Source organism: Camellia sinensis, chromosome 3, assembly GCF_055761805.1.
Source record: "Camellia sinensis isolate YWXY chromosome 3, ASM5576180v1, whole genome shotgun sequence".
NCBI classification, from domain to species: Eukaryota; Viridiplantae; Streptophyta; class Magnoliopsida; order Ericales; family Theaceae; genus Camellia; species Camellia sinensis.
In genome coordinates, this window is record NC_138963.1 from 113780620 (window position 1) to 113924798 (window position 144179).

The 144179-nt window shown below is 40.1% G+C and overlaps 2 protein-coding genes and 1 long non-coding RNA gene across 3 annotated transcripts; all 3 read right to left on the bottom strand.

Annotated features, from left to right (window-relative positions):
• Positions 1-18710: 18710 nt before the first annotated feature.
• Positions 18711-22805, bottom strand: LOC145822734 (uncharacterized). The gene is made up of 2 exons (XR_014364422.1): positions 22682-22805; positions 18711-19020 (listed from the first exon to the last, which is right to left on the bottom strand). It is a non-coding gene; the product is annotated as an uncharacterized LOC145822734 (long non-coding RNA).
• Positions 22806-25345: 2540 nt separating this feature from the next.
• On the bottom strand, positions 25346-71038 carry LOC114296091 (ADP-ribosylation factor 1). Its single transcript, XM_028240386.2, has 9 exons — positions 70781-71038; positions 70512-70680; positions 70377-70415; positions 65281-65343; positions 58636-58654; positions 27630-27741; positions 27046-27093; positions 25791-25921; positions 25346-25571 (listed from the first exon to the last, which is right to left on the bottom strand). The coding sequence occupies exons 2-9, from the start codon at positions 70612-70614 to the stop codon at positions 25538-25540; spliced, it is 549 nt and encodes a 182-aa protein (XP_028096187.2). The 5' UTR covers positions 70615-70680; positions 70781-71038; the 3' UTR covers positions 25346-25537.
• A 26153-nt stretch (positions 71039-97191) lies between these two features.
• Positions 97192-108745, bottom strand: LOC114296087 (uncharacterized protein At4g14100). The gene is made up of 2 exons (XM_028240383.2): positions 108091-108745; positions 97192-97550 (listed from the first exon to the last, which is right to left on the bottom strand). The coding sequence occupies exons 1-2, from the start codon at positions 108572-108574 to the stop codon at positions 97369-97371; spliced, it is 666 nt and encodes a 221-aa protein (XP_028096184.2). The 5' UTR covers positions 108575-108745; the 3' UTR covers positions 97192-97368.
• Positions 108746-144179: the final 35434 nt, after the last annotated feature.

Genomic DNA, 144179 nt, shown 5'->3' on the forward strand with positions numbered 1-144179 from the left:
ACCAATTCGAGCTCTCCGAAAGGGGGCGCGAAAAAGTCGAGCTACAGAAATCCATATTTTATTGAATAAATAAATGATTACATTGAGGGGCCTAGTTGGTTACATTCTCAATTTCGTAAATCTAAGGAATGGAAAAGGTTACGAGGTCATGGAACTTTGTCTAGCAAAACTCAATGAATAAATGTTCTGTCTCTAACCTTTTCTCTATCATATCTAATTCGGGCCTCTCTAGTTGGTGCGCCCTTATTTGGTAAAAAAGCTGTTAGGCTTTCATTTCAAATTTTGTTTGCTTCAGTGCCTTTTCCACTTCATCTATCCCATCCATTCCATCCATATCAGCATCCCCTTCATATATTGAATCATGGTTCTTGAAGTCTTCATATTCTTCAAAAAGATTCTCTGCTTCGTATTGGGTTAGAATACAAGTGGTAGAGATCTCTTCCAACAATTCACTGGTGGCCAAGGCATTTTTATGCCAGTTGAGAAGGAGAGGGAATTGGTCCAGGGAGGTATAGAGTTCTATCTGGGCCACTGAATTAAGGGTATGGCTTTGAGAGACTATATCACAAGTCCATAGAAGGTTCTTGTGAGGGGTGTCATCTCGAAGCACTTCGAAGGATATGTAGGAAAAGGTAGCAAGCGAAGTTTGGGCTTTGAACTACTAGTAGGCAGTGGGAAGAACTGGGGCTTAATAGGGGGCGAAAAGCCAGTCCTCGAAAAAAGTGAGCTTCAATTCCTCAATCCAGTTAGGATTTTGAGGAATGGGAGGTGCAGTTGGGTGCACTCCAAAGGTAGGAGGAAACTAGGGCTCATTCACACACTCTAGCCAGTCAGAAGAGCAAATTTTTGCCTTCTTGGCCAAGTGTGAAGGACTCAGCCCTAGAGCTTCGATTCGGTGGGAAGTCTTCCGCACTATTTTGGTTGGTAAGGTAAAGGTGTACCATGCCAAAAGTAAATTGTCTTCGAGGCAACGAATGCAGTCAAATGGTACATAGAGGTATACCACTGAGCTGTGAGAAGAATGAAGAACCAAAATAGGGTCATTGAATTCAACAAATCTATGGTGAATTCGCTCCCTTGTCTGAGGTTGAGTTGGTTTTGGCCAGGCATTACAACTAGTAGTTTTGGTAGAAGATGAGGCAGCCTCATCCCAAGCAGAGACCTTTGGGGCAGATGAAGAGCCTTCAAAGTCCATATGAAAAAAATTTTGTTCTAAAGATGTATATTCTGCAAAAGCCTCCGTAACTTGTATAAATTGAGGATATAGTGATTCTGGTTTAAGACCCGACTCATTTGACATTTTGGATTCAAGTTTCTTGGTTTTGTATTATTGTTCTTGTCTTATTCCTCTTTTCCCTCCTTGAGTTTGGCTATCGGGATGTGTTGGTTGTGTTTGGAACAGGTTAGTGCATCATTTTTTAAAAACCTTGTTGCTCAGAATTTTACTCTTATGCTCGAGTGTCACTTCTTGCGCTCGAGCGGTCTTTGTGAACTCTCAGTACTTTTGTAGGCCTAAAAAACTACTGGGAGAGTGTATTCCACGCTCGAGCGGTGTTTCCTACACTCGAGTGGTTATGCGCTCGAGTGGCCATTCTTGCCTTTGAGCGATGGTCTTCTGTTTGTAAAACTACTGGGAGTGTGTATTCTATGCTCAAACGTCACTTCTTGCGCTTAAGCTGTGAAACTTATTGAGTCTGGGTGCTCGAGCATCACTTCTTGTGCTCGAACGAACGCAAGTATATCAGTTTGTAAAAATCACTTTTTCATCTCTTTTTCTCTCTAAACATTTCAAAACCCTAAATCTAGAGCTCCTCTCTCTAGAACTTACTCTCTCTTTATAAATACACCAAGATCTATCCATTTCTCCACCCTATTCCCTTTGTTAAAAAGGAAGAGCACACCTAGAACTTTGTTCTCATCCGAATAGAGTTGAATTTCGGCTTACTTGAGGTTTCTTCACTCTTTCCTTGGTCTTCTAGCTTCGAGGTAGGGATTTTTTACAATCTTTTATAATTTTCAACTTAGCTATTTGTTTTTCATAAACAATCTTGTGATTTTGGAGGATTTTAAACAAACCTAGGGTTTTGGTTTAAAATCAAAAGAGGGGTTTTTCAAATGGATGTATGGAAAATGGTTGTGGGAGTGGAAATGAGGTTGAGTTGTGATAAAATTTTTGATTTTGATACTTGAATTGGATTTTGGAAGAATAAGGGGTTTTGCCCTAAATGTTTCAAATAATTTATTTGTATAAATAAACGGAATTAAAGTTGGAAATGTCAAATTGGATGGATATTGATATAGATGGTGGAGTTGGATATGTATTATCATTCACCTTGAAATTTGTAAAGTTTATCTGTATTGGAGATTTTATATCTGTGTAGGAATATTTATTTTGGGCTATCGGTGGAGAATAGTTATGATTGTTGTGAAAATTGCATGAGAATTAGGTGAATTGAAACTAATTTCTCATCCATGTGCATTGAACATTGTTGCTCATCTAATACATTACATATGTATGTGAAGTTGAGAAAAAGAGGTAAATGTTGGAAAGAGGTGTGTATCACCAAATTAAGTTGGCCTGTGTGTCAAGGGTGAAAATCATGAAAAACACACGTATACATGGGTGTCGATTCCCGCAGACGAAATATCCGTAAAATGGAAATAGTTGTACTTGTATAGACTACGTTTACAAGGATAACGTTTGACGGTTTCTCGTGGACAAAATATCCGTGAAAGGTTGTACTGGTTTGAGATTTTCCCCATTTGTTTTCTATTCTAAAGAACATGACTTTGAGAATTGTGATATAGACTGAGCATGGCATTGTTTTTAAAAAGATAATGTAAAATGTTTTGATATGGGCATTGCATGTGCATAAAACCTTGTATCTTCGTTAAGATTCATATATTGTGTTGGATTATTTCTACTAGGTTTTGGCTCACTTTATATGGAAAAATCATTTTCAGGTGTTGGTGAGATGCCTCCGCCAAGGCAGTAGCTTAGGAGGATTGGAGCAAAGGCTTCATTTTGTTTACTTGTTAATATTTTGTACAAGCCTAGGGCTTTATATGTATCAGATTTAAATCCACTTTGATGTAACCAAGTATAGTCTTGGAAAGTTGTAAGCCTTTAGGGCATATAATTATCTGTTTAGCTTTCGTTTCTTTCTAAATCTTGTAATATATGTTGTAGATTCAGGATGTACAGTTTATGAATGTATATCACATGTATCACCTTTTGTATATCAAACTCTAATTAATGAAAGCATATATTTTCCCGTATGTTGCTATTTATTGGTTATTATGAGATGGGTAGGTTGTATTTATTTCGGGGTGTTACAGAGCACAATAAGTATGGCTAATAAATGCATGAGAACTCTTTCGAGATCGGCCATCATTGTCCAAAACCTCTTCATATGCTTGATTAATGAAGGAAAAGGTTTGATTGGCCATCAAGGATGTATCAAGTCTCTTCGTTTGCATAGATAGTGGAAGTAAGGTTCAAGCACAAGGGGAAGTTCAGAGTTTTAAACATCGCTTGAAGACAGTTATACTTCCAAAACAATTAATTACCATGCACGTCCTAGAACACGGGCAGTAGTGCATCGATCCACCAATATTACCAAGTATTAGTTATATTAGTGCGGGGGGTAATGTTGGCCATATATTTTGTATCAACCAATCACAGCATGACACGTGGTCCATCAAGGGTAACTTTAAAAATTAGTAAAGGTCTCCAGTCATCAGAGGACACGTGACAAAATTACATCAATAGTAATGGATCTGCGAAGTACTGGAACAATCGAAAAGGGCAAGATGACATAGCTAAATGGTTCTTGAAGATTTAAATTCAAATTCAAGAGGTAAGCCCAACTACAAGAAATGGTTTAGTGGAGATGAAATGTTTGAAACCATGTCCCGTGATCACGAAGGTTGCTGCGACGGTTATCATTCACTTTGACAATTATCAACCACTTCGATGGTTACTACCAAGGCCAATAAATAGAAGAGGAAAGCTATTAGTGGAGGGGACCAGAACCAGGTCCAGAAACCTATTTATTTTACTTTATTTTTCCAATTCTTTGTTTTCCAATTTTTTACTTTCCCACACTGCAATATTAGTTTCTTAGGAGTAGCTCTAAGTTAGTTTGTTCATTGTTGTAATCCCTTTAGAGGCTATGGAAGTGTGAAGGTACTATTGTAAACATTTGCTTACTTAATGAAATTTAAATTCTAACATTGTTCTCTTCCTCCTTCTTTTACTTTTTGATTAATTCTTCTGAATTTTCTCCTAATACAAGCCACTAGTAAAAGCCATCTTCATTGACGCTAAAAGAACTTCGAAACAATTGTCTGATTAATTGGTTGGCATTTACTATTTTTGTAAGAACTTATTGATCCTTCTTGATACGCTCTAATTACATTTTTAATTTTCGAAAGCCAAAAAGGCAACAGGTGTCCACCTAATTTTGTGGGCGTAAATAATGGAGCCTTCTTAAATTTTAATGATGTGCGATGCAATTACTTTTTCCAACCTAAAAACAAAACCTAAAATAAAAGCAAAAGGAGAGGAAAAAAAAATTCAAATCCTTTAAGCCAATTGGGTGGTTCGTTTTCCCCTTTTTTCAATCTAGACCAGTTTTCAGCAGGACCAGGCCCAACAAATTTATAGCAATAAAGAAGAGGATAAAATACACTAACGATACTTAGAGTACAGATTTTTTTTTTTTTTTTTTGGGTTCATTTTGATCCTTTAAATTTTTATTTTTAAAATAAAATTAATTTTTTTTAAAAATAAAATCAAAATTAATTTTTTTTTTAATTTTTATTAAAATTTTTTAAATTAATTATTTTTTTAATTTTTAAATTTTTTTTAAAATAAATTTTTTAAAAATTTTTATTATAAAATTAATTTTTTTATTATAAAAATTAAAATTTAAATCAAATAAGTATAATTTCAAACCGTACATTTAAATCATTAACAAAATAAAAATAAAATTCGCAAATATTTCCTAAAGGATGTGTTTTGAGTCCATCTAGTCTTCAAATTCAACTCTTTTCTTTTTTTTAATTTCCGTCCCCAAACACTAATGAAAATGACAAATAATATCTTAATGTTGTATGGATAAAATTGACAAAATTAAATTTTTTGAGAGGCAAAATGAGATGAAATGTATATTTTAAAAACCAAATAAAGGACCATGGTGCCAACCTTTACTAGAGTATTATTTAGGGCACTTAGGCTAGAGAACAATTTCTGAAACTTGTGGATCAGTAGATCCAAGTTTAAATCTTTTGGGGCCAAAAAATAATATTATTTATTTTGAAAGACACTTATCTGTTCAAAATTTACCTATTTGTCTCTCTGTTCAAATGTTAACTATCTATTAAAAATGTTACCTTTCTGTACACATGTCAGTTATCTATTCACTTATATATTCAACATCACATATTTATTCACCTCACTGCCACTAGTCGCTGCCGCCAGCCACCGCCAACGACTTTCTAACCAATTTTTCAATGATTTTTCTAGCACCGGCGATTTTTCAACTCGTGCTCTTATTACTAAAAAAAATTAAATCTTGAACAAAATAACATATGAACTAGTCAACGATTAATCCAATTATCTAAACTTAGAAAATCTTTTTAAATATTTAATAATAATAAAAAAGAAGAATAAAGAATGAAAGTGAAAAAAAAGGAAGGGCATTACCTCAGGCAGTAGAAATGCTATTAGAAACTATGGCCAACGCCAAAAGCATCATGTTCATTTTAGTCTCTTAAATTTTAATTTTGTCATTTTAGTCCTCAAAATTATTCGTGATTTGCAATGTGTGAATATGTGAGAGAGAGACAAAAGGTGCAACACCTTTAGCATGTTTATCGGAAGAGAAGTCCTGATTGCTTTTAACGGACTCGAACAAGATGAACACCCTTCTTCACAATGGACCAATGGCACGAAACTGCTCTTCAGAACACCACCACACCAACCCATTCTCTCTCTCTCTCCTTCTCTCTCTCTAAAATTATGAGAGTGTTTAAGTGCTGCTGAAGAAATGGAAGAAATATATTTTTCTGTGGTAGAGTTTTTGGGCATCAAGAAGAGGTCTTTTATAAAGGACTAGTGGGTGTGTCTGATGGGTGTACATCTTTAGGAATGGCAACGGGGCGGGGCAGGGTCGGGGATTACACTCCCCGTCCCCGATCCCCAATTGTGAAAATCTCCCCGGCCTCGATCTCCGATGTGAAACCTATCACCCTCCCCATCCCCTAACGGGGATCGACCGTGAAATTTCGCCGGCACAAATCTGTTTTGTTCAACGACACCATCAACAACAACATCAACACCATACATGTATACACACAAACAGATCCGTTCAAAAAAACCTAGCTATTAAAATTCACTAAGCGTATTTCCCCTATCTACTGAAATTCGCCAAGCCTATTTTTTCTATCTATTGAAATTCACCAAGTCTATTTTTCCTTTTCTTAGCTCCTTGTTGTGTTGTCACCGAAACTGCCACATACGGCGATTGTACCACTGTTAGAAGAAAAAGAGATGGTGGATATAGAAGTAGAAAGACTCAGACTCCTCCTAGTGTCAAGAACAAAGATTGGTTAATTGCTCGCACAACTGATATCTTTCTTCCACTTTGCTTCCAAAGTATTGAAACCTGTAATTTCCAACAAACCCTTATCCAACAAATTAAATTGCATTCCTATCATCTAAACTTAGGAACACCCAAGAAAATGAAGATTTGAAGGGTACAAAAGGGGTAAAAATGGATTTGGATGTTTCAGATTTGAAGGGTTAGGAGTTGTTTAATAGGTTTTGAAAGATTTAAGCTTCAAACAACTTCAAGGCCATGAATCTAAGAAGTGAACCATTTATCCAAAAAGCTTACTTTGTCTTTTTTACAACCTTTTTTCCTTCTTTTGAGGTACATATCACCATATGATGAGCTTCACGCCCTTTAATTTTCTTCTTCTCTCTCTCTCTCTCTCTCTCTCTCTCCCCTAAATATATGTTAGTCTCTTTTTCTCTCTAGACTTGCTAGTTCTGTCTTTCTTTCTCGGCTACGAGTGAGGATATAGCTCCGGCAAAGAGGTAAGAAAAGGAATGGCAGTCAGAGTTCGAATCGTTCTTGAAGAAGTAGTTAGAAACAAGAGTTATCAAACTAAGGCTCGTACCTTAGACTACTAGTGAAAAGATTTTTCATAGAACTACGATGAGGTAGCATGATCGTAGGGCGGAGAGGAGTTGATGAAGCTCTGGGCAATAATCCTTTGTTTTCAGCCATTGATCTTAATGACTTGTAGAGAGAGAGAGATGGAGGGGTGAGAAAGGACAAAAATGAAGAAGAAAAAGATGAGAGAGATAGTGGATCTGAAGAATACATGGTAAGCAAAAGAAAGATGGGAGAGAGAGAGAGAGAAATGGGTTTGATTATGTTAACTTGAACAGATAGACACGAGTGGATCCAAACAAATACAAAAGGCTTGTGGACAGTAACTCCCCAATTTCTATAAATCTAATTGACATTGATTAAATCCATTTTCATCCCTTCATTAGAAAATCCTTCAATTTACAAATGCAAAAGCCAACATAATACTCAACACTCAATAAGTCTTATCAAAATCAAAATAGACTTCAATTTTCTATTCATTTCATTGTTTCAAAATATGAGAGTTTCAAGTGATTCACATGCATTGATACATTCACAACATTCTTAGCCTAAATCTATAGCATGTGAAGAAACTATTACAACAATATGAATAACAAGTAAAATGCCCTATAGGCTTGTTGTAGACATCCCCGAACGTCCCGAGAGGAAATTCCCCCCGTTTTGTTCATTGGGCTCACTAGAGTTCAGGACCCAATGTCACAGTCCTGTATCTAATCTCGCAGAGTGCAATGCAAGACCGATGAAATCATCAAAGAGTCCAAATCCGGCAAATCGTTTTTGAAAATAGATTTTTTGAAAGAAGTGCCAAACATGGACTGCTTTGCCAGATACAGAGTCGCCACCTAAATATTTTATTTTGGGAATTGTAGGAAACCCTGACTCGTTGCCTAAGGCCACGTGTCCGTTATCACCAAAGTTGCCTCGACTCAAGAACTTGGGTACGATTCGGATAGGTCACTTCGTGAGCACCCCCGCTCGCCCGATCAAAGATCGGCCTCTACTAACCATGATATCGAGTTTTGAAAACACTATGCGTTCTTATTCCGATTATTAGCCTAGATTTACTATATGGTACGCACAACATACAAATATAGACCGGATCGCCTGAATTGGAACAACACATCTCATGTTTGTTTTGAAAATGGTTTGCTACTCGTAAGTAGGCTTAAAATACAGATTTTGCCACCCTCAGGTGGGCTTAGAAAACATGATTTTGCCACTATCTAGTGGGCTTAAAACTCACATTTTAATGAATTATTCCAATTCAAATAACCCAACCTTCACCCACAGGCATTCAGGCAGTTATATCACATAAGCACATAGCCTCATGGTAAGCATGCAATCATGGCAGTCACTCACACACATGCAAGGATGCTAAAGCATAAAACTTACCGAGTACTCGAAGCCAAAACAGAAGCTATGTTAGAAATCCATGCATGATCCTAACTATACAGAAATGCCTAATGCAACACATGCAAAATGCAACTACGATAGGCTCGGCTATTCTAAAGATGGCATATGAAATGCTACAACTAACAAGTATTCAATTTGGAATTGAAATACAAATGCAGTTAGTATGATGCGCCGAGCCCAGTGCGTGCAAGACAGATGAATGAATGCAAACATGCTATCATACTGTATGCTAATTGAAACATGCCCTAATCTAACCATCATAAGCAGGTAAATAAAAGGGAGAAAGACGTGGGGTTGGAAGACATACATCACACACACGCACACTTATTACAATTATGCCCTCGCTCGGAGGGTCCGAATAAATAATACAATCCGAAATGAATAACGAATTACAGCTAATTATTACACATCCACTAACTAATTAACAAATTAGCTAAGTAAGCTATAAATTGGCATGCAAATGGACTGCCCCGGCTCCGTTTTGGATGACAATGAATGCATGCATGTTCGATGCATTTTGTCGGTAAATTCCATCACGATGCCTTGTCCCGCCATTGTTTGCAGCTGATTTCAGAAACTTACACAAAGCTCCAGGAGACTGAAACTCCACCTGGGGAAGGCTGCCGACCAGCTCTTGGCTTGGGAAACACCTGCCGACCACCCCTCATGGTGAAAACCAAAAAAGGTGGTCGGCCTACCAGAAAACCTGGTCGGCCGACCACTTTCTGCCCCTGGACTCTGGTTTTTCTGCAACAAAGGCAAGAAAGAGAGAAAGCAATGTATTTTCAACATATGTGTGCGCAACCACTCCTCCCCGTCCTTGCACAAGCTCTAGAGAGTGTGGTCCTCGGTTCTCGAGCCACCAATCACGCATCTCAATGCATGATGGCTGAGAGACCGAATTGCACGTTTTAATATGACATGAATGCAGGTATGAACATACGAAGCCAACAATTCTATCATAGACAATCAAGAACGTCAGGGACCGGGAATCAAGGCACGTTTCGTCACTTGGGGTACGAAACGCCCCTCGCTTCCCGTGCTTGGACTAAACCTTATTCCAAGCACCATGCAAATGGAATGGCATGCACAATGTGACTAACATGCAACCTAGCATACGCAATGCTCTGTACTAAAATGGCATACACAATGTGCGTGATGTAACATGGCATACACAATGCTTCAAGATGCAACCTAGCATACGCAATGCTATGGATTGAAATGGTATACACAATGCACGATGGACTTACACCAATATGAATGGACCTCAGCCACACTCACATCAGTGGCCATGTGATGGAAATGAGAGAATCGAAATGCATGCACACATGTACGAATTTCAAGGACCGAACCTAAGGCATAAAATACCACTCTACCAAAGCATGGCAGGGGATGAAAGATGGCATACAAACATGTAATTCCCAACACTGAAACATGATGCTAAATGGTCCCGAAACATGGAAATATGGCACCCGATGCATGAAATAAGCCCCGAAACTCAAAGCTAGGCACATGTGTTGAATTGTAACTATGCAAAGCAAACATTATTTGGCCATGAAGTACAAAGACAAAGCCAAGGAAGTCCCAAAACATGCACATTTCTAGTTTAAAGCATGGCGAAGAAGTGCTAACATGATGGACTAAAATAGCATGCAAATTTGGCTAGCAAGCATGGTTTACATGGCATGTATATGAAGCGTATGAGAACTCATCAAACCAGCCAAAAACAGTGAATAAAATATGCCAAAATATGCCCAAATAATCACTGAAATGCAGCCAATGCATGCAAAAATAAGGGTCTTCTTTGGAGGGCCTTGCAAGGGGTTGTTAAGCACATACAAGATAGACACTTAGCATGGAAAAACCAACTCTGGAAATCAAATATGACAGCCCTAAAACTCACCAAATTGGCTCTGAAATGGGTCTAGGAAACATGCAAAGAAAGGCTCCTTTGAAAGGCCTTGGATGGGATTGCTCTACACATGCATTGTAGATATAAAATATGGCCAAAAGGGCCTTGGATAGTGCCAAGGTAGACCTTAGAACTCACAGAATGAGGCCTGAAACAAGACTTCAATGCATGCAAAATAGGGTCCCTTTGGAAGGCCCAAAAGACTACCAAACAAGACAAGGAGAGAGGGGGTCACCCCCCTCTAATTTTGGCCCTCAAAAATACATTTAAGCCACTGAAAATCCACTGGATTTCAGTGGCTAAGAGGCCAAACCATGGCCAATGCAAGTGCTCTAATGCATAGCCTTAATCATGAAGAGATGAAGCATGCATAGGGGGAAGATGACCCCAAATAGAAATGGGACCTTAACCAAACTTGAAGAGGATGTCAAAACAAGACTTTTTCCAGTTTATAGTAAATCTCGAAAATGCTCACAAGTAAGGCTAAAATAGGTTGCAAAAATAGCCCTAAAAGAGAGATTGAACAAACAAGGAAGTAAATGACTTCAAACGGTAAAGTGCCCTTAAACAAAGTTGAAGACGGGCTCAAAATAAGTCACTTTACAGTTTATAGTAAATCTCGAAAGTGCTCACAAGTAGGACTAAGATATGATGCAAAATAGGCCTACAAAGAGGGGTAAAGCATGCAAGGGTGTAGGGGGCCTCAAAAAGAAAAGTGTCCTTATACAATCTTCAAGAGGAGCTCAAAATATGACACTTTTCAATTTATGACAAAGTCCAAAAATGCTTGCAAATAAGGCCAATCAATGGAGCAAAACAATGACCAAAAGAGGGAACTAGTGTCTTACCCTTAAAGCTCAAGAAGACAGCAGCAAAAGGGGTCCAAATTCTGAGCTAAAACCAGATTTTGGAGATCAAAATGATCCTCAAAGAACCTCAGCCCAATGGTAGTTGAGTTTGATCAAGGGTGCCTAGGCAAAGGAGAGGTATATCTCTTGCTATGCACACAAAGGCAAGAGAAGAAGAGAGAGACAGAGATTTGGCTTTGGAATTTCTAGAGAGAGAGGGATTTTTTTTAGAGTGAGAAGCTCCCAAAGCTTGCTTAGCCAAGATCCCCTTGAAAATGAGAGATATAACTCATATATGGCAAAAAGGAGAGTTGGCTCGAAAATATCTCATTTAAGGACTGCTGGAGGTTGTGGAAGACAGCTGGAGGGAAAATATCTATCAATTCTAAGCTTTCTGGGCATAAGTGGACGGCCGGCCACTTTTTATGGTTGGCCAGCCACCTTTCTTGGTCGGCCGACCACTTTTTCAGGAAAGGGTGGTCGGCCAGCCACCTTTTCGGGTCGGCCAGCTAGTTTAGGAAAATTCTGCTTTCCAAGTCCAACTTCAAATGGCCATAACTCCTTCATTTAAACCCCTTTTCAGGTCATTCTTTGTCTAAATTGAAGCCCCGGAAGTTATCTTTCCAATGGCACCAGCCTTGCATTAAAATTCCTTCTGTGAAAAAAGTTATGCCTGTTTTAGTGAAGCCGCGCAGATTCGGTCTAACCGGATTCATGCCGAACTTCTCCCAAACTAGTTTTCTTCTCTCATTTCCTCTTTTCTTCAACTCCAAACCCCTAAACAAGGTGTTTTGAAAGATTTTTCAAAGATTTCATCTCTCATTCATTCATTTCTACTTTGTCCTTGCTCGGTTTACCGAAAAGCGCAACATTTGACAAAATGCGAGCCTCGGAACATCGTAGGAACTTTGTTTCAAAAAATATTTTGAAAGAGAGGGTTTTAAGGTCTAAAAATCATCCAAAATAGCTTTGGTCCAAAATGGGGTGTAAGGTTGGAATTTGTCTCTCTCTCCTCTTGCCGAAGAAATTAAACCTTTGCCCTGCACACCTTTCTCCACCATGTAAACCATCAGTCGCGTCCAAGTCTTAAGGGCGGTCAAAAATGGGGTGTCTACACTTATATATTCCAAGGCTGAAAATGTTGTTACAAAACGTGGTTTTCAACCCAATACAATTTAGTTCAAAAGCTTTAAAAAAAAAAAAAAAAAAAAAAAAAAAAAAAAAAAAGAAGACAAAACATAGAGCCTTCTTGCTCAAAAACATCGATGTTTTCAACGAGGCGGAGGCATCTTATTGGCACCTCAAAATGATTTCCACTAAAAGATGAGCGCAATTGCCTAGTAAAGATATCATTACAAAAGTATGTGAGATTAGTATGTATATGATAATGAATACAAGTGAAGTCATTTCATGTCAAAATGTTTTCATTTCTCATGAATGCGACAATGCAAACTTTCCAAACTAAATCATGTTCCATTCACTTCACAACCAATCATTAAATTATAAATAACACCCTAAAAACCCCTAGGCAATGTGACTGCAAGTAGTCTATTCAGAACTACCAAAAATTCACATTTACTAACTATTAACCAAAAGAGCAATTGGACACCTGATTCCACACAGGTTTTTGGACTTTCACTGAGGACCTCTAGCCAACTTAATCAATATATAAACATTTTCTACACATCCCAGATTTGACCAAGTTACTTACTTTTATAATTCAACAAGTGTCCAAAAATAATATTCAACGATGCCAATAACTAATATCCAAAGTTTCAATGAAAACATGAGTATGATAGTGCAATGCATGCAATCCATCACTGATTACCAAAATAGTTATCTTTATCAAAGGTATTCCATAAATGGCAATATGAGAGCATAGCTAACTTAACATTTCAACATTTTCAAATTTTCCAAAACATTTTCAATATCTTAATAATCCCCAATAATTGCAAAATTTTCAACGACATTGGATATTTCAAAGAATTCACAATTTTCGATTCAATTCTTCATTTGCGTACATAAATTTTCAATATATAATAAAACTCCCAATTCTTTCACTCTAGGGTTTGAGAAAATTAGGGCTTTCTCATGTTTAATGCCAAACTTTGAAATCAAAACATCATTGGTCAATTACATATATAAATTTCAAGGTTTAAAACCAGGAGACAAAATCCTAGTTTTCATACCATATATTTATCTCAAAACCCCTATAACTCCAAAAATCTATTTTTACAAAATAGCACATAGACATGATAAAACAAATATACTAGAGTAAGAAAACCCCTACCTCAAGTTTAAGAGAGAAAGGGAAAAGCCCCAAAAGTTGGCTGTGACGAAAAGACGATCCACTCAGATCAGAAAGTAGCTCTCAACGCTGTAGACACCCCATTTTTGACGGCCCTTCCGACTTGGACGTCATCGCTTGCACACCCAATGATGAGTCTATATGCTTGTCAAGTGCTCGAAGTCCTCAGCCAGATGCCACAGCTTTGAGTTCTTCAACCTTTTACACATATGTTTTCTTATTTTTTGATCAAACCCAGAGATCTTCAAGCTTACAACCTCTGGTGGCCTTCCAGTCACTTCTAGAGGTTGTCGGCCACCAATGTCTTTGGCAGATATTTTGTGACAATTGTGCCAGCTGTTTGCACATATGCTTGCATCTGCTTCCACGTGTATAGTTGGATGTTTATGAGGGAAATTCATGTTTTCTATATATATAGGATCTCTCCTCTTGTTTTCAAGGTTAAAAAATTTTGGAGCAAAATTTTTCCTCAATATGTCTCTCTTGTAAATTTCTACACCTTTGCCTATACACTCTTCATCTTTGCCTATACATTCTTAACCAAACCTCTCCATATTTGAGCTGAGATATCTTTGAGCCTTGTTTGAGCTCTTGAGGGTGTGTTTGCTTTGTTTTGTTTCCTAGAATTGTTTTTCCTCTTCAAAAGGTATAAGGCTTTGCCTCTTTACTTGTTTGATCACTCTTTTTCTTGTTATTTGCCAACTGTTTTGGGCTATAAAAATTCTGTATTTTTGGGCTGAAGTTTGGGTTTTAAGGCCAATAAAGGTTGAGGGGTCATTCACCATTCTTTGCACCTTGTCTTCAAGGCCTTTACCCCTATGTTTCCCACCTTTACACTATCTTTTTTTTGAGATTTTAAATACTGATTTTCAGAGCCATTTCAGTAGCTAAGATCGTGGTTTGAAGTCCAAAATTAGAGGAGTTAGCCTCCCCTCTTTGTGTTTTGCTTACTAGTCTAGCATGCTCCATATTTTAGCATATTAATCTAGGCATTTTTTTCTTAATTCCAGCATGCTTTAGGACTTATTTAGTACTGTTTTAGGACTATTTTTAGCTGCTTATTACATTTGAGCTTTGTTTTGCATGCTTATAGTGTAATTGTCCTCATGAGTTTGGTGTTTTAAGCATTAAACACCATCTTATTTGAGTTAATTGCATTTGTTTATGGCTTTCCATACTTGTGATCACTCTTAATCATCTCTGCAACCTCCTCCCTTTCTTGGCTTTTGTTTTGTTTTGAAAGTGGTTTCAAACTACTTGTTTGTTTAAGCATGATATTAAGGTATTATGCTTAATGGTTTAATCCCTTTTAGGGGTTCATTACCAACGGTATGATACCTCTTTCATGCCTAAAACAACTCTTGGTTTGAACCCTCTTTCCATTAAAGGACTTAAATGCACCCTTTGACTCGATTGACTAAAGAACGGTTGGTAAACTAAAATAGAGTAACAAAATTGAGGCTAAAAAAGGGTGCAAGATAATAACTTGTTTGGGTTCAATCGGATGTTAATTGAACCCTTGAGTCTTAAGTCGCTTCATACTCATTAATGATGAAAACAGTTCAAGATTCATTGTTAACTACTTCCCTTGATCTTTCATGATAGAGAGGTGGTTTTGAGAGTCTTATTTTGTTGCATTTATTAAACTTGCACACTTTGGTTGATAGGCCATCATGCAATGACATTGCATCCATCGATGGTTTGTGAACCAAGTCTTACTACTCCTTTGAGCTGTTCATGATAAGGAGGGGTAAATTGTGCAAACAAACCCTTGAGAATACACTATCTCTACTCTATTTGCTCTCTGTTGCAATAAAAAAATTCAGTCAGCAGTGGTCGGCAAGCCACTATTGGTGGCCGACAAGCCATCTTCAGTGGACGGCAAGCCCTCTACCGGCCACCAGTGCAAAATTCAGCAGTGTACTTCCCCAGCAGAACAGAGTTGGTCTGGAGTTGGAAATCAATGCAAGTGTTCTACTATGCAATAGAGGCACTCAGCAGCAGAAACAGTGATTTTTTTGGTGGAAACCGCATTCATGCATGAGTCCTCCATCGATCCTCGAGATCCGTGTTGTAATAATATTAGTGTTGTGCTTAAAATAGTGGCTTTGTAACTAATTAGTTAGAATAGCTAATTTGTCTCGTGTTGTAATTATTTTAATTAGTTAGAATAGTTAATTAGTTTGGTTTGTAATAATTAGTTAAGTAGTTTAGTTATTTATTCATTTTTTTTTTGTAATAGTTAATTAATCAGCTTAGCTTTAATCAGTTAGCTAGTTAGTTCATTCGGACTCTCCTTCGTGAGAGTGCAATATTGTAATAGTGTGTATGTCTTCCAACCCCACGTCTTTCTTTCTTTTATTTACTAGCTTACGATGGTTAGTTTAGGGACATCATGTTTTGTTTAGCATTCTCCATGTTTGCATCCACTTGTATTGCATGCACCGAGGCTCGGTTCATCATTCTAACTTGCATTGTTAGTTTAAATATTATTTGAATACGTGCTTAGACCACATGCTATCAAATTGATTCACATGATATGTTAAGTAACCGAGCCTATTTAAATTCCATATCGCATGTGTTGCATTAGTCATATCGCATAGTTAGGAATCATGCATTTTTCTAACTAGTTTCTCTTTTGGCTTGGTGTACTACATAAGCCTTTACTCGCTTTAACATATCGCATGTGTGTGATTGTTAACCATGTTTATCATGTTTTCCATGAGACTAAGTGCTATAATTGCTTGAATGGCTGTGGATGAAGGCTAATTGCTTGAATTGGAATAATTTGAGTAATGTTTATATGGTATCACTTTTTCAAGTGGTACATATTCGAAACAATTTTGCAAACAAACATGAATGACGTGTTCTAATTCTTGCAACTTAGTCTATACTTGTATGTGTGCGCATCACATAGTAATGCTAGCCTAATAAACCGGAACAAGAGCATATAATATAAATAAGATTCATATCATGATTATAGAGGCCGATCTTTAATCGAGTGAGCGGGGGTGCTCAATTCATGACCTTCCCATCCTCTCGTACCTAAGTTCCTGAGTCAAGACAATCTTGGTGATGACGGACACGTAGCCTTTGGTACAAGTCATAGGTTTTCTAAATTTTCTAAAAATATTTAGGTGGCGACTCTAAAATCTAGCAAAGCAGTCCATTTTTAACAATTTGATTCAAAATCGATTTTTCAAAAGATTTGCCGGATTTGGACTATTTGGTATTTATCTATTTCACATTAAATTTGTGGGATCAGATTCAGAACCGCAGTAGTCCGATACGATAGGGCTATTCATCTTCAGAAAGAGGGGACGAAAAGTTGAGCTACAAACGCGCTCTACAATCTAACTCAAAGGACCAAAGAAAGGAGATGACTCGAGATGGTGTGAATTGAGAGATTTGTGAAGTTTTGTAAAGGTTTTAGAGAGAGAGAGAGAAGTGTGTGTGTGTGTGTGTGTGTGTGTGAGTGAAAAAGTAGGGAGAGAGAGAGAGAGAGAGAGAGAGAGAGAGTTCTATTTATAGTGCAAGGGAAAAAAATGATTTTGGGCCCACAAATTTGACCCCCAAAAAAAAAAGTGATTTTTTACGCTCATAAATTGAACAGACCACTCAAGTAAACAAACTTGTGCTCGAGCAGTGCATGAAATTCAAAAGGACCGCTTGAGCAAACAGTTCTACGCTTGAGCGAAGGATGAAGGTTATCAGCATCTCAAGTCTCAAAATTCAAAAAAATGGAGGGGCCAAAAGGCAGCTTGAGCGCTAAAACTTGTGCTCGAGTGAACTATGTAAATCAGCCCTGGTGCTAAATTTTCAAACATAACTCTCTTGTCCGAACTCCTTTTTGGGCAATCAAGAATCTAAAATGAAGCCCCAACAACAAGCCATCCAATGATTCTATTCTTACACCAAAACTTCAAGATTGTGGAAAGAGAAAGAGTCAAAAGAATAAAGATTCAACAAGAAACGAACATCCAAATCAAAGCTTGGATCAAATCTTACTCATCAATACGATGATATACCAACCAAAAGGTTTCAATAACAAAGATAATGAAATTAAACACATCCCCAAAGACTTATAGGGAAAAGGTGTTACATGGATTGTCCTTATGGACCCAAACAAAAGGAGCATGGATCTATAGCCTTAAAAGTCTTTAAAAAGGACCTATGGCCTAAGCACCCTTTTTAAAATCCAACATTATGAGTTCAAACCTCACACACTTCATTATATATTTTTTTTTGTTTTAAATAATTATTATAGAGATATTTTGAGAAAACTCAAAATATAAAACACATTTGTGTCAACACCATGAGAAACCTTCACATATATAATAGTATAGAAGATAGATAGAAGAGTATAGGTAGAAGGTGTGTTAATAATAACTAATAAGTTTCTTGCGAGTCCCTATTTAAAAGGACTTTCTTTAAGAAAAAGGTAAATTATATTATTAGTCTCTATAGTTTAATTCTTGTAATATTTTGATCCCTGTAATTTTAATTGATTCAAATTTGACTTTAAATTTCATACTCTGTCTCAAATTGGTTCAATTGATTTCATTTGTTAGCATTTTTTTTTATAACAAATGCGCACACGAACGGTTTGTGTTAGATTTTTAGAGACAAAATTATAAATTTGATCAATTCAGTGACTTAATTTTAAGCAACTCATTGATCATATTGAGTCAAAATAGTTAAATGATTATATCAATTAAACCAAATTGACGCAAAATTTAATATTAAGGATCACAATCGAGCTAATTGAAAATGTAAAAATCAAAATGATATAAGTAACAAAATATAAGAATTAATGGCATAATTTGCCCTTCTATAAATGACGCTAGTGTATATGTATATATATATATGGAGAATTTGGTCAAAACCCGCTCACAACAAAATTTCCATGCGTTAAGGACATGTAACGCCCCCAAAATATTAACAATTTATAAACCCGAATTAACTCATCGTGTGATCTGATTCTCATTAACTATATCTTTTACATGTAAACAAGATATATGTATCTAAAATTCCCATCATCGATATAATTATCGAATCTCCTCATTTGTATTCATGATATAACCAAGAGATTTACAAAATGTCCCACATGCAATTATGCATTCAATAATTCCTAGAACATGAATCTATAGCATGTGGTGTACAAAATCAAACACAAAAATGCTGCCCCATGGGTTACAAGTTCCAAGGCTTATACCCGGTTACACATAATGGTTCTCATGACCTATATATATATAGCCCTTGGCTTGACGAAATAAACAAAACAAAAAAAAAGAGCCTTGTGCTCCAAAATGATCCTTCCTCGCCTTCACTTTTGCGAAATTACAATATCTTTACCTGAAATTGATTTTCCACTAAAGGATGAGCATATAGCCCAATAAAGATAACTTAACAAAGTGCATACAGTTTAATAGTCCCATACGGTAGATGCAAATGTTATGCCATGCCAAAAGGCCTCAAATGGTATCATCCCAATACTCATCTGATAACTATTGTTGTAGCCAAACTAGATCAATGGAAAGTCTCTCCTAAGTCCCCTTGAAATCTAGGACATAAGCCTTAAGCATGCCCTCCAAAATCTGTATATTGTGCTCAAATTGCCCGTCGGTCTGAGGGTGATAAACAGTACTAAGAGTCAACCTAGTCCTCAATGCCTCTTGAAGGCTCTGCCACAATCGAGTGTAAAACGTGGATCTCTATCTGAAGCAATGGTCATTGGGACCTCGTGAAGTCGAACTATGTCTCTAATGTACAGCTCTGCCAAATAATTAACTGAGTCGCCCGTGTGCATAGGAGTAAAGTGCGCAAATTTAGTCAACCTATCAACCATTACCCAAACGGCGCCATTACCCCGTTGTGTTCTCAAAAGTCCAACCACAAAATCCATGGTAATATGCTCCCATTTCCACTCACCTATAGGTAAGGGTTGTAACAAACCCGCTAGCCTTTTGTGCTCGGCCTTCACTTCTTGACGAGTAAGGCACCTCGAAATAAATAAAACTATAGCTCACTTCATACCCCTCCATCAAAACTGACGGCCAAGATCATGATACATCTTCGTGCCTCCCAGATATACAGCAAGGCATGAGTAGTGACACTCCCAGAGTACTTCCTCTCCACAAGACTCTGGCACAAACAGGTGGTCTAAGTACCTCACATTCAAATCCGAGTGAGTACTCAAACCCTTCTCTTCCTTTCCACTAAAGATTCTCTCACGAATTATCTACACTTCCCGATCATCTTGCTGTGCCACTAAGACTTTGCTAATCAAGGTGGGTCATGTAATCATGGTGACTCACTAAAATGCAATATCACCTAACATTATCCATTCCCAAATGGCCACATTTTCAAGGCGTTGGCCACAACATTGGCTTTCCCTGGATGGTAGTGCAACTCGAAGTCATTATCCTCCATAAACTCCATCCACCTCCATTGGAGTAAATTTAAATCTTTTTGAAAAAATAATTATTTCAAACTCTTGTGGTCGGAGAAGACTTCAAAATTCTTACCATACAAGAAATGCCTCCAAATTTTCAAGGCAAACATCACCACTGCTAGTTCTAAGTCATGGCTAAGGTAGTTTTTCTCCTGAGTTTTGAGTTGTCGTAAACCATAATCCACAACATTTCCTTGTTGCATCAACACACAACCAAGCCCGTCTCGAGATGCATCATAATACATGGTATAGCCCAAACCCATTTCTAGAATTACCAAAACTGGTGTAGTAGTCAATCTAGTCTTAAGCTCTTGGAAAGACTTCTCACAAGTCTCGTTCCACTCATATTTAATAGGGCAAATTACACTAATAGTCCCTATATTTTACCTCCTGTGTTACTTTGGTCTCTGTATTTTCAATTTGCTCGATTTTAACCTTTCATTTTTAATTTCGTTTCATTTTAGTCCAATTGTTAACACCGGTTAAAATTATTGACGGAAAACAAACACATGAGCTGCACATGACCCTTTTTCAAGGGCAATATGGACATTTCACTACCCTTTCATTGTTTCACCATCCTCTTCCTCTTGGACTCTCTGCAACACAATCATCTACCACCGTTGTTTTCCTCCACCACCAAAATCATCCATAGCCAATCCCAATATCAACACCATCTGCCTCCACCACACCAAACCCAATACCATCTGCCACCCAGACTACCAAACTTACCACCCTGTCTTTTGCACATACCCGCCATATCCATCACCTCCATCCAACCTCCTTCATCTACCCTTATCATCCCACCATCACCAAACAAAAAATTATACAAAAATTATACAATAACTAAATTATACAATAAATAATACAAAAATTTCCCAAGAACTAAACAAAGAAATGAAAAAAAAAAAAGAAAAAGGAAAAGAATAGATCTGGAGAGAGAGAGAGAGGATTTAGACTGTCATGGAGCCAAAGACCATGTGGCGAATGTTCGCCGAAGTATTAGTCCTCGATCGAGACTTCTAAAGCCGCCATTTTAACCCTACGGTGCTAAATCTAGGGTGGCAGATGGAGGGAACAGAAATGGCATGCTATTGTCATCGCTGTCCATTAGGGCATCGGAGAGTCACATGCGGCAACGAGATAGAGAGAAACCCCCTCCAAATTTTCAAATCAGCCACTGTTGTGAACCAAATGATGATGAAAATAAGCCAGATCGAGAACTGTCGGTTGCGTCGTTGCCACATGGTAGCTGTCACTATTTAGATCTAAGCAGTGGTGCTGAAGCTATCTTCAAAAACCAGAATTACCGGCAGTGACAGCCACTAGGCGTCGCCATCCTACGGCATTGCTACGTCGATCTGCAAAACTCTCATCTTTGTTCTTTTTATTTTGATTTTCACTTTGATTTTGATTTGTGATTGGTGGTGTTATTTGGTAGCGAATGGCGGTGGTAGTGTTGTTTAGCAGTGGCGGTGGTGAAGCGAGATTGATAATAGACGGCAAAGAAGGGGGAATGAAAAAAAAAAAAAAAAAGGTGTTGTAGAGATGGAATAGGGAAGGGTTAGGTTGAAATGTCTATTTTGCCCCTCAAAGTTGATCACATGTTGTGCACATGACTATTTTCTGTTAAATATTTTAACAGAGGTTATTGATTGGACCAAAATGAAACGAAATTAAAAATGAAAGGTTAAAATCAAGCAAATTGAAAACACATGGACCAAAGTGACATAGGAGGTAAAATATAGAGACTATTAGTGTAATTTGCCCAATTTAATATCCTTCATCGTCAATCTAGTCAACAGTGTTGCTAGTCTAGAAAAGTCCCTCACAAATCGGCAATAACACCCGGCGAATCCCAAAAAACTTCATATCTCAAAATCATTTTTGGGTTGTTCTCAATCTTGCATGACATCTATCTTAGAAGAATCAACAGTTACCCCTTCTCCCGACACAACATGACCTAGAAATTTCACCTCCATTAGCCAAAATTCACACTTCTCAAACTTTGCATACAATTTGTGCACCCTAAACAAGTTGAGTACTACTCGCAAGTGTTTCTTGTGTTTCCTCTTCTGAGGGTGAATATATCAAAATGTCATCCACAAAGACAACCACAAACCCAATATATGAACTCCCGAAAGACTCAATTCATCAAGTCCATAAAAAAAGCAGCTGCATTAGTCAAACCGAATGGCATGACTAGGAAATCATAGTGGCCATAACACATGCAAAAGGCCATTTTTTGGATGTCCTCTTCCTTAATTCTCAACTGATGATTCCTTGATCTCAAATCAATCTTTGACAAGCAACGAGATCCTTTAAGGTAATCAAACAAATTGTCTATCTTGAGTAGTGGATATTTGTTCTTAACGATAACCCGATTTAACTTGCAAGAGTCAATACATAATCATAATGACCCATCCTTTTTCTTTACAAAGAGAGTCAATGCTCCCCAAGGCGATGTGCTAGGGCAAATGAAATAATACTAAGAGCAATACAAGCACAAAAAAACAAATGATACTAAGAGCAATCAAAAGAGAGAGAAGCACGTAAAGTACTTACATTAAATAGGTGAACTACAGCACTGGAATTTTGTTTACTCTACTCTTCTAGTAACTGCAACATAATGTCAATACAAGCAAGATTTTAGATGATGATGTAAATTAATGAAGAAAAGAGGATTTAGAATTCAATAACATAAGATCATTGACTTTGTCAATTAAGAACATAAAGGAAGTGAACTATTTAAGATATTAAACGTGTGGATATAGATGGTGAAAAATAAAAGAAACTAGAAAAATAAAATAAAATTATAAAACCACAAAATTAGAGAGAATTTACCCATGTTGGAAACATTCAATTCTAGCATCTGCACATGCAGTGATTATTTTAATCCATTTCTTATATCTATTTATCCCAAAAAAAAAAAAAAAATTTCACGTGAAATTTTGATTGGTTAGTAAAATTTGATGACCAAGTCAGTGAGATTTTAATTGGTCAATGAAATTTTGATGACCAAATTAGTGAAATTTTGATGATCAAGTTAGTGAAATTTTAGTGACCTCGTAAATTTTTTTCTTCTGAACTTCACATTACTCATGAATCTTATTTAAAAGATCCTATCAATAGGATTTGTAAAATATAAATTTTACAAAAAATGAAAATGTTAATCAAAAGTTATTAAATTTTAAAGTTTTAAAATTACTTAAACACTGTAAAATGTCACAAGAGAAAAACAACACTATGAGAGAAACAATGAAAAAAATTAAGATTTTTAAGATTATGAGGGCGTTATAAAAAATAAAAATAAAAAATGATTATGAGAGCATTGTGAACCATATATATTAAAGTTTGTCGTTATTACTTTAAGATTTCAAATCTCAAGAATTTTAACTAGCAAACAAATTGTTAGTGTTCTTAAACTCTTACACAAATTTGTAGAGAGATGTCTCCCTAATTTTTCAAAAAAATAAATAAATAAATAATAAAGTGTGATTGAAAATTATATTGAAATGAAACCGCAATCCCAACTACAATATTTAGGCCAAGTTTGGCAACCCAAAAATAATCAATCTTTTTATCTTTTTATATTTTTTTCATCACAGCATCTCTCTACTTTTCTGCACATTTTTTCGTAAAAAAACAAAAAGTGCACTTATTTAGGTCATTCCAAACAACCCCTTAATTTCATGACTATACTACCCATTTTACCAAAAAACATGGTTCGCGTTCACATTGCTTTCTTTTTCAAACATCAAATATTAACATATTTTAATTAAGAAAAAAAAAATTTAAATGGAGGGTTGGCAATTACATTTTCATTAAAAATAACAAAAAAACAAAGAAAAAAAAAAAGAAAATCATAGTCAACCATGATGACTTGTCTACAGCACCTAGTGAAATGGACCGTGTATTCGTGCCTGTGAATTTGACACACGTTTCATTTTGATGATTTGATGATTTTGTAGTTTAGGTTTACAATGAAAATTAAATTAATTTAATATTGTAATCATAATTTTATTAAAAGGCACTCCTCATAAATCTATTTTCGAAATTTTTTGGACAATAACCTCACGATTTAATCTTAGAGGCTATAAGAACAAAAACAATTTCAAAAACGATATAGCCGTTAATTATCTATCTATTTGTCTACTATCTCACCTATCTATCTCCATCACTTTTTTTTGTTGTCTCGTGTCACTTATTTGTCAACATGTCACTTATGTTTAGAATCACTTATCTATCCATGTGTGATTTATCTATCTATCTATCTATTTGTCCCTATAATCTACCTATCTATCCATTTAATCTACCTATCTATCCATATCACCATCACCACAACCGTTGGTTGCCACCATGTGATAACCGTCTCAAAATATTAGTCCCTTATTCCATTTTTTGTTTTCCCAAAATATTAGTCCCTTTTCAAAAATCAAGTACAAAAATAATATAAATATTCTATTTTACTCTTGTTTTAAATTCATTAACTACATAAAAAGTATAATCATGACATTGATATTTCCTAAAAAATGTACTATCAAATGGTAGTTTTGAAAAATCAATTTTTTTAAAGTACAATATTGTATTACCAGAAAAAGTTGAATTCTCCAAATGGGACCATTATTTTGGAAAGGAGGGAGTAGTATGAATTAATCCAACATTTGTCATGCCAATTAATCCAACTGATCATATGGAATTGGTACCTAAAATTTCCAACAGTTTCGGCTCCACAGCATAACCTTGGGCATTACCAAGGAAACACAACTTCATGTTGATATGCCCAACTGCAAAAGCAAATACTGGTGGTACAAATCAAGTGCCAATGTCCACTACGGTACACACAAATAAACAAGTAATTTAAGACAGTCTAATTAAAAAAGAGTCAAAGTAATAGACAAATCAAATGGATTCATACGGTTCAGGTAACGCTCTACTTAGTCCAAAATCAAATCAATTCATCAAAACACAAAGAAATTTAAACAAAAGGGAAGCATTTTTCAGTCAAGTTTAGCCTACTAACCCGTCACACCTCACTACATTAAAGCCTCGAAAGTTCATTCTATATAGAGAACAGAAAACATCCAGAAGCACAATGAAAGAAATAATTTGTATTTTTTTTTTTTTTTTTTTTTTGCAAAAACAGGCAAAGAAATACAACACTACAGGATGCAACTTTCAAGGCAGCATAAAAGTACTGGTAAAGAGAAAATTGGGAACACAGTAAAATGGGCCAAATGTCATTCTTCAATGAAAATTTATCGGGTATATTAGTAGTACACTAAAAAAAAATATTAGTAAAAGAAGTAACTTCACCCATTTCTAAAATCTCTAATCACATAATATACCAAGCATATAGTGAAACTCCAAGTTCTGGCTTTCCTATGCAGCACATAGCTTGTGTCTCTTATCCCAAAGATACTAACCGCCTCCAGACTTGAGTGTATTACTCAACCTATATAAATAAATAAATAATTACTTCAATAAAGCCAATGAGATTGAAAACAAAATGAAATGTCAAACTATTGTTGAATAGGCATTGATTATAAGATTTTCATAAGAGTATAAAGTATAAACCTCGTATCATACACTTTATGGGCAATTAATCTAGAAGCATTAATGCATAAACATACGAACCAACAATGATATATATATATATCGTCGAATAGCTTACCAGTCCAAACCCTCAAATAAACCTTCTCCTTTTATTGCAGAAGTTTTAAAAATAGCCCATTGGCGGTTTTTTATCCTGTGCAACTCCAAGGCCTCAGTTACTGCAGCATCATCAAGTGCACCGGGAAGATCCTGTAGGCCAAAAAAAGAAATTGCCAATAAAAAAAAAGGAAAAAAAAAATTCCACAAATTATTCAGGAAAATCTGTTTCAGGCTAGGTTCTGAAAAGCAGTACCCCGTAACAGTAGTGGTGAAGCGGTTGCGGTTGCGGGGTGTAAAGGCCGTAGTGTAACGGTTACGGTAACCGGAACCGTGAATTTTCTTATTTTTCGCACAATTTGAAAAAAACTTACAGATACGCATATTTTTTTTCCATGATCATATTTATTGGATTAAAAATAAATATTAATCAATTTTTGTAAATTTTAAAGTATGATCCAATATATTTCATATTTTTAAATCACTATAAATTAAGTTTTTTATATTTTATTTTAATAATTAATGACTTTATATTATACAAAAAATCAATCACTAACTATTATATATAAGATAAACAATGACAAAAGTATGAGAATAAATAAGAACCTAAATATATATATATATATATATATATACATATTTTAACCAAGCCAAATAGATAATGACCACACTTATTATTATTATTATTATTATTATTATTATTATTTTCAAACAATATATAGATAGACACACAAAAACAAAATGGTTTAGTGATAGCAGCTGAATAGAATAGCATAGGTCATACAGCTTCAACAAATCAATAACATATTCATCTTCCTTCTTCTCTCTCTCTATCTCTTGCTCTTCCATTTTCTCTCTTTATCTTCCCTCTTCTCTCTATCCCTCTTCTCCCATTTTCAACTTCTTTTTTTTTTGTGTTTTTTCGAAAGAAACAGTTTGGAACCGTTACGTAACAGTGCGTAACAGGCCGTTACGGCACCGTTACGACCACTACAGCAACCGCTACAGCCGACACACCTGTGAATCTCAATCACACTGCAAAAGCGGCCGTAACGGGTGGCGGTAACCGCCAAAACCGTTACGTAACGGCGTTACGTAACGGTTGCGGCCGCTTTTTAAAACCTTAAAGAGGTTTTAGCTAAAACAAAAGGATATCCATGAACAAAGCTCTGCAGCATCATGGCCAACTTTCACATCATGCATCAAGTTTCCGTTCTCTAATTCATAGTAATTATAAGAAAAAGAGGGGGGGGGGGGGGGACGATAATAACATCCACCTGCTTGTTTGCAAAAATGAGCACAACTGCACCTTTCAACTCTTCTTCCTGAAAAAAAGACCGAAAAGTATAATCTTGTATTCTAAAATGTCAGTTTAAACTTAAAACTAATACAGGTACAATGCATTGGCAAAGAAGAAGAAGAAGAAGAAGAAGAAGAAGAAGAAGAAGAGTAAGAGTTGAGAAATGATTCTGCAAGAATTAACCAAATACATTTTTCAGAACTAGATTATAAAAAAATTAAGCATCGAGAGAATCCAATTGTAGCATTACCACCCTCTAATCCTAGCCTATATTAAATCTCATAACATGCACTACAAAGATTATCTTGAAATAAAGTTTTATACAGTCTACACAGTCATCACCACACTGCTACTACATTTTAAACATGCATTTAGTTTTACATTCCACACTTAAGGCACTGATCATCAATGTAACTGATGCTTATGCTTATGCTTAAGCCTGTCTTTGAAGCATGGTAAGAGCCAAAAAAGTAACAGCAATATCTGCATATTTTAACAATTTTTTTTAATGAATAAATGAATAAATTTTACACGTAAAACATAAAACAGCTTATAAAATACCTCCAGGATTGCATGAAACTCATCTTTAGCAGTAACCAGCCTATCAGTGTCACTTGAATCAACAACATAGATTATGGCTTGAGTATTAGGAAAATAGCATCTCCAATATGGCCTGTGGTAATTAAAATCAGGCTATGTGATTGAATCATTTATGCAAAGTCACCAATTTGGATAACAATCAGATAAAACTTACAAGTTAGTAGACCAAAAATGTAAATATGTGTGTTTTAAAATCAATAATACAAAAAGGGAAACAACAATCTGCACTAGAAATTCCCAAAACACAAGAAAATCTAGCAAATAAGAGCAAATGAAGGAAAATTTTCATGACCATTTTTCCTTGCTATAGCATCAATTACATGCAGAACCTTCATTTATAAATACCTAATAAAATCATTACAGAATAGTAGATAGGGATGTGACAAACAATTCAAATGAGTAAACATATTGTGTTTTGTTTCCATTCTCTGAATAATCCATAGGCCCATAAGCAAAGTAGCACAGACATGCAACATGATAGGAACACAATCCAAACATGCCGACACAATGATTTTAAAAAGGCAGAACACAATACACCTAGGACAAGTTACAAATTTATATTATTATAATTATATGTCAAATATATGAATAATTTATTCAAATGTAATAATAATAATAAATAAATAAAGACAATACAACACTAATCCAAAATTAAAAGTCATATCCATAACTTAAAACATCAAAATATCATTCACGTAACAATTGCACTATAAAGAATGCAAAGCAATTGTAGAACATGGAAATCCACATGATGAAGAATGTAGAACATTGTTATTATGAAAGAGATTCATCACATAGGTCGTGTTCGAAGGGTTCAAAAAGTGTCAACAAAATATCCTAGAAAATGTCTATAAAGTGTTCAATATTATGAATTTAAAATCCTAATTAAGACAAGTTGAATAAGTGTCAGACATGGTTTTAAGAATGTTTGCATAGTGTTGTGTCCGACAAGACATGCATCTTCCGTAGAAGTGTTCGTGCTTCTTAGTCTATACACCCATGTAACAACTTTTTTCACACAATTAACTAAATTGAGCATTCAACAGCTTTGGAAGAATATTTAAAACTGTGAAGCAACTTTGACAATTTAACTGAACCAAGTCTAAAAGGCTAACAAGCCTACAAACCTATCACAAGCTATGCTCAACAGCTCAACTTTAGGTCAAGCCAAGCTTGAACACCCTCCCCCACCAAACCAAGCTTGAATATTAATGTAGTAGAATAAATAGGCTAATTGTTAAAATGAGTTGTATGTAAATGTTCACTTAGTAAATCAAGTGTCCTATTAGTTGTAGCCTATAAATAAGGTGATGTAATCGCATTTGTACTTAGATTTTAATTGAACAAACCAGAAAAGATTGGAGCCTAAGAGCTTTGATTTCTCTCTCTAATCCTTAAAAGTTTACCCCTAATTGGGGATTTGTCATCTCTCTCTCTCAAATTGATATTGATTTGCATTTTGGTTTGCATTAAATACCCACTAGTAGACATAGCTGCTAATTTGAAGCATTAATTGGGAAGCTTTTGTGAATGTTTCATATTGCTCACACTCAATTAATATGATGCACGGACACTGACACTGACACACGACACGACACGACACGAACACGTGGAAATGCAAATTTTCAAAAAACGGGAGACATGACACACTGGGAACACAGTCAATATTTATAATTTTATTTATTTATTAAATGTAAAATTCAAAAATATATATTATTTATTTATTTATTTTATGTATTTATCTATTTTAATATCAATATCATTCACAAATTAGTTTTTTCCTACAAATAAAAATAATTTATTCTATGTATGTTAAGCAAATAATAATACCCAAAAAATAGAACAAAGGAAAAAAGGAGGAAAAAAAAGGTTTTGGTTCAAAATATATATATATATAGTAGGGGACATGTTAGGAGAGAAAAAAACACAAATAGAGTATAACAGAGAGAGCAAGAGAGTCAAATGTGCGCGCGCGTGAGAGAGAGAGAAAGAGAGAGAGAGAGGAACATAGAGACAAATAGAAGAAACAAAGAAAAAAAGAAGAACAAAGAACATGTTTAAAGAAACGAAGAACATATACGAAGAACATACCTGGATCTAGGGCTTCAACATGTTCTTCTTCACCCTTTCGCTTTCTCTCTCTCTCTCTCTCTCTCTCTCTCTCTCTCTTCAACAGGTTAGGGTTTCTCTCCCTCTTTGTCTCCAATGTGGCCATAACGTGTCCAGGAGTGTCCCAAGTGTGTCCGGTTGGAAAATTTCAAAAAAAGAAGGGGGGGACACGGTAGGTAGAGTGTCGGACAAGTGTCCGCCGTGTATCCGACACCCATACGCTGCCTCCGGAGAGGTGTCCATTCTTTATACATGATGATACTTTTTTGAGATAAAAAAATGAGTATAAGCTTATTGTCAGCCATAAATCTTCCAACAAAAGTGGTTTTGAGGTTAGATAACAAATAAATGTGGGTCACTTTGCACTCAAACCAACCAAATCCAACTTATCCCCAAGTTCCCTATAATTGCTTGAACCAATGAAACATGGAATCTTCTAGGCTCCAATGACAATAAATAATGTGCATCAAATTAAGGATACAAGCTATTTAGACAATAAACTTATGGAATTATAACTAGTACAAGCCTTCTCCCAACCCTAGAAATCCTGTTTCACAAATTCAATTACTTGCCCAGCATGAATACTCAACCTTAGCGTTGAAGAGAACACATAACACCTAGAGTTACTGTCCACAAACCGAAACTAGTCTCAAAATTCTTTATTTTCTTCCATTGCCAAAAACTTAAACTTACGGCTCCGTTACACCTTTGCAAACAGTAAAAACCTCATAATTCAACCAACCTTTCATCCATAAACCCCAATTAAAATCAGTAACAAAAGCTTTCTTTCCTCTACAATATATCAAAGTTAGGCTCACTACTAGTAGGAGAATTTTTACCCAGGCTTGCCCTGCATTAAGTGTCTCTAATTGTAGCAATCCTGAAGAGATCCGACAACATAAGACTAAGGCTCCATTTGTTTAGAAAGAAATGGATGATAGAAAGTTAAAATGGTAGAAAGTGAACTAAAAGAAAGGAAAAAGAAATGAAAATTTATTTTCTTGCTTGCATTTGAATAGATGAAAAATGTTGCAAGAAAATGATGGGAAAAAATGTAATTACCGCATAACAGAGAGTTGTAAAGAGAAGTAAAGGGCAAAGAGGGAAACAAAATAAGCATTATCAAGTTTTGCAGGAAAAAATAAATTCCCCTATGTATTTTGCAAGAAATCGTAAGCCTAACTAACAAGCTAATTTGAGTTGCACAGGAAACTTTAGTTTCCATTATTTTCTAAGACTATCTAAACAAACACATAATTTTTTTTTTTTTTTGTTTCTTTTTCTTTCATTTTCCTGTATTCTCTATCTAACCAAACTAAGCCTAAGGGAAACATCACTGCAACACACCATCCATCATGACATCCCATAAGGATATCTCACCTTATCAAAGCTCCCCTTTATCACACCACCACTTTTTTTTCTGTCTCTCACTCACTCCCACACTTTCAAGCCACCAACCTCTGTAACAATCCATCCTATCAAGCAAAGCTCCTCATGTAGAACAAAGAGGAAAGCAGAGAGAAGAAAAACACGACAGCTACAAATCACACAAGACCATAGCCTTAAGAAAAATGCTACATTGTGCGCCCCTAAAAAGGTGCATATCGTAAGAAAAGTTGCAATTTTTGTGGTGAAAGTTATGAATGGCAAAGTTATGGTGTGCCCGTTCCACATCATTCTCCCCGGTTGAAAAAAAGAACACTTCCTCCAGTTTTAATTTAGATACTTAGCTTGTCCATGTCAACAAATCAAATACTTCGAGTATGCTAACTGTTTGATTTTCTTCTCATTTCAACTGATCCTCATGATCAGACTGTCGATGAGGTCTACCAACCATGGATTGAACACGGAGAAAATTCTCAATACCAATAAAACAAAGCCTTTGGAACTTGATTAAGTAATCTGGTGGAGGCAGGTCAAAAGGAAGCTCTTCTGTTGGTAAAAATATTTTATGCATGAGATTGTCTTACAATTCTATTATGGCTTCTGGGACTTTGACTGCTTCCAATTTTTCTATCAAATCCACATCACTTTTCTCATGTTTGGGAACTTCTTGATCAACAATTTGCAATTGATCATCAGAATATCTGAGGAATTTTTAAAGTATCTCTTACATCATGGGTTAACAATTTGTCCAAAGTTCCTTTCAACTTGTTCGATGTTTTTGTCATTTGTTCTTGTGCCATATACAATTGTAGACGTTATTTGTTCATGTCATGTTGGTCTTAAAATATTTCAAACTTTGAATTCAACTCAAAATTGGCCACCATAGTAAAAATATAGAGATGTGTCACGTTGGGTCCAATTAGTGTAGTGTGATAGGGCTGGAAGAACGGTGTAGACTGAACGAAATGGGTAATGGGTTAAATATAGGACTAGAATCTATTTTTGCAACAAGAAGAGGCGGACAGAATTAAAGGTGTAACTTGGGTCACAATAGTTGGTTCCGGCTGGTGCAATGGGCTTGAGTATATAAGGTTTATAGTTGGGGAAGATTGGGCTGTGCTGTTTAGTGGGTTTAAATACTGAGTTGGGGCTTCCTAATTTAAATGAACCAGCAAGGTCAAGACAAAGATGGATTAAGAACTTATAACCCAATTTAGAATATGGGTCAAATCCTCTGCGATCTTCATCGATATAGCAGCTAGTAATAAGGCAGAAACGACAGGTCTTCGATTTTGGCAAGGGTTGACAAGGAACACCAAGGCAGCAATTTGGGAGAGCCAGAGGCAGCAGCTTCAAGTAATGACATGAGGCTCATGACCGATGGTAACTACCTACTGAGATATTGATGATGATGTTGCAATGAAGTAAATCAAATGTAGCAGATGGAAACAATACCCTACAATGGCAGTGAAATAATGAATCGTCAAAGGTGGTGCAGTGATGGGCCTGGCTTGTCAATGTCTCCAACAAGGGCCGGAGCAACAGCAACTTCTCGAACAGTGACGCAGCATAAGCCTTTTTTTTTTTTTTTTGGCATCAATTTTTTTAAGCATATTTGATTGAGATGATAGTGATGATGGTTCGAAACAAGAAGACCACATCAACAAGATAACCATGTCAATCGAACAGCTATTTTGGCTATGATGCCAAATTGATGCAGAACCAAGAAGGACAAAGAAGAGTGAAGAAAAACACATGCCACAGCCCTAATCACACAACGCCACAACCTCAAACACTCAATCTATTAAACAAATCTAAATAACACAATGCCAAAAACTAATATCTATACACCACTAACCTAATTATTAGGAAACTAAATCCTAATATAATTTGGATAACAATGACTCCTAATCTAACTACAAATAAAAATAAATCCATAAAAATATTAAAGACATACAATTATAAAATTTTAATGCCAAAACGGGAGTGCCCATCTCACATCACCTCCTCAACCACTATCCAATACAAGACCACAAAATCTTTTAATCAACTAGATGACAGTTAAACCTATATTCCAACCCTCCTGATTAACTTCGTATGCAGTTTTCCCAAACTCTTAAGGCTCAATTTAGATGCTGAAAAAAAGCTGGGGGGAAAAAAAACAAAGCAGCATCCAAACAAGCTCTTATTCGCCAATAATGAGATAAGAAACATGGATTAATAAGAACCTTGTAACCCCTTTGACAACTGCTTTGTTTCCAACACACCAACCTCTTCTCAAACCTCTCAACACTTGAGCTGCATGCAAAAGTGGCTCTAGGAGATCCAAAAGGTCAAGATAAGTAATTCAAGCCCTAATTTTACTACCCAGACTGAGACAACTCAATCTTTCCCCAAAATCTCACCAACCGAAATTCAAGTGCTCTTGCCCATATTGATACACAAGCCCAGAACTGTCTCCAAGAAAAGCATATTCCGGAAGATACCATAGCTAGTCCCACTCAGCACCATAGAAGATTATGGTATCATTGACATAAAGGAGATGGGAAAATAATAACTGATTGCCTCTTACTGCACTTATTGCAAGCCCACTCATCGTATCACTAAACAGTGCCTAGCCACATCATGTTGAATGCCTCCCTCATCATGGTGATGAGGAAAGGGGATCCCGTTGCCTCGAGACTTAAAAGCTTCCAAAAACACCAAAGGAGACTGGTTAACCAAAATAAAGAGTCATCATAAATTAATCTCATGGCTCCTTCCATTTATTTGCACCAACGACATTTGAAAATCTGTAGCTTCTCTTTCTACAGCTGAACTTATTATGTAAAATTATGATCCGTTATTCCGTCAAGGAGTCTAACTTTATCATCTCCTACAGTTTAGAGTTAAAGAAATAGATGAGAAGCTTGACCCTTGACCTAACTAACAGGATGAATTAGATTCTATATGCTTCAGGAGTTTCTTTTATATGTTTTGATGTTATTGTCAATTTTTTGCAATTTTCAATTTTCAAAGGTTAGTACTTTTATAACATAATTGTTTAAATTTGGCATTTTATACATTTTGTCAACTACAGAATAGATGAACATCGAATTTTCTATAAATAGGGTAGCTCTCCTCCTAGTTCGAGATCTCTAGATGTGAACATCATGCATGGATTCCACCCAGTAACACATAGCGGGCATAAAACACACACACACACACACAACTTGAGTTCACATCTATAGCCGACTGGCCATTTGGTAAGGAGTAATTGATTCAGATACAAAGCATCAAAAGGACCAGAGAAGCGCAACGTGAACCTGGAATTATGTAGTGTGATGATCCTCTCCACGTAATAGTTTGGGTATTGAAGATATCTTTTATTTTATCAAATTAATTACCAAAACTGGAGGGTGAAACCTAGATTCAAGCCAAATTGCTTTCTTCCAGTAAGTGTACAGTGTTCCTAACCTCATAATAAGATAAGACAGAACTTCGTTGATTTAGGTCCCCCAAAAAAAAATTAAATAAATAAATAAAATACCAATCAACAATGATCCAAGCACAACTCCTAACAAGTGAAGGTAGACTCTAAAGAACACCATAATTGGAGTGATGAGACCAAAATGAAATTGGATTCTAGATGGCCATTTACATTCATATACCCTCAAGGCCAGACATGAAATGATGCACGGAAACAACTTCACATAAGTTAACAAACATAATCACAAACGTGAACGTCACAAGCAGATCTGTCCAACATCTGATTTTTCTTGTTTCCGGTGAGTTTTCTTACCTCCTCTTGTAGCCAATCTACTCTTCTTTGATTATCATTTTTTCTGATCTGCCCAACATCTGATTTTTTTTCTTCTCATATAATTGTATAGCGGAAAAAGATAAAAAAATTTAAAATCTAAGAAAGAAGACAAAAGAAAGGAACATTTAAATTTAGGGTTCATAAACTGATTCTGATGTATTTATTTCATTGTAATTACTTTCATAATAGTGACGGTTCTAAATTATTATTTAAATATTTGAAAAATTATATACTTGAATGAAGTGAAAGAATTCACAAATTATTTTGGTTTTGTAATTTCTCTTTTAATTATGATATTAAATTTTGAGTTGTATATTGGATGTTTAGCTATAAATTATAAATAAATAAATAAATAAAAAATAATTGGCGTACCCCAGCCATACCCCTACCATACTTTTTAAAGAATTTGCCATAACGGCGTACCCGTACCCGTATCTATACCCGCACCCATGCTTCCTAGGGTATATTTGAAGGATAACGTCATTCCAACACATTCAAATTAACAGAAGAATTGATTGAGATGGTTTGGACAAAAAGATCAAATACTAACACCCAAACCTAAAGTTCTATGTTTCCTCCTGTTTTCCTTTTTGTTTTTCTTTTTTTCTTTCTTTCTAATTTTTTTGTTCTTTAGAGAGACAAGGGGTGTCCTTTATTCTGGACCGTGTCTATGGTACGAAGGCTAGGTACTCATCCAAGAAAAAGAAAGTAGATACCACTACACTACAAGACCAATCAATAGTTTGGGGAATATAAAAAACTCAAATGGATAATGAAAAAAGAAAAGCATACACTGGGGCCCAAAGCTACGCCGTCATCAAACCTAGAGAAACTAGACACATCTCAGCCATAAGACCATTTACTCTCAAGGAAGATATGCTCTTAAGCAACCATGATGGCTGAAGAGAAAAACAAGATGATCAACAAGACAAGGCAATATAATTAATCAATTATATGGGAGGACTAAAAGGTGAACGAAAGTTGATAATATTGATTTTAAATGATGTGTCTCAGACAGAGTGCACAAAAACTACAAAAACAAAATCAAAAGATAAAGCAACCTACCAGTCTAAGAAGCACGTACACGGACATGTAACACTACATGGACACGCGAACGAGCAAATTTTCAAAAAATGCAGGACACAACACGTTGGGAACACATGCGAAACATATAATTTTATATATTTATTATATTTCACATTTTTAAATATTTAATATTTATTTTATGTCAAATATTTAATTTTATCAAATTTATCAACTTTTTAGTAAAAAAATTAAAAATTTTAATTTTTTTTTTAAAAATGGTCTTCAGCGTGTCCCCCCACCTATGAAGCATGGACACCTCTCCAGAGGCAACGAATGAGTGTCAAACACGTGTCGAACACGGACATGCATCGGACATGCGGTGGACACGTGTCGGACACTCTACCTAACGTGTCCCTTTTCTTTTTTTTTTAATTTTTATAGCCGTACACTCTTGGGACATGTTATGGCCACGTTAGAGAGAGACTCATTGAAGACAGAGAGAGAAACCCTAACCCATTGAAGACAAAGAAAGAGAGAGGGTGAAGAACCTATTGAAGCCCTAGATCGAGGTATGTTCTTTGAATCTGTGCATGTTCGACTCTCTCTCTCTCTCTCTCCATCTGTTCGGTGCTCTCTGCTCATCTTCTTTGAATCTTCGTTTCGCCTATCTCTCTCTATGTTCGGCTCTTATGTTGGTCACTCTCTCTCTTTCATTGTTTCTCTCTTGCCTTTTTGTTCGACTCTCTCTCTCTTTCCTCTTCGTGTTTGACTTTTTCTCTCCCTCTTCTATTCCTTATTTCCCTCTTCCATTCCTTATTTCTTTTCTTTTTTTACCTTCTACTGTTTTTGGTAACAAAAATCTTCTTCTTTTCCCTTTTTTACTTTTTTTCTTTTTTTTTTTTTTAATGTTCTTGTTTGCTAAACATTAACATACATAGAATAAATTATTTTTATTTGTAGAACAAAAATTAATTTGTGAATGATATTTGATATTAAAGTAAATAAATAACATAACATAAATAAATAAAAATAATATATATATATATATATATTTTAAAAATTTTACATATAATAAATAAAAAAAATTATACATATTAAGCATATTCCCAGTGTGTCATGTCCCCCATTTTTAGAAAATTTGCGTGTCCGCGTGTCCGTATCGTGTCCATGTCATGTCTCGTGTCTGTGTCAATGTTAGTGCTTCACAAGTCCCCACAGAGGGTTACAAACGAGCCGAGTTTTAGTATGTTTATGCTTGTTTATTAAGATTTTAACGACTTCGAGCTCGAGCGCAATAAAAATTTTACGAACCGAGCTCGAGCCAAGTTGGCTTAAGCTTGACTCGAGCTCGAACCTGTTCACGAAGCCTTAACAAGTCAAAAAATTTAAAAATTCATACCTTACGTATGAGACTAAAGTTACAATTAACACTTCGATTGTATAATTATATATACAATATATATAAATTTACTAAAAAAAAAGTGAATATTTTATAAAAATAATAATATTTACCACCACCATTATATAAATGTACCATCTATAGTTAACTATTATTTATATTTATATTTTTTTAAATATATAAATAACATATTTATCTTCTTTTCTTTTTTTTTACATATTTTTACATTATTCAATATATAAATAATAAATGTTAACCGAGCCAGCTAACAAGCGGAGCTTACGAACCGAGCTTTAGTATGTTTGGGCTTGATTATTAAAAATTTAACGAGTTCGAACGCAAAAAAAATAAAAAAATAAAAAAATTAACAATCCGAGTTCAAATGAGCTTTTGCCGAGCTGAGCTCGAACTTATTCACGAACGGCTCTGTTCATTTGCAGCCCTATGTCCCAAGTGTCCCAACGTGTCTGACACATGTCCGGAGCGTGTCCGGGCCGTGTCCGCATCAGAGACCTGTACGTTCCCTCTGGAGAGGTCCGTGCTTCATAACTACCAGTATTATGTAATGGAAAGCGAGCGGAGGAAAAAACTAAATGATAACCCATTTCATCCCTTTTCTCGCTAAAGTAGATGAAACTTGTGCAATGTGCATATACAATCAGAAAGATAATACCCAAATATAACACTAGAAGAGCAAATAAATATAAAATAGATTAGCTGAAAACCAAATTATAATGGACCCATGAGAATTGACCTATAACCATAAATGTGACAACTACATTGGATAAACATCTGAACTATAATGATGCTGCAGCACCATTCCACAATGAATCACTCACCACTACCAAATATTAGATAGAAAATTTAAATGATTCTCAAAAAACCCAAAGCACAATCAAGGATTAATTCATCGGGATATTGCCTACTTGAAGAATATCAATTAATTCAATAAATAAAAAAAAAAACAATATTCTTGAAGTAGGCAAAAAAGCCCTGTCCGTACCAATGAATTAATAATTTCCATATTGTGCTTAGGGACCATTCATTAGATATTTTACAGTAGCTCTCAAGAGGTAAGAAATGCCTGATAGTGGTACCAAAAAATTCAGAAAGGAGAAATTAGGTCAAGTTTTAAGCACCATTATTTATATGATACCATTTTTATATTTTAGAAAACTCAACAAAGTCAAAATTAATAAAGTAAATCTGCACACAGACTATGGCCTTGTCTGTTTAGAGGATATAAAGGCGGATATAGCGGGTGGACAGATATTATATGATGTAGGGCCTACGTGTTTTTTTGCCTCCCTATATTTGGCATTTGGTTGCTCCAAATAAAGGGAGTCCAAATACCATCTCCCTCAAAAGTGGGGGATATGCAATACCACACTCCCTATGGTATTGCATATCCCCCAACCCCGGATTAGATTTAGCATTCATCCAGGGCCATAGGGATTCTTTTAATGAGGTCATCCTAAAAGCAAGTTACTGATTACTTCATGTTTTAAGTGAAATGTAGGCAGCGTCACAAATTCTCAAGAAGCACACAGTGGGTACAGCATTACAACTCAAGACTAAGATAGAGCAAAAAAGAAGTGAAGGATGGTTTATCAAGGACTCTGCTAATGGATCATACAGTACGGCTAAGAAAAGCAACAAACAAAACAATGAAGTTAATTTAGATTTTATAATAAACTGGTCGCTATCAATAACAAGTTATTTGAAGTTACGATGTTTTCTAAAGACAATAATACAAAACTAAAAGATGTTAAATTATTTCATAATCCTAACTGTGGGAGCCGAATAAATGGCAGAATCAGAAGCATACGCTCTAGAAGGTAGACATTACTCGGCTCTAACTTGCACGATCAGGAAGCCGAATACAATAAATAAGCCGAGTAACTATTGAACTATGGGGCCGAATAAATAAGCGGATAGTGAGCGAAAAGTGGACCAGGCCCGAGACCCTAGAAACGAGTATAAATAAAGGAACAACAGTCTAAGGAAGGTATGTGAGAACTATTACACTTAACTTAAAATATAAGTAATTCAGAGTGTAGAAACTGACTTGCCCGTCGGAGTGCTAATTCCGGCACCCCCGACCGGAGTGTTAATTCTTTTTCAGGTGAGTAGCTGAGGATCATTAACATCCCCCAGGATCAGAAGAGTATTTCCAAACCACTTCACCACAATTGGCGCCGTCTGTGGGAATACTCAAACACATCCATGGCAGGCGTAACGGAAGACCCTCCGATAGTCACTGATGAAACCAAACAGAGAGACGACCTCACTCCAACAAACATGTTGGACCGGAGACTATCCCCGCAAGACGCGCTTTGAACTTCGCCTCACCCTCGACTTCAGAGCATGAGGCAATGCAAGCGATCATGGAACAAGCAAAGCAAAACGAACAGAGGTTGGAGAACATGATCGCTGAAAACAAACGTCTCTGTCAGGATTTGGCCTTGGAAGTGGCGAACTCCAAACAAACTGTACGCCAAGATCCGGAACGACCTGTGAGGGCAGGTGGTCGACGACCTTGAGCCCGACAACAACACACTGATAGTGACTCCGACTCATTATCCCCGGAGCCTAAGAAGAAGAGACGATCTGAAACTTCCAGTTCCTTTGAAGAGAGTCCACGTATAAGACATAAGCGCAGAAGAAACAGTTCAGATGAAGAAGACCAGCACGATCCCTTTGTACGACGGATCGCCAGGGCGGTTCTACCCAAAAAGTTCAAAGCTCTGTCGTTCACTCTCTATGATGGAAAATCAGACCCCACCGATCACATCCGTCACTATAAGCAAGCCATGACATTGCATGCAGACGACGAGGCCCTTATGTGCCGAATATTTCCCAGCAGTTTGGGACCATTGGCAGTCAGGTGGTATTATAAACTAGAGCCGACTTCGATCAAAAGCTTCCATCAGTTACAGAAATCCTTCAGGGCCAGATTCATCACCAACGAGGTCCAGTCGAAACAAGCCGACTCTCTCTGGGCAATGCAAATCCAGCTAGGAGAAACACTAAGAGCGTATTCGGCACTCTATTGGGAGTGCTTTAATCTTGTTGATGACGCTTGCAACGACTCCATGGCCATCACCGCCTTCAAAATGGGTTTGCATCCTAACAGCGCTCTCCGCAGTTCTTTGACCAGAAGACCCCCCAAAATGGTCTGGTCGTTGATGAAGAAAGTCGAAGAATATTGCAAAGTCAAAGATGACGCTTTGCGGGTTAAAGCCGGAAGCACGGCCAACAAGATAGCTCCTTCTGAAATTGCTCAGCCAATAAATTCTGCACCACCTCAGAGCCCTAAACCACGGCATCGGACCAAACGAGACAAGAGACGGGATTCCCGCCGATCAAGCGACCATTGCTCCCACTGAGAAAATGAACAACTGCAAGTTGACAGCAAGCGCACAAGGCGCGCCGACAAGAAATATACGGAGTTGACAGAGCCGATCAGTGCGGTTATGTCCAAAATCCAACACCTTCCGTTCTTCAAATGGCCGTCGAAAATGGTGGGACCTCCCGACACGAGAAGACGGGATAGACGGTGTGAGTATCACAAGGACCATGGCCATGATACTGAGAGTTGTTATGCATTGAAGGATCATCTGAAGGAATTGGTACAAGATGGTCGGCTACAACAGTACGTCCGAAAAGGTAACCCAACCAAAGTAAAAGCCTTAAGACAGGATTCACCTCCGCTCGACGTAATCCACATGATATATAGCCTGCCAATGTCATCGGCGGTGCATACGATTCAATTAGGTCCCGACCCTCAAAATCAACTCACTCCGGCTAAACGGCCCCATGAAGCTGCAGGCATTACTTTTGATGATTCAGATTTGACCGAAGTGACACTGCCCCACATTGATCCCTTGGTAATTGAGTTACGCGTAAACCGATTCACAGTTGAACGCGTACTCATTGATCCGGGGAGCACATCGGAGGTCAAGTACTACAAGACATTCACCAAACATGGCTTCTCCGAATCGGATCTCTCTCCGGCTCCTTATCCACTGTTCGACTTCAACGCCAATCTAGAGTACCCATTGGGAAAAATCACACTACCCGTTCGAGCGGGCTCCCGAATAGTGGATGTAGACTTCTTGGTCGTCAAGCCGCCATCGCCGTACAATCTCATCATGGGGCGATCTTGGTTGCATGTTATGCAAGTCGTGCCAAGCACCTATCATCAGCTACTACGCTTCCCGACAGAACGCGGCATTGAGCAAATCCGTGGCTCTCAGAAATCAGCACAAGCATGTTATCTCCTTGTTCAAAAGACACCGAAGGAATTGCAAGTGAACTCTATTGAGGTAACAGATCGGGAGAGACTCGACGATGTTGGGCAGCTCCCAAATGAAAAGGCCACGAAAGACCTAGATCGAGTCAAAATCAACGGCAACCCAAACAGGTTCTTCATGGTCGGCGCCTCTTTCAATCAAGCCGACAGACAGCAGCTAATTTCCTTTCTGCTTGGCAACCTTGATGCATTTGCGTGGACTCCATATGAGATGCCGGGTGTGGATCCGTCTGTTTCGCAACACCGTTTAAATGTTAACCCTAAATGCAAGCTGATCATTCAGAAAAGCCGACGATCAGCCGTAGAGTACACTGCCGCAGTTGTTGAAAAGGTTGACCGGTTGCTTGACGCCGGGGGAATCAGGGAAGTGACTTACCCTACATGGCTCTCTAATACTGTGGTTGTGAAGAAGAAAAATGGGACCTACCGAGTCTGTGTTAATTTCGCGGACCTAAACCAAGCCTGCCCCAAAAACCGTTTTCCTCTCCCCAAGATAGACCAACTGGTAGATGCTACAGCACGTCATCAGCGTATAAGCTTCCTCGATGCCTACAGAGGCTACCATCAAATTGCCATGCATCCGGAGGATCAAGACAAAACTGCATTCCTCACCTCAAGAGGAACCTATTGCTATAAGGTTATGCCTTTTGGGCTGAAGAATGCAGGGGCAACTTACCAGAGACCAGTCACGACCATGTTCAAGGAGCAACTCGGCCACACTATGGAAGTATACATTGACGACATGGTGGTCAAATTCAAGGAAGAGCAGAATCATATAGCCGATCTGGAGGAGACATTCGGCATTCTACGCAAATATGGAATGAAGCTGAACACTTCTAAATGTGCGTTTGGGATCGGTTCTGGCAAATTCTTGGGTTACATTGTCAACCACCGAGGAATCGAAACCAATCCAAGGCAAATCACAGCAATCCTAGAACTCGGCTCCCCTCGATTGGTCAAGGAGGTTCAGAAGTTAATGGGAATGGCCGTCGCACTTAACAGGTTCATCAATCGTTCCACGGACCGCTGCCGACAATTCTTCCATACACTACGGCAGGACAAGGCTTTTGAATGGTCCACCGAGTGCGAAGCCGCCTTCAACGGCCTCAAAACCTACCTCCGATCAGTTCCACTCTTGACAACACCTTCGGCAGGTGACCTGCTCATTTTGTATCTGGCAGTTTCCGACCGGGCCGTTAGCGCCGTACTGATAAAAGAAGAGCTGGGGGAGCAACGGCCAGTATATTATGTGAGCAAGGCAATGGTCGACGCCGAAACACGGCAGAAGCATCAGGAAAGAAAACTGATGCATTACTTCCAAGGGCATAGCATCGGGGTGTTAACAGATTACCCCCTCCGATCAGTACTACGCAGTGCGGAAGCATCAGGACGCGTTTCAAAGTGGGCTCTTGAACTCGGCCAGTACGATATTCTGTTTCTTCCTAGAACCTCAATAAAGGGCCAGGTGCTTGCCGACTTTGTGGCCGAATTCTCTGGGGGTCTTGCCGACTTCAAGTCTGATGAAGTTCGACCTAAGCCGAACTGGAGAATCTATGCTGGGGACATTTGGCAGTTGCACTGTGATGGATTATCCAATCAATGGGGCAGCGGTGCCGGAGTTGTAATCATGGCTCCCGACGGCACAATAATTGAGCAGGCCGTCAAACTCGGCTTCAAAGCATCAAATAACGAGGCCGAATACGAAGCCCTTCTGGCCGGTTTGAGGAATGCACACCTTCTGGGTGCTCGGCGTTTGCTAGTATTTTGCGATTTAAAATTGGTGATCAATCAGCTAAAAGGGGAGTACGCAGCCAAAAATGACCATATGGCGGCTTACATGAAATCAGCTAGCGCCTTGCTGGCCAAATTTGACCATCATGAATTGAATTAGATAACACGTGACCAGAACACACATGCAGATGCCCTAGCTTGCCTAGCCTCCGCCATTAACTCAGAGATTAAACGGACCATCGAAGTTGGTTTCATCCCGGAGCCGAGCATTGGCCCTTCGGAGGAAATACAGGTCAATGTCATAGAGTCAGGACCGAGTTGGATGGACCCCATTGCTGCATTCCTATCTTCCGAACAACTCCCAGCGGACAAAAAAGAAGCGCACAAGCTGCGAAACAAAGCCCTGCGATACTACTTGGATCCGCAAGGAAGGCTTTATAAAAAAATCCCTTTCTGGTCCATACCTGGAATATGTACACCCAGACAAAGTCGAAGAGCTTCTGACTGAAATACATGAGGGCAGTTGTGGTGCCCATTCTGGCGGGCGCCCTTGGCCCATCGAGCTATAACGCAGGGGTATTACTGGCCGACAATGAGATCTGATGCCGAATGCTATGTGAAGAAATGTGAACAGTGCCAGAAGTTCTCCCCGTTAACCCATCTGTCTGCTGAAGAGTTGAGCTCCATTACCAGTCCCTGGCCGTTCTCCCAGTAGGGACTTGATATCGTAGGACCATTGCCAAGGGCCCCAGGGAACAAGCGATACTTGATCGTCGTGACAAATTATTTCACAAAATGAGTCAAAGCGAAGGCATTAACTCACATTCGAGATGCTGATGTTCAGCGCATTGTATAGAGAAATATCATAACACGATTCGGCATTCCAAGAGCTCTAATTTCAGACAATGGCACCCAGTTTGATTGTGGCGTTTACCGAGAGCTGTGCAGTAAGTATGGTATCCGACCTTACTTTTCTATGCCGGCTTACCCACAAAACAATGGTCACGCCGAAGCCTCTAACAAATCCATCTTAGACGGCATCAAGAAGAGACTGGAGGAAGCCAAAGGCAAATGGGTCGAAGAATTGCCGAGTGTATTGTGGGCTCATCGAACTACGCCAAGGCGATCCACTGGAGAAACGTCGTTTGCTCTATGCTTTGGAACCCAGGCCATCATACCCTTGGAAATCGGCCACCGAACCTTGAAATCGCAAGTTTTTGATATGGGCCGGAATGACATGATGCTGGCTTTGGATTTGATTCTGATCGAAGAACGAAGAGACCGTGCCCTTGCGTCCATGACGCGGTACCAGCAACAGCTTACCAAGTCATAATCAATGTGTTCAGCTGCGCCGCTACACACCAGGAGAGTTGATCCTGAAGAAAGTACTTCCAGCTACCAAGAAGCCGGCGGATGGAAAATTGGGTCCAAACTGGGACAGCTCTTATCAGATTGATTCGATCGCAGGAGTAGGGGCATATCAGCTCAAAGACATGTCAGGAAAGAGTCTACCACGGCCTTGGAATTCAACGCACTTGCACAAATTCTATCATTAAACCCGACCTGTGGGGAATGATATTAGTCCTGAATGGCTCACCATGTACACACTCCACTTTTGTTATGCAAAGATTCATGTTTACTCACTGTGCAATCTAGTTCAAAAGTGTTCCGATAATAGCCTCTGAATTCGGAACGCCCTTCGTGGATATCACGATTGGCCAATTAAAGTCTTCGGATTCGGAGCCCTATCGGCGCATGACGCCTTTGGGCGATTAAAGCCTCCGAATTCAGAACGCCCTTCATGCATATCACCATTGGCCAATTAAAGTCTCCGGATTCGGAGCCCCATCGGCGCATGACGCCTTTGGGCCAATTAAAGCCTCCGAATTTGAAGCGCCCTTCGTGGATATCACGATTGGCCAAATAGTCTCCGGATTCGGAGCCCCATCGGCGCATGACGCCTTTGGGCCGATTAAAGCCTCCGGATTCGGAGCACCCTTCGTGGATATCACGATTGGCCAATTAAAGCCTCCAGATTCGGAGCGCCTTTCGTGAATATCACGATTGGCCAATTAAAGTCTCCGGATTCGGAGCCCCATCGGCGCATGACGCCTTTGGACCGATTAAAGTCTCCAAATTTGGAGCCCCATCTGCACATGACGCCTTTAGGCTGATTAAAGCCTCTAGATTCGGAGCGCCCTTCGTGGATATCACGATTGGCCAATTAAAGTCTCCAGATTCGGAGCCCCATCAGCGCATGACGCCTTTGGGCTGATTAAAGTCTCCGGATTCGGAGCCCCATCGGCTAATGACGCCTTTGAGCCGATTAAAGTCTCTGCAATCGGAGCGCCCTTCGTGAATATCACGATTGGCCAATTAAAGTCTCCAAATTCAGAGCCCCATTGGCGCATGACGCCTTTGGGCCGATTAAAATCTCTGGATTCGAAGCCCCATCGACGCATGACGCCTTTCGACCGATTAAAGCCTCCGGATTTGGAGCGCCCTTCGTGGATATCACGATTGGCCAAATAGTCTCCGGATTCGGAGCCCCATCGGCGCATGACGCCTTTGAGCCGATAAAGACTCCGGATTCGGAGCCCCAACGGCGCATGACGCCTATGGGTTGTCTCTGGATTCAGAGCCCCATCGGTGCATGACGCCTTTGGGCTGATTAAAGCCTCCAGATCCGGAGCGCCCTTCGTGGATATCACGATTGGCCAAATAGTCTCCGGATTCAGAGCCCCATCGGCGCATGATGCCTTTGGGCCGATAAAGACTCCGGATTCGGAGCCCCATCGGCGCATGACGCTTTTGGGCCGATTAAAAGCCTCTGAATTCGAGGCACCTTCGTACAAGCCGTATAAACAAAGGCTGAAATATGCATTTTCAAAAGGCTGAAATATGCGTCTATTCAAAATGGAATAGTTCAGGCCGCACAAGCATAGTCTAAAACGTGCGAACATTCAAAGTATAATGTGTCCTCAGATAAATCGATTGGCATCAAGTGTGTTAAAATATATCATCACCTACCACCTCCACTCAACTCACCTACCACACACACTCACCTACTCCCCAATCCTCTCCTATATAATGAGTACCTCACCATCTGTAATTTATACAATCAATCATACAAATCAATAATCAATCAATCAATAATACATATATGTTTACATGGTATCAGAGCCATAAGATTTAGGCCTATACTCCTTTCTTTCCGGCGGGCAGCCGGCCGGCAACCTTGCCTTCGCTGCCCGCAGGAGTTTGTCAACACATATCACAAACACATACCTTTACTCTTCTTCACCACTCACCAATAGTTTCCCTCTCCGAATCGAAGTCATCTTCCTCGTCATCAATTTCCGGCGGCTGCGAAGATCAGCAAGCACAGTCGCCACAGATGATACCACATCCTTCTCTTCCAAACACCGCAGATGATACGCCATCATTCTCATCATCAGAGTAATCGTTGAAACCCTTTTTCCCACGAAATCATTTCCCACAAATTCTGCTTGCTGTAGCCTCCACAGCCCATTACCACCATATTGCGTCGCCGGCCTTTCGCCTCCTCGCGTCACTGCCTTCCGTCGCCCTCTTCTATCTCAGGTATTGAAGGACCGAACACCGCATACCAACAACATCATAACAACTCTCGTCATGCTCGTCACGATCTGGACGGCTTTGATCCTCTCCCTCGGTCTCCACACCTCACCACTGCTTCCAGTTGTGACGGACCAATGCCGACCATGTCGCCTATGCAACGCGGCGTCGTTCTACCCAGCAGTTTTGCCGATTTCTGAGGACATTGAGGTTACCGTCGGCAACTGTTATGCCTGACCCTACTGTCATTTTTGTTGTCTTTTTGGAGAGCTCGAATGCTCAACAACAATGGCAGATCTTGCAAGTAAACCAGACACGGAGGGAAGTGGGCAAGACCAAATAGAATACTACAATGATAATATTATGATAAAGAATAGAATAGAATATTATCAATGGAGATCCACCAACCCACTGATTGAATATATATATATATCTATCTATCTATATATATTTGTTTAATAGCTGGCACCACACCCAACCATTTCTCTTCTTTTCTTTCTTTTCTTTTCTTTTTCTTTCTTTCTTTGCTTCTCCCACCGCCCCACTCCAACCCCTCTTTTCCTTTCTTTTATTTTATTTAAACAATTGCTGTCACCCACTCACTTCATTTTTTTTATTTTATTTAAAAAAAAAAAAAAAAAAAAACAATCGCTGTCGCCCATCCTCACTTTCTTTAATATATATTTTTTTATTATAATATATTTTTTTTTTATCCCTACTTTTATTTTATTTTATTTTATTCTATTTTTTTATCTTTTGTATAATACTGCAACATTGATTAAAAAAAAAAAAAAAAAAAACAGAAGAAGAAGAACTGCACACCACACTCATTTTATTCATGTTGGGGCTCACCCCGATCACCATTTTACACAAAAAAAAAAAAAAAAAACAAACCACCCACATCCACAGGTGGGATTTTTCTTCTCTACTCTGCCGCCGGTCTCTTCTTCTTGCCTCCGTCCTGGGCGGCCCTTGCCGGTGTTGCCTCCATGTTTCCCACTCCACTGGGCATGATCACTCCCCCATACTCCTCCACTGCAGCATATGGAGGACCTCCAAATCGGAACATCACGGTGGCCTTCCGCTTCAGCTCCTTGTTTTCTGCCCTTAGCACGCTTATCTCTGCTCGCGCATCCTTATACATGCGTTGGAGCAGAGCCAGCTGGGAGTTTAAATGCTGCACCTCATTTGTCCTACTCTGCAGCCGGTTCGACAAGTTTGTGACCGCCGTCATGCTTTCCACACATGCCTTCAGAGTATACTGATTAGCCTCCACATCCGTTTGCACTGCCATTTTTTGCTCCACCGACCGCATCGGAAAGTTCAACGGCGCAAAACCGGCAGTGTTTGGTTGAGGTTCACTGGCCACCGTACCCGTTATCTCTCTTGTTGACTCGTTGAGGTCAGGAAAGAGAGTCAGCAGACCACGGGACGACGAAGCCATTTTCTCTCGCAACAGAGTGTTACAGACTCTCTCTCTCAGCACAAGGAACTCTCTTTCTCAGCAACACGAAGGATTTTTCAGAGGTTTCTCTCAGTTTTTCTCTGCCTCCGCCTCTGCCTTCGTCTTGGTTATATAGCCAAGGCAGCCACGCGCATCGCGCGCCTTTTGACGCCCGACAAACTGGCACGCCTTTTCATGGCACATTTTTTGATAAAGTGGACACGCCTTTTGATGGCACGCCTTTTGATGAATTGGGCACGCCTTTTGATGGCACGCCTTTTGACAAAATTAGGCACACCTTTTGAGGGTGCAACTTTTACAAGGGTCCGACAAGACTCTGTAAACTGTCCCGACATAGATTCCGGTTAGTTTCTACAAGGGTCCGACAAGACTCTGTAAACTGTCCCGACATTGATTCCGGTTAGTTTCTACAAGGGTCCAGCAAGACTCCGTAAACTGTCACAACAACTGTCACAACATTGTCTACTACAACGGTCCGACATGACCCCATAAACTGTCTTCTACAACGGTCCGACATGACCCCATAAACTGTCTTCTACATCGGTCTGACACAACCATCCAGTGTCCTCTACAACGTTATGACCTTTCAGTGTCTTCACCAACGGTCTGACACGACCATACAGTGTCTCCTATCTTTTTTTATTTTTATGTATTTTCTTGTTTTGCTCCTCTGTACGCTACAAATTGAAAATTAAGCGTTTTATTAAAATCAGCCAATAAATACATAATTTCTACATAAGCATTACAAGGTCTTCTTCTCTTCGACGGCTCCCTCATCATCACTTTTCTCAATTTCGAAAGCAGAGAATGGGAAATCATTCTGTTGGTACAACGGCAACGCCGAATTCACACCTGCTACCTGGAGAGCATCAGCTTCCTGAAATGCCTTGATCCAGCCGTACATAAACCCACGGTTTTCACATTGGCAAACTTCTTCAACGAGCCGCTCCTTGGTCTTCTGAATTCCAACCTTTCAACCGTCATGGAAGCCTTTCTTATAGGCCGCTGCCCTCGCAATTTCGATCGCAAACATGCTAGCCGTGTTCCGATCGGCAAGAGCATCACTTATCAGCCTTTGAGTCATCCTCTCTTCCACAATCGGGTTGGGATGGCTAGCTGATTGAGACTCGGCGGACTTGATTTTCCTTAGCTCACGCTCGGCCTTCTCCGCGCGAGCTTCTAACTTCTAAATGCGTTCATCTCTCTGCTCTATATCGCGCTGAGGGGCGCGGAGACACATGCCGATTTCATAAGAGGTGTACAGCCCCGTGAACGCCTTCACGAAACACTTCGAAATCCTGCCAACCAACCATCAACTGCTGGACCTCGGGTGGAAAAATCTATCGAGCGAACTCGACTGCCACATTTGGATCTCGAACGATCGAATCCGCCTCTGCCATGGGTCTATTCCCCACGAAGACCGCAAAACTCAATGGGCGTGGATTCGCGTCAGATTCCCTTCCGGAACGGGGTTGAAGAGATCTGCCCTATGGCTGCTTGTCCTTCCTGGGCGACCTACTTCGACAACGAGGAGATTGTTGTCTCTCCCGATCCCTCAAAGCCCTGCTCCCCATGCACGAAGGTTCACCACTTCGACTCATATCTCCTCCCAGCTCAGCTAGCGTCCTCGCTTCCCCTCTGCTGTTGAAAAAAAGTCTATTCGACATTCGCACTTGTTTAATCTTCCTCAAAGAGCTGGACTGAGTTGCTGACTGAGCACATAAACAAGACCCTCGTTCATGAAGTACACGCCCATTTATTCCCTACGAGGGCAGCACCTCCAAGGCAATCTCATTAGTATTGAAACGTCAACAGCCCGGCGCCGACCGAGCCATATGCCCCAATCGCCCCATCAACCACTGTTATTCGGCGTTTAATGTTCATGAACCAGGGTAGATTCATCAATCTAATCGGCTTGAGTGCCCCAGCCGCTCCACAAATCGATTCATCAGGACAATATTCATAAGTAACGTGTTATTCGGCGTTCTACGATCATGAACCAACTGGGTCAAGGGCAGATTCATCAATCTAGTCGGCTTGAGTGCCCCAGCCGCTCCACGAATCCATTTATCAGTACAATATTCATAAGTAACGTTTTATTCGGCGTTCCACGTTCATGAACCAACTGGGGCAAAGGCAGATTCATCAATCCAATCAGCTTGAGTGCCCCAGCCGCTCCACGAATCGATTCATCAGGACAATATTCATAAGTAACATGTCATTCGGCGTTCTACGATCATGAACCAGCTGGGGCAAGGGCAAATTCATCAATCTAGTCGTCTTGAGTGCCCCAGCCGCTCCACGAATCCATTTATCAGTACAATATTCTTAAGTAACGTTTTATTCGGCGTTCTACGTTCATGAACCAGCTGGGGCAAGGGCAGATTCATCAATCTAGTCGGCTTGAGTGCCCCAGCCGTTCCACGAATCCATTCATCAGTACAATATTCATAAGTTCGTTTTATTCAGCACCTTATGAATTCATTTTGTTTATGATTAAATCAGATCCATTAATTTAATCGGCTATTAAGTTTGCCGTCTCACGTAATCGTGACATTTTGTTCTAACTGCTGATTCTCATAATTATGTACTCATACAGCAAACAATACAAGAAATAACTTGAGAGCATATATAAGCAATAACTTGAACGCATAGAAAATTTTCATTCATAAATTGGGCGCTAGCAGCAGACATTTTACATATGAAATTTCAAAAAATATGAAAATCAACTAACAAAAAACATACATTGAAATTAAAAATACATAACAAAAATAATTTGATACCCAAAATCAATCCTCGGAATCAGACTCTAGCGGCTCAACGTCCACTTGCTCGTATGGAATCAACATGTCCAATGTCACTCTAACAGCAGCAAGGGCTTTGAGCCAGCCATGTTTGAATCCCCGATTCTCGAACTTGGGGACCTCTTCTACATAGTTTTTTAGAGCGGCGCTCTGCCCAGCCTCGAATGCTTCGAAAGCCTCAAAGTCGACTTTTTCCTTCGTCGCCTTCAACTCTGCCAATTCGGCCTCCAGCTTGGTAAGCGCCTCCTTGGCTAACTTGAGCGATTCCTCACTCGCGTTTGCCCTTTCCTCAGCGTCCGATCTGAGCTGGTCAGCAATCAACGCCCTTTTCTTCTCAGCTTCGGCTGTGCACTCTCCATTGTGGCTCTCATCGCCTCAAACTCGGCCCTGCTCCTCTGACCGTCCACTTCCGACTGCAAACGGTCAATCCTTTCCACGGCATCATGCTGGCGGCGGCCTAATTCGGCGATCCATCTGACCGTCTGCAAAACAAGTTGGGATCGTCAGACACCGTATGCAAACAAAATCAAAACAAGGAGTTGGGATGAAGTCACCTACCAAAAGGGCCGATTGGGCAGCTAATGCTATGGCCACCAAATCCGGCTCGGCGCGAAAGGCTGCCTTGTCAGCCGGCAACGAGACTGAAGCAACCAAGCTCAGCGCCACGGTTGGATCTTTCAAAGCCGACGCGTCAGACGAGATCGGCATGTTCTTTGTTTTTGGTTCAACAACAAAAGGAGCGACCACACCAGACTCCTCCAAGCGTGGTCTTTTATCAGCAGGGCCCTCTACGGAGACGGCTTCGCTCTCGTTTGTACGCTTTTCTCCCCGATCTTCCGAAATCGGCTGTTTCTCTGTAACCGGCCGCTCGGCAACCTTTTCTACCTCGACCTCATGAACTTGAGCCATTTCCTCGACAATAATGGGTGCGGGAGATTCAATCGGGCAGGTCCAAAACGGGTGGCCTCGGCTTTCCGTCGAGCGGCCATGCGTTCGACATTTCTCTTTTGCGCCATCTGCGTGAGATTTTCCCCGGCAATACCCTCAAAATAAGCGCCGGATAGGTATCCCAAATTTGTAAAAATATCTCCGAAGGAAAATTCCGCCGGACCCGAAGTGGACGGTGAGTTAGGCTGGTTAAAACCGGCTGCCTCAAACGCTAAGTTTAGAGCCTCGTCGACCTCTTCGGCCTCCGCAGCAAACTCTTTCGTTGGTTCGGCAATTACCTCGACCACCGGCTCTACGTCTTGTTCCGAATCAGAAGCTTCGAAACCAATTTGCCTAAGGGTCTTAAAGCTGGGGAAGATAAGGGTCGTAAGGTGTTGTTCGCCGAACGGGATCGGAATGTCGTCCGCGGCCAAGAACGTAGTATAAGTAAGCTCGTACCGCAAGAGTATATGAGCGGCTCTCCCTTGCTTCTGTACGTTTGGACGGCCAAAATACTTGAGTGCAGTCTTAATTTCCGCAAAGACTGCGTCGTCAGCCGAGGTCAGAATATTCTTCAACTTATTGCCTGCAAAAACAAAGGATTAGACTTGAAGAAAAAGCCGAATAAAAGAAAGATCAATAAACACAAGGAGTTACACGACAACCTAGTTCACCCCTCTTTCTGGGAATTGGGTCTAGGCGATCTTCGCCCTCGCCGAATTCCCAGTTGCCTCGGACATTGACCATTACATTGTCAACTCGTTTGCCAGAACTGGCAAGCATGGTTACCAAGTGATGGTCGGTGTCCTTGGCCCTGAGAAAGTAGCGCCCGAGCCGACCGGAGGATTTAGCTAAAGCGTAGCAGTGCCGAATCGCCGGAATGCCAAGGTTGATCCTAAGGCGCTGGTTCAATTCTACGATTCCCATTATGATTCGAAAGAAATTCACATTGGGTTGGGAAGGAATCAAACCCCAATGGCAGAAGACGGCCCTAAAAAATGGGTGTAGGGGAAAGCGAACCCCGCCCTCCGCAATGGATAGGAGAGGAAAGACGATGGTATTTTGGTCATCCCTCTCCATATCAAGAGTAATTTCCATCACTAGAGATATATGGACATCATCAGCGATAGAAAAATGTCGCCGGAACCCAGAAATACGACCCTCGGAAAGGAGGTCTTTCAAATGCTTAGCCATTCTAGTAAGGACTCAAGGGTATTCTAAATCAAAAATGAACACAGAAAATAGGATTACAAAGAGAAGAGAAGAAAACTTACGAGAGGCAAAGAAGACAAGGAGAGACGGGAAGAAGTTGCAGAAGACGCGAGACAGAGAAGGGATTCCGGCTGGCAATCCAGGAGGCTCGAATATTCAAAAAGTATGCATTCGAAGAGACTGGAGTTTCAAATCATAATAAATGCAAAAGATGCACGAATGAGGCGGGAACATATAATGATGACCAAAAGGCGTATGTGTTCTGACATTCACATCGGGATTGGTGAAGCCGCCTAATTTATGTTTCTCTTGACTTTTCAAATTCGAAACCAAATACACCAATTAACTGCCGTCAATGGGGAGTTTGGGGGGGGCAATTGTGGGAGCCGAATAAATGGCAGAATCAGAAACGTACGCTCTAGAAGGTAGACATTACTCGGCTCTAACCTGCACGATCAGGAAGCCGAATACAATAAATAGGCCGAGTAACTATTGAACTATGGGGCCGAATAAATAAGCGGATAGTGAGCGAAAAGTGAACCAAGCCCCGAGGCCCTGGAAACGAGTACAAATAAAAGAACAACAGTCTAAGAAAGGATGTGAGAACTATTACACTTAACTTAAAATACAAGTAATTCAGAGTGTAGAGACTGACTTGCCCGTCGGAGTGCTAATTCCGGCACCCCCGACCGGAGTGTTAATTCTTTTTCAGGTGACTAGCTGAGGATCATTAATGTCCCCCAGGATCAGAAGAGTATTTTCAAACCACTTCTCCACACTAACAATGCACAAACATTCTGCATAATATTTTCCAGGAAAAAATCCATTTTACACCCTTGTGGTATGACCCAATAGCACTTTACCTCCCAGTCTTTAAAAATAGTCATATACCCCCCACAAGGTTTGAGACTAAAATGTAATAATAACTCCGTTAACAATAATTAGAGAATGACCTTAATACCCTCAACTATCTTTTCTTTTATTTTCCTATAATGTTTACATCTAATTTCTAACTCCAAAATATCCAGACCTTGACATGAGTCCTAAAGCAATAAAAATTTTAATCATCAAAGCACTGGATCAAAACACTTGCACTTGATTTGTAATTACCAGTTTAGCTGGTAACGCCATATCTCAAACTCAAACAGAAACAGCATAACAATCAAACAATAACTCATTTTCAGAGCCATTTTCTGCAACTCCAAAATGCAATCAAGAGGCACCACAATTATAGCTATTGTCTAATTCTTTTTTAAAAAAAATCTCCTTTACTGGATTCAATTTCTGAGCATTACCAACTGCTACACTGCAACGTACAATTCATCTTTATGATTCAAAACATCTTCATCTTGACACCAACAGAAAAGAGATCAAAAAATTAAAAAAATTAAAAACACATCTTCAGTCAAATGAGTTTCTCTTAATAGCCATGGAATGTCTTTGGAATCACCAATAAAAAAGTATCAAGAAAGGTTCACTGTACAATATTTTTGGGTTTGTGTGAGGTGTGTGTGTGTGTGTGTAGAGCCTTTTTGGAATTGTTTTGAAATTCAATTGGTTTTTGTGGGGGTTGCGTAGATCCAAAATTGAAAATATGAATAAGAGAACATAGGAGGGGGGTTGTCACAGCAGTTAGTTTGCCAAGCCCTGCGGTCTATAAATAAGAGAAAAGAGGAGGGGTGTGAATTGAATTTGTAAAAAATTGTGTTCGTCTTTTTCATTAATGAAAAGTGTGCTCTACCCTGCGAAAGCAAAGTGCCTGTTTCCGTAGTCTGGTTAATATGTTCTTGTTGATTACCATTTTCCATTGAGGCTCGTACCATGGGGGCCAGGAGAGGGGGTGACGGGGGATGCCAGGAACAAGGGAGGCGATGGTGGGTGGTAGCAGAAAAATGGTGGGGGAGGTGGCGAGAAGGAGTTGATGGGGTTGGTGGGAGGGGTAGATGGGTTAGGGTTTTGGGTTTCAAGGTAGAAGTTGAAAGGCAACGTAGAAGATGAAGACAAGGTTAATTTTGTCTTTTCACAATAAACTTTGACTAAATTTTTTTATTTGCCCTCTCTCAAGGCATGTAAGATACACATTCCGTCAATTTTGATAGAAAATGTAACTATAGCACTTTGGTCCAAAAACACATGAAAGGTATGTGGCTATTTTCAAAATACAGGAGATAAGGTGGATTTTACCCTATTTTAAAACAGCACCAAAAAAAGGCATACATGTTAAATAAATCTTTCTAACAAGGTGATATAGAGAAATGCATGAAGTGAACAAAGAAAAAGAAAAAGAAAAACAAGAACAATATGAAATAGAGCAAACTTCTCTGAATTTTGTTAGGCTCAATCAATGACTCCCTAGTCTCAATGGCTAACAACCTTATTTACAAGGGATGTTGCGCGCTAAATGGGCCCCTTTAAAAGACCACGTTTTGGTGAGGCCTGACTTTTCCTCTTTCTGTCGTTTGTGTAAACCATTATGATTTCCAAGGCTTTAGAATTCATATGCTGATGGATTTGTGCACTTTAACATAGTATTTGTAATATATAGTATACTAGTTGTATAAAATAAGAAGGGCAAACTTTACTTTACCCCTTATGGTATAGGCCATGTGCGGATCACCCCCTAAAGTTCGAATATCACCACATAACCCCCCTATGATTGATGGAGTGAAGTGCATAATTAGTTTTTCTATCTATTCTAACAGGCTATGCAATACACGCGAGGGTTGTGCAATTGGTCATGGAAAGATGATTTTTCATCCGAATTAAATGACTAAAATGACCTCATCTTCATCACCAATTTCCAAAGCAGCCTTTCTTCATTTTTCAAAACCCAAATCTGGAAATCTGTACGAAAAAAAAAAAAAAAAAAAAAAAAAAAGAGTAAAATTACAAACTCCCACCAATAGCTCCATAATCAAACCACTCCTAGTGAAAGTAATCAATTAAAAATGTTTAACAAACAAATGTTTAAGTTTGATCAAATCAATTGATGTTAAATTATGACAACTAAATAAAAAGGAAAACAAAATTTGAATCACCAACTCTAACATACATATATATATATATATATATATATAACTGCAAATTGTATCAAAAACATATATATGCACAGTGAATAATATATATATAATTTGTATATATATGTATATTTATAACCTGTAAATGTATATATATTATCCAATCATTCAATATTCTACAAATCAATTTAAAATCTAAATACTAAATACCTAAAATCATTCACAGCGATGGGTATCTCTCTTCTTTCTCATCCAAGACATTGTCATTTTGATCGTCTTCGTACACTTTGTATATCACCTCTAATGGTGCTCGCACATCCCATTCGATGAACGATTCGGCGTAGAACGGGTTCGGATCCAAACCCATTTCTATTTTGAACTCAGAATTTGATTCGATCGAGACCCATTTGCGATCTTCGATTGTCGAATCATGATGATGATGATGGGTTTGTTCTGGTTCGGTGGAATTTCATATATCAAAACCCTAAGTTCTCTCTCTTGTTCTTCTCAAATGCACAACTGTTGAAGAAGAAATGTTAAACAAAGGTTATATATACAAGGAAAAAATAGTCTTTTTACTTCTGATGTTAACGGTGATAACTGTGCACTTCACTCCATCAACCACAGGGAGGTTATATGGTGATATTTGAACATTAGGGGGGTGATCTGCATATGGCCTATACCATAGGGGGTAAAGCGAAGCTTGTTATGGTAAAAAAAAAAGTAATTGAATTTTAATACTTGACCAATTGAAGATAATTTCTTTATGCGATAGGCTCTTCTCCGGTCTACAATATAATTGAAGAGTGTTATTAAGCCGTGGTGGGCCTTGATCTGAGACCATTTCGATGATTCAAATTGTTCAATGTATAGATCTTGTTGAGTATATCATTCCTGCAAAAAAATCAAGTTATTCGGATATCGATAGCCATTTTATTTTTAAAAATCATATGCCAATGGCACAAATCTAATCTGATCAAATGGCTATCGATATCCAATCAATCTAATTTTTTGCAAGAATTATATACTCAACAAGATCTATACATAAACGGTTTGAATCATCGAAATGGGCCCAAATCAAGGCCCTCCACGGCCCAACAACACTCTTCAATTCAATTGCAGACTGGAGAGGAGTTTATCCCATTTCTTATATTGTGAAAATAGTATTTCATAACGAAAAATGTAAATAAGTCCAACAAGTCATTATTTTTATTCTTTTCTAAAATTTTTGAACTATGAAATAGAACTCATATAATTCAATTTTCTAACCATCAATTATAATTCAAGTTTCTTTTATTAATGTGAAATAATTAGAGATCATTTATAAAATCTGTTACTAATTTTCTATTTCATTAGTATTTCACAATGTATACTAAGATGATCTCTATCAATCCATTTCATTAGTATTTCACAATGTATACTGAGATGATCTCTATCAATCCATTTTCATTTATATAAGAGATACATGTCACTTCTTTTTGTTATTTTATTTTAAAAATTAAAGACAAACGAACCTTTTTTATTAATAAATTATCAATTCAATTAACAATCAATTAATAATTCAAATAATTTTATTATTATATAGTAAAGCAATTAAGAATTTCATTTTTCAATTAATTTTGTTAAATAAAATATTTTGACAAGGGAGTATTTGTAATTTTTCAAATCACAAGGGACAAATCATATGTTAAGTAAATTTCAGAAAGCGTATTTGCAATTTACCCTATTTTTTACGACTATTCTAAATATTAAAAAACTACAATATAGAAAGGTTGTTGATTGTGGATGAATAACTCAAGAAATGATTACTCAAAAGCACATTGGTTTACACAAAACAAGAGAAATAAGCAAAGCATGAGCCAAAATGCCACCGTGTAAAGAGCAGCAGTAACTGCTGCCCTTAGGCGCAGCAGAATCCCCGGACCCCTACTAAACACAGCAATTCATGTCCAAATTACAAAAATTAATTGCCCATCACTCAATGATTATAGAAAATTCAAAAAATTACCAGATTTGGAATCTAGAATCAAAAAGAAATTTTTTAGAAAATCCTAGTTAAATTTAGAATTCAATTTCAAACCAATAAAAATATTATTTCCAAAAATAGCATCTGCAAGGCAAAATGTAGTTATAAACATAAGACAAAAGAAAGGTAATAAATGTTTAAGGACAGATACCTGATACTGGTCTGCCCACCTGTGTCACCCAAAACACCACTATCAGAAGAAGAAACCAACAAAAAATTTCTAATCCAACAACAAACAAAGTAGACAATTTCTTGTATCCTATTTAGGGAACAAAAAAATGGACATATAATAAATCCAAAAAATAAAATAAAAAAAAAGATCGGAAAAGGAAAGGAAAAACTTGTGCATTTAGAATGTCCCAAAAAAAAAAAAAAGCCCTCACAATCTCGCATAAGTCATAAGGATGGATGGAACTGTGCTAATACAACAAGGATGTTCATGAATTTGGTGAAATCAATTTTTTTTTAAATTAAAAAAACAAAAAAAATGAAGCAGAGCTCGCAAGCTATACAAGAGTAAAATTAGAAGCAAAACAACAAAAATCATCTTTGATCACCCAAGCTATTTACAAAATCAAAAAACTGACAAAAAGGTTACCCACCCACTCTAAAAAAAAAAACTACATAAAAGACTTGATCATTCTCTTTTCATGAATTGACATCTCCACTGCATCAAAAGATTGGAAATTCTTCCCCTTCCAATGTAAGGCATAAAACAGAGCTTGCAAACCATACCAGTGACTCCTACCAACCCTTCAACCTCCCTAACTGGCCAACAAAACTATTACCAGAAGACCTAGTAAATTCCAAAAAGCAGAAGCTTCCCAGCAACACCACAATGAAAAAGCAAACACTCCGAAACTCCCGACGGATGGCCAGTAGCCCAAAGAAAAAAAAGAATCAGTTACATTTTTCATATGATACCCTCCTACAGATAGACTAAAAAACTGAACAAAGTTCTTACATAATTTGTTTTCATTGTGTAGGTACATAGGTCCAGCCATGCCACATGGTACCGCCACATCAACACCACATCACCCCTTGGGTGGGTTCACCTACAAGAAGCTTGTGCCACATGAATGCATCCCAAGACAACATGTGGCCCAATCGGGTGCCCAGAACCTTGAGCTCATTCAGTCCACTTAGCCCTCCAAGAGTCCCAATGAGCATGTTTCGATCTCCAAGATTAAAGCTCACTCCTCATGCTATATAGGCTAGAAGTAGGGCCTAGGTACCTCACTCAGGTTCACCAGAGGGAATAGAGACTAGAGTTCAAGGGTTCTTCCAGACAGTTGTCAAGCTCCCATTTGAGACAAGGTGTGTTCCAATCAATCTTAGAGAGGGGCCTTGACCAAGACATGGGACACCTTGATGCCTGTATCATACCTACCCCCGGAGCCATTATGGTTCAATAGATGCTGACATAACATACGTACCAACCACCTACATATGATATGTCCCCCAATGCCTTATTGAGGTTGCAGAATTGACTGAAGTCCCCCCATTTTTCTCAACCATAGAGGTTGAGCGACCTATCCTCAACTAAGTTGGCTCTCCCTAGTGCGCCACCATATATAAGGGAACCTTGTACACATTGATCATCACCTTGCTCTCCACTACCACCTTTTCTCTCTCTTTTAAGGCTTCCTTGACTCTCTCGTCTCCACCTTCAATGGTCTCCAGTCATCTTAGCATCGGCCATCTTCCCATAGGGAACTTTTCAGCCAACTCAACTCCTACCATCCACACGTTGTTTGCTTGTAGATCTCTACCATCTCTTGCTCTCATATGATCATGTTTCACAGACCTTCAATTGTTGTTAATTTTAATTTTGTATGATATCAAAATAATTGTAAGTTAGACATTGCAAAAAATTGGAATCAAATTTTAGGGTTCTGTTAGCGTTTTAATGCACGTGTAATGTACACATAGCCACACTACAAATAATAAGAATTCTCGTTTCTGGAATCCTAAACCATTTCCATTATGAACTCATCTAAACATCAACACAAAACACAACTCCATCAACATCCATCTTTGTTGTTAGTGTTATTGTTGTTACTATTTTTTCACTAGTTTGACCTTAATACCAAATCAAACCAAACCAAGCCTTATGTCCCATCAAATGGGGTTGGCTATATGAATCATTCTTCACCACTCGATTCTATCAAAGGCCATTTGGTTAATCAAATTAAGGAGATTCATATCTCTATTTATTACATTAGCCCACGTCTATCTAGGTCTGCCCCTTCCACTAACACTTCCCTCTACTGTCACAGTATCATATCTCTTCACTATTACCTCTTTTGGTCTCCGTTGTATATGACCAAACAATCTCAATCTATACCTCTGTAGAAATTTAATGTATAAAGAGAAAAAGAGAATTGTATTATTGATTGATGTTTGTAATTGTTGATATTTATTACAATAATTCATGATTCCTATATATAGAAGAGGGTGAGTGTGAAGTGGGTAAGGAGTAGGTGAAGTGGAGGTGGTAGTGGTGTAGTGGGTTAGGTTTAGTGGAGTAGGTGAGGTGGTAGTGGTGTAGTGGGTTAGGTTTAGTGGAGTAGGTTTAAGTGGGTGAAGTAGGTGGAGAGTAGGTGGATTTTAACAGCCCCCGCAAACTCAAGGGGGATAGGAACTAACCAACTTGAGTTTGGAGAGAGTAACAAAACAAGAAAATAATCTGAAAAATAAAAAATGGATAGGAGACACTGTATGGTCGTGTCAGACCATTGGTGAAGACACTGGATGGTGGTGTCATAACGTTGTAGAGGACACTGTATGGTGGTGTCATAACGTTGTAGAGGACACTGTATGGGGGTGTCATAACGTTGTAGAGGACACTGTATGGCGGTGTCAGACCGATGTAGAAGACAGTTAATGGGGTCATGTCGGACCGTTGTAGAAGACAGTTTACGGGGTCATGTCGGACCGTTGTAACAGACACTGTTGTGACAGTTGTTGTGACAGTTTACGGAGTCTTGCTGGACCCTTGTAGAAATTAACCGGAATCAATGTCGGGACAGTTTACAGAGTCTTGTCGGACCCTTTGAAGGAGCGAACCGGAATCAATGTCGGGACAGTTTACAGAGTCTTGTCGGACCCATGAAGGAGCTAACCGGAATCAATGTCGGGACAGTTTACAGAGTCTTGTCGGACCCTTAAAAAGTCGCACCCTTAAAAGGTGTGCCTAATTTTTCAAAAAGGCGTGCCCAATCCATAAAAAAACGTGCCATCAAAATGCGTGCCCAATCCATAAAAAGGCGTGCCATCAAAAGTTACGCCCTCAAAAGGCGCGCCCACTTCATCAAAAGTCGTGCCCGACAGAAAGCGTCGAGCCATCAAAAGGTGAGCCGGAGACGCGGCGAGGCACGTGAGCGACAGAGCGGCGTGTCGGCCGCGTCGTCAGTGTCAATATAAACCAATGCGGAGGCGGAGGAAACCAAACCAGACTGAAACCTCTGAACTTATCATTCTGAAACAATCTGTAAATACTCTGTATCCAACCCTTCTCGGAAACACTCAGCAACCCAAAAAACATGGCCTCTTCTTCCCGTTCAGCTACCCAGAACATGGCCTCATCTTCCCGTGGTCTGCTCACTCTCTTTCCCGACCTCAACGAGTCAACAAGAGAGATAACTGGTGCGGTGGCCAGTGAACCTCAACCAAACACCTCAGGGTTTGCTCCGTTGAACTTTCCGATGCGGTCTGTGGAGCAAAAAATGGCGGTGCAAACTGATATTGAGGCCAATCAGTATACTTTGAAGTCATGCGTGGAGACCATGACGGCGGTCACAAACTTGTCGCACCGGCTTCAGAGTAGGACAAATGAGGTGCAGCAGTTAAACGCCCAACTGGCTCTACTCCAACGCATGTATAAGGATGTGCGAGCAGAGATAAGTGTGCTAAAGGCAGAAAATAAGGAGCTGAAGCGGAAGGCCACCGTTATGTTCCGATTTGGAGGTCCGCCATATGCTGTAGTGGAGGAGCAGGGTGGAGTGATCGTGCCCAGTGGAGTGGGAAACACGGAGGCAACACCGTCAAGGGCCGCCCAGGACGGAGGCAAGAAGAAGAGACCGGCGGCAGAGTAGAGAAGAAAAATCCCGCCTGTGGATGTGGTTGTTTGGGTTTGTTGTTGTTGTTGTTTTTTTTTTTTTTTTTTTTTTTTTGTGTAAAATTGTGATCAGGGCGAAATCCCGATAGAAATAAAATGAGTGTATTGTGCAAATCCGAATGGCTTGAAGGTACAAGACTGAGCAGAAAAATTAGATGGAATGAATTTTTTTTTTTATTTTTTTTTTTATTTTTAATAATAAAAAATTGAGGTTCAAGGAAAAGTTGGGCTGTGGAAAGAAGAAAAAGAAAAAGTAGCACCCACGTGAGTTCCATCCAATTTTTTTATATATATAAGATAAAAAAAAAGGTTTGGACGGTGGAAAAATATTTTAAAATAGAAAAAATTATATAATATAGTTATCTCTTTGAAACTATATGCTGGTGTTGATCAAAAAAGTGGGCCAGATTACCAATACCGCCAATCTTGTAGACATCCTGAAGTGGGAGACGAAGAGGCTTGTCTGATGGCCTCTTGGGCTCTGTAATCATGTCGAGGGCATCAAGAAGGGTTGGGCCCTTGTACCATGTTACCGGTGTAGAAGACACTGTATGAGTGTGTATATAGACTGCCCAAAAGATATACATGGATATAGATATCGAGCCCTCAAAAGTCGTGCCCTATTTTGTGGCTTGGAATAGCAGGGGATTGAAACCAGACGCAAGGAAGGCCGGTGTCGCGACGGAGCTTTGGCAAAGGGACATCGATGTGCAAGCGGTGGTGGTCTCCGGCGACTGAACAGAAGTGCACTCAGAAAGGAAATTTCAAGGTATGTGTAGAAAAATTTTAGCAGATTAGGTTGAGGTCCGGCGGACGGCCAAGGCGAGGTTGCCGCCCGCCGGTGAAGCGAAAAATACTAAGTGCTTAACCTTGCTCTGATACCATGTAGAAATTTAATGTATAAAGAGAAAAAGAGAATTGTATTATTGATTGATGTTTGTAATTGTTGATATTTATTACAATAATTCATGATTCCTATATATAGAAGAGGGTGAGTGTGAAGTAGGTAAGGAGTAGGTGAAGTGGAGGTGGTAGTGGTGTAGTGGGTTAGGTTTAGTGGAGTAGGTGAGGTGGTAGTGGTGTAGTGGGTTAGGTTTAGTGGAGTAGGTTTAAGTGGGTGAAGTAGGTGGAGAGTAGGTGGATTTTAACAACCTCTTAACTTATCTTCTATCATTGCTACTAGTATCCATTCACAAATATACTCATTTCTAACTTTGTCTTTTCTAGTCTTGCCACACATCTATCTTCGCATCCTCATCTCAGCAACATTCATCTTATCTACATGTTATTTCTTAATTTCCCAACATTCTGTCTCATACAACATCGCTGGTCTAATAGTCATTCTATAGAACTTTCCTTTTAATCTAGTGGGTACTCATTTATTGCACAGTATACCAAACACACTCCTCCACTTAAGCCACCCCGCCTTAATTTCATGGACCACATCTACTCCAATCTCCTCAACCGTTGTAATAATTGATCCTAAATAACGAAAAAGTTTACTCTTAGGTAGTTTTTGATTCTCAATCTTTACTTCTCCTCTGTTTCCATGCTCAATATTACTAAAATTACGCTTCATGTACTCAGTCTAAATTCTGCTTATCATAAATCCTTTAGATTCAAGTGCTGCTATCCATGTCTCCAACTTAGTGTTAACTCATCTAGTCTCATCCACTAACACGATATTATCTGCAAAAAGTATACACCATTGCACATCATCCTGAATATTTCTCGTCAACTTATTCATAACTAAAACAAAAAGATAAGGACTTAAGGTTGATGCTTGGTGTAACCGGACAGTAATTGGAAATTCACTTGTCTCTCCAACCGGCGATCTAATAGTGATCACCACACCTTCATACATATCCATAATCACATCACTGTAGCCTTTTGTCACCCATTTCTTCCCTAACGCCTACCAGATTATATCCCAAGGCACTCTATCATATATTTTACAAGATCAACAAAAATCATATGAATGTCTTTTTTCTTCTCTCTATACTTTTCTATTACTTTCCTCAAAAGACAGATCGCTTTCATTATTGACCTATCGAACATAAATCCAAATTGGTGTAAAATCAACACTCATCGTATTAAAAGGAGGCACCATGGGGTGCAATCTGCATATGAAAGAACTATACCAACTATACATTAAAATGCTATTTAAAGATCTCTCATAACACATAAGAACTACACCAACTATACATCTTTAAGAAACTTTTTCTAACCACATTGTAGCCAAATGTCTCTGGCAACAATACAAAATTTACCATTTGCATGCAGTAAACCAAAAACTTTGTTACTGAACACAGTAAATGGACTGGACTTCCTTGTTCTCATGAACTAATGTAAATTGAAATAATCTCATCAAGGTTTTCAATTGCAAAGAATAGCAATTCCAATGCTAACAATTCAGAGCACTTTCTAGAACCCAATATATGACACAAGCATAAACAACACATCCACTTGCCCACCCACATGAATTTCAACCCCATTCCATTAACTTTACAGAAAGGGATTCCCTAAATTCCAAATTAATTTTTATACCCAATACAAAGCAATTAGGAGACAAAATGCAACATCAGTTTTGGCACAAGGAAAAAAACAATTATATTTTCAATAATGTTCTGGCAAGAGAAAAGATAATGCAAATCATCAAATAATAAGTTGGCATACCTAGATCCCAAACTTGAAACTTTATGTTGTTATATTGCACTGTTTCCACATTAAACCCAATTGCTGCATCAAATACATACATGGGAATCAATTCACGTCCTAGAACAAGGAGAAGAAAAAATATTGAGAAAAACTTCTACTAACAATATAAATTAAAAATGACTGACAATTTTCGAATTCCTTACAGATTTTATTAGTTTCAAGTTCAAGAATTTGAATGCCTCCACTCAATTGAGCCCCCTGCTCCATTAAAACCATGGTGGATATCTTTTTCCTAGAGCTTCTTGGCAAACTTAGTCACTCACCTATGTGGTAGGCTGACCGTAACGTTCTCTCTCTCTCTCTCTCTCTCTCTCTCTCTCTCTCAAGCCATTCATCTTTGTGCCTTTGGTGAGACAAATGAAAAAGGATGCGAGCACATTTGGCAGTATGATGTGTACTATTCCACAAGACATATGCTTCGCAAGAAGTGGTTTGTTGAGGAGAATCCTTCAGCCCCTTTGAGTCATGGCTCATACAACTGAAGCTTGTCATATAATGATAGCATGTAGTGTTAGAGGGAGAAAGGGTTAGTACGGGCCATGGCCCCCAAAAATTGTGAAAATCCACTATATATACATGTTAGTCCAACAATGACATATCATTCCATATATAAGTGGCCCTCCCAACCAAAATTACAGCTCTTTGAAGGCTTTCTTTTTTCGCTTCTGGTGGCCCTACTCATTTTTCCCCTTAAAAAATTAATAATGGTAGCCCATACTCTTTCTTTAACTTAATTTTATCTCTCATTCTCTTAGTCTTTCATCATTCCCTCATGCACTCATCATACATTGTCTCTTGATTTTTTATTTTTTTATTTTTTGTAATCATTCTCAGTTTACCTTCTCCCTTCCGCTCTATCCATTTTTACCAAGTTCTACTAATTCTCTCAAACACTAGAAACAAAAAGACTAAATTACACCTAGTATCACTACACTTTACACGAAATTCTACTTCAGCCCCTCTATTTTCGATTGTGATAGTCAACTCTCTATACTTTTAGTCAAGTTGCAATATGATCTAGCCATCACTCTCTGTGAATTCCTTATTTCTTTATTTTCTAACGTTAATCTCAAGTGTCCTATTTTTCCCATGGGAATTTGTTCAATATTATTTCATATTCATAACATCTATGTTTCTATAACTAGCAGTGGATGTTGTGGCAAATAGGTGCTCAAACACTTCTTTTTCTAGTGAGTAAAAAACATTAAAGGCTTACAACATTAAACTCAGATGTGGGCATAAGTGAATTTGTATTGTTATATTTGATACATGGCATTAATTTCTCTTTTGACTCTTCTTGTTTACTTCAACAATTCATACTGTTCAAATGAATTTTAATAATTATTTGAGTTGTTTAAACCAGGTCTGACCAACCTGCTCTCCTTGATGGAGGGACCCACCCTGACAGCATGGCAAGTGATGGCAATTCAACATGCACTGCTACAACTTTGCCTCGTCCCGACCCTGATGGGGTGGATTTTTACAATTTTTTCCGATTTAGGGCAAGGATGGGACAAAATTTTAAAACCTGATTGAGGATGGAGCAAGGTTGAGATTAAGGGTGCCTACCTCACCCCGCCCCACCCATGGCCTCATTAAATGTTGTGCACAAATCTTGAACACCTAACTTGGTGCTCAGAATTCAAGAACACCAAATGCGCCACTTGAAGGTTGTTGCAACTAGTTTTTTTTTTTTTTTTTTAAATTTATATATATAATATATCTCTTTCCTCTTTTAATTCACACTTTTTAAGGCCTCTCTCTCTCTCTCTCTCTCTCTCTCTCTTTGAGTCTCTACACTTTTTGTATGTCTTCTTCCACCTTCCCTATATTTTCCTCTTCAATCCACCAGCCAGAACAACCAAGTCTGACACTCTTCTACTATGTTGCCAAGGGGCAGTTCAATAAAGATCATCACCACCGGCACTACTAGCAACTAATCGCCACTGTATGCATCGTGAAAGACCAGATCTGAATCAACAGACTCCTTCACACACTGTGCAACACCTCCACCTGGGTGTAGTGGTGAAGGGTTATGGTGGTGGTGCCATGGTGTTTTCTTTCGAATTCGACCAAACGATTTTTTTTTTCTGTTTTTTTTCCCTTTGCCTTTGCTATAACCATTGAACAAGTCTTCTGAGAGTTTTTCTTCTCCCCTTTTGTAATTGGTATCATTATAATTGGTATCATACTATTTGGTTGACAAGAAAATACATGAAATCTTGCCTTATTTTGATTGAGTTTAAAGATAAATAATGCAAGTTGTTTACTAGATTTATTGTTTCTCCTCTAAACTTTTTTTTTTTTTTTTTTTTTTTAAAAAAATGGTGGGGGATTGGGGGGTGCAAGGATGGCATGCTCAAAACATTACGTATGGGGGGATCAAGGCGAGGACATGGGAACACAACATTCTCGAGAATCGGGGGGCTAGGAATACAGAATCCGACCCCACGACATTGCCATCCCTCAGCATGGAAACTTTAACATATATGAGGGATCCCAAGTATCATGTAGAACCAAACAAATAAACATTTGATTCTACTCCATTTGATATATGATTGCATGAGGAGAGGTGATTCTACAACGTATCTCTGCTAACAAGATAGTGGTTGATCTTACTAAAGTCACTGCTAGAGATGTCTTTCAGACTCATGTAAAAAGTCTGAGACTTTATAGACTTTGATACGCATTGTGGCTACCTTATTGACTATGAAATTTTGGACCATTCAAAACGATGAGTATCTTATATTTTTCATGTGAATATGGATATGTATTGTGGCATGATGGATAAAAGAATCTCGCACAGGGTGTTTTGTAGGTAACTAGGCTAAGAATGATCCACAAATTACGCTAGCACTTTCATAGCGAGCGGGATGAGACATTAAATATCTTTTCACTTGGAGAACAAGCAAGGTAAATGTTTTGGTGCTTAAATGGGGAACAAAGTTAATTCGCATTCAAATTTCGCCTTTAGTTCAAAGTTGTTATTGTTAAAATCAAGATCCTACTTGGGATCATTGGGAGGGTCTCATTTATCAAATTGTAGAAATAGATAGAGAATCAAAAGATTCTTCTTTCAGCGCAAAATAAATTGAAATATTATCTATAATGATTATGTCCATAAAATAATTTTGAAATCATTAAAGAGAAATTACAAAATTGATATAACACATGTTCAATGCTAACAGAAATTGTAATATAGTAATTACTACTAATATTTATAAATAAAAGTTGATAAAATGGTTGCTAAAATTGATTTTAGAGAATAATCAACTTTTAAAATTCTCCCTCCAAAAATTTTATTCAAATAAAAAATTGAATTCATTGACTCTGATTTTAGAGGGACAATTTTCGAATATCTCTCCAAACATTTTAATTCAAATAAGTTGAAGAAATCTTATTATGTAAATAAACATAAGTTTTCACATACTCCTCAAATTGAATTCTTCATAAGACGGAGACGTTAGAAAATAGTTTCTAGTCAAAAAAAATTTATGTATATATATAATATATACATACACATATATGAGAAATAAATAATAATAAAAAAAAAGTTGATAGAATCGGGATCGTAGTAGAATCGGGATCGTAGTGTGATTCTACACGATTTTGTGACTAAGATCATAGCCAAGGTTCTACAAAATTTTAGGTCCTAGTGCGATCCAAATCATTTGTCGAAACTGGGGTGGTAGAATCGTAAAATCCTACAATTCGGATTAGGATTCTAATAACCATGCCTTAGATGGACTAAGGTGAGACTTCTAAGAGTCGAATATAAGGTCATTCCATAACGCCATAAAACCTAAATAAAAGCATAATTTGAGGTCTTATACAGGCACCCAATTATCGACTCAGCTAAGAAATCCATGTTAAGCACCTCAGTGGCAACTAGACTAAGATTCATATAGAGTTGAGTGTGCCAAATCCAATCTAGTGAGAACTCTACCATAGCATACATCTATTGTATGTGTTATTATCGACCATTTGAAGGAGTGTTTGGAGGATCTCTACTCCAATACAATGTGATCCATTAAGGCCAATGTATGGTCTATCTTATACCCTTGAACTGTCATGAAGTAAAGATATGATGTTGCTACTTTAGCATATTTTCCATGGTTGAGATTGATGTGATCCAACCGAATATGCCGAAAAAATGATCTAGTCTAAATGGATTGATATGAATGGTTAGAGAAGATTATTTACAACTCATAGTCTAGGCAATTATGTGAGAATTATATATATATATATAATCATGAGTACATGAAATATTGATTGGGGTCAGAATTGCTTTGAGTTGTGATACACAATGGGTTAAGATGCTTGATAAGGTGTGATCAAACAGTGCAGGTACAGACGAAATATCATGAGTGATGTGCTGTGTTAGTTAAATAGTGACTTATTATCTTATGCTTTTTCATCAGGTCTCACCCTTTATGTTTTGTATGATAAGATTATCAAATGCAAGATTGAGAGAAGACCAATTTCTAGCACTACCCAACATATACAAATGAGAGATGTTTGTCAATCACCCATGTAGGTAGACTAACCACAACTTTATTCCATCTTTTTGTACACAACACTTCACAAGCTTTAGTGTTGCCAACTACTTACAAGTTTTTCTTCATTATTTATTTTCATGGATTTTGTCTTGTACAAGTGGCCTCCATTTATGTGGTTATATAAGTGAGACTCGCCATACTAGAAGAGATGAGAGGCATGTATGTAGGTAGAATAGAAGAGAGTTTGGGTAGAACAAGTGAGAGTCTTACCCTAGTATACTCCTCTCTCTTGATCTCTTCTTCTAAGGCCACCATCTTAGTTCCTTGGAACTTAGAAAATATGGCAAGAGATATAATGACAATCCTTATTTGGATTGTTGGACTGGGGCTCGCATCTTACACAAATAACAATTAGGCTGTATTTGGTTATTTGGGGACGAATTTAGAAAGGAAAAGAGAAAAAGCACGTCGCTTTCTAAATCTCTCCCCAAATGAATCAACCAAACATGGCCTTAAAGAAAACATAAAAAAAAGACTGAGAAAGAGAGTACCAACTTGGAATTGTGGACACAACTCCACCCATCTGAAGCCGATCTGCGTGAAATTGATTTGATCCGTTAAATTATCAAAAATTCTGGAGAACACAGTGGGAAAAAAAAAAAAAAAAACTAGAAATGGAAGAATCCATACAGAGAATTGTGGTTTTTCCAGCATTGTCAAGTCCGAGAACAAGAATTCGAGCTTCTCTGTTACCGAACAACGAAGAAAACAATCGAGTAAATGCAATCCCCATGACTTATTCTTTTACCAAAACTCAGATCAGATCCTCAAAGCAGAACCCTAGCCCAGCTACTCCTCACTACAGTACAACCCAAACATTTTCAATGCCTTTGATACAGCAGACGACAGAAAGATATGAGATGAACACTACTACTACTATTACACATGGAATTACTTGCCCGAGAAAGTGCGATGTTCTGCAAATTCGGATTCATCTTCGCTTGCGATAAATTCCAGAAATCGAAAAAATCAAAATGGAGGAGAATCGACAATCTCTGAGAATTAGAATCTCCGACGAAGAGAGTGCTCGCGCGCGCGCGCACAAACTCTTCTCACTCAGTAGGCTCACTCTGTACGCTGGTGGTCCCGCATTTGAGGAACCAAGAAGAAACTGAAAAGGAGTGAGAAATGGCTCATTTCGCCCAACAGGTAAATTTGACACCATATCCGTTGGTTTAATTTTAGAATTATAATTTTTGGGTGAGTGTCTGTATTTTAAGTTTTAAATTTTTGAATCCTAATTTAAAGAAAAAAAAATTTAATTATGAGTTGAAAAATGGCTTGTTTTGGAATGATTTGTAATTTTTTTTATAATGAAAGAATGTGAGAGCAGAGAGACGAGAGAGAAGATATGAAAAAGAAAAAGTGATTAATTTATTGATTAATAATAATAATAAATAAATAAATATCAGAAAAGTTTTAAAAGTAATTTTGAGTTATATTTTAAAATTTTATTTAGTTAACATGTGACATCCAAATTGGGTGAAACTTTTGTAGGCTTGTTTTTTAGATTTATTTTCCATCGAAGTGTTTCGAAAGGGCATCCATAGAGCCGTGAAAGGGCTGTATATTGCCTATGAGATCGGTATGCATCTTCATGCCGCGCGGCGGGAGATAAAGCAGAAGGATGAACACATTCGAAGCTTAGAAGCCTACGCAGAGAAGGCCGAGGTGAGCTAAGAAAAGTCAAAACCGCCGAGACACAGTCGACCAGGCAAGCTAACCCGATTGTGGAAGAGAGGGTGACCCAACAGCTTATAAGTCATGCGATTACCGATCGTGATACGGCAAGCATGTTTGCAATAGAGGCCGCAAAGACCAGGTCTTATGAACAAGGCTTCCACGATGGCCAGAAAGTTAGGATACAACGGACTAAGGAAAAGCTCACCGAGGAGGTCTACCGATGTGAGAATCGTGGATTTAAGCACAATTGGATCAAGGCTATCCAGGCCGCAGAGGCTCTCTGGGTAGCTAGCGTTGATTCGGCCTCGCCACTATATTAGAGTCGTCATTTTTCCTTTGCGACTTTCAAAGTCGAGAAGAACGACGACGAGGGGGATGCCGAATAAGACTGAACATATTGTACCGCTCTAATGTAGATTGGGAGCGAATTATGTATATTGATCAATTCAATGGAACATATTATTTTAAATGTTTGCATGTTGTTTCAATTTGTGTTTATAAATTCAGTGAAAATCATCTTCCATTTTTTATTTTTCGCCAACGACGTTTATGCTTGTCAATCATAATGCATGAAAAGCGCGCCAAATTCGGAGGCTTACTCGGCCCAAAAGTGGCATTCACTGATGGGGCTCCGAATTCGAAGGCTTTTATCTCGGCCAATCGTGAGATCCACAAAGGGCGCTCCGAATCCGAAGGCTTTTAACTTGGCCAATCATGAGATCCACGAAGGGCGCTCCGAATTCGAAGGCTTACTCGGCCTAAAAGTGGCATTCACTGATGGGGGTCCGAATTCGAAAGCTTTTATCTTGGCCAATCGTGAGATCCACGAAGGGCGCTCCGAATTTGAAGGCTTTTAACTAGGCCAATCGTGAGATCCATGAAGGGCGCTTCGAATCCGAAGGCTTACTCGGCCCAAAAGTGGCATTCACTGATGGGGCTCCGAATTCGGAGGCTTTTAACTTCGAACTAAAATTCCATATAGTGAGATAAGAAATCTTGCATTATAAAAGTGAAAGTTGTACACGATGAGTACTCAAAACAAGTTATCATGCCCCACATGTCGAGTTAATGATAAAATTTACGCAAATGTGTGGAATTCCAAGGACGTGGCAGACTTCTCCCAGACATGTCTTTGAGCCGATATGCCCCTGTTCCCGCGATTGAATCGATCTGATAAGGGCCGTCCCAATTAGGACCCAGTTTTTCATCAGCCGGATTCCTGGCAGCCGGAAGTACTTTCTTGAGGGCCAATTCTCCTGGTGTATAGCGGTGTAGCTGAACACGTTGATTATACGACTTAGCAAGTTGTTGCTGATACCGTGCCAGGGACGCAAGGGCACGGTCTCGTCGTTCTTCAATCATAGTCAAATCTAAGGCCAACATCATGTCATTTCGGCCTATATAAAAAACTTTCGATTTCAAGGTTTGGAGGCCGATCTCCAGGGGGATGATTTCCTGGGTTCCAAAGCATAAAGCAAACGGTATTTCCCCAGTGGATCGCCTCGGTGTAGTGCGATGAGCCCACAACACACTCGGCAATTCTTCAACCCATCTGCATTTGGCTTTCTCCAGCCTCTTCTTGATGCCGTCCAAGATGGCTTTGTTGGAGGCTTCGTCTTGACCATTGCTATGCGGATAAGCTGGCGTGGAGAAATAAGACCGAATACCATACGTACTGCACAGTTCCTGATAGACGCCACAATCAAACTGGGTGCCGTTGTCTGAAATAAGTGCTCTAGGAATGCCGAACCGTGTTATGATATTTCTCCATACAAAACGTTTAACATCAGTATCTCAAATGTGTGTTAGTGCCTCCGCTTCGACCCATTTTTGTGAAGTAATCTGTCGCGACAATCAAAAATTGCTTGTTGCCCAGGGCACGAGGTAATGGACTGACAATGTCAAGTCCCCATTGGGCGAACGAGCAAGGACTGGTGATAGAGCTTAACTCTTCAACTAGCAAATGGGCTAAAGGGGAAAACTTTTGGCACTGTTCACATTTCTTGACGTAACACTCAGCATCAGCTCTCATTTTCGCCCAATAATACCCTTGTGTCACAGCTCGATGAGCCAAAGAGCGCCCGCCGGAATAGGCACCACAACTACCTTCATGTATTTCAGTCAGGAGTTCTTCGACTTTATCCGAATGAACGCATTCTAGATATGGACCAGAAAGGGATTTTTTGTTGAGCTTTCCTTGTGGATCCAAGTAATATTGCAGGGCTTTGTTTCATAGTTTGTGTACTTTTTTCTTATCTGCCGAGAGCTGTTCAGAAGATAGGAATGCAGTGATAGGGTCCATCCAACTTAGACCTGATTCTATGACATTAATTTGAATTGACTCTGAGGGGGCAATGCTCGGCTCAAGGATGAATCCTACTTCAATTGTCCGTTTGATTTCTGAGTTGATGGCAGAGGCTAGGCAAGCCAGGGCACTTGTATGTGTGTTATGATCCTGGGTTATTTGATTTAGTTCATGACGGTCGAATTTTGCCAGCAAAGAATTCGTCGTTTTCATGTAAGCTGACATACGATCATTTTTGGTTGCGTATTCCCCTTTCAATTGGTTGATGACTAGTTTTGAATTGCAGAAGATAAGCAGACGTCGAGCACCAAGGAGATGTGCATTCCGTAAGCCGGTTAACAATGCTTCGTATTCGTCCTCATTGTTCAATGCATCGAAGCTCAATTTTACAGCCTGCTCAATTATTGCCCCATCGGGAGCCATGATCACTATGCCCGCCCCACTGCCACGTTGGTTGGACGATCTGTCACAATACAACTACCAAATGTCCCTAACATAAATTCTCCAGTTCGGCTTAAGTTGAATCTGATCAGACTTAAAGTCAGCGAGGCCTCCAGTGAATTCGGTCACAAAGTCAGCAAGCATTTGCCTCTTGATTGAGGTCCTAGGCATAAATTGAATATCATATTGGCCGAGTTCGAGAGCCCACTTTGAAACGCGCCCAGATGCTTCTGCACTACGAAGTACTGACCGGAGGGGGTAGTCCGTTAGTACCCCAATGGTATGGCCCTGAAAGTAATGTATCAGTTTTCTTACTGCCATGACAAGAGCAAGGATGAGTTTTTCCAACGGAAGGTAACGTGTTTCGGCGTCAACCATTGCTTTGCTGACATAATACACTGACCGCTGCTCCCCAAGTTCTTCTTTTAACAGTACGGCGCTGACGGCCCGATCGGAAACTGCCAGATGTAAAATAAGCGGATCACCTGCCGAAGGTGTTGTCATGAGTGGAACTGATCGGAGGTAAGTCTTTAACCGTTCAAAGCGGTTTCGCACTTAGAGGTCCATTCAAAAGCTTTACCCTGCCGTAGCGATCTGTGGAACGGCTGATGAACCTGTTGAGTGTGGCGGCCATCCCCATAAACTTTTGAACCTCTTTGACCGATCGAGGAGAGCCAAGTTCCAGAATTGCTGTGATTTGCCTCGGGTTGGTTTTGATTCTGCGGTGGTTAACAATGTAGCCAAGGAATTTGTCGGATCCAATCCCAAATGCACATTTGGAAGCGTTCAGCTTCATTTTGTACTTGTGTAAAATGCCGAATGTCTCTTCCAGATCAGCTAGATAAGTTTGCTCTTCTTTGGACTTGACCACCATATCGTCAATGTACATTTCCATAGCACGGCCGAATTGCTCCTTAAACATGGTAGTGACTAATCTTTGGTAAGTTGCCTCCGCATTCTTCAGCCCAAAAGGCATAACCTTATAGTAATAGGTTCCTCTTGGGGTGAGGAATGTAGTTTTGTCTTGGTCCTCTGGATGCATGGCAATTTGATGGTAGCCTCTGTAAGCATCTAGGAAGCTCATATGTTGGTGATGTACCGTGGCATCTACGAGTTGGTCTATTCTAGGGAGGGGAAAACAATCCTTGGGACAAGTTTTGTTTAAGTCCGTGAAATCCACACAAACACGCCAAGTCCCATTTTTCTTCTTTACAACAACAATATTCGACAACGATGTAGGTAGGGGTGTGCGCGGTGCGGTTCGAGCAGTTTGAGAGTAAAATTACAAACCGAATGGCGGGTTGGCGGATTAGTGAATTGACATTTTGCGGTTTGGGCGGTTTTTGACGGATTGACATTCTGCTTTACACTGACTGTACACTGCTCACACTGTACACTGCACACAATACACTGCACAACACACGGCTCTGCCATCTCTGCTTTATCTGACGGTCATACTGACATCTGTTTTGCAGTTGTGGGTTTACGCCTACTTTCCTAGGCTTGCCCCCGTGCCAGTTGCGGAGACTCCCTTGGCCGTCCCCTTTTCGAGTCGCTTCGACGGGAGATGCACCCGGCGACCACGGGAGACATTCGGCTTCTTCCGCCGATATTTCGACACCATCACCCCCGCGGAGGTATGCTTTACTTTCAGTTCATTTAAGCTTCGCTTTTCAACTGTATATTTCAATAATAGTAAATAACAAACTGTCTGTCATTTTCAGATCACATGGCGGCCGTGGGCTCCTATGCCGGCGGCGATGCGGGGTCGGTTCCCTGGTGCGGAGGAGACCTCGCGTTTCCGGATTTTGCTTGAGGGCCCGGTCTGTCGGGCTTGGTACCTGGGGGAGCGTTTTCTACGCCAGACCCTAGGGTTACCTGAGCAGATAGTCCCGGTTCCCCCTCCTGCAGACATGAGGGAGACCGAGGGGCTCACCACTGAGCAGCTGGATGATTACTCCATCGGCTGGGAGGAGGCCGGCTTCCGAGGCACTGGAGACTATCAGGAGTACGTGATGCGCCCCCTGAGCGGCCGTCGAGCAGAGGGGGCCAGGCCTGTGGCATCGGCGGCTGGGGCCGAAGCGGGAGCAGGGGCTGGATCTTCGAGGAGGGCCCGGGTCCGTGGTAGGGGCAGAGTGCAGGGAGGACGGGGAGCTGGCTGGCCTGCTCTGCCTGCTGTACTGACTTTCCAGGGGCAGGGTAGGTCGACCTATCAGATCCCCTTCGCCCCTCCACCGGCTGGTCATGAGTTCATTTATGTCCCCGACTTACCTCCAGTACGTATTACTGCATTTTTGTACAGTTATTCATCTTCAGTCCATTATATATTCCACAGAATATTGATGCATTTGATACTTTTGCAGGCTTCTTCTGGGTATACCCGTCAGTCGTTGGCGATGAATGCCTCGATGATGGGGATGCTTCAGCGGACATTTGATCTCCTAGCCCTCTACAGCATACCGGTATGTCCTTCTGACACTGGCCTCAAACCATTCATACACTGCTTTACATAACCTGATGCACTGATCTCACAGCATCTGATATACTGCTTACACTGCATTCTGCACTGTTAAACTGCCCACGGCATTCATACACTGTACTCACACACTGCATTCTGCACTGATAAACTGCTCACGGCATTCTCACACTGTACTCATATACTGCATTCTGCACTGATAAACTGCTCACGGCATTCATACACTGTACTCTGCATTGCATTCTGCACTGATAAACTGCTCACGGCATTCATGCACTGTACTCTGCATTGCATTCTGCATTGATAAACTGTCTACAGTATACTGATGCATTTCCCTTTTGTGTACTTTTTCAGCCTCCTTTCCAGATTCCCATGGCAGGAGGTGCTCCAGCTGGGCCTTCTGTCCCTGCTCGGGGGAGAGATGAGGGGGGCAGGATATTTCCCCGTACCAGGGGAGGGCGTACTCATGTCGGGAGTAGCTCGCGAGGTCCAGTCCCGGACGATGATGATGATGAGGAGTCAGAGGCGGAGGCAGAGGCGGAGTCCGAGTCATCGGAGGAGGAGACCGGAGACGGTTCTAGCTCGGGTTCTGACGACGACGCTGATGATGCTCCTGGACCCTCGTCCAGGAAGAGGACTAGGACGGACTGACGGCCCCCCCCGGAGTGCTTGACATGGATGCAGATTTTTGCTATCTTCTTCTTTCTTGTACTTTTCTTTTTGTTGGTAGATAGATTATTTTTGTTTCCAAAACTTGTACATTTGAAAAGATAATGAAATGAAACGGACTTTTTATCTGAAAAAGTGTTTACATTTACACATTTCATGCATTGCATCGCATCTCATCATGTTACACCTCAATGTAAATGGAACTGATTGGTTGTCTGAAAATTAAACACTTGCACTGCAATAATCAGATAACTTAAACAGCCAACAGCAAAATAACCCAAGCAACCCACCGCCTGATTCTTGGACACACAGCCCTTACTCTGTTGGGGATTAATCTACATACAGCCCATAACACAGCATTCGTTTCATTTTGCACACGGTAGACTTCTGAACAAACGGCCCAATCTGACAGGACGGACCTCAAAGATGGAATCGGTTGGAGTCGAAACACGCTCAAATGTAGAGAATGGCACAGCATTCTTGAGCATAAATGATTTTTGAAATCAAATGAGGGTTTTTCAAACCGGGATATCGAGTCTACAACTGAACACAGCGGGGAGGACTCAAATATAGAGGTACACGACCTAAACACAACGAGACACGCTCGGAAAAGACCTAAAACAAAGGTTGAGGTAAACAAAACCAAAGACACGACATACAGATGCGTTAGCGAAGATGGGGGACCTCAGATCACGAGGGGCCAGTTTCTCTAGGCATTGTTTCCCACCCTTTCTGATTTGTGATTCTCACATCACTCGGCTCTCGAGCTCGGATTTTTTTCTCAAAACCCTTTTCCTCACTTTTCTCTCAACTTACACCTCTCTATTCTTCATTCTCTCATTTTTCATCCCTCCCCGGGGTGATTGATGGATGAACAGGGAGTTGCGGGTTCACGCCCGATGCCGTTAGCTCACAGCTATTTCTTCTGGCAGGCAGAGCGCCCTTCTGGCAAGTACGTCGATGACGGGGGAAAGACAGAACGCCTGGCTCGACTGTGTCCCTAGTTCATCATTTTAACCATTCTTTGTTTTTGTTTTCTACTAAAACAGTTTTGATCAAAATGAGAGTCGGATTAACGTACTTATTCGATTTTTGATTTGAAAATCGTGCAAGTCAAGCTGTAAGCACTGAGAATTTTCCTTTTTGGGTCCAAGACAATGGTCCAGTTTTGGAAAATGGGATAGTTTTCGAGAAAATAGTCAACCTCAGTAAAAATTTTCAAAAACTATTTTTCAAACAGCTGATGCTCAACAAGCATGGAACTTACTCTTCGAGATGCGCAACCTTGGATCGGAGGCAATGGAAAATTGCCCCTGGTTTGAAGAGGGGTGGGAGGTAACGGAAAGTTGCCCCTAGTCTGAATGGCGGCTCACGGCGGCTCGTGGCAACGGAAAGTTGCCCCTTGTTTGGGATGGTGCCGCAGCAATCCGCAGACAGTCTTCATTGGCGGTGGTCGAACTCTCGGACACAGAGATAACGAAGACGGTCACAACAAATATATGGACACAGTCGCCTTGGAAGCGTTGGTGACTAGACTTCGGGATGAAATCGAAACCATTGCATGGACTGAGACGCTATGAAAGCGTTGGGGGCTGGACTTCATGATGAAGTTGCCTACGTATCCCAAACATGGGAATCAAGCCTTATGTAGTTCTGGTTAAGGTACACTCGGGTATTTTAACCTTCACTTTGTTTGGCTCTCATTTTTGCCAAGGCGCCCAATGCGGGTTTTCGACCTTGCGAGCTTCTTTCCATTTTCTATTTTTTTTTTCATTCTTTTTTCCTTTTTTTCTTTCTTTTGTCTTTTTCTTTTCTTTTCTTCTTTTTTGTATTTTTTGTATTTTTGCTTTTTTGTATTTTTCTCTTGCTCTAACTTTTGCCTAGGTCGCCCTTCCGGGTTTTCGGCCCAGCGAGCCTCTCAAGAGTAAAAGTGTAGCAAGTCCATGCCAAATGGTTCCTGAAATTGAAGCCCCTCTGTGTCTAGGAGAATGGCTGTTGCACTGATTTGCGGAGAATCCATCACGGTTGCTCCACGAGCTTCTTCCGGCGAGATCTACTCCTTCTGATTTGGTTTTTGGTGCCTCTTGCTCGAGGGCTACTTCAAAACTGGCCACACGGGCCTTTCACGGCGTTTGTCCGTTGAACTTTCTGAACGTTCTGAACGGGTTCAAAGTCGGAAAACAAATAGGTTGAATCTTGAGGCTGAGAGCGATCCTAGGCTGCGCGACCTCAAGAGGGATTCCACACAGGTCTTCGCAGGGCCGCGTAAAACATTTGTTTTTGAAAGTTTTTAAGAAAGCGACAAATCGCTCGCGCCGAAGATAGTGTGGAACCAATCTGGATCAGGCCAGGGTCCTTCTCAGTACTCACGCCGACAAGCAAGGTTTCATTCGTAAAAGGCTTAGCACGCCTTTCTTTTTCTCAAAATGATCAAAATTTTGCAAAACCCGAGAAATTCCTTCCTCTTCGTTTTCATCACCGCAGTGTTCAAAAAGTTTGTTTTTGGAAAACTTAGGTTAATGCAATGAGTTTGGCGCGCAGGAGAGCAGGCGAGATGTACTGTCAGTCCAATCAAATTCTCTGGCACTTATGCTGAAAGCAAGCATGAAGTTTGAGATAGCAACAGCTGTTTCAATCGGCTTTGTTGGTGTAACTGGCTCCTCGGCAGAAACAGACTCAAAAACCAAAACAGGTAATTACAGAACAAAACGGTGTTCGAGGCAACAACCCCAGAATCACCTAGTATTATATACAACGGGGACTGACTCGATACAACCAGACAGACCCTTAAGCAAAAAAGACTGACTCAAGACAAAGAGATAGACTCAAAACAAAAGACTGACTCGACATCCAAGCCAGGATTTACAAAACTCGGTTTCACCGATGCTCAAAAATGCGTGCCAGACGCTTCAAAAATACACCAAATGTTGCCCGCAGGCGGTCCACTTCACATACTCGCAGTATCTGAGCCCTCGAAATCCAACAACTGAGTGGTGACGGGCTTGCCTGAGGTGGGTGGTAGGATAACCTTGTTATCAATCAAATCCTGCACTTCATGACGAAGGCGGGAACATCCATCGGTACTGTGACCGGACTGTTGATGGTACGCGCAGTACAAGGTGGCATCATGAGTGGCGGGGAGATTCTTCGGGAGTGGCCGGGGCTCCAAAGGCTTAACATGCCCATTCTTCGCCAATATTAGCAATGCCCTAGACAAAGGCATGTGGAGGTCGTGAAAGACCCTGCGCCCTCGGGGCAGGTACTTTGCAGTTTGAGGATTCTTGTCAGATGCGCTGGCGAAAGGATCGGCTGGCGCTGCCTTGGCTTTTTGAACCTTTCCTGGTGCAGGGTTGGGAACTACAGGAATTGTCTGGGCATGACGAGGCCCATCCTGATTTTCTACCTGGCTTGAACTGCCTTTGATCGGAGCGGGGAAAGCATCATCCACAGCTTTGATCACGATCACAGATGTTTGTTGCTTGTTCATTCCTCTGACTTTCAGAGCCTCGACTGCCCACAGCAGTTGCTCAATAGGGTCGGCATCTACCTTTGCCTTATCCTTTCCTCTGGTGTCAACCTGATCAAGGGTCTGAGTTGGTGCTGGCATGTCGTGGCTATAGCCGGAAGCCACCTCTGGCTGGCTGAGCTCTATCACAATCCGCCCCAGTAGCGGGGGCTCCTGTGGTACGAAATTCCCGGCATATGGCGCCGCTGGCGGTGAAGCCGACATTCCATAAGCTAGATCGGCCACGGTCCTCTGGAGGTCCCCTATCATTCCCATCAATTCGAAGGTGGTGGGCTCACGAGCCTGATATAACTGGGGAGCCCAAACCGGGTGCACAACGGGCGACCTGGGCGGGTATGACATACTGATGCTGGCCTCACTCTGCGGAGCGGTCCCCTGTTCCAATGCAGCCGTCATTACCACAATTTCTTCTGAATTGTGTGCCGCCATAAATCCTGCCTCAGCAAAGGGGAGACACTGGCTATTCTGTATCAACTCTGCAACTTCCCGAACCTTGAAAGGAAAAACAGACAGCATTTCAGCCCAAACTGATCAAACACGGGTGTAGCCAGACAACTGTACCCTACTGCTAATTACTGTTCCCAGAAATCACTGTTCCCGAAAACTGAACCGATACCCGCGGATAACTGATTCTCACAACTGATACTGATACTGGTGTCCCCAGGTTTGATACTCAAACTTGTAAACTGACATGTGCGTTCCTGTAGAGCAACACTCTAAAAGCACGTAGCAAGTAAAGAGAGCTCAATCACCCCTATGTTGGGGTAGGGTTTCCCTGTCCTATTTTGTCAGGAACTAGGGTTTTGCTATGCACACAGCAGTTTTTCAAACAACCTAATATCGGGTAAGCAACCTGTCCTATTCTTGGGATGGTCACTATGGATCCGAACATGTACTAGGTCGAATGGTCAAAAAGGGTGCCCCGGTAAACCGGGGTTTGTGTTCCCATGCTGTCAGAGCCTATAGCCGGTCAGCCTTATGGACATGCCTTGACAAGACAAGCCTCCGGCAAACCGTTCAGGAATGGCAGATGGCAAACACTGTGTTCCTAGGCGCACCAATGCACATGCAATGCAAAGAAACACATAAATGAGATCAAAACAGGATATCACGAGTTCGAGTCAAGCTCTCTAACTCCCCAGCAGAGTCGCCAGAAACTGTAACGGCGCCCCGAACGCCCCGGGAGGAATGAGTCCCGTTCTGTTCATTTGGGGTTACTACAGTTCGGACTCGATTTGTGTCACGGTTCTTAATCTGAACCAAAGAGTCCAAATCTAGCAAATCGTTTTGAGAAACTGATTTTTGAAAAAGTAGTGCCAAACATGGACTGCTTTGCCAGATACAGAGTCGCCACCTAAATATTTTAAAATGGGGAAATTTAGGAAACCCTGACTCGGTGCCGAAGGCCACATGTCTGTCATCACCGGAGTTGTCTCGGCTCGGGAGCTTGGGTACGATCGGGGAAGGTCAGCTATGAGCACCCCCTCTCGCCCGGTCTGAAGACCGGCCTCTACTAACCGTGATATCCGTATTTGAAAACTTTATGTGTTCTTATTCCATTTATTAGCCTAGAATTACTATGTTATGCGCGCAGCAAACAAGTATAGACTAGATTGCCTAATTTGGAAACAAGCATTGCATATCCGTTTATTTTGGAAAATGCTTTGGATTTGCTACTCGTAAGTAGGCTAAAACACGGACTTCAATGAGTTCTTCCAACTCAAACAATCCAACCTTCACCCACAGGCATCCAAGCAGTTTATAACACATAAGCATCTAGCCACATGTTAAGCATGCTGTCATGGCAACATTCACACTCATGCGATATGCTAAAGCGGAAATACTTACATCGTACTCCGTGCCAAAACAAAGAACTCGTTAGCAAACATGCATGATCCAAGTCCATGTTAAGTGCCTAATGCATCGCATACAAAGTGTTGCTAGAATAGGCTCGGCTATCCTAAACATGGCATGTGAGAAATGCACAACTATCACATATTCAGTTTAGAATTTGAAGTAAAAATGCAGTTAGCATGATGTACCGAGCCTAATGTATGTAATACAAATGCATGAATGCACGCATGCATAGCATAAGGTATGCTAATTTAAACGTGCCCTAATACTAACCATCAAAGCAGGTAAGTAAAAGGGAAGAAAGAAGTGGGGATTGGAAGACATACACACCACCCACGCACACTTATTACAGATTTGCCCTCGCTCGGAGGGACCAAATAAATATTACAAATAAATTAACTACGCAAGCTAATTAATATTACAAATTAATTAATTTAATTAACAAATTAAATAAATTAATTAAAACAGGAAAATCGTCTCGGGAAACGTGCCGCCATGCATAGGCTGCCTCTGTTTTCTTTCCTTCACTCCTCTGGAGGCTGTCAAAACCTCAGATCTGCATCCCTGGACACTGGGGAATACCACCGGCTGAGTGGAATTACCACCGGCAGTGGTGTGTGACCATCGGCACAAAATGGAGTTGTCGGCAGAGAAAAGATTGCCGGCCGGCACCTTACACTGCTGGTCGGCAAAGAAAGCCTGCAGAACCTGCAACTCACAGCAACAGAGGGCAAGACAAAGCATGGCAGCACAATTCAAGGCATATATGCACCAACCATGTCCCTTATCATGATAATGACTCAAAGGGGGCATGTGCCTCGATTCTCGGACCACCAATCACGCATTTCCATGCATGATGGCCCAAGGGATCAAGTATGCAATTTCCATGTTAAATGAAATGCAAATCAATCAAACAAAACTCCCAATCCCTATCACCCGAATCAAGGGACAAGGAATGCATGCAAGATGCAATGCAACCTAGGCATACAAGCTAAGGATGCAACATGGCATGGCAAGGCACTTATGCAAGCACACAAGCAAACATATGGCAATGCAAACTAATGGAAAGATGGACTTATACATGGATTAGGCAGCTCTAATAAGGCCCAAAACAGTAGCCATAATGCCCAAAATGGATGCTAAGCACACATGCACACATACACATGTTAAGACCTAACACTTAGGCACAAAGCAAGCAACATTCAAGCACACTTGAAAGAGACATTCATGGACTAAAAACATGCAACATAAGCTCTGAAAATCATGCTAATACATGGTACCAAACCAAGCAATAAGTCGAGCTAAACATGCAACAAACAGTCTAAGTGTTCAAAGCAAATCCAAGGAGCATTGAAATACACTTACAAGACCAAACATGGTATGAGCTTATCAACCAAAAATAGAGTTTTGGGGCATCAATACAAGGCCTAAGGACCACTTAGATGGCATCTAAATGACCCAAAAACAAAGGCATGCATAAACACCAAAGCATAGAGCATTGCTACACAAGCTTCCAAAGCATTAAAGAGGCATGCAAGGCAATCAAACAAGTATGAAAATGGGACTGAAATAGCATGTAGGGTGGCCCCAAATCACTAAAACAATGCAAAGGTGCCATGCTACACATGCACATACTCAAGGCTAACAAGCCCAAATACAAAGGAGCTATATCAAGCATGCCAAAATCGACCCAAACACTTGTGGACAGACCTAAAACATGGCAAAATAAGCACATAATCTTTACAAGACTAAGCCTAAAACATGCTCCAACTAAGGCAAACAACCTAAGACATGTTAAGGCATAAACAAGGCATTACATGGCAACTATGCTAAGCATGCATGGAGTACCAAAACCAACTTAAAATCATGTTATATTATGGATATATAAGCATGAAAAACAACCTAAACATGCTCAACACACAATCAAGCATAATGCTCTCTCAAGAGGCCAAATCATGCCCTTTTCAAGGACAACAAGGAGAGGGGGTGGCCCTCTCCTTCTTGGGACTTCAAGGCATCATCTTCACCACTGAAATCCCTCAAGATTTCAGTGGTGAAGAGACCCCAACACCAAAATCCCGGAGCTAGCACAAAATGGCTCAAAATGAGGCCTTTTAAGGCCTAAGGGTGGTCAACAACCCTCAAACAACAAAACACTCTTAATAAACAATAAAGAGGGCCTAAAAACAGAACTTTTTTATGTTATACAATAAGCACAAAAACAGCTCTAAGATAGGTATAAAATCAATGCAAAAATGGGGGAAAATGGGGCTAGATTCTCACCCTTGAAGCCTTCTTCACAAATGGTGCTCCAATGGCCTTCTTTAGCTTGAATCCAACACAAAAGCTTCAAAACAAACCCTTTAGAACCTCAGCTCCAAGGGGAAGGTGAAACACTAGGTGTTTGTGTGCAATAGTAAGACACAAAGCACCTAGTGAACAAAAGAGAGGGAAAGAGAGATAGAAAATGTATGTAACTCAAACCCTAGAACAAGAGCTCAACAATGGCTGTTTTTTGCTCTCAAAAAATCTTAAGTCTCTAACCCCTCTAGCCTAGAGACAAGCCTCTCTCTATATCTCTTGTAAAGCTTACAAGACAAGCTTTTCAAGAGGGAGATCCCTCCATACACGTGTATGGAGGGATGCAAAAGCAAGACAGCTGTCTGAAAATATCTGCAAAAGCAGATGAACAGCAATCGGCCGGCCAAAAATGCCATCTTGGCCAAAAAAGAGTGCCGGCCGGCACTAAATAGTGTTGACCGGCAACAAATAGTGCCGGCCGGCAATATACATTGCCGGTGGCAGCAAAAACCAGCCGGTGGCCTCTAGCCACTATCGGTGGTGGGTGGGGATGGTCTACAAGCCCCTACCCTGCCTCTCCAAGGCAAAACACAAGTGTTCGGTGTGAAACCGGACACTAAACGGTCGAGTTCGGGGATCCTGAGGCAAGGCGCGCGAGCCGAGACCTCCGGGAACTCCAAACGAACACAAACATGGATAATCACCGAGTGTTCAAATGGTGACGTCCAAGTCTTGGGGACGGTCAAAAATGGGGTGTCTACACACACTCATTTTTACATTGATATTCCATTGGAGGTTAAAAAATATATATGTATTAACTATAGCGAAGCGGAGTGGTTTGGTTGGTGGATTATAAATTTTAAAGTTTAAACCGCGGTTAGCGGTTAGAGTGGTGCGGATAGATGCAGATCGATACGGTTTTAGCAGATTGGGTGGTATTTTGCACAGCCCTAGATGTAGGATAGGCCACTTCCCGGATTGCCCCGGTATCAAGCAACCGGTCAACTTCTTCAACAACGGCAGCAGTGTGTTCTGCGACTGACCGCCGGCTTTTCTGAATAATCAGCTTACATTTGGGGTCAACATTTAAACGGTGCTGAGAAACAGATAGATCCACCCCCGGCATCTCATATGGTGACCACGCAAATACATCAAGGTTGCCAAGTAAGAAGGAAATTAATTACTATCTATTAACATTATTCAGGGAAACGTTGACCATGAAGAACCTGTCAGGATTCCTGTCAATTTCAACTCGATCCAGGGTTTCTGTTGCCTTTTCGTTTGGGAGCCGCCCAACATCGTCGAGGCTCTCTTGGTCTGACACCTCAATAGAATTCACTTCCAGCTCTCATGGTGTCTTTGCGGCAAGAAGATAACATGCTTGTGCTGATTTCTGGGAACCACGAATTTGTTCAATGCCGCAAAGACACCACGAGAGCTGGAGCCAAGTTCGTCCCATGATGAGATTATACGGCGAAGGAAGCTTGACAACCAAAAATTCCACATCTACTGATCGGGAGCCCGCTCGAACTGGTAGCGTGATTTTGCCCAACGGATATTTCGGATTGGCGTTGAAGCCGAATAACGGATAATGAGCTGGAGACAGGTCTGACTTAGTGAACCCGAGTTTGATGAAGGTCTTGTAGTACATAACTTCCGAAGTACTCCCCTGGTCAATGAGAACGCGTTCTACAGTGAATCGGTTTACGTGTAGTTCAATGACCAAGGGGTCAATGTGGGGGAGCATTACGCCAACCAAATCAGAATCATTGAAAGTAATACTCAGAGCTTCATGGGGCCATTTTGCTGGTGTGATTTGCCTTTGTGGGTCAGGATGTGACCGAATTGTATGTACCGCGGATGCCGTCAGCAAGCTGTATATCATATGGATTACGCCGAGTGGGGGTGAATCTTGCCGTAAAGCAACTGTTTTGGTTGAATTGTTCTTTCGGACGTGTTGCTTAAGCCGACCGCCTTGTACCAACTCCTCAAGATGATCTTTAAGGCATAACAACTGTCGGTATCATGCCCGTGGTCTTTTTGATATTCGCACCGTCTATCCCGTCTCTTCGTGTCGGGAGGCCCCACCATCTTGGGAGGCCATTTGAAGAAAGGAAGATATTGAATTTTAGACATAACCGTGCTGATCGGCTCCAACAACTTCGTATATTTCTTGTCCGCGCGCCTGATGCGCCTACTATCCACTTAAAGTTGTTCATTAGCCCGTTGTGAACATTGGTCATTTGATCGGTGCGAATCTCATCTTCTGTCTCATTTAGCCCGATTCCGTGGTTCAGGGCTCTGTGAGGGTACAAAATTTATTGGCTGAACGATCTCAGATGGGGCCGTCTTGTTGGCCTTGTGTCCGGCTTTAACCCGCAGGGCGTCATCCTCCACTTTGTAGTATTCCTCGACTTTCTTCATTAACGACCAGACTATTTTGGGGGGCCTTCTGGTCAAGGAGCTGCGGAGGGCATTATCAGGGTGCAACCCCATTTTAAAGGTGGTGATGGCCATGGAGTCATTGCAGGCATCATCTACGAGATTAAAGCATTCCCAATAGCGTGCCGAATAAGCACATGGGGTTTCCCTTAGTTGAATTTACATTGCCTAGAGAGAATTGGCCTGCTTCGGCTGGACCTCATTGGTGATGAACCTTGCCCTGAAGGATTTTTGGAGTTAATGGAAGCTCTTAATTGATGTCGGTTCCAATTTATAATACCATCTGACGACCAATGGTCCTAAACTGCTGGGAAATATTCGACACAGGAGGGCCTCGTCGTCTGCATGTAGTGTCATGGCTTGCTTATAATGACGGATGTGATCGGTGGGTTTTGGATTTCCATTATATAGGGTGAACGATGGAGCTTTGAACTTTTTGGGTAGTATCGCCCTTGCGATCCGTCGCACAAAGGAATCATGTTGATCTTCTTCGTCTGAATCATTTCTTCTTCGTTTATTCCTTGCACGCGAACTCCCTTCGGAAGAACTAGAGACTTCAACTCGTCCCTTTTTTTTGGATTCTAGGGATGACGAGCCAGAATCACTGCCACTATCTTGTCTCCGAATTCGAGGTCGTCGACCATCCTTTCTCAGAGGTCGTCCTGGATCTTGGCGCGTGACCTGTTGGGATATTGCCACTTCCAAGGCCAAATCTTGTCGAAGGCCCTCGTTCTCAGCCATCATGTTTTCCAACCTCTGTTCGTTTTGCTTCGCCTGATCCATAATTGCTTGCATTGTCTCATGTGCTGATGTCGAGGGTGAGGTCTGGGCAGCTGAGTCGAAGTTCAAGGCTCTTCATGCGATAATGTTTTCTGGTCCAAGCATGTTACTTGGAGTGGTATCGATTCGTGGTGTAAGGTCGTCAGCGACTACCGGAAGATCTTCGGTCACGCCCGCCATGGATGTGCTGGAGTATTCCCACAGACGGCGCCAATTGTAGAGAAGTGGTTTGAAAATACTCTTTGGATCCAATGGGACACTCGAGATCCTCAGCTAGTCACCTGAAAATGAATGAACACTTCGGTCGAGGATGCCGGAATTAGCACTCCGATGGATCAGTCAGTGTATACTCTCTTGGTTGCTTAAATCTTAAGTTAAACTTACTTGTTCTCACATACCTTTCTCTGGCAGATGCTCCTCTATTTATATTCTTTCCCTTGGGGCTTAGGGTCGGGCCCACCCTTGATCTATTACATGTCTACTTATTCGGCTTTTGTCTTGCTGGTTGGAATGCCGATTATCCTATTCTGCTCTGTGGTCGACTAGGATCAATGCCGAATACAAATTCCGTCCTTGACTGTCCTTATACCTGTATCTGGCCTTATTGCCCCCGGAATATTTGGCTCCCACAATTTTCATATTAGAGTAAAACATGAATGATAAAAAAGTTTTTTAAAAAACGTGATATTTAATCAACTTTTTTTCATTACTAGAGAAATTTTAAAATTTTTCAAAAAACTTTATTAGTAATTAGATTTTTAATTTAATTACAAACAGATATTACTCTGTATAGAAATAGAGTTTTTATAATAGCGTCCTTCCTATCAAAGTTTAAAAAATAAAAAAATAAAAACGTTTTACTAAATCCTAAACTTTAAACTTGGTTTAAAAAAAAATTACTAATAGAATTTTTTAAAAACTTTCTTACTACATGAGTTTTTCAAATTTGAGTATCTCTTAAATCTAAATTTGCATTACTTACCAGCGACAATTAATACCGTGAGAGCATAGTGGGAATTTTGCATTGCTTGAGCAAACGTTCTTGTTGAAAATTGTCATTCATTAAATATTCATATTGCACATCAGTTAGCAATTAATATGCCAATTGATATTCTACAGTTGTTGCAAAGAGTATTGCTTTGCATCCACGGCGAAATAAAATTTCATGACTCAACGTTTGCAAAGGTATGAATTGTGAAAGACGTCAAATGAGTTTACCAAAGATGAGATTTTTCCCTAAAGTTTCCTAAAGTGCTACAGTGTATGGTTGAGATTTACTGGTAAGTCACATCAATTTTTCTGATGTGACTTGCCAGTAAATCTCAACCACACAATATAGCACTCTAGAAAATTTTAGGAAAATTTCACTCTAGAAGATCCTTGGTGTAATTTTTCAAGAGCCACAACAATACTTAACCTGGAGAATGGATGTTATATATCAATCTGACGTTGAAATGTTAGATAATGATAATAATGAATAAAGTTATTTGAATTTATAACAAAAACAAGTTATCTCGTAATGCGTTGTAATGATTGTTACTAAGTTTATCAACATTATCATTCCAAATGTTTGAAAAATATTATTTTATTTTACTCTTTTTTTTTATTTTTTATTTTTTATCACAGTGGATCGCACACTTAATCAATATTTATGTCGAAAGCTATTATAGCTCTATATTATGGAAACGTTTAATATGTAATAAATTTTTTATTTTTACAAAACATTACAATACAATAACATTGGAACAAAATACCCGAACATGACATACAAACAACAAAACAAATATAACATAGATCAAAGGCATAACATGTTTCACTATTTGTAACTAAATTAGAAACGTGATTACTAATAATGTTGTCTGAAAAACTTTACTAGTAATAAAATAATATTATTTTTATGTATGAAAAAATTTAAAAAAACGTGATTGAAAATCACAATTTTTAATTAACTTTTCTACCCTTTACGTTTTACTCGAATTCGGGAATAAACTAAAATTCCACCCTATTTGAAGAATAAAGTGTCAAATTTATCGTATTTAGGGAAATGAGCCATGAGAGAGACCAAACAGAGAACGAATTCCTGGCTAAAGATAAACGACTTCATATTTAGCTTTGGGATGAACGTTTTTAGTCTCACTTTTTGATTATTTGGCTATTTTGTTATTTTAACCTGACTAAAAAAGTTGTGTTTAGGATGATGATTGACTTTTTTGTAGCTGATTTGATGATTGTAAAAAAAAATAAAATATTATGATTTAGATGTAATATTTTGTCTTATTGGCTAATATGGTCTGTTTTATTTTTATTAACTAAATTAGGCCCAACTTTGCATGCCAAATGACCCTTATTAGTCTATTCGTTTGATTAAAGAGTAAATTACAAATACACCTCTTCAGGTTTGCTTAATTTGTGTCCATCTGTTTGCTTACGAAATATCTGTTAGAATGCCGACTTAGAATTCGAAATTGAAAACCTAGATGGATTCAAAAATCAAAATTGACTAGCTCAATAGACTAATTGGAATATTTAAAACCACATAGCAAATTTCATTAAAATTTGATTCGAATCAAAATAATTAGAATAAATCAATTAGATTGATTAGGATTAATTAAGTCTGATCTAGATTAAATAACCTAATCTAATATCCCTCTCTCTTTCTCTCTCTCTCTATATATATATATATGTGTGTGTGTGTGTGTGTGTGTGTGTCTTAAACATTTGAGATCATTTCTTCATGTTCAACAAAGTGGCTAAGAATATAGAGAGAGGAAGAGACCAACTTTTAGAGAGAGAGAGAGAGAGAGAGAGAGAGAGGGGAATGATTGTAGAGATTGAAGAAGATTTTAAGAGATTAAGCTACTAATTATTGAATTCAAGCTCTAGGTAAGATTATCATCCCTAATTCTTATAAATAATCCATGTAGAAGTTGAATTTATGAAGCTTGTAGGATCATTTGCATGTAATTGGGAAAAGAATGCTAGAATCAAGTTGATTATAGAAGAAACGAGTCAATTGTGCACATGTATGCAAAATTCTTCACCCTTGAGTCTGATTTTCTACAAATTCATGCATGCATGGAACTTTTACACTTTAACTTATGGGATTTTTCATATTTCTACACTTCTCATCTCATTTAATCAGGGTTTGAAAGAAAAGAAATTCAAAACATTACATGCATGGCAAGAACATTGAGTTTTGAGCTTTGTTTTGGAGAATTGAAAGAGAATTTGAGAACATGGTTTCATAATTTCAATGAATTCATGCATCAAAAAGAGTTTCTTCAAGTCCTTATAAACCATTCAAGCTTTGAACATGAACGACCCACTTTTGAACTCCAAAATGCAATTTGAAAAACCTAGAATTCATCTAGTTTGCTCGAGCGACGGATCCGTGGCTTGGGCGCACTTTGCATGCTCCAGCATTTTTACAGAGATTTGTAGTTGGCTCGAGCGACCAAGTGATGGCTCGAGCCTCCTTTGACACCATCCAGTACTTTTGTAGTTAGGCCACATCGCTCGAGCGACCAAAGGTGCGCTCGAGCGAAAATCCTATTTTCAACAATTTTTGGCAAACACTCATAAATGCATATTTGCATCCTCAAGCCCTTTTAGGCATTCTTAAGCATCATTTAGAGATCCTTAGCCATGGATTAAGCTAGAAACACACATAAACGAGTTGAATTAAGACACATGATTTGTTAAACGAACGCTTTGACGTGTATCTTTGTTACGTGTTTTGTGTAGGTGGTTATCCGAGGTCCAATACCTATGCCAACCCACTGTGAGTAGTATATTTGTAAAGATATGTTGAAATGTATTTTTGAATTATTGCAATAATGTTATTTTGAAATACTATTTTGATAAGAATGAATGATTGCCTTATTTGAAATGTAATTGTGGCATCCTTCAATAAAGCCCTTGCCCAGGGAAAATAATACCGTGGCCTTTTGTTAATAAGGCCCTCACTCGGGGAAAACAATATCGTGGCCCTTCGTTGATAAGGCCCATGCATGGAGGAAACAATACCAAGGCCCTTATATAAGCACAAAGATCTCTGATGTTGACCCAAGTGGTCCCTTTGCTTGACCTGTATGGTCCATTTGTTTAGATTTATGTGGTTCCTTTGTTGACCTTAATGGTCCCTTAATATGCTTTCGGGCACTTTGCTTTGCGCTATTGGATGTACCGCATATAAGTATGATTTGTAAACTTTGATATGACAAGTACTTAATTATGCTTTGTTTCGAAACTCATAAGATATGATTTTGTATTATAATAAACATCATTTATTTAACCTCTTTATACTGATATTACTCACTGGGTTTTAGCTCACCCCCTTTCCTTTCATATATGTAAGTGAGCAAACGGAGTGTCAAGTTTAGAGCAACCTCAGGAGTTCACCTTTTGTGAAGCTGTTTTGGAGTGCCTCCGAGATGGGGTGCACTTGCCTCGAGTGAGCTAAGCCGTGTCAACCCTTGGTTTATGTTATTTTGTTTTTGTTCTTTGGGGTTTTGTTTTGAATGATTATTATGTGTAAGAAGTTTAACTAGCTGTGTTGTACCTACATATGTATATAAGAATGGATGTATGAGTTTTAAGTTTTAAATAATTGTGAATTTGCATGTATGTACCGCTTGATGGACATAGTTATGTTCTATTAATGCTTCTGTAATGCCTTGTTTATTATTATTAATTATCTGATTTGCCTTTGAAGCTGGGTAATCAAGGATTACTGGCTAGTCATGGCCTAAACCTTTAGGGGCAGATTTGGATCGTGACAGAAAGTGTGTATCATACACACCTTTTAAGGGTTGCACACAAGATATTTTTCCATGAAGTTGTAACACAATAGAAGAATACTCAAAGATAGGACATTTAAAATATTTTTTTTATTAGTGAAAAATCTAAATAATTTATGAGATATTGATTCATGATTATTTTTTAATTTTAAGCAATGAATAACAAACCCAATCAAATAATTATAGATAAATTAGTACAATGATTTAACGTGGAAAAAATTACAATTGGAGCGCCTTTAATTGTGATTAAAAATCACGGGCCAAAGCCACAAAACAATCACCACTACAAAAACAGATAAAGATCACACTTTTTTTGTGTGTTGTATGTTATTTAATCACACCTTTTAAGTTTTATTAAAGTGTGATCTTTGAGAGTGATTAAAATGGGTCATTTTTAATCACACCTTTTAAGTGTGATTAATAACATTTAGATCACATCTTTTAAGTGTGATTAATAATATTTAGATTACACCTTTTAGTCGCCAAAAACTCATTCGTGAAAAAAAAAAATTACACCCACTAGCTTCTCATTTGCTCTTGTGGAGATTCAAAACATCAACCCTCTCACACCATAAACCTTATACAACACACTCTTTTCACTACACCTCTATAACACCACATAATTATATATGCAACATATATTATTTATATAGTACATAGACCCGTATTAATATAAAAGTATATATATAGATAATTATTTTTTATTGAACATAATTTATGTAAAAATAAATTATTTACTAGAAAAAAAGAGACCACTTTTGGTGACTAAACATAATTTTAGTCGCCAATTCTATACTTTTGGCTACTAATTACTTTTTAGCCATTAAAAAATTTAATTCCTGGGCTAAAATTATCACTTTTGGCGACTAAACTTCTTTTTAGTCGCCAAAAAGCCTCACTTTTGGCTACTAAACATCTTTTTAGTTGCCCAATGCCTCAATTTTGGCTACTAAATTTTTTTTAGTCACCAAAAAATCTCACTTTTGGCTACTGAAATTTTTTTAGTCGGTAAAAGCCTCACTTTTGGAGACCAAACATCTTTTTAGTCACCCAATACCTCACTTTTGGCTGCTAATTTTTTTTAGTCGCCAAAAAGCCTTACTTTTGGCTACTAAAATTTTTTTAGTCGGTAAAAGCCATATATGGGCAACCAAACAGATTTTTAGTCGCCAAAACCTATATTTTTGGCTATTCAATTTTTTTAGTTGCCAAAATCTTTACTTTTGGCTAATAATGTTTTTTTAGTTGCCAAAATCTATACTTTCAGCGACCAAATGTGCTTTTTTAGTCGCCAAAGATACTTTTTCTTGTAGTGGAGTGTGATTAAATATATATATATATATATATATATAATTACACTTATTTAAAAAGTGTGATTAAAAATTAGTAATGTATATATAATCACACTTTAATTAGAAGGTGTGATTAAAAAATATATAAATAATCACACTTTAATTAGAATGTGTGATTAAAATATATATATATATATATATATATATATATATATATATATATATATATATATAATCATACTTATTTAAAAAGTGTGATTAAAAAGTAGTAGTGTATATATAATCACAGTTTAATTAGAAGGTGTGATTAAAAAATATATAAATAATCACACTTTAACTAGAATGTGTGATTAAAAAATATATACATATATATAATCACACTTATTTAAAAAGTGTGATTAAAAAGTAGTAGTGTATATATAATCACACTTTAATTAGAAGGTGTGATTAAAAAATATATAAATAATCATACTTTAATTAGAATGTGTGATTAAAAAATATATATCTAATCACACTTATTTAAAAAGTGTAATTAAAAAGTAGTAGTGTATATATAATCATACTTTAATTAGAACGTGTGATTAAAAAAATATATATATAATCACACTTAATTGAAAAGTGACACAAAAAATGAATATTATCACACTCAATCAAATTAAGTGTGATTAAAATATCAATCTAATTTTTTTTTATCACACTTGGGCCAGTCTGGAATCCACCAAAGCTTCAGGCTCAAATTCTCCAGAATCCACTGAAGAACAACTCTCTCTTATGCGAATAAAAGAAAACAAAAAAACCTCTTGAAGATGTTGATATAAAGTTCATGGGTCCATTGATCACTTTTAAATCATCAAGGAAACAATGATAAAATACCCTCAAATATAAAACACTTTGTTTTTTTCTTCCTCTCTGAAAATCTGGACAGTTTAAACCCTAAAATGAGCAAATAGCGCACTTTGTTGTAAATTGGACCATGAAGACCGCTCGAGCAGTGTAAGTAAAGGCGGTGCAAAACATATAGGCTGACCGCTCGAGTGCTACTTTGACCGCTCGAGTAGTAAAACTTTCTTCCCATAAATTCAGGTGCTCTACAAAAGTACTAGATTCCCCGTACATAGTCAGCATAGTGGCAAACATCAATGCCTCAAGATCATAAACTCCTCTGCATAAGCACAATTTGGATTCGATTCACATGTAAACATTCATATCCTCACTGAAACATAAGAGCGAATAAAATTACAACTGAAAGAAATTTTATCAATTGAGATTGCCAATTACAAAAACCTAACAATTAGCAAAAGAGAAATTTTATTAATGAATAATCAAAGTACAAAACACCAAATTATACATCACTGAAGAAGGCAAGTGCAGAAGCATCATTGCAACACAAATCCATCCCAATTAGGTTGACACTGAAACTAAAGCTCCATCACATGCTAGCACTACGCCACGAGTTGATGGGCAACCAACTCTGACATAATACGACAAAATAAAAATCCAATAACCCAAAATAAGCAAAACCCAAGGGAACAACACAACACCAACAATAATAACCACCACTAGCAGCAACCTGAGCCAACCACAAAAACAGAGCTGGGGATATGCCACCAAGCACCAAGCCATGGACTGAACTGCACCCTACTCTGCTGCTTCCCTTTGAATTCACTGATCTGAGCCCAAACTCATCTCTTCTTTATGGATTGCAACCTATATATTAGGGGTGTTCGCAGTTCGATTGCGGCCAGAAAATCTTTAATCCATCATCCGTTCGTCGAATTGGCAGATTTGAAAAAATCAATCCGCATCCGTCTGCTGAATTGACGGATGTGGATTGAGCAGATTGGCGGATGGATGCAAATCGGTTCGGCAGTTTAAACTTTTACAAATTTTAAATATAATACAACAACTTATCAACATTTTTTTTTTGGATAACAACCTAACTCAACATAACCAAAGGATTGTCAAGTAAATTGCCAAATATCAATAATAAATACATATAAGAAAACCATGCATTATCAAAATTATATCGTTACTTTTTTTACATTCAAAATTTACTTAATTTGATTTTTTAAAAAAATAAAAAAATTAAGCTTTATATTTTTCAACAAAAATACCAAATACTAACATTTGCCATTTGATAAAAGGATTTTCAAATTGAAAACAAATTGAAAATATAATAGAATATTTAAACTCTTTTTCAATTGAAAACACAAACAGAATATCTAAACAAATTGAAAACACAAAATCTTATAAATTAATAGGGGTGCTCTCGGTTTGGTGGTTTGGTTGCAGCTAAAGGAACCTCAAATCCGCCATCTGTTCAAAAAAATCAATTCGTAACTGTCCGCTCGTCAACACGCATCTATCCAGAATGCAGCGGATCGGTTCGGTTTCGTCAATTTAGGTGGATCAAAATATTCGCTGCTCACCCTACTATATATCAAGTCATTGAGAGAGTAATCCACCTTCCTAAGGGTATAATGCACCCATAGAGCTACTCTTACCTTAATCAACTCTTGCAAATCCTCCCAATTCACAATTTTCCCCTTGAATTTGAACTCATTCCTAGCCTTTCAAATAGACTATATCACCGCACAAGGTAATGCCTCCCAAATTTTCTTAACCACCTTCTCGAACTTAAATCCGATCCACCAATTTAACAAAGCGTGAATCGATTCTGGCAGTACCCATTGAACACCCCACCATGACAATACATCAGTCCATACTCTGACATTTAAAATATAATATAATATATTTTTCATGTTATTGATATTTCAATTGTTACCACATAAAATTACAAAGAAGATTCTAACCAATATATTTCATACCCGTAGATGAACATTACATAGTCTTTTACATATATATTTATTTAAACGCACTTTTTTAAGAGAAGAACATGCCACCCAACTTAATTACAATCTAGAAAAAGTATGAATTAACATTTTCAACATTCTTTGCATTAAGGAAACCTTCACTAACAGGACTTTTAGCCTTCAACATTCTCAGCTCTTTGTCGTGACTAAAACAGTATGAAGGGGCTTGCGACAATGAATCTTGCAACTTTGCGCCAACCTCGAAGGTAATCACATGTGTAGAAATTCCTGGAAAAGGGAATAGAGTCAATATAAAATATAATACCCAAAACATGTTACTTATTTGACTTAGTAGTCCTTTATTTTTTTTTTAATTAATGAAATATGTATGCTCATTCTACTTTGTACCATTACTTTTTATCAAGCCTACAGTTGGACCACGTTACTATTCACAGTAATCTTGCGACTCAGAGATAATTTGATTTTACCAGCTCATGAACAATTTTTATAATTTCGTTCTACACAACAAGAAAAAGTGGCTGCCACGGTGTTTCTAAATCAGTGTTTTCTAAGATGTCACAAATGTCATACTTCTCATAGATTGTTTTTCTTCAGGAACTTTATATTAAAAATTCTATCATTGTGTCATTGTTTATGTACAGGCACAGACCAAGGTGGCTTGGGCATCAGAAAAATCAGATGAATGTTTGCTTACTTCTCACATGGTGGTGGAGGTTCGGAACAGATGATAATGCTCTCTGGAAAAGGGTTATGTGCAGTAGATATGAGATTAAGGGTGGCGGATGGTCTCCTAATCAAGAGGCATCAGTTTCTTGCTCTAGAATTTAGAATGATATTATAAATGTTATTTCTTCCAATCCTACTCTGCTAGACTTTTATTTGTCAAACATTGAGATTGTGAATTGGAACCGGGTTAGAAGACATTTTTGGACTGATAAATGGATGAAGGGGAATTGTCTTAATGAGGAATTTCCTAGACTCTATAGTTTTGTCTTCTGAAAAGGAGGGTTCCTTAAAGATGATTATGGATAGGAAAGGAACTTCTTGCAATTGGAATCTGCAATTTCGAAGAAATCTATTTGCATGGGAAAATGAGGAGGTTTTACGACTTTGTGAGTTATTAGGTGATGGACCCAGATCAAGGAATGGTGTGGAGGATAACATTAGATGGCTCACATCCAATTCAGGACGGTTCACTGTTTGTTCAGCGGCTATATGAGGCTTCAGATCGAGTGTGGACCGAAGCTCTATGTCACATGGTTGATCTGGAATAATTCTTCTCCACCCAAAGTAAAACTTTTCACTTGGCTAGCATGGAAAGGCAGGGTAAAAACAACTGTTTTCTTGCAAAGAATAGGAGTATTGAGCAACAATGTTTGTACCAATTGTGTCTTTTGCAGGGATGGTTTGGAATCTGTGAATCATATATTGTTGTTGTGCCCCTTCGTGTGGTCGAGCTTCAAGTTTCAGAAACTGGAAGGGCAGATTTGGAGCTCCATTCGTAGTGCTCTGTTATGGTCTTGTGTGGAAAAGTAGAAATGATTGTGTCTTTAATGGAAAACAACCAATCTTGGAGGACCTACATGGGATGGTGAAAGTTCAAGTGGCGATTTGGGTGAAGGCTCATTCACATGGGCGTTTCTATTCGGTTAATGACTTTATCTTGAATTTACAACAGATTGGTAATGGTTCTTTTGTTAGCATTGTCTTATGGTGGTGCCTTGGTGCTTGTATGATTTACTGTGGTTGATTCTGCATTGGGACTGTCGAAAGCTTAGCTATTTCTTGTTGGTAAGGATATGTTCTTCAGTGGTTTTGTCAAGCTGGGGATGGTTGGAATGCACCTGGAACATGGAATGGCTGATTGGGTGGAATAAGAGGAGCTGTTTCTATCTTTTGTTTTGTTTTTGTTTTGTTCTTAGTTGGTTTGCTCACCACATACTTGGAGATGATTGGGTTTGTTTTATGGTGCCAACCTAGCTGATATCATTTTGCTTGCGCATCCATCTCCTTTGATGTATGTGTTGGCTATGTTATTATCATCCCATGTGAGTGGCTAACCCACCTTAGAGAGAGTGGGGTGGTTGGAGACCACTTTAGAGAGAGTGGGAGTGGCACCTCCCCACTAACCAATCCACTCACCATTGCTGTCCAGCTACCTTCCCTCATGATATGTATAAATAGAGGTTGAGAGGAGAGTAGACAATAAGAGAGAACCAAGAGAGAAGAGAGTGAGAGATGTGAGGTGGAGAGACCGTCTCTCTCGGTGTGAGAGAGGGAGACGGGTGAGTGGGTGAGTGAGGAAAGTGTGAGCTCCTCCCCTATTATAATCTTTCTGTAATCTCTCCATTGTTATAGTGATAACCGGTTACTCTCCCGTGGACGTAGGCTTTAAGGCCGAACCACGTTAAATATGGTGTCTCCTTCTGTGTGGGTGTGTTTTTCTACTTGGTATAATTTCTGGAAGGTCTTGGGCGGGATCCCCGATCCCAACAAGTGGTATCAGAGCCTCGTTGGTGGCGTTTCGGAACAAAAACAGCGTTTTGTTTGAAACTGCCCAGAAATCAAGTTGCTCAAAATCAGGTTTTGAGCATACCAGGAGCAAGGGCTCGAGAAGAGGAGTCCAGAAATATAAAGCAGACACCCAACGGAGGCCGGACGCGCCGTCACGCGCCCTAAGAAGTTGGCGCGTGAATCCCAGTCTCGCTACGCGCCGTTAGCTCAACCGGCGCGTGGTCCCAGTCTCTCTCACGCGCCACACGCGCGGACCAAGGAAGAAGACGAGTGGGGGATGGCGCGTGTACGGCACGCGCAGGCCATGCGAGCCCACGTCAGCAGCGACGTGTCATCATCAGCGCCACGTGTCATCCACGTGGCAGCCCCGTCAGCAGCCAGGTCATCGACGCGTGGCAGCCAGGTCATCGCCACGTCAGCACGGTTGTGCCATGTCATCTGCCACGTCAGCGTCAAGGGAGGGATCCGGTGCTACGCGGCAATGGTGCAGCCGCATGAAGAAGGATCCAGTGCTTTGCGGCGAAGGTACTGCCGCAGATCTGAGGCGTACAAAATGTTTTGGCTAGATCGAAGCCATTTGGAGTCCGTTTTTGGTGATTCAATAGTGGTTTCCAACTATTTGGAGTATTCCGGACACATCCGTACGGTCAGATTCTGGAGACGGAGTTTCTGTAAAAAGAAGGCAGATTAAAGTGGCGGACGGCGTTAGGGCAGTGGACGGAATATTTCGTTGATACACGAAATATTCCCTGAACTTCTGAAAATTGCAATTTGGCCTAGAATTTTTAGAAAATTGTGGTGTGGCCCAGCTTTCGGGGATAGTTTTCAGTGAGGTCCCCGGAAATGCAACGAAGGTTGGTTCTAGCTAAACGGATCGCTCCGGACGCAACCGCGAGGTCAAAATAGTGAAATTCTGAACGGTTTGGGAAGATTGTCAAAACATGGGTGTTTGTCATCTTCAATAGTCGAAGGAAGGTTGCCGGATATTGTGGAACGCTGCGGATTCACTGAAGAGGTTAGAATGGACAGATTCTGACCAGATTGGACAATCAGATACAGATTGAGATAGATCATTGAAGACCAGAAGAGATCAGGCTTGATTAAATGGCAGATCGATGGAGATCAAGATTGGTCAGGAGTAATCAGAGGATTGCAAAAATGATTATCTCCGGAGTTCGTCGGAGGATCTGGTTCAATCAAAAGAGAAGACCATTCATCGACGGATAGATGATTTGGCAACCAGTACAGGCTCAGGGAAATACTGTGGCTGTTGGAGCTACTGTATACGAGTAGGTACTAATGGTATGTGGACATGTAGAACAATAGTTGCAGAGGAGCATACTAAGCGCAGAAGTACAATTGCAAACGTGCAACAGTGCAAGGGTACGCTAGAGTATCGTACAGAGGCGCGAGAAGAATGTGTAGCAGCGGGTTGTTGACAGTTCACAGGAACTTCCAGACAGAGAAATTGAGACAGGTAAAACGCAAGAGTGCGTGCCAAGGAGTGGCAAGTCTTATTTCTCTATGGTGGTTTCTTTAGTTCCATGGCAGCAGATTATAGAGTTGATGCAGATCTCTCAAGCAAGCTTGACGCAGGGAGACCAGAAGCCATGGGTGCGAGCACTATGCACGGAGTTGCATAGTGGTAACTTGTACAGAGTGGTGGAAGTTGTCTTAGCAGAAGGGCTAACTGTCAAACATCAGTACGGACGTACAAGTGAGACAGAACCGAACATCAGGGATTGCAGCACAGACAACGGGCGTATGAGATCGCTGGGAAGTTGTTCTGAAGTGCAGAAAGCAAAGGCTGGTTGTTCAGAAATAAGCTCCGAGCAAGGAAAATTGAGAATGTTGATGTGTCAAACTCTGAAGTTTTCTAGTTGCTCCAGTGTTCATCATGCAAGGAGTTGCACGGTAATGCAAGGGTATCCCGAGCAGGGGGTGCAGGACATCCAATCAGGGGGTGTCAAGATATCTTGGTTGCGCAAGTTCAAGCATAGCAAGTGAAGACATCCGAGACAGGAAGCGTAGAAGAGATCTGAGGGAGATAGGAGCAGAGGCTCTCTCCAAATCAGAGAGTGGTATGAGTTGAGTTGAGGATGTAGGATTCCCTCCTCTTCTTGTATCTCTGGTGTATTATCTCTAGCTTCAGGGGATGTAGCGTCTCAATGAGGAGATGAAGATTCTGTTGAAATTTGGGCGTGACAAGATTAGCAGCAGTGTGTGCAGTTTATCACCTCACATGGGTTGAGGGGGTGATTTGTTGGCTATGTTATTATCATCCCATGTGAGTGGCTAACCCACCTTAGAGAGAGTGGGGTGGTTGGAGACCACTTTAGAGAGAGTGGGAGTGGCACCTCCCCACTAACCAATCCACTCACCATTGCTGTCCAGCTACCTTCCCTCATGATATGTATAAATAGAGGTTGAGAGGAGAGTAGACAATAAGAGAGAACCAAGAGAGAAGAGAGTGAGAGATGTGAGGTGGAGAGACCGTCTCTCTCGGTGTGAGAGAGGGAGACGGGTGAGTGGGTGAGTGAGGAAAGTGTGAGCTCCTCCCCTATTATAATCTTTCTGTAATCTCTCCATTGTTATAGTGATAACCGGTTACTCTCCCGTGGACGTAGGCTTTAAGGCCGAACCACGTTAAATATGGTGTCTCCTTCTGTGTGGGTGTGTTTTTCTACTTGGTATAATTTCTGGAAGGTCTTGGGCGGGATCCCCGATCCCAACAGTATGATGTACTTCATTATTCATCAATAAAATTTTCTTTATTTTGCCAATAAAAAAAAAATGTCTTTGTTTATACGCCTCAATAGTAGGAATTTGGAGGTTTAACGTTGAAAAAACTTTGCAAAATGTAGAAGTTGCTATTTATCATTTTTTTTCTATATAAATTGTTACTCACACTTATCTATGTCCTGACACTTCATCTTCTCGTTTTAACACTTTCACTTCCTGATTCTCTCTTGTAGTCAACTCCAGCGAAAAGATTGGTGAAGACATTTGGAGACATCTTCTCATGGTAGTATTTCCCTCTCCAATTCTTTTTTTTTTTTTTTTTTTCCTTTCTCCTCTCTCTATATATTTTTGATAATTATTCATCTTAACTGCATGTATATGTATGCATACAACTGTAATTGAAGTTATTGAGCCCATATTTAATTGAATTTGAACTGTCTAAGCTCAAATTTAATTGAAGCCTTGATCTTACGAATCCTAGATATATAGTTTCAAGTAATTATAATGGTTTAATAGTTGTTGTAGAAATCACACTGATTGTTCTCCTCTCTCTATCTACTTCATATGTTTCAGTTGTTCCCTATTAAGCCCATATATATATATATATATATGCATTTGAATTGATTGGGCTTAAATTTTAGGTTATTGAGCTAAGATCTACGAATCTTGCTCTTTGGTAACTTGTGTGATCACAAGTATAAGGTTAATTGAATTGAAGCCCAAAGATTCTTGGTTTCTAGATTCCTATGTCTTCTTGTTTTAATGTACTTTCAATTATTAAATCATGTGAAAATTTTAAGTCACATTGAATCTTAAGAGATAATTTAATTATTAGAAGTACATTAAGATTGAGGAACAAAGAAATTTAAAAATAGAGGAATAAATTGAGAAATGATCTTAAAATTAATGACACTTTTCATCCAATAGTTTTGTTAAACTCGAACATTGTCCCCATAAAATTAAAAGTTGCATTTGCACCGTATACATAACTTGTACTTTTTCTTTTTCTTATTCATCCAATATATACATAACTTGTACTTTTTCCCAATAAAAAGTAAATTATATTTTCGGTAAATTTCACTTCTAACCCCTATTATTTGATTCAAATTTCATTTTTGATCTATACTATTTCAAATTGAACAATTTGGTCTTTACACTTGAAAAATAGTTTCAATTTGATCATTCCATTCAAGTTTATAGGTTAAAATTAATGATTGTTTGACACTTGTTAATCATTTGACATATACACATAAAAAAAGTTAATGAAAATTTAGACAAAAGGACCAAACTAAAATTGGATTAGAAGTATAGGAACTAAACTGTTTAAATTGAAACAATAAGCACCACAGTGAAATTAGAGTCAAATTATAGTGGTAAAAAGTGTAATTTACCTTTATATTTTTCACCTTCTAACTTTCATTTAAATTTCACTTTGGTCACTCATTTTTTAATTGCAAAAAGATTAAGTTCTCATACTTTAGCCCTTGTTTTAATGTGGTCCTTCCGTCACCATTAAAGTTTTTTTTTACCAAAAGTGATCATGTGATGGCTACGTGAACACATTTTAAGGTCATTAAAAAAAAAATTACACTATTTACCTTTCAATTTTTACTCAAATTTTACTCTAGCCTTTCATATTTCAACTTTTGCTGAAACTTTAATAATGGAATAACAGAAGGACTACATTAAAAATTGGGTCGGTTTGAAATTTGATGTCTTAATTGTTACAATTAAAAAATGAGAGACTAAAATAAAATTCCTGTGAAAATTAGAAGGTGAAAAGTGTAATTTAACCCAAATGAAATAAAAAGTTACATTTTACACCTTATAATTTTTTAAAAGATGCCCTTTGCTTGCACCTTTACTTTTCACAAAATGATAAATTACACTTCTTATCCTTCAACTTTTATTCAAACTTCACATTGCTCCTTCATCTTTTAATTATAACAATTAAGTTCTCAAATTGTAATCCTTATTTCAATGTATTTCTCCGGTTACTCACCGTTAAAATGATTGACAAAAAGTGCTCACATGATGGACATGTGAGTGCACTTTAAGGGCAATAAGAAAAATTATGATTTTTTTGTTTTGTTTTGTTATTTTCACCTTCCAACTTTCACACAAATTCTATTTTCATCATTAATGTTTTAATTTTCATTCAATTTTTGAACGATGGGGGTTGACATAACGACTACATTGAAACTCATGTTAAAGTCTAACAACTATTTTTTATTAAAAGTTGAGAGACAAAAGTGAAATTTAAGTTAAGGTAGTGTAATTTACCCTTTTAAAAATTATTCAGAAATATTGTTAAAAGAGCAATGGTAGAGGGCCCAAATTCTGTGGCTCAAATGTGGCTCAAATGGCCAAAACGACGTCGTTTTGAGTACAAAACAACATCAAAATGGCCAAAACGACGTCGTTTTGGCCATTTGAGCCACATTTGAGCCACAGAATTAGGGCCCCCAAATATTTTTCTTGTTAAAATTAAGGATTCAAAGGCCCCATTTGGCAGCTAAGTTTACGATTAAAATAATTAAAAAAAATTTTAAAAATTAAAATGTCATATCATACACAACAATCAATTACTTTTTTTCATAATTATCAATTCAACTAAAAATACCATTCTAAACACACTAACTTTTGTCATTCATTAAAAAAAAAAAAAAAAAACTAAAAAAGCCAAGTTACCAATAGGTACCTAACTTTTATTTTAGAAGAAGCAAAGTATAGTGTTTGCTACCTTATAATGAGTCAAGTAAATTAGGGATTTTGATTACATTTGACTTATATTTCACACAACATCATCATCATCATCATCATCATCATCTTCTTCTTTTTTGTTTTTTTTTTGTTTGTTTGCTTCTAAATTCATTTCCAAATCTATGAATTAAACAAAGTCTAAACGTCCTCACTGATAGGTCTCATTTGGCAGAGTTTATACAGTAGGTTATAAGCTTAAGTTGTTAAAATAAGTCGATTGTTATTTAGTAACTCTTGTTCTATAAAAAAAATTCAAATTAAATAACTTAAAAATTAAAAAAAATAAAAAAAAATATGTTAAACAAATTAATTTTTTTAAACATTAATTTATTTATGAACTTATTTTAAACCAATAAACTTGGTGATAAGATTTAGCGATTTTACCATCCATTTTCACATTTCCTACGGTTATCTTAGTAATTTAATAGATATGAAGAATGATTAAGAGAAAAAAAATTGCAAAAAGATGGAAGTGTGTGTAATCCCATTCAACACTCACAGGACCCAAGGAGACTGAAATCCACATATTGGATAGGATCCATACGGGAACGGATCGTCGGTAGCACTACCCTGTCGCCCCCAAAACGACGTCGTTTTGGGGGCGAATTTTCAGAAAAAAAAAAACGCAGAAGAGGGAGGAAGGAGAGGAAGAGGGAGGGAGGAGGGAGGAGGAGGAGGAGGAGGAGGAGGGGAAGGGCCGGACTGGAGGGGGCCATAAATACAGAGGAGGAGGAGGAGGAGGTGGAGACGGGTCGGAGGCGGAGGCAGCGACGGCAGCGACGAGGTGGAGCTGCTGCGACGGCAGCGACGGCGGCGAGGGACGAGGACGGCGAGCTCGCAGCCTCCTCCTCCTCCCTACCCTCCCTCTCTCTCTCCCTCTCCCTTTTCCTCTCCTTCCTCCCTCTTCTCTGCGTTTTTTTTTCTTCTGAAAATTGCCCCCAAAACGACGTCGTTTTGGGGGCGACAGGAAAGGGCGACAGGGGAAGGCGACGGGTGATCCGGATTCCATGTTTGGGGCCACAAAAGAGACATGACTCCTATTGATATGTTAATCATCAGCAATGTTTTCACGAAAATAATTATGAAAGTTTTGTAATTTTTGAATTATATTTAGAATAAAATATTATACATTAATCAAGGTAATTTAAGGATTATAAATTTTTTATGAAATTTTTTTTATGATCCCTAATTTTTCTCATTAATCATTGATATGTTAAAATTTTTTTTGAGAGTTGTGTGTTGATAGTAATATAAATGGTTCAAATCATTTCAGAAATTATAAAAATTATGTTTTGTTAGGTCTCTATTACTGTATTGAATATAAGGATTGGTTGTTGAAAAGTCATGATTGTCTCATAAAAGAGCAACATATAGGGCTAAAGGAACCAAATGATGGCGACTTCAATGGCATATGCTTGGCCACTAATATCATCTTATATTGTGATTGATTGAAAATTTGAGAAGGAATTTAAAAGGAAAGAAAAAATATATAAAATTAAGTAAAATATAAATATATTTTATTTATTTATTTATTTTTTAAATTTTTTTTTAAATTTTCAAAGCAAATACAGGGTTACTGAATTTTAGTTTTCTTTCCTAACAAAACCATATTTTGAGCAACAAACAATTTACAACTTATCATTGAAACAAATTTGAGATTTGGAAAAATTTAGGCACCGGAGTAATTTGAATTTTAGGAAGTACCTGAGAAACTAACAAAAGATTGGGGCCTTGTTTGGTTTGTTTTTGGGAAAAAATTTTCAGAATTATTTTTTTGAAAAATTAAAAATTAATTTGATAAAAATAAATATCAAAAAAATATTTTAAAATTAAAAAAATTATTTATAATCTTTCAAAATATAAAATTATATAAAAATGATAAGTATTTTTTATTTTTTTTAAAATTTCTTTCATCAAATTAACTTTAATATTTTTAGAAAAATTTTCTGAAACAAAACTTTAAAAATCAAATCAAACAAGTGTGTTAGTTATTTATTTTTGTGAGTTTGCTAAAAAACTAGTTTATTAACTCAAACAAGTTAATACTGAAAAAGTGAGTTAGCTTGGCTTATTCATAATTTTTTTAGGCTAATTTTTTATTGGGTCTGTGGACTGGAAAAACTTTGTTTTCTTTATTTTTATTAAATGAATTTGCCAAATGACATAGAATTTTTTTGTGGTGTTTTTGGTTGGGGGATTTGGGGAGGGATTTGGAAAGGGAAAGGGAAAAGGTGTGTGAAACTATGTGAAATGTAAATATATTTTATTCACATTTCACCTAACTTTTCCTTTTCCCTTTTCAAATCCTCCTCAAATCCCCCAACCAAACACAGCATTAGCGGAATGAGTTTTTTTAACTTGTTGATGCCAAATGAAGCCTAAGAAACAAGCCTAAGATAAATGATGCAAGTTCATAATATTTCACAATTGCAATGTTGTGCTTGAACCATTTAAAAGGATTTGTGCTTCAATCATTAATAGTGGTTTCTCTTCTCTAATAAAGATACAATGATAATCAAAAAAATGTATTGGAATACAAAACCAACAACACAAAACAAGATCCATATCACTAAAAGACCATATATTTTACTCAAATTGTTTCACTTTTAATTTTCTGTAGTTGGATATTGGCTGTTTGTGCCCTCAGATCATATTTCAAGATAAATTCAGAAGATTAAAAAAGAAAATAGAATTATTTTCTAGAATTTTGTTAAAAGTATGCAATGGATACCCAAATAGATCACAAATAACACACATATAAACAGAAGGACATGATCAATTTACTTACCATCATAGAAATCCCAACGAACAGGGCGATTAGTGAGGACATCCTCATAGTACCAAATGAAATCCACCTTCTCCCACACATTACACAGAAACCCATCAGTGACTGCAGTTCCCACATATTTCGCTCCGTCGAGAAAGTCCGGTCTGAGGATTCCAACCTCGAACTGCATTGTCATGCATGTGCCGTGGCTGCCTAACGTGTAGTAGAAGCTAGTGCCATTGTTCCACTCGATGTCATAAAGGAGGACACCAAGTTGCTTCTGTATAATGTTGACGTTTCGGCCTTTAGGCCAGTCGTACCATAGGTTGCTGATTTGAAGCTTTGAGCTCGACAAGTTCATGTACAGCAGTGCGTGGAATCGTTCCGGCCACGGTGATGGAATTGGTGCTATTTGTAGATGGTCTGATGATGATTGAACTGTGTGGGATAGAAGAGTCAGAATGAGTTGAAGGGCGAGAATGGCAATGTATAGTCTGTTGAGCATCTTCACATCTCTCTCTTTGTTCTTTATATGTATTGTTGAGAAATTTAGAGTCACAATAAGTTTTCAATGCTGAGAAGTCACAGTAAGTTGAGCTTGTTCATGCTCTCTCTCTCTTCTCTCTCTCTCTCTCTCTCTCTCTCTATTGTTTGTATATATTGGTTGAGGGATGGATGGATAAGGTGTGTAGGCAGTTTGAGTTGCATATTTATGAGGTTCAAAACAAAAGGATACCTACCACTATTTAAGTCCATAAAATCTCGACCATTTAAAAATAAATAAATAAATAATGAGAAATATCATGAGAGGATATTGGGTGGTGTTGAACCAATGTTCCATCCCATTTAACTTATTATCTCACAAAAAATAATATGAAGCCGGTGGATTTTATTCTTTAAATTAATAATATCAAATTGGGACAGTCAGAGCGTTTCTTAAAAAACACTCATAATTTTCTAAAATATCACCGTATAACTTATTTATCAAATTTGACATGGTTGTCCATTATCAAATTTGACATGGTTGTCCATATCTAGTTTTTATTTATTTATTTATTTTGTTTTGTTTTATTTTGTTTTTTTTAGAGTAAAATACCATCTCCTGGTTTGACATTAGAACACTTTATCCCTATGATTCAAATAAAGTTGGAAAACCCTCATGTGGTTTTCAACTAAAGTCTCACTGTTAATTTTTTTTATCCAAATTAATAGAAGATGTATTACACACTTCATTTTTAGAGCGAATTTGATAAAAATAAAGTGAAATTAACAGAACAAAAAAAACAATTTTACTCTATCTTCTTCAAACCTAAAATTATATTAAGATATTAATTAAAATTAAATTAAATTAAAATATAATTATGGATAGATCTAAAATATAAAACAAAATTAAAAATTTATTAAAAATATAATTTAATAATTCAGGATTAATCTAAAAGATAATTAAATTAAAATTATATTAAGATGCTATAAACTATAAGAAATAAATAATTAATGATTTATATTAATTATGATCTAAAATATAATTAGATTAAAAAATTAGGAATTACAATAAATAATTAAAGATTTAGGATTGATTGTGATATAAAGTACAATTAAATTAAAATTAGATCAAAAGGTTAGCAATTACAATAAATAATTTATGATTAATTTTGATTTAATTGCATTAATGTTAGAAATTAAAAATTATGTGCATGAGATTAAAATTTAGATTAATCAAAATAATCTAATTTTAATTTTGATTAAAATTAGATTAAAAGGTTTGATTAATTTAAGGCTTAATCCTAAGGAAGTCAATGGTTCAATTCCCCTCAGAGGAGTTGAATTAAGGTAGTGCAAGCATTTAAGTGTTTTGCAAAGGGTGGGGAGATTCTCTCATAAGTGCAAAGGGTGGGGAGATTCTCTCATAAGTGCTAATCTAATAACTAATAACTAACATTTGTCGATAAAAAAAAAGAAAAAACCGAAAACATACATAGGCTTTGGGGTATTCCAATCCTTTTACGTTTATAGTCAACGGAATTAATAATTGCATGTTGATCCAAAAATCACATAGGAGCTTTTTAGTTATATTTTGAACCATATGAGGGAAAATACTCTGACTTCAAACCACAAAACTAAAAAATTCAACTAAAAAATTCAACTGATTATCTTGCTCTTGCTTCTCAAGACAAGTATATCCACATGTGGTTGGCTGAATTTTTTAGTCACTTGGTAGATCTAGGGAAAATTATTACGATAGTCGCTATACTTTGATTTCTGTGTTATTTTGATTCTTTTAATTTTAGTGATCATTTTCCAAAAAAAAATACTAATGACATTATTAATTGGATTAAATTGACATAAAATCTAAAATTAAAAATCAAAATTAAGCCAACTAAAAATATAGAGATCAAAATAATACAAGAAACAAAATATAAGAATCACCAATCTAATTTGCCCTAAAATCTATACTAGCCTAATCCAAGAAAGGAAAATGGAATCAACCCCAACGCCTCATACGCTGCTCAAACTTACACAACCTCCGTTATTGGGGTTGGAGAGCATATCATTGTGGCAGAAGGGTACATTCAGCTGGTTCTTGCTTTTAAGAAAAACATACATTTCTACCCAAATATTATGATGATATTTATCTGTTAAAATTTATTTGTTAAAATTTATTTGTTATTTAAAGCATCAACACTGTATTGGTTTAATAGATTTTAAAACTAATAGTTAGGGCAAATAACATAGCGGTGATTGATAAATATTATAAATATTAATAATTAAAATTTTTAAATTTTCAAATAATTTTTAAAAACTCTTCAAGAATGATAATTTCCCTTTTTTAAATGGCCTTTTTGAATTATCATATGGGAGTGAACTGCCATATGTAAGAGTATAATTATCAAGCTTATTAGAACATTTTTTTAACTATTTCATACTACAAAATCATAAAAACACACTCCACTAAACTCATTTCTTAGACTAGTGTGTGGGTGATTTTCTGATCACACTGCCCGTTTAGTAATCAGCTAGAGAGTACCGGCAGAATAGATGGCTTCAGTTAACCTGTAACAGAAAGAGAAGGCTCCGGCGGTGGTTCTTCCACCCGGGGGCACTCCGACGATCAAGTCAGTATATCTCTCAAAGATAATCAAGTGCTAAACTCACTGCTCAAAGCATAAATTGCGTACCTTAGACCCACGGGGTTGCCTCTCTTTTTATAGTTAACTCAATCCTAGTCCCACTAGAAGCTTGACTTCTAGGGACTCCAATTCTGGACTTACCTTGGACTCTTCAAGAGATAAAGATAAACTCTTTAAGAGCTTTATCCTCATATTGACTAAGTCTCCTCTTCATTCTTGGATTCTTGTCCCCTATCCGCTTATCTCGGATTCTGATATCTTTGGAGGAAACCTCGGCCTAACTGAGATTACCTCGGCACAACGACCAGGACACGTGGTACCTCGGCTGACATGTCGGCGTCACCTTGCCATGTGTTGGTACTCTGGAAATATATCTCCACAACTGCCCCTAGGTTCTATTACTTCGGTATCCTGAGGTGATGGAACCTATATCGGTATTTCTTCCTATACATCGGCTCAAGAACTTCTCAGCCGAGACCATTCATTTCAGGCCGACATGTTCTCTTCAGAGAACAAGAATTCCAGTGAACTCTTTCACTTGTGTGAGCTGTCACGCATCATTTACTCAACCGTTTCATTCACGCATCTTCACCTCATTAGACCGTGCCTGTGACGCGCTTGCAAGCCGTCTTGTGTTTGTGTGCGCCGTCTGACGTATGCGTTGTTCCAGGCGCATTCAATGCTCCGTTTTGCGGCCGTTTCAAATTTTTGACAAAACCTTTTCCCATTTCTTCATTTTTCACTTTTGTATTTCGATTTCTCTTCGCTTTTTCTCTCTCTAGCTCCTGAATACGCCATTGCTCCAGTCCTCAAGCTCTGTAACTACTTTCCTTTCTCTCTTCCTGTGAAGCTTTCGTCGTTTTTGTTACATCTGTAACTGTCGTCTGACTTCGGCAATCTTCATACCAGCTTAACTTTTTTCTGGTAAGCCACTGCTCCTTTCGTTTTCAATTCTGTTGATATTCTTCATTGCTTGTTGCCGTTATTGTTTCAAAACTTGCGAATCACATATCTGAGCATATTTATTCAAATGGTTTTGATCTTGCCCATATCTTGAATACATACTGTTCACCACTTTCTTCCACTCTTGTTACTGTTCTTGACCCTTTATTTCTCGTATTCTTTATGCTCTTGATAGCCCATCCCTGTTCTTGATTCTAAAGCACGTCTTTGCCTTTCTTTTTCTGAATGCTTGTATCTTTGTCTTCTTCTAACTGCTCTTGCATGATTCTATACTTAGAATATTTTGCATGTCTTATGTACTCTTCCTTCTTTGTGCAATCTTCTTGGGGTGACACACCTCGGTTATGCCACTTGACGATTTACCTCGGCAAGTACTTGTCCTGTAAATTGCTTACAAATTTCAATAAGGATTAACATATACTGTTTTAATTTCAATTTTGTAAACTTTTCTTAAGTCATAACAAGTGCCAAACAATGATTTTGGTTTAGCTTCAACTTGTAAATTGCTACAAATTTCAACAAGCGTTAAGCATTACTTCGGTTTAACTTCAACTTGTAAATTGCTACAAATTTCAACAAGTGAAGATAAACAATAATCTCGGCTTAACTTCAACTTGTAAATTGCTACGAATTTCAACAAGTGAAGATAAACAATAATCTCGGCTTAATTTCAACTTGTAAATTGCTACCAATTTCAACAAGTGAAGATAAACAATATTCTCGGCTTAACTTCAACTCGTAAATTGTTACAAATTTCAACAAGTGAAGATAAACAATAATCTCGGCTTAACTTCAACTCGTAAATTGCTACAAATTTCAACAAGTGAAGATAAACAATATTCTCGGCTTAACTTCAACTTGTAAATTGCTACAAATTTCAACAAGTGAAGATAAACAATAATCTCGGCTTAACTTCAACTTGTAAATTGCTACAAATTTCAACAAGTGAAGATAAACAATAATCTCGGCTTAACTTCAACTTGTAAATTGCTACGAATTTTAACAAGTGTTAAGCATTACTTCAGTTTAACTTCAACTTGTAAATTGCTACAAATTTCAACAAGTGAAGATAAACAATTTTGTCTTCTCTCTGCCCCCAATGTGAACCTGAGTTCCACTTGGGTTTTCATTATTCAGAAACAACATTATGCATCTTTTATCAATTCACAAGTCTTGGAGAATTTTGCTAAGATTTTATTGATGACTGTAACAAGCCCGCGGGGGGACCTCGCTACAGCTCGGACTCTCGATTTTTCGTAGTCACGGTTCTAAGTCTGAACCAAAGAGTCCAAATCCGGCAAATCGTTTTGAGAAAACAGATTTTTGAAAGAAGTGCCAAACATGGACTGCTTTGCCAGATACAGAGTCGCCACCTAAATATTTTATTTTGGGAAATTTAGGAAACCCTGACTCGGTGCCAAAAGGCCACGTGTCCGTCATCACCAAAGTTGCCTCGGCTCGGGAGCTTGGGTACGATCGGGGAAGGTCAGCTATGAGCACCCCCTTTCGCCCGGTCCGAAGACCGGCCTCTACTAACCGTGATATCCATTTTTGAAAACTTTATGTGTTCTTAAACCAATTGTTAGCCTAGAATTACTATGTTATGCGCGCAGCAAACAAGTATAGACCAAATCGCTCAAATTAGAATAAAACATTTCCATGTTTGTTTTTGAAAATGGTTTGCTACTCGTAAGTAGGCTAAAAAAATCGCAGTTTTAACGCATTATCCCAATTTAAGCAATTTGACCTCCACCCACAGGCATTCAAGCAGTTTATCTCATGTAAGCACTTAGCCGCATGGCAAGCATACTATTATGGCAACATTCACACGCATGCTGGATGCTAAAGCATAACCACTTACATTGTACTCCGTGCCAAAACAATAAACTAGTTAGCAAATGCGCGTGTCCTAGTTCATATTATTTTGCCTAATGCAACACATACAAGATGCAATTTTAGTTAGGCTCGGTTAACCTAAATATGACATACGATATGCAACCAACTGATTCATGTATTCAATTTTGGAATTTGAAAATACGAATGCGGTTAGTATGATGTACCGAGCCCGGTGTATGTTTAACAGATACATGAATGCACGCATGCATATCATAAGGTATGCCAATTTCAAAAATGCCCTAATCTACCATCATAAGCTGGTAAATAAAAGGGAAGAAAGAAATGGGGATTGGAAGACATACACACACTCACCCACACTTATTACATGTTTACCCTCACTCAGAGGGTTCGAATTAATATTACAGTCCCAAAATAATGAACAAATAAAATTATTACAAAATTTCCTAATTAAAAAAAAAAGGAGGCAAAAGAATGAAGAGGGTGGCCACAGCCTCTGCCTCGGGGCGCGCAGATGATGCATGCTCGAATCCGTCCTGCCCGGAAAACCCGTACTATACTCTTGTCGCCTCTGTTTGTACTGCCTTGTCTTTCTGAAAATTACCAAAGTGCTGGAGCAAGCTCTCTGCATCTTGCAGAGCACCACCGGCCAGACAGAATTGCCACCGGCACTCCAAAATTCCCGTCGGCACTTTATCAGACTCATCGGCATTCCAGATAGTGCCGGTCGGCACTAAATTCTGCCGGTCGGCAGAAACTTCCTGCAGCAGACAATTTGACAGCAAAACAGAGAACAGACAATGCATGGCATGGGGTTCTTGGACACATGTAAGCATGGTCCTACTTCTTATCATATTTCGAACTCAAAGAAGCATGACCTTCGATCTTTGAGTCATCCAAGGTGCATGATGACTCAATGGATCAAATTTGCTATTTGATATGAAAATGCATGCAACAAATAACGTGAAAACCGGGGCCTTATCAAATTGGAGTCAAAGGTCCCGATGACCGGGGATCAAGGCACATTACATCACTTGAAGTATGAATGGTCCTTGACTCCCGCACTTGGTTTGACACCCCAAACCAAGTAAATGCAATGCATGTAATGCTCACAAGCCTCAAATGTGTCATACCACCAAGATGTAAAACACAACAAGCAATATGCAACTATGATGACAAAATGTATGATATCAAGCACACAAGATACAAACATGATGCAAACATGAAGCAAATTGACCATGGAATTGATGTGCTACAAAGCTTAATGGAACAACTATCCAACAAACATGGAGCAAGCATGCAAGAGGGCTTAAAAAAAAACAAAGGGACAGACCCTTACCCTCCTCAAAACAGTGACCAAAGGTGCTTAAAATGGTAGGCAATCAACTCATGTTATCAAGCAAATTCATGGTCCCAAAGTTAAGACACAAAGAGGAGACAACCCACCCCCATTACCATGACCACTCATGGCATGATCAAAACAAGCCCAAAAGGGAATTTATGCATGCAAGATAGGACCCCAAGAAGCTCCTAATATGGCAACTAAGATATCCCCCATGAAGCAAACAAACTAAGGCTCATTCTTAGGCATAAGAGGACACATCTTCAAGGCATGAAAGAGGCCATGCATGCACACATACAAGCATGATTCTTGGACTAAAATATGACCCTAGATGATGCCAAATCAAAAGGGTAAACACAACCATGCATGCTAGAGGTCAAAATGCTCAAGGCTTCCAAGCCAAAATACAAAGCAACTCTAACAAACATGCTAAACATGACCAAGTTGATAATCAACAGATTTTAAACATGGAAAAACAATGCTAAATGCTCCATGGAACCAAACCAACACACACCAAAATCATGGCTTAATCATGGGGTGTACTTTTAAGCAAAATGGAGCAATACAAAGCAAATATCACAAGCATGCAAGAGGGCCCAAATCCGACCAAAAACAGAGATTATATAAGACCTAAGATGCCTAAAAAAGTACTGAAATGAAGCCAAGAAACAACAAGCACACATGCTATCCCTTTGAGCCCAAAAAGCAAGTAAACAAAACCATAAAGGGAGAGGGGTGTCCCTCCCCTATGCAAGACTTCAAACCAACTTTTTTGACACTAAAATACACTGATTTTTGGTGATCAAAAGATCAAAATGCTGAAGTGAACAAAACCTTATCAAAAGGGTACCAAAATAGGCCAAACAAGGCCTATGAGGGTGAGTTTGCGATCTAACCACAAAGAGACCTCAATGAAAGTGTTAGAGCAGGAGAATATGAACCTTTTTTATGTTATACACAAGAGCTAAAATAGTAAACAAAATAGGTAGAAAACCGATGCAAGTTTGGGGAATAAAGAGGAAAATGCTCACCCTTGAAGAACCCTTGAAGAGCAAGTGGTCTAGCCTCCTTCTTTGGATCAAAACCAGTCCAAAACTCAAGAAACAAATCCCCCAAGTCCCTCAATCTCGGACTAAGGTGTGATAGTGTGTGTAATGGTGCAAAAGTAAGGTAAAACACACCTTTTGGGCCAAGAAACACACACAAAGGAAGGGGAAGAGGGAGATATAGAGATAGAGTGTATCTATATTGTTAAGGGCTGGTTTTTGCTTCTAAGAGTCTAACCTAGAACCAAGAGGGAGGACCCTCTCTTATAAGGATCCCTCTTGCAAAGCTTATACAACAAGCTTGGCTAGAGGGAAATCCCTCCATACACGTGTATGGAGGGGAAAGGAGTTGGTGCCAGCTATCACAGCTGGCACAAAATATCTCCATAAAGTGGAGGAACAGTGGTCGGCTGCCCAAAAAAGCTATTCCGGCAAAAAACAGTGCCGACCGGCAACATATTATGCCGACCGGCAATAAAGTGTGCCGACCGGCAAACAAAAGTGCCGATGGAAGAAAAAGTCCGGCCGGTGGCCTCCAGCCACTGCCGGTGGTGTATGGGGGTGTCTCACAAGACATTCCCTGCCCTTCTAAGGCAAAACAAAAGTGTTCGGTGTAAAACCGGACACCACACGGTCAAGTTCGGAGATCCTGAGGTAGGGCGCGCGAGCCGAGACCTCCGGGAACTCCAAACGAACACAATCATGGATGATCACCGAGTGTTCAAACGGTGACGTCCAAGTCTTGAGGACGGTCAAAAATGGGGTGTCTACAGTTGCCCCTCTTTGACAAAACTCGAAAGTCATAACAATGACGGGAGTGAATGTCAAAGCCCAGAGACGACCCATTTTTGACAAGGCCGAAGACTCAGACAAACATGCAAGACAAATAAGACATGCGCCCGAAGGCAGGGGCAAAATGCAAGACAATGCACAGAGCCGGACATAACTTATGATCATGCAAAGAAAGCTGTAATGAAGCAAACAGGCGACAATTCTAAGCTAGCATACCAAACTACACTATAATGCAGAAAGGATGTAAGAGAATTATGGAATTCTCAATGCGTCTCACTCGGAGATAAAATACCTGTGCGGCTCGTCTGGTTGCACCAGCTTTAAATGAACCGTACATACAATATCGTGCCTGAAAAGAAAACAAACTTAACAGGTACAATATGGTTAGCAACATGCGAAGTAGTGTACTCGAAATACGTGACAGCGCAAAGCAAGTGGGGAGCATAACAATGCTGTGGAAATATAAACATGTAAATGGAGCATGCGGTCTACGCAGGTAATGAAATTGAACATGCGATTTACGCAATCAAGACATGCGGTCTACGCAGGTAATGGAATTAAACATGCGATCTACGCAATCAAAACATGCGGTCTACGCAGGTAATGGAATTAAACATGCGATCTACGCAATCAAAACATGCGGTCTACGCAGGTAATGGAATTAAACATGCGATCTACGCAATCAAAACATGCGGTCTACGCAGGTAATGAAATTAAACATGCGATCTACGCAATCAAAACATGCGGTCTACGCAGGTAATGGAATTAAACATGCGATCTACGCAATCAAAACATGCGGTCTACGCAGGTAATGGAATTAAACATGCGATCTACGCAATCAAAACATGCGGTCTACGCAGGTAATGGGATTAAACATGCGATCTACGCAATCAAAACATGCGGTCTACGCAGGTAATGGAATTAAACATGCGATCTACGCAATCAAAACATGCGGTCTACGCAGGTAATGGAATTAAACATGCGATCTACGCAATCAAAACATGCGGTCTACGCAGGTAATGGAATTAAACATGCGATCTACGCAATCAAAACATGCGGTCTACGCAGGTAATGGAATTAAACATCACACAGCATAATCGAAACGATTTGCGGGGCTCACGAAGCATGAAAAGGATACGGGGCGGGACATTCTTTGCGCGCATCGAGCGTTGCTTGCAGAAGTTGTGGCCTGAGGTTAACTCAAAGGTTCACGTTTCAAAGGTGTGATTTCCCGTATTGTGAGGGCGTCCGACAACGCGGCTGACCCGAACAAAGATACGGAAGGTGCGTTAACCACAAGGGGAGTTTCATCGGTATCAGTTCTGATACTTGGCTACCCTGCCATTCTACGTTTTATTTACCTTTTTACTAGTAGTTTGAGCACATTGCACTGCCTCAGGCAGGTTTATTTTCTTTCTCAAAATTCACGCACTTTACAAAACATGTGATGGAAATGAAACGAATCATTTTGTTCAAAAGATGTTGCAATTGTGGATCTTCTGTGCATCGCATCGCAGGGTTTCACACCAAAATGTGAACGAAATTGAACCCATTTTGGAAATTTGCCATCGTAATAATCAGGTAGTGAACCGACTTACAACTCGATAAGCAAAACAAGGACATGACACAGCCAAACAAGTGTGAATACAACTCGATAAACAAATCAAGAGCTCAAAGAGAGCGAAATACAACTCGATAAGCAAATGTTCAAGACTCGACAAGCGGACAGGCGTAGCTCCGTAAGAGTCGACCGCCGGGGAGGGGTTGGAGGTGGTTAAGTTCCCCAATTCTTAGCATAAACAGCTCAGGAGGCCAGGGAAGAAGCCCACCGGCACGGTGTAGGAACCACCGGCTGCAAGGAGTGGCTACCGGCCATATGTCTGTTTTGTCGGCAAACTGGAATGGCCGGTCGGCATATTTTAATGCCGGTCGGCACTAAATGAGGGGAACCACCAGAATGTTGACACCTGTTTCCCCACTCAACCTTATCTCCTACAAAAGATCTCAGCTTCGTAGTTTTCCTCATTTTCACACTGATTTGCTCCAATGGAAGAGTTTCTTGCTCAAAATCTCACAGCTTGGATTGCTAGCTTGGATGGCTCGGAAAAGGTGAATTTCTGGGGTTTCGGCATAAATGCACTATTCACTCTGGGTCGTACCCCGTTGCATCTCCCGTTTCTTCACGCCGCGGCAAGATTTTGGAATCCGGTGACACATGTCTTTAGCTTTGCCGGGCAAGAGATGTGTCCTACCTTTGAAGATTTCCGAGCTCTAATGGAGTCCGAGCGCGACGAGGAGCTCCTGCCCCAACTAAATTTTGGTCATGCCCAATCCTTAGGGCGCATGTGCGGGCTCAGCATGCGCGATGCTCGGTCCCTAATGGGCGACGGGATGTTAGATATTCCGAGTTTGGCCAATCGATTTTCTGATGCTGGTGATCGCAGCAACCATTACTGGCAAGGCTTCCGGCGACATGCGCTCTGCTTGTGCATGCTGTCTCATTTCCTGTTCATTTCGGGCTCTGGAGGGGCTAGTGTCCGGCTGATTGAGGTTGCCCAAGGCCTGAGAGAGGGCAAGAGCTGTATCGCCATGGTTCTGGCCGAGACACTAATGGGCTTAGATGCCTTTTACCGTCATGAGACGTCTAGATTGGCGGGGAGTCCACTACTACTACAGGTAATGTTTTCCACCCAATCTCGCATTTCTGTTTTGCTCACATCACTCGGCCCTCGAGCTCAGTCTTTTCTCACAAAAACCCATTCTCACTTTTCTCTCCTCGTACATCTCTCTATTCTTTAATCTCTCATTTTTCAATCCCTCCCCAGGTGTGGTTGATGGATAAATTGCAGGTTGTGGACTCCTGCCCAGCATATTCAGCTCGTGGCTACTTCTTCCGGCATCGTCTGGTCAATGCTTTGGATGAGGAATGGTGGTTCGCTTGGATGTGCCACTTGTCCGCAGACCGTATTGCTTGGCGGTGTCCTTGGTTGAGCCTTCCGGCAATGAGTTACAACATGCCTCGACAGACTGGGATTCAACTGGTCGGTCTCACTCATTGTGTATTCTATTTCCCATTTCGGATTCGACGCCAATTTGGCCATGATCAGACCTGCCCGCCAGAGGGGATAGAGTATCCTGCTGCATTTCCAACCCGAGGCGCGCAGCTTGCCTGGCAGGCCACTGCGTGGAGGATGAGAGAACTCCTGGCCCCCGCTCCTATTTTCAGTTGCACTTTATCTGACGAGTGCATAGATTGGCTCAATGAAGAAGCACAGATCGGGCCCATCTTGGCATCAGAGGCTTCGACCAGCTCTGGGAGGGGGCGCAGGAACACCTGACTTGACCATGCCCTAGATTTATTGCTTTATTAGTATTTTCAAGTTTTCTTTCATGAATGTAATAAAAAAGCAATTTCAATTGTTTGTAAGAGCAGGAAGACTCTGTTTTGAAATCAATGAAATTGAAAGTTCTGGTACTAAGAATTTTCCACTTTGGTCCAAAAATGGTCAATGTTGTAAAAAGATTATTTGAACAAAGTCAGCTTACATTAAAACTTTTCAAAGGTATTTTTGACATGGATCAGAACTGGACACGCCTGAGATCTGTCGCTTGAGATGCACAACCCCAAATTCCCGCAACTGGAAAGTTGCCCCTAGTCTGAAGAGCCTCGTAGCACCGCATAGCAACGGAAAGTTGCCCCTAGTCTGAGTGACACTGCACCAGAGATTCCAACGAATGCTGATGGACTAAGATGGCTGAGATGATCAAATGGACAAAGTTGATCGGGGAAGTGTTATGGCTGAACTTCAGGATGAAGCTGCCTACGTATCCCAAACATGGGAATCAAGCCTTACGTAGTTCCGGCTTAGGTTCGCTCGAGTATTTTCACTCTCCTTTTGCGCTCTGACTTTTGCCAAGGCCGCCCTTTGCGGGTTTTCAGCCTTGCGAGCTCAGTTTTTATATTTTCTAATTTTTTGTGCTCTAACTTTTGCCTAGGTCGCCCTTTCGGGTTTTCGGCCCAGCGAGCCTCTCAAGGGTAGTATTTCTTTAACTTGTCCATATTGATCGGTTGAGAGAATTCTAAGCCATCTAAGTCCATTAGAACCACAGCTCCGCCTGACCAGATGGTTTTGATGATGTAGGGACCAGTCCAATTGGGTCTGAACTTGCCCCTCGGGTCGTGGATGGGAGCTCGGTTGTCTTTGAGTACCAAATCCCCTTCCTTTAGATTCCTGGACTTAACCTTCTTGTTAAAAGCCCGAGCAATCCTGCGCTGATAACTCTGAACGTGGTACAGTGCTTTCAGTCTCCTTTCATCAAAGAGCATTAGTTCCTCGAACCTGCTTTGCTGCCAATCTGCCTCAGCTATCTGACACTCGGCCAATACCCGTAAAGACGGAACTTCAATTTCAATAGGTAGAACAGCCTCCATTCCATAAACTAACGAATACGGAGTTGCTCCGGTAGAAGTTCTAATCGAAGTTCTGTAGCCCCACAGAGCAAACGGCAACTTATCTGGCCAATCTCGATAGGTCTCTACCATTTTCCGCAGTATATGCTTGATGTTCTTGTTAGCGGCCTCAACTGCTCCATTGGTTTGCGGCCGATACGTAGATGACTTATGAAAAGCCACGTTATACTTTTCCAACAAGTCGACCACTTCTTTCTTAAAGTGGGATCCATTGTCCGAGATGATCTCATTTGGTATCCCGTAGCGACAAATGATGTTGTTTCTGATGAACTTTGCGACGTGCGACGCCTTCAACACCGCGTAAGATTGGGCCTCGACCCATTTTGTGAAATAATCTATCGCTACGAGGATATACTCATGTCCGTTCGATCCCTTCGGGGTAACAGCTCCGATTACATCGATCCCCCATACGGAAAACGGCCACGGGGAAGTCATATTGTATAATTTGGATGGTGGAATGTTCATACGGTTTGCGTGGATCTGGCATTTGTGGCATCGTCGAACAAAGCCGATACAATCCTCTTCCATGGTCGACCAATAATAGCCCTGTCTAAGGATTTTTCTGGCCAACATTACTCCATTCATGTGTGCGCCGCATTCTCCTCCATGGATGGCCTCCATTAGGCGCTTCGACTCTTCAGCTTCTACACAGAGCTTATGCATTCCCAGATGACCTCTTTTGTACAGTTCACCTCCGCAGATGATGAACTGAATAGCCATTCTTCTAATGGCCCTTTTATCCTTGGTGCTTGCCCCTATCGGATACGTCTCCTTTTCCAAGAAGTTCCAAATATCGTAATACCAGGGGTTGTCGTCTTGGGTCTCATCTATGGTGGAAACTGACTCGTATGCTGGCGCAAACTTCTGATCAATGATGACTGGACGCATCCGGATTCCCGACGGGATGTCTATCATGGAAGATAGGGTTGCTAACGAATCTGCAAACCTGTTGTTCTCTCTTACGAGGTGGGTGAAGTTTAGTTTCTCGAACCGAGGAATTAACAAATCCAAGGTTTGGTGGTAAATTATCATCCTTTCCTCCTTGACCTTCCAGTCCCCTTTTGCTTGGGATACAACAAGATTCGAATCCCCAATGACATCCAGCCGTCTTACCCCTAGCTCTAAGGCTGCTTCCAGTCCAGCAATACATGCCTCATACTCTGCCTCATTGTTCGAGACCCTGAACTGTAGCTTGCATGCCAAAGGGATACGGGAATCGTCAGGCGCTATCAACAACACTCCTATCCCGTACCCATACTGGTTTGACGCTCCGTCAAAGTACATCGTCCAAGTTTCATCCTCGATATGCAGAATTGCTTCATCCGGGAATAGGTACTCAACCGCTTCATCCCCCTCAACCGGATGGTCGGCAAGGAATTCCGCTACCGCTCTCCCTTTCACCGACTTGCGTGTTACATACTTCAAGTCGAATTCGGAAAGCAATAGCAACCAACGAGCTAACCTACCCGTAAGTGCTGGTTTCTCGAAAAGATATTTGATGGGATCCAAACGTGAAACCAACATTACAGAGTGAGCTAACAGGTAGTGCCGCAGCTTCCGGGTAGCCCATACCAAAGCCAAACAAGCCTTCTCCAGTGGTGTATAGCGGGTCTCGTAATCCAGCATCTTCTTGCTCAGATAATAGATAGCCCTTTCCACTTTGTCTTCCGACTCCTGTGCGAGCATGCAGCCCATGGTGGTCTCAGTTACCGAAAGATACAATATCAACGGTCTCCCCGGTTCTGGCGGTGACAACACAGGTGGGTTCTGTAGATACTCTTTGATCTGCTCAAAAGCTGCTTGACATCGGCCGTCCCATTGGAATTTCTTTCCTTTCTTCAGGAGGCCAAAAAGTGGTTCACAAGTCAAGGTTAGTTTAGAGATAAACCGCCTTATGAATTGCACTTTACCTAGAAAGCCTCGCACCTCCTTTTCAGTCCTTGGTGGTGGCATTTCTAAGATGGCCTTGATTTTGGAAGGGTCGACCTCGATGCCCCTTTGCGTTATCAGAAACCCTAGCATCTTTCCTGCTGTAACACCAAAAGTACACTTCTGGGGATTCAGCCGCAGCCGAAATTCTCTGATCCTTTGAAAAAACTTTTGTAAGGCGGTGTAGTGGCCCTCTCTTTCCTTGGACTTGACAATCATGTCGTCCACATACACCTCGACCTCTTTATGGATCATATCATGCAATATTGTAGTTGCTGCCCGCTGATAGGTAGCTCCCGCGTTTTTCAACCCAAATGGCATCACTCGATAACAATATGTACCCCACGGGGTAGTGAATGCAGTCTTCTCCCGGTCTTCGGGTGCCATTACTATCTGATTATAGCCTGAGAAACCATCCATGAACGAAAGCAAGGCATGTCCTGCCGTGAAATCTACCAGTTCATCAATGTGCGGCAAGGGAAAGTCGTCCTTCGGACTGGCCCTGTTCAAATCCCTGAAGTCTACACAGACCCGAATTCTGCCGTCTTTCTTCGGCACCGGAACAATGTTGGCCAACCAAGTCGGATACTCAGACACCAACAGGAAGCCTGCATCAATCTGCTTGGTGACCTCTTCCTTGATCTTAATGGCCCAATCGGGGCGGATCCTCCTGAGCTTCTGTTTGACAGGTCGGGCCTCGGGATCAAGAGGGATCCGGTGCTGTACAATCTCAGGATCGATTCCAGGCATGTCTTCGTAGGACCACGCGAAAACATCTTTGAAATCTTTTAACAAAGCGACTAAGCGCTCGCGTTCCTCAGAAGACAACGTGGACCCGATCTGGACCAGCCGCGGGTCCTTCTCAGTACCAACATTCACAGTAGTGATTTCATCCATTAAAGGTTTAACAAATCTTTCCTGCTCTTGATCAATTAACCGTTGCAAAACCGGAGGAATTTCTTCCTCGTCGTTTTCATCAAAATTTTGAAAATCCTGATTTAAGCAATAAACCAAAGGCACAGAAAAATACTCCGAAACCACACCCACGTCGTTCTCATTAAATATTTCCGAGCCGTCGGATTCTTCCGTTACAACAGACTCAAAAGAAAATGAAAAAGACGACCTAGACAGGACTGTGGTATCCGGGTTATCACCCCCGGGAATACCGGACTCAGACTCAGTTGAGCTGGAATCTGATTCCGACGTACAAGATTCGGTAGAATCAGATTCCGGCTCACTACCTGACCCGGTGCTGCTTGATAGAAAGCCTTCTTCATATTGCCAAATGAGAGAAGGTGCGATGGATGCATCCAAAATAGCTGATGGTAGGCCCGCAGCCGCTTCATTCCCAATCACACATACCGAGGAGCTATCCCCCAAGCACTTCTGTTCGATCGGAGGATCTGACAGCAGACATGCCAGCGCTGCCCCCATTTCATTTTCAGCGTCCTCGGACTGTACCTCCTTACTTTGTTCGGCCTCAGCCGATAGATCTGCCTGCCCTTCGGCGATGTCATCCTCAGGTAACTGTAAATCAAAGAAGATCTCAAATCCCGGCACGCGCTTCTTCTCCGCGTTGAGCCACGGCTCTGGGAAGCCACAGAACGGAAAGTCCTCCCCCTCCCGGACGAAACGTCCGTTCAGGGTCCCGCGAATGGGCTGGTGCATCAAGTCAAAGGGCTTCCCCATCTGTTTCGCCCTGGCCCTTCTGGCCATTTCCTTTCCTTTCCTTATCCAATCCTCTTTGGTGGGCAAGTAGCCCAAACCAAAAGTATGGGGGTTATGTGGCACCTCTGTCGATGCTGCGGCACCTTTCCTACCGCTCTTGCCTAATCCCATCCCGGGGATGTGCTGGAGTTTGTTCATGAGATAAACTGCTTGGGCGCTGACATACACCCCTTCGTTAGCTGCCATGATGTTCTGTACAACCCGAGCCTCGGCCAAGGTAAAACCTGATATGAACACATCTTCTATGCCATGCTCAATTTCTAGAACAGGCGTAGATACCTCTGGTGGTGGATGAATTGATGAATTTCCAAAAACAATGGCTACTCCCTTCCCATAGGGGTATTTCACCACTTGATGTAAGGTAGAGGAGACCGCCTTTACCTGATGCAGCCACGGCCGTCCCAAAAGCAAGTTGAACGTTGCAGGAACCTCCAAAACATGGAAATCTATCTCATGCTGTCCGGGCCCAACCTTTGTTTGAATCTTAACTGTCCCCATTACCTCCCGGCTTGTGTTATCATATGCCCGAATTACCTGGGCCGTTGGTATAAAATCCGCGACTTTCAAACCAATCGCATAAGCTGTCCTTGCCGGGCAGACATTGATAGCGGATCCCGTGTCGACAAGTACTACAGGTATCCATTTATCCCTGCATTCGACAGAGATGTAGAGCGGCTTGTTATGGTTTGCACCCTCGGGTGGCAGCTCTTTGTCAGAAAAATTCAATGCTGGGGAATTCCCTCCTGAAAAGACTAATCCCACCAGCTGCTCGGGCGTGGTGTCTATGGACAGCTTGGCCTTGTCCATGGCTGACAGGACAGCCTGCCTATGTACTCGAGAAGCCATAAGCAGTCCCCAAATGGAGATGTCTGCTTGCATCCTTTTCAGTTGTCTCAACACAGCCTCGTCTTCGAGTTGCCTCTCCTTTTGTTTCTCTGCTTCATTATCTTTCCCAGACGCCTCTGGTTGATCTAGGTGTGGAGGCTTGAAATACCGTCCACTCCTAGTCATGTGATCGACTTCGCCGATATACCAGGTATCATCTGGTTGGTTACCTTTCCAATCCTCGTCCGTGTGGGCAAGACATAGATCGTCGTCTTCCCACCATATACCATCTGCGACTGACAAGCATCTGTCTGGTTCTGGCACAACTGTCTCGATACTCACAGTACCTCTTACCCCTATGCTCACAGCATCCTCCATTTCCGTACTTGCGGCGGTTTCGACCCCTACATGGCCTTTTGCTTTTCTAATCCTCTCAGAATCCTCGAATCTTTCTTGCTCTGACTGTGTCAATGCAGTAGATTGCTCACTGACCCCTGTACTTAAAATGCTCCATTCCCGAGCGAAACTCTCGACACCGGCGCTCTCCGGCGATATATTCTGCTTTTCGGCACTCCCGGGCGTTGTTGACATTCCTGCCCCTGCCGGGCCTTGTTCTGACTGGAACTCCCCTATTACATCCGGCTGATCGTCTAACCACCCCGTGGCCTCTGCTGATTCTTCATTATCATACCAATTGATGGCTGAGTCTTGGTCATCATGAAATTGGGACTTGACAACATCCTTTTCCACGGCTGTCAAATCATCAATTCCCTGTCCTGAATTGTCCCCTCGGACTACACACAGCTCTCCCCCGACTGAAAATTCGACGTTTGGTCTATTCTGGCCCACAGGTGAAATGTAGTCATTCGGATTGTAAGCATTCCCAACATCATTCTCAGGCTCCACGGACCCTGGTTTGACAACCCCTTTCTTGTTCTCGGTGGTCACCACCACTGGCTTGGGTTGGGTTATGGAGATATCCGTCATGCACAAATCGGTGCAATTAGGGAGGAAAACTTTAGGTTTAGGTAGGTAGGAGGGTGTGATGTAGATACTGGGATCGTAGGATGCGACCCCAGTGTGGATGAAGTTGACTCTTTTGGGCGGTGGAACTTGGTTATGTGCGGGGAGAGGATTTGTGGTAACATTGGGTTTCTCAGGGGGAAGAATCACCCCATTATCAATGAGATCTTGAATCTCATGACGTAAGCGAAAGCATAGGTCAGTGTCATGACCATGCTGCTGATGGAACGCACAATATTTGGCTGGGTTGTGGGTGGCGGGTAGTCTTTCTGGCAAGGGCCGCGGCTCTAGGGGCTTCAGATGCCCTTTTCTGATCAAAACCCCCAGAGCTTTGGATAGGGGCATATAAAGTGGAGCAAAGGTTCTGGTGTTTCTGGGAGGGTATTTGGCTGTTTGTGAGTTGCTTCCGGACGCGCCGGAGAATGGTGTGGCTGCTGTATTTCTTGGGGAAGGGTTAGTGGTGACCATACTCACTTCGGAGGTCCTGGCAGTCGTAGCGCCACTCGGGCCTGTATTAGTACTACGATTGAAATTTCTGCGGGGTTGGTCCCGATCATTATCAATCCAACCTTGTCTCAAGGCGTCCTCGATCTGCACCCCCATTTCATGTAAATCAGCAAAGGTGGGAAAGGGGACTACGATCATCTTTTGCATTAGTTTCGGCTGAAGATTGCGCACAATCATCCGAATCTGGTCTTTGTCTGTGGGTCTCAAGGTCATCATTGAAGCCTTAGCCCGCCATCTGGTTACAAACTCTGAGAAGCTTTCCTTGGGTTCCTGCCTCGTTGTCTCGAGATCCCGGGTCGTGATCTCGATTTGTGTGTTATACGAGTACTGCAGGATGAAGGCCTCAGCCATCTCGTCCCAGTTTCTCTTGACGTCGTCCCCCAACTTGGCATACCATGCGGACGCCACACCTGACAAGGTCCGGCCGAATAAAGATAGTTTCTGCAATCTGGTGAGGCCCATTGGCCTTAGGACGTCTGAAAACAGTCGCAGGTGTACCATGGGATCCTCAGACCCGTCAAAACGATCAATTTGGGGCATCTTAAATCGATCTGGCAGCGTCACGGCTGTGTCGATGTACCCATCTCCAATGTCCGGAATGGACTTCGCACCTTGAGACTTCTTGAACAGTTTTTCAAGCTTGTGCATTTTTAATGTCATGGGGTCTATCTCAGACTCAAAGGGAGAATCCGATACATTAATGGGAGTGGTTGCCTTGGATTGTTGAGGCGGAATCGGGGGTGGAGCCGGCCCCGTTGGGATGTCTGTATCTTCTTGGACATTCCGGGCGTTTGGTGTTTCTTCGGGTATTGGAACCCTTAATGGAGGAGGGGTTTGCTGCGAAGGTGATGCCCCAGTTTGTTGTTGCAATCTCCCAATTAAATCCGCTTGCTCACTCATAACGGTAGCCTGTTGCCTGGCAAATTCTGCCTGGCGGGCAGCATCTTGCTGCATCATTTTCATGCTTTCCTGAAGTTGGCGCACCATCTCCTCTAAGCTAGCCATACTGTTCTGCTCCGGTTGAATTGCTGGTATGCGTTCCCTCTCGGTGGGTGAAACGGGATCCTGATCCCTACTGTACACAGGTGGGGTAGACGAAGCCCTTTGTACCAACTGCTGAATCGTTATCTTCTGCCTAATTGCTTTCCGTTTAGTAACCGGGGGTAGAGAATGGTACACTGGTTGTCCTTCTATCAGATCCTCAGATCGATGGAGCCGGCGACCTCTGATCCAGAGTGCTTGGGGAATGTCTACTGGGTTAGACGCAATGATGCTAAACTACCCCTAGCAAAAAGATAAATAAAGCAATAAATAAACCAACAACCGGACAGCACAACAGCATAAAATGAACAAATAATATATAGTTGGATTTTCAAAACGCAATAGTCGATAGGCCGAGCACACGGTTCCCCGATACCGACCACTGTTCTCAAGATCTCTATTCCCAATACCGAACCCTGATATCCTCAGATAACTGATTCTCTTAAAGCTGATACTGATGCCCTCAGGCCTGATGCCCAGACTTACAAACTGGTGTGTTCTTTTCCCTGCAGAAATACATTCTAACAGCACATAGCAAGTAAAGAGAGCCAATACACCCCTATGTTGGGGTAGGGTTTCCCTGTCCTATTTTGTCAGGAGCTAGGGTTTCACTACGCACACAGCGGTTTCAAACAACCTAACATCGGGTGAGCAACCTGTCCTAGTTTGGAATGGTCACTATGGATCCGAATATGCACTAGGTCGAATGGTCAAAGAGGGTGCCCCGGTAAAACCGGGGTTTGTGTTCCCATACTGTCAGAGCCCATAGCCGGTCAGCCTTATGGACATGCCTTGACAAGACAAGCCTCCGGCAAACCGTTCAGGAATGGCAGATGGCAAACACCGTGTTCCTAGGCGCACCAATGCACATGCAATGCAAAGAAACACATAAATGAGATCAAAACAGGATATCATGAGTTCGAGTCAAACTCTCTAAAAATCCCCAGCAGAGTCGCCAGAAACTGTAACAAGCCCGCGGGGGGACCTCGCTACAGCTCGGACTCTCGATTTTTCGTAGTCACGGTTCTAAGTCTGAACCAAAGAGTTCAAATCCGGCAAATCGTTTTGAGAAAACAGATTTTTGAAAGAAGTGCCAAACATGGACTGCTTTGCCAGATACAGAGTCGCCACCTAAATATTTTATTTTGGGAAATTTAGGAAACCCTGACTCGGTGCCAAAAGGCCACGTGTCCGTCATCACCAAAGTTGCCTCGGCTCGGGAGCTTGGGTACGATCGGGGAAGGTCAGCTATGAGCACCCCCTTTCGCCCGGTCCGAAGACCGGCCTCTACTAACCGTGATATCCATTTTTGAAAACTTTATGTGTTCTTAAACCAATTGTTAGCCTAGAATTACTATGTTATGCGCGCAGCAAACAAGTATAGACCAAATCGCTCAAATTAGAATAAAACATTTCCATGTTTGTTTTTGAAAATGGTTTGCTACTCGTAAGTAGGCTAAAAAAATCGCAGTTTTAACGCATTATCCCAATTTAAGCAATTTGACCTCCACCCACAGGCATTCAAGCAGTTTATCTCATGTAAGCACTTAGCCGCATGGCAAGCATACTATTATGGCAACATTCACACGCATGCTGGATGCTAAAGCATAACCACTTACATTGTACTCCGTGCCAAAACAATAAACTAGTTAGCAAATGCGCGTGTCCTAGTTCATATTATTTTGCCTAATGCAACACATACAAGATGCAATTTTAGTTAGGCTCGGTTAACCTAAATATGACATACGATATGCAACCAACTGATTCATGTATTCAATTTTGGAATTTGAAAATACGAATGCGGTTAGTATGATGTACCGAGCCCGGTGTATGTTTAACAGATACATGAATGCACGCATGCATATCATAAGGTATGCCAATTTCAAAAATGCCCTAATCTACCATCATAAGCTGGTAAATAAAAGGGAAGAAAGAAATGGGGATTGGAAGACATACACACACTCACCCACACTTATTACATGTTTACCCTCACTCAGAGGGTTCGAATTAATATTACAGTCCCAAAATAATGAACAAATAAAATTATTACAAAATTTCCTAATTAAAAAAAAAAGGAGGCAAAAGAATGAAGAGGGTGGCCATAGCCTCTGCCTCGGGGCGCGCAGATGATGCATGCTCGAATCCGTCCTGCCCGGAAAACCCGTACTATACTCTTGTCGCCTCTGTTTGTACTGCCTTGTCTTTCTGAAAATTACCAAAGTGCTGGAGCAAGCTCTCTGCATCTTGCAGAGCACCACCGGCCAGACAGAATTGCCACCGGCACTCCAAAATTCCCGTCGGCACTTTATCAGACTCATCGGCATTCCAGATAGTGCCGGTCGGCACTAAATTCTGCCGGTCGGCAGAAACTTCCTGCAGCAGACAATTTGACAGCAAAACAGAGAACAGACAATGCATGGCATGGGGTTCTTGGACACATGTAAGCATGGTCCTACTTCTTATCATATTTCGAACTCAAAGAAGCATGACCTTCGATCTTTGAGTCATCCAAGGTGCATGATGACTCAATGGATCAAATTTGCTATTTGATATGAAAATGCATGCAACAAATAACGTGAAAACCGGGGCCTTATCAAATTGGAGTCAAAGGTCCCGATGACCGGGGATCAAGGCACATTACATCACTTGAAGTATGAATGGTCCTTGACTCCCGCACTTGGTTTGACACCCCAAACCAAGTAAATGCAATGCATGTAATGCTCACAAGCCTCAAATGTGTCATACCACCAAGATGTAAAACACAACAAGCAATATGCAACTATGATGACAAAATGTATGATATCAAGCACACAAGATACAAACATGATGCAAACATGAAGCAAATTGACCATGGAATTGATGTGCTACAAAGCTTAATGGAACAACTATCCAACAAACATGGAGCAAGCATGCAAGAGGGCTTAAAAAAAAACAAAGGGACAGACCCTTACCCTCCTCAAAACAGTGACCAAAGGTGCTTAAAATGGTAGGCAATCAACTCATGTTATCAAGCAAATTCATGGTCCCAAAGTTAAGACACAAAGAGGAGACAACCCACCCCCATTACCATGACCACTCATGGCATGATCAAAACAAGCCCAAAAGGGAATTTATGCATGCAAGATAGGACCCCAAGAAGCTCCTAATATGGCAACTAAGATATCCCCCATGAAGCAAACAAACTAAGGCTCATTCTTAGGCATAAGAGGACACATCTTCAAGGCATGAAAGAGGCCATGCATGCACACATACAAGCATGATTCTTGGACTAAAATATGACCCTAGATGATGCCAAATCAAAAGGGTAAACACAACCATGCATGCTAGAGGTCAAAATGCTCAAGGCTTCCAAGCCAAAATACAAAGCAACTCTAACAAACATGCTAAACATGACCAAGTTGATAATCAACAGATTTTAAACATGGAAAAACAATGCTAAATGCTCCATGGAACCAAACCAACACACACCAAAATCATGGCTTAATCATGGGGTGTACTTTTAAGCAAAATGGAGCAATACAAAGCAAATATCACAAGCATGCAAGAGGGCCCAAATCCGACCAAAAACAGAGATTATATAAGACCTAAGATGCCTAAAAAAGTACTGAAATGAAGCCAAGAAACAACAAGCACACATGCTATCCTTTTGAGCCCAAAAAGCAAGTAAACAAAACCATAAAGGGAGAGGGGTGTCCCTCCCCTATGCAAGACTTCAAACCAACTTTTTTGACACTAAAATACACTGATTTTTGGTGATCAAAAGATCAAAATGCTGAAGTGAACAAAACCTTATCAAAAGGGTACCAAAATAGGCCAAACAAGGCCTATGAGGGTGAGTTTGCGATCTAACCACAAAGAGACCTCAATGAAAGTGTTAGAGCAGGAGAATATGAACCTTTTTTATGTTATACACAAGAGCTAAAACAGTAAACAAAATAGGTAGAAAACCGATGCAAGTTTGGGGAATAAAGAGGAAAATGCTCACCCTTGAAGAACCCTTGAAGAGCAAGTGGTCTAGCCTCCTTCTTTGGATCAAAACCAGTCCAAAACTCAAGAAACAAATCCCCCAAGTCCCTCAATCTCGGACTAAGGTGTGATAGTGTGTGTAATGGTGCAAAAGTAAGGTAAAACACACCTTTTGGGCCAAGAAACACACACAAAGGAAGGGGAAGAGGGAGATATAGAGATAGAGTGTATCTATATTGTTAAGGGCTGGTTTTTGCTTCTAAGAGTCTAACCTAGAACCAAGAGGGAGGACCCTCTCTTATAAGGATCCCTCTTGCAAAGCTTATACAACAAGCTTGGCTAGAGGGAAATCCCTCCATACACGTGTATGGAGGGGAAAGGAGTTGGTGCCAGCTATCACAGCTGGCACAAAATATCTCCATAAAGTGGAGGAACAGTGGTCGGCTGCCCAAAAAAGCTATTCCGGCAAAAAACAGTGCCGACCGGCAACATATTATGCCGACCGGCAATAAAGTGTGCCGACCGGCAAACAAAAGTGCCGATGGAAGAAAAAGACCGGCCGGTGGCCTCCAGCCACTGCCGGTGGTGTATGGGGGTGTCTCACAAGACATTCCCTGCCCTTCTAAGGCAAAACAAAAGTGTTCGGTGTAAAACCGGACACCACACGGTCAAGTTCGGAGATCCTGAGGTAGGGCGCGCGAGCCGAGACCTCCGGGAACTCCAAACGAACACAATCATGGATGATCACCGAGTGTTCAAACGGTGACGTCCAAGTCTTGAGGACGGTCAAAAATGGGGTGTCTACAATGACGTCCTCAAAAAATAATAAGGAACATCTAATGATAAAAAAATTTCAAATTACAAGTGTTCCAGGATCTTGGCAATGCTTTGCCCTCATTATCTTCAAGCCGGTATACTCCATTGCCCAATACCGAAGTAATTCTGTAGGGTCCTTCCTAGTTTGGGCTAAGCTTGCCCTCTCTGGGATCCTTCTTGTTGCCAACAACTTTTCTTAGAACTAGGTCGCCAACTTGAAAATCCCTTGGATTGACCTTCTTATTGTAAGCTCTAGCAAGCTGCTGATGGTATGCTGCGAGCTGAATTGTAGCTTTCTCCCTTCTTTCTTCTAAGAGATCCAAATCTCAGGCTAGAAGTATATCATTAGTCCCATTCTCTACTCCCTAGGTTCTGATCCCTGGGATGCCGATCTTCAGTGGGATGACTGTTTCTGTGCCATAAGCCATGGCAAAGGGGGTTTCCCCTGTTGATCTTCTCGGCGTAGTCCGATATGCCCACAGTACATTGGGCAACTCGTCTACCCACTTTCCTTTTGCTGCCTGTAGCCTCTTCTTTATCCCCTCCAAAATTACTTTGTTGGATGCTTCTGCTTGCCCATTGCTTTGGGAAAAACTTGGTATTGAAAATTAATTCTTTATCTTGAATTTCGCACAGAAGTTCTTGATGAGTTTACTATCAAACTGAGTTCCGTTGTCGGCAACTATTCCTCTTGGAATGCCAAATCTGGTGATGATGTTTCCCAAGTCTACACACATTGCTTCTTGTTCTGTGATCGGTGGTTCTATGCTCGGGCCTGACAAATAGTCAATCATTATTGTCCTTATTTTTCCAGTTTGTATTGAACTTGCCAAGTTGGCCAACGCGTCAGCGTGACTGTTATCATCTCGGTTAACTTGAAGAAGTCGGCAGTTGCGAAACAAGGCTGCCAGCCTGATGACTTCCTTTGCGTATGCCGACATTCTCTCATCTCGGGTTGCAAACTCTCCTGTTGTCTGATTCACTATAAGTTGTGAATCACAAAAAATTATTACCTCATCTGCTTCTGTGCCACTGCCAGCTTTAGTCCTGCAATCAATGCTTCGTATTCTGCCTCATTGTTCGAGGCCTTGAACCCTAATCGAATGGATTGTTCCAATATCTCCCCATTAGGAGATATTAACACTACTCCTGCCCCCGCTCCTTGCCGGTTTGAGCTCCCATCGACAAACAGGCGAAAGGAGTCGCCGATGTAAATGCTGTAGGGTCTGAGTTTTTCCTTTCTTTGTTCTTTTGCCTTTGGCTGGGCTTCTCCTTGTTTGCTTGGACATCGTTCATCTTGGCTCAACGGAGTCCGATGTTCGATGGATTCTGTCGTGAATTTGGCCACGAAGTCGGCCAAAACTTGGCCCTTAATTGCTGTTTTCGGCCTGAACTCCAGGTCGTACTGGCCCAAGGCCACTGCCCATCTTACTATTCTTCCAGTTAAGTCTCCTTGTTGTAACAAGAACTTCAGTGGGTGCTCTGTTAGCACTATAATCTTGTGCGCTTGAAAGTAATGGTTCAGCTTCTTTGAAGCCATTACTAAGGCCATCATTAATTTCTCTAGTGGTAGGTACCTTGTTTCTGCATCGGCTAAGGTTTTGCTTACATAATAAATAACTTTTTGTTCCCCTTTTTCCTCTCGGATTAGCACTGCACTTACTGCATGTTCTGAAACTGCTAAATACAAAAACAGTTCTTCTCCAGGTTCAGGTGTTGAGAGGACTGGAGCCGTGGTCAGATATTTCTTTAGGTCGGCCAAAGCGGCCTCACATTCCTCAGTCCATAGGAAGTCCGTGGCCTTTTTCACCAGGTTGAAGAAAGGTTTACATTTGTCTGAGCTTCGGCTTATTAACCTGTTTAGGGCCGCGGCTCTTCCAGTAAGCATCTGAACCTGTTTTGCCGACGTCGGGCTTTTCAGCTCTATAGGATGGCCTTGATTTGATCTGGGCTGGCCTTAATGCTCTTTCTTGTTACCAGGTACCCCAAAAACTTACCTGATCCAACTCCAAACACGCACTTCGATGCGTTGAGTCGGTGCCGATATGTTTTGAGTATATCAAAGACCTCTTTTAGGTCGGCAAGATGACCCTTAGGTTCCTTGGTCTTTACGACCATGTCATCGATGTAGACCTCTACTGTTTGGCTAATCAGGTGTTTGAACATCTTGGTTACCAATCTTTGGTAAGTTGCTCCTGCGTTTTTCAACCCAAAAGGCATTACCTTGTAACAGTACAGCCCTTTCGGGGTGATAAACGCTGTCTTCTCCTCATCTGGGGGTACATGGCTATCTGGTGGTATCCCCTGTAAGCATTCAGGAAGCTCATCCTTCTATGTCCAGATGTGGCGTCTACCAATTGGTCAATCTTGGGTAGAGGAAAGCTGTCTTTGGGACAAGCTTTGTTCAGACTTGTAAAATCTACGCAGACCCTCCATTTACCATTCTTTTTCTTTACTACCACAGTGTTTGATAGCCATGTCAGATAATTGACTTCTCTGATGGCCCTGGCCTCTAGAAGTCTGTCTACTTCCTCCTCCACTGCTTCGATGTGCATCAATGTCGGTCTTCTGGCTCGTTGTATTACTAGTTTGGCTGTCCTGTCAACGTTCAATTTGTGGCATGTGACCTCGGGGTCAATGCCAGACATTTCATAAGGCGTCCAAGCGAACACCTCTATGTTTGCTCTTAGAAAAGTTTCCAGTTCTCTTTCTTCTTCTTTGGCTAAGCCCGAGCCGACAAGAAAGAAGCATTCTTCATCATCTTCTTGGACGAGGACTTTCTTCAGTGCTTCTTCACTCTTCTCGGCTGGCTCCTTGCCGACATCCTTTAGGACCTTCATGTCCTCGTCTTCAATCTTTGCCTTCTCCAGTTCTCGAATGTTGCAGGTGGATTTCATTACTTCCATGGAGCAATTCTTTGCCTGCAGTTGATCTCCTCTGACTTCTTCAATCCCATGCTCTGTTGGGAACCATAGTAGTTGATGCAACGTTGAGGGAACTGCCCCCATTGCATGCAACCATGGCCTTCCCAAGATGATGTTGTATGGCGAGGGCGTGTTAATCACCATGAATTCTGTCTTGATCTTCTTAGTGCCGGCTTGTACTTCCAAGCTTGTTGTGTCCAGTGGCCACGTCGGCGTTCCATTGAAGCTGACCATTGGGCCATTGGATTGCTTCAAGTCATTAGGATGAAGGCCCAGCTCCTTGTAACATCTAACATACATGATGTCGCAAGAGCTGCCTTGATCAATCAGGATGCGTTTCACTTGGCACTCCCTAACCTGGAGGGATACTACCAAGGCATCATTATGTGGATGCTGGACCATCTCTAGGTCGGCTTCTGTAAAGGCTATCGTCGGTCCCTGGCATTCTTCAGGCCGAGGTCTTTTTTATCCGACCTGGTTCACGTGCTGTAGGTGTTTTACCTTCTGGGTCTCCCCTCGTATGTCGTTTTCGTTCACCTTTGAATGAATTACATTAACCACCCGTGGTCCTCCTGCCTGTGGTTGCTGTGCTGGGGGAGGCGGAGCTGCTGGTGCTTGGGGCAATCTTGCCTGTTCTTCCCTTATCCTGGCCTCATCGACAAGGTCCCTCAGATGGCCTTGCCTCACCAAGACTTCTAAGTGTGCTTTTAGGGCTCTGCAACCCTGAGTTGGGTGCCCTTCTTCATTGTGGTAAGCACAACGCCTACTGACGTTTCTTCCCATAAATTCCCCTGGTGCTCTTGTCGGTGCTTTGAAATAGGGTTGGTTTCGTATTTGATCCAGGACTTTGTGAACCGGGATTTAGAACACAGTCGTCATTGCCTGTTTAGCCCTCAATTCCGTTTCTTGTTTGATCGATCCATTGTTACCTCAACTTCGCTTCGGCGAGCCGTTTCCTTTCTCTTGCTTTGTCTCTTTGTTTCCCGACGTATCCTCCTCGGCTCTGGCGTACTTCTCGATTCTCGCCATGAGTTCTTCCATGCTTTTTGGCAATGTCTTTGCCAAAGACTTCCATAGTGGGCAGCCATCTTTCAGGCCGTTCTTGAAAGACACGACCGCCACCTCTTGGTTGCATTCGGGTATTCGATTGAACACCTCGTAGTACCTTTTTGCGTAGGCCCTAAGGCCTTCATCCTTGGTGATTTTTAAAGCCATCAGTGCATTGACCCTCAAGGGCTGTAGTTTGTTCGTCACAAACCTGGCCACAAACATCTCGGCCAGGCCTTCCCAAGTCTTTACGCTTCCCTTAGGTAGTTTATGGAACCAATCTGATGCAATCTCCTCGAAGGATGAGGGGAATACTTTGCAGAGCAACGGCTCGTTCCCACTATATAATGCCATTGAATTCAGGTATAGTCCAACGTGAAAGTTGGGATCTGACTTACCATCATATATTTGGAACCTCGGCATACTGAATCTCTTTGGTGCTTCAAATTTGTCCAGTTTCACCGAGAAGCGTGTCCTTGGCTTAATTGGGGAAGTTACCTCGGCTTCAGCATTCTGTTGCTTCCTCTTGAGGTAATCTCTCAAGTCTTCTTTACTCCTCCCTGGAGCTCGGCTATCTTTGGACTTCAATCTTTTCGGCACACTACTTTCGGCCTCGTGGTGGGCCCGTTTTGATCTTTCTCCATGGGTTATGTCAAAGCAGAGCACCTGCCCTTGAACATGCTAATGTTCTTTGGGCTCTTGGTCCTTCGTGTGATACGTCCTTCGAGACTCCTCTCGTCTCGGCTCCTCTCGTCCGACTTCCCTGGAAGGTCGGTGAGAGTGCCTTCCGCTCTTGGTGTGCTGAGGGGCTTCGGGGATTGTTTTCCTTCCTCTTTTCTGGGTATTAGTTATTGGAATCGGCGTGTCCTGCAGCGGGTATGGTGGCTGCATGACATTGTTTTGCATCATGAAGTTGACGACCGACTGCAGGTTTGCCAACTTGTTTGCCAATTCTTTTACTTCTTCATCCCTCCGCAGGCACCTATCCCTCTATACCTGGAGGTTATCTTCGTTATAGTACTTGCTTTGGTCTGTCTTCTTCGAAGTGTCGCCCTCTTGGCCGACGTCTTTCTCTCCGTGGCCTTGGTCACGAGTTTTTGCATTGTGGTTGTCTCTTTCGATATCAAGGTCGATAGGTCTGCCACTCCCAGCAGGAGTGTCGTCTCCAATCTTTTCCTTATGTCCGTTACTGGCCATCTATTCTTCTAATTTTTCACAGACGGCGCCAAATTGTGTGAGTGATTTCCTGATCATACTGCCCGTTTAGTAATCAGCTAGAGAGCACCAACAGAATAGATGGCTTCAGCTAACCTGTAACAGAAAGAGAAGGCTCCGGCGGTGGTTCTTCCACCCGGGGGCACTCCGACGATCAAGTGAGTATATCTCTCAAAGATAATCAAGTTCTAAACTCACTGCTCAAAGCATAAATTGCGTACCTTAGACCCACGGGGGTGCCTCTCTTTTTATAGTTAACTCAATCCTAGACCCACTAGAAGCCTGACTTCTAGGGACTCCAATTCTGGACTTACCTTGGACTCTTCAAGAGATAAAGATAAACTCCCTAAGAGCTTTATCCTCATATTGACTAAGTGTCCTCTTCATTCTTGGACTCTTGTCCTCTATCCGCTTATCTCGGATTCCGATATATTTGGAGGAAACCTCGGCCTAACCGAGGTTACCTTGGCACAACGACCAGGACACGTGGTACCTCGGCTGACACGTCGGCGTCACCTTGCCACGTGTTGGTACTCAGAAAATATATCCCCACAACTAGTTATTTTAGTTGAATATCAAATCACTAGCTACATGTAATTAGGAAAATATGACTTAATTAATGAAACAAAGAATAAAGAGTTTGTTAGAAAATGTATTTGAAAAGATGGTTAGCTAAAATAAAAAAACATAAATAATAGACTTTTATTTAAAATTTAACTAAAAATTTGACTATTTTGATGGAGATACTCTAACTATATGAATTAAATAATTTAGATTGCGTTGGTTAACTACGCCAATTTTCTTTTTCTTTTTTAAACTAAAAAGAGGAAACATATTCTTTTTATTTTTGTTTTTGATTTTTGTTTTTGCCAAAAAATGGTTTACAAAACTGATAAAAACAAAAATGATAAAACATATTTTGTAAGGCTAAATTTTTTGTTTGGAGAAAAAGAAAAAAAAAAAAAACGAAACAAAAATTTTACTTACCGGACCCCGTAGTTACATTAAGTAACATTGTCATTTTTCATTTTTTCCTTCAAAAAAGAAAAACAAACAGGGAAAATTACATGGACCTGCCCTGACAATTACTATGGGGATAATCACACTAGCCTCCCTCAAAATATACGATTGTATAACAATTTCATCAATGTTATTAGGTTGCCATTAGTCTTTTAACGGTTTGACCATGACATTAGGAAAAAAAATGCCTTGAATTTCTAATTCATCATTTTAAACTTTATTACTGTTGAGGATATTTCATCAAAGCCATCAAAGCCCAAGCATAGCTCACAGCTCAGCTCCTATTCTAATTCAGTGATGAAGCCGAGCTGCAGCTCAGTCTATGTGACTGCATCAGTTTAAACAGATAACAGTTAGATAGTTTGTTAGTTTGTTAAACAGTTACAAGTAATTAGCACATGTGATTTAGATACATATCTCTTATATATGTATTACTGTAGCTCTCTCTATATAAGGATAGCTTGTACATTCAATTTATAAAATGAGAGATTCATCTTTTCATTATGGTGTCAGAGCTTTGAAGCTCTAACGAGCATTCTTCCATGGCAGCTTCCACATCATCTCCGTCTTCAACTATTCCATCTAATCTTTCACTTCTGATCTCCAATCTGTCTTCTTTTGTGACAGTTTAACTCGATTCTAGCAATTTCATTATTTGGAGTAGTCAAGTCTCTAATATCCTTAGAGCTACTAATCTTCTTGGATATGTCGATGGTTCCATACTTTGTCCTTCTTCTTTGATCGTTAATGGAGATGGTCTTGAAGTAACCAATCTAGATTACATTCAATGGAATCTAATCGATGCTCACCTATTGAGTTGTCTCAATGCTACTCTATCTTTTCCGATCTATTCTACCATTCTTCAATTTCATCATTGTGCCGAAGTCTGGTTTGCTCTTCACAAGAAATTCACTGCTCTTTCAAGATCACACATTCATCAGCTGAAGAATAAATTGAATTCTGTTTTGAAGAGGTCTAAATCAATGGAGGAATATCTTTCCAAAATCAAAGATATTGTAAGTCAGTTGGCTCTTGCATTAATAGCTATTGATGATGAAGATCTTATCCTATTAACCTTGAATGGTCTTCCTGATGAGTTTGATGCCTTCAAAACAACAATTCGAGCCCGATCTAGTTGTATTTTAATGCAAGAGTTGTCTTCTCTTTTGTGTTCTGAAGCGGTTCACATGGACGCAAAACTAAAAAGGCTTTTGAGCCAACAGTTGCCTTTTCTATTGTCAAAGGCTTTGCTTCTCCTATTTCTTTTACCTTTTCTCCTTGAGGTCATTCATCTCGAGGTAGATCATCTTTCAGAGGAGGAAGAGGAGACAGATATTACAGAGGAGGCAATGGCAATGGCAGATTCTCTAGTCATTACACTCGAGGAAGAGGAAGATATTCACAGAATTCTCACAACTCTCAAGCTTGTCAAATTTGTGGAGGTTTTGGTCATTTAGCTCTTGATTGTTGGCATCGAATGGACTCTCAATATCAGTCCTTGCCTCCTAATGCCGATGCCAAAGGTTCTTCATCATCGGCTCCTAGGGCCTTTGTTGCTTCTTCATCTGAAGATGTCTCATCATCATCATTAGTTCCACGGTACCTAGACTTTGCTGCTACTGATCACATCACCAATGACCTCAATAATCTTACTTATTTTCAACCATATCAAGGTACTGACCAGGTCATTATTGAAAATGGCACTTCCATCCCTATCAATCACACTGGTAAAGGACTTTTACCCACTCCACATCATTCATTTCAACTTAACAATATTCTTCATTCATCATCTATTTCTTCCAATCTTGTCTCTATTCAAAAGTTAGCTCAGGATAATCATTGCATCATAACATTTGATGAATCTAACTTTATGATTCAGGACAAACTTACAAAGAAAGTTCTTCACAAGGGATGTAACATCAATGGACTATCATTTTCTGCCACCTGTTTCTTCATCTGTTGCTTCTCCATTTTGTTCCCAAGCTTTTATTACTAGAACTGATAGATCTACTTTTGTTACACCTACTATTTGGCATAATAGACTAGGCCATCATTCCTCTGTAAAATTTCATCATCTCGAACATCATTTGCATCTGAAATCTGTACCTCTTGCTACTCAAGATTATGTAGATTGTTGTGTTGTTAAAAGTCATCGACTTCCTTTTCATTTGTCAAATTCAAGTGTAAATAAGTTTCTTTCCCTTATTCATAGTGATGTTTGGGGCCCTTTCCATTCTTCTGCTACTTACAAATACTATGTGATTTTTGTGGGTGACTTTAGTAAGTTTACTTGGTTGTATCTTGTAGTCTACAAAAGTGAGGTCTATGACAAATTCTTGGAATTCAAAGCTTATGCTGAGAAACAATTTGATACTATTTTAAAGATACTTCGTATTGATGGAGGAATTGAGTTTTGTAATAACAAAATGAAGGAGTTTATTGTTGCTAATGGCATTATTCACCAACATTCTTGCCCATACACTCCACCACAAAATGGCATTGCTGAAAGAAAACACAAGCATATCACAGAGATAGCAGTTGCACTGATTCATCATTCCTCTATGCCTCTTGAATTCTGGTTTGAAGCAGTTGCTGCTGTTACTTACTTGATTAATAGACTTCCTTCTACTCAGTTGCAGCATCAATCTCCTTTTGAAGTCTTATTTCATCACCCTCCAGATTACTCTTTTCTCAGGGTCTTTGGTTGTCTTTGCTATCCTTGGCTTCAGCTTTATTCCTTTACTAAACTCCATCCTAAGTCTCTACCTTGTGTCTTTCTTAGTTATCATCCCTTTGCTAAGGGGTATAGGTGTCTTGATCCCATTTCTAGCAGGATTTATCTTTCTAGACATGTCCTTTTCAATGAATCTACATTTCCTTTTAACCAAGTGTCCTCTACCTCTTCTTCTCTTTCTTTACCTCAAATTCAATCTTTCTTTTGGTCCACTATACCTACTCCATCTTCTCCTCCATCTGTTTCTTCTTTACCTGGCCAGTCTAATTCTTCTCAGCATTCTCATTCTTTTTCTTCTTCTTCTCCCACAACTATTCCTTCTCCTTCTAGTTCTCCCATTATTGCTGCTTATTTTCCTCAGCAGCAGACTGTTGTTCCGCCCCATTATGGTCCTTCTTCTTCTTCTATTCCTATTAACTCTATCTTAGTCCACTTACCATTACTTCCACCTGCAACTACAAATGTTCATCCCATGATCACTAGGTCTAAACTCTCTTCTCAATGTTTACTTTACACCAAGCCTTCTTTTGTTCTGTACTCAGATTTTGAACCTCCATTCCATAAGGAAGCTCTTCTTTCTTCTACTTGGCATAAGGCTATGCAAGAAGAATTTGATGCTTTGCAAAAGTAACACACATGATCTCTAGTTTGTCTTCCCCTAGGCAAAAATGCTATCGATTGTAAGTGGGTTTTCAAGGTTAAACGAAATTCTGATGGTACCATAGGTAGACACAAAGCTAGACTAGTGGCCAAAGGGTATCTTTAGCAAGAAGGTGTGGACTTTCAAGAGACTTTTAGTCCTATAGCCAAGCTTCCAACAATCAGAATTTTACTTTGTCTAACTGTAGACACCCCATTTTGGACCGTCCTCAAGATTTGGACGTCACCGTTGGAACACTCGGTGATCATCCGTGCTTGTGTTCGTCCCGAGTTTCCGGAGGTCTCGGCTGCGCGCCTCGCCTCAGGATCTCTCGACTCGACTTTTCGGTGTCTGGTTTTGCACCAAACACTTGTGTTTTTTGCCTTGAGAGACAGGGAATGGCTTGTTGGCTATCCCCACCTTCCACCGGCCTTCCCCTAGCATCACCGGCTGTTTATGGGTGCACATGGCCGGTCGGCACTATATTGGGCCAGCCGGCACTTTATTCTGCCGGCGACCTCTTTTGCTGGCCGGTGTGACTCCTTTGCCCCTTTTGCCCCCTTTGCCCCTTTCATCTAGCTTCTTGGAGAAGCCTAGAACCTTAGCCTTTGCCTATATAAGCACTCATCCTCTCCTTTTGTCAAGGGTTAGAGCTTTTGAATAAAAAAACCAGAGCTTCTATATCTATATATCTGATATATCATCCTCTCTCTCTATATCTCCCTCTCTCTCATCCTTAGGGTGTGTTTGGAAGCCTAAAAGTGCATTTTGACCTTACTTTTGCACTAACACACACACCATTACACCTTGCTCCGAGATTGAGAGGCATTGAGGGTTGTTTGTTGAGGTTTTGGACTGATTTTGATCAGTAGAGAGTGGCTGGATCATTTGTTCTTCAAGGTTTCTTCAAGGGTGAGACATTTGCTTTAGTTTCCCCAATCTTGCACTAGTTTTCTACCTGTCTTGCATGCTGGTTTAGGCTTTGTGTATAACATGAAAAAGTCTTGTATTTTTTTGCTTAACATCTTTCATTAAGAGTGTTTTGGCATTGGGGGTTGAACTCCTCCCCTTAGGCCTCTTTTGGTCTATTTTGGTGCCC

Coding starts and splice junctions, on each gene's coding strand:
- LOC114296087 (XM_028240383.2), bottom strand. CDS start 108,574: ATGCTCAACAGACTATACATTGCCATTCTCGCCCTTCAACTCATTCTG. Junction 97,551..108,090: donor TCGTTGGGATTTCTATGATG/GTAAGTAAATTG, acceptor TCCCTTTTCCAG/GAATTTCTACACATGTGATT.
- LOC114296091 (XM_028240386.2), bottom strand. CDS start 70,614: ATGGGGATTGCATTTACTCGATTGTTTTCTTCGTTGTTCGGTAACAGA. Junction 70,416..70,511: donor TGGAAAAACCACAATTCTCT/GTATGGATTCTT, acceptor AATTTCACGCAG/ATCGGCTTCAGATGGGTGGA. Junction 25,572..25,790: donor TTATTTGAGGGTTTGGACTG/GTAAGCTATTCG, acceptor TTATTTATATAG/GTTGAGTAATACACTCAAGT.